General features: G+C 43.9%; 1 protein-coding gene across 1 annotated transcript; it reads left to right on the top strand.

The window, feature by feature from the left end:
* The first annotated feature begins 24,544 nt into the window (after positions 1-24,544).
* Positions 24,545-140,698, top strand: SFMBT2 (Scm like with four mbt domains 2). The gene is made up of 21 exons (XM_059473030.1): positions 24,545-24,673; positions 38,340-38,500; positions 44,573-44,667; positions 48,087-48,327; positions 74,030-74,118; positions 77,192-77,438; positions 80,815-80,912; positions 94,236-94,337; positions 95,036-95,183; positions 101,849-101,931; positions 104,986-105,112; positions 109,304-109,417; positions 110,719-110,761; positions 111,365-111,435; positions 113,113-113,252; positions 118,305-118,414; positions 125,245-125,420; positions 126,848-127,020; positions 130,334-130,582; positions 132,324-132,452; positions 134,482-140,698. The coding sequence occupies exons 2-21, from the start codon at positions 38,395-38,397 to the stop codon at positions 134,620-134,622; spliced, it is 2,682 nt and encodes an 893-aa protein (XP_059329013.1). The 5' UTR covers positions 24,545-24,673; positions 38,340-38,394; the 3' UTR covers positions 134,623-140,698.
* The last annotated feature ends 1,682 nt before the right edge of the window (positions 140,699-142,380 follow it).

The following is a 142,380-nucleotide window of genomic DNA, read 5'->3' as shown; positions in this document are numbered from 1 at the left end:
CTCAAATCTAATTTTTTTGTTCCTCTGTGTAACCCTGCTGCCACCCCCCTCTGCAGCCTCCTCCCCACAGGGCAGGTTTCGTTTTCTCTTTCATTTCAATACCCTCGAGGCCATCTGCAGGGAGCACTGGGGTCACATGGTGAAATTTCCCTCCCTGATTTTGCAGCTTCTGTTTAGTTACAAAACCAGAGAGGCTGGAAATCTTATCCTGTCATATGACTCTGAGGGATGGCCTTAAAACCAGCAGTAAATGTTATGAGAAAAGAAAATCATGGGAGCTGGCCTGCTTCCCAAACAGGTCCAGTTTACAACACAGGAGGGAATTGTGTTGTTCCTGGGCTTGGGAATCCCCTGTTCTGGGGAGGTCATTAGTGCCAGGCAGTTTAGGCTGGAGCCTTGTCCCTCCTCAACTCAGTCAGCACATCACTGAAATAACAAAAATAGTCCTTCCTCTTTTCTTTTTTAATTTTTTATTTTATTTTTTCCAAGGGTGAATTGAATCTTGGGTTGATTGCTGTTCACTTAGCTCACTGACTTCAATCATGGTTTAATCACAGCTTCAGCCACGAAGGTGGAAGTTTCATCTCACTAACTCATTTTCAGCTGATTTTGTATGTGCAATTGTTAGTTTCATAAAAAGGTTCATTCCCCTGAGCTGGTAAATCTGATTGTGTTTTGCAGTCAGTTGCCTTTATATGAAATTGTAAATCAAATATTAAAGTTGATGCTTTTATGTAAGCCAGTTGAACACATGGTATGGGGAAGCATCTATTAAGCAAGTACACACTTTAACAGAGATTTCTTCAGGCTCTTAACTTTTTTTTTGCATTTTCTCAGATTTCCTAGGTCGCTGCTATAAAGACATTTTCAAGAATTGCTGGATGGTAATTTCTCCCCTGGGAGGCGCCTTGGACTCTGCTTGCCCAGGTACAGCACAGCAATTGGAGAAAACAAAGGGGAAAAAAAAGACATTTAGCCAAGATGAGAATTTCTCAAACAAAATTTCAGTTTCTGTGAATAACCTGCAAATTATCTGTGATGTATCAGGGCTTTGCCCAAGGGGACAATTTCTCAAAAGCTCTCTCAGAGTCAGTTCTCTCTCCTCCCCTTTCCTCAAGCCTAATCAATGGTGATTCCTCCCAGCTGCTTTATCAGCAGGACAGAGTTATCCCAGGCCTTATTTCCAGGTGCTGATGGTTTTACAGGAGAGCAGGGTGCCTCCCATGTGTGAGAACACTGCGGCTCCAGGAGGGCAATAAACAGAGCCTTGATTCCCCCTCCTTGCAGGAGGGGCAGGAATCCTTCAGTGTCCCTTGGTGCTCCTCACTCCTCCGCGAAAACACAGCTCTGCTTTATCAAAGGCACCGTTTGCACTTCAAAATATTTGTGTTCTCTGAGCCCGTGCTAAAACTCTTGAAGTTTTGTCTGTATCCCAAGTGGAGTTCAGCTTTGGTTATTGAATGCTAACGCTAGAATTTTGGCAACTAAGATGCCTCACCAATGGCTCTTTTTTTGTTTGTTTGTTTGTTTGTTTGTTTGGGGGGGTTTTGTTGTTGTTGTTGTTGGTTTTTTGGGTTTTCTTTTTTCCCCTGAGGTTTTTCTCTCTCTCTCAGGAGACTTCAGAGCCTCTTTCAGTATGTAAAGGGGCTCCAAAGCAGCTGGAGAAGGACTTTGGACAAGGGCCTGGAGTGATAGGATAAGGGGGAATGGATCCACACTGCCAGAGGGCAGGGTTAGATCAGGTATTGGGAAGAAATCCTTCCCTGTTAAGTTGGTGAGGCCCTAGAAGAAGGTGCCCAGAGCAGCTGTGGCTGCCCCTGGATCCCTGGCAGTGCCCAAGGCCAGGCTGGACAGGGCTTGGAGCACCCTGGGACAGTGGAAGGTGTCCCTGCCCATGGCAGAGGGGTGGAACGAGATCATCTTCAAGGTCCCATCCAACCCAAACCATTCCGTGTCTCTAACATTTGAAAAACACCCAGCAAAAGAAAAAAGCAAGTCAAGTAAGCACTTATGCAAGAAGTAGAATTTAATGAAGGAATCATTAAAGAAGAAAAAAAAGAAAAACTAAGAAAAACGAATTAAAATGTTAGGCCACGTGCTTAAGCATAAAATCAGAAACACCAAAGTGATTTCAAGTGATAAGGAATGTAAAAACTAACCCAGGCTATTTATGAAAGTATAAGGAAAAAAAATGGAAGATGGAAGAAATCTGTGAATTCTCTATAAGAACAATAGTCTACTTTATGAGAGAATGGAAGACCAAATAATAGAAACCACAGAATATTTATAACAAATATAAAATTATATAAATGTAATCACAGAACCTTTATATTATATAAATATAAACGCAGAACCTTAATTTCCCCATTCTTCCAAAAAAAGGATTAGCAAGTAAAAATAACTTAAAAAAACATGAGCAGTGATAATCCAAGACAAAAACAGGTTAAAAGATGAGAGGAATCAAGACTGATGGATTCAAGGGCCTGAAGAAACAAAGCAAAAGTAGCTGAGAAGTGAGCAGGGTAAAGTTTGGCTCCTCAGGAATCTGAGACCCACCAGCTTTATTCCAGTAGCCAGGAGGACACTGGTAAAAATTACCAAATAATCAATTTATAAGCACCTAGCAGAAAAAAAAACAACCAATGTGGATTTGATTAGAATAAATCATGTCAAGGGAGTTTTATTTCTGCTCTGAGAGGATGACTGGGTGTATCTTGGCTTGGGGAAGGTTTGTGTTGCTGCCCCATAAAAACCCATCAGCTCTGCAGGAGCACCAGCTCTGGACAAACCCCCACCAGCTGCTCCCAAAATCTGTTTGCTGCTGCATCAGGAGCAGCGTGATGGCTCCAGGGGGACATTTAAAGCTGAATATCAAACTAGAAGAGTCTGCAACCCTTCATGGGGTTAGGGTGAAAATTAGGAATTATTTTGTTAAATTGAAGGGATGGTTCCAGAGCCAACAGAAGGAAATGCAGTGAGTGGTAGGGAAGGAAGGAGGCAGAAAGTGGCTGGAAAGAATCCCAGGAGATGTAAATGTCCTGCAGACAAAACGTGAGTGGAAAACAGAAAAGGTGTTGCAATGAGGAATGTTGCACCTCCCTGTTTGAGGAGGTGATCTGGAGCGTTTTATAGAAAAATTGGGCAATGCTGGGTTCAGCCCAGTTTTGCCATCACACAGAGATGTGCTGGAGTCTGGAGAAAGCAAGGAAGAATGGAAAGCATTTGAGAAAATAAGAAACAGAAAGGAAATGGGATATTTTCTCCTGCAGCAATAGTAGCTGTCGTTGGAGGAACAGGCTTTGTGACAAAACTGTTAAGGTACAGTTACAAAAAGTTAATAAAGTTATTGGAATTTTTCTGCTTCAAAAAAGACAAGTCAGGGTTTTTTTGTTTCAAAAAAATAAATTAAAAAAAATAAAAAGTGCTTTGCAGCGCTGGGAAAATTGTCCAGCCCATATCTCACACTGAGCACAGGTACCTGCTCACACTCAGCTGGGCCTGGGTTCAAAACAGACCTGAGAGGAGGGCCAAGGCTTTTCTTCAAGGCTTCCTCACTGCAAGGCCACTGAACTGTGAAAAACTGGCTTGGTTTCCAGTGGGATCCTCTTTTTTTAGACCTACTCCTTTTTGTAGCATTGTCTTGATGCCCTCAGCGCAGTCCTGGTACGGTCACAGGATGAAAAACCCAACCCCTGTTCTGCACAAGTTACCTTTGGGTGGGATCCACCTTCAGAGGTCCCTTTTTGAGACATCTCCTCTCAGCCGGTGGACAGGAATAACTTCTTTCAGGAATAACATCTTCCTTTGTCCATCCTGTCAGATGAGTTAAATCTGCTCTTGCTCCAGGCAGTTCAGTGATGGCCTCATGTCAGAAAAGAGCCACAAAAGCATCAATATCCATTTTTTTTTTTTTCTAGCAACACAGTATTGTTTTCTCCAATGTTTTTCTTCAAAAAGGAGGCACAGCTCCAAGAGAAACCAAATTTCCCCAGCACCAGCACCCAGAGAATGGCTGTGCCTGCTCCCAGGATGGAGCACAGCCCAAAGCCTGGATCCTGATACCCCCACCAAAGGCACAGCAGGATTTACACCCACAAAATATTCAAACTCTGGGGAGGTTGGAACAGAGGCAAACCTTTGAGGAACAGCTGGAAAGACCCAAGATCAGGAAAGGCCAGAGATGGGACAGCACAGAGCAGCCCTGGTGGGAACTCTCACCTTGTTAAAGGCTGAGTGAAGCAAAAACCAGGCACAGCTCCAAGAAAAAACAAATTTCCCCAGCACCAGCACCCAGGGAATGGCTGTGCCTGCTCCCAGGATGGATCCAGGGAGGGAGCCCAGCCCAAATCCTGCACCCTGATACTCCCACCAAAGGCAGAGCAGGATTTATGTTTTCTGCAACTCACTTGCCCCCAGAACACTCAGGTGTTTTGTACCCCCAGAGTCCCCAGCTTGATGGTGGGGCTGAGGAAAGGACAGTGGCAGGTCTGCAGAGGGTTATTGTGGTAAATTAGAGGGGGCCACACCAAGCTGCCCTTCCCAGGATGGTGCTCAGGGAAATTATTCATCTGCTTTTATTTATCACGTGGTGAAGAAATTACTTCTGAAAACAAGATCCCTTGGGAAAGCTTCCTTTAGCTGATATTGGAACAGACTTTATTCATGCTGCCAGCAGCAGTGATCCCTGCTGATTAAGCAGTAGCTGGACTTTATTCTTGCTGAATTACCCATTTGACAGGGCCTAACACATTGAACAATCAGTCCCAGGTTATATTCATAAGCAAGAGGCCAACACCAATTTCTGTATCAGCCAGGGCTTTGTATTGCAGGATACTCCAAGGAGTAATTGTCAAGGTAATTCTTTCCTATTTTCACTAAGTGATTTAGCTGTGTTATTATGAGATGTTCAATGTCTTGCTCGCAATGAATGGGAATAATTTCCCACTTTACAGGGCCTGTGGCTGGCTTGGAGCTGAGGTTCTCCAGTATTGCCAGCCTTGCTGACCCTGGCTGTGTGAGTGAGAGGGGCAGGGGACACCTGCAGGTCTGTGCCTGTTGGGACCCAGGACATCCCTCTGGCTGCCCTGGGTGATTCCAGACCCTGGCAGGGGCTCAGAGACCTTGGCACAGAGTGACAAACACCCGTGCCTTTGATTTTAGCCCATGGAAACAATTCCCAGCCTTGTGTGAGGAGTTACAAGCCACAAAAGTTTGAGTAGAATGATAGTGAATTTGTCACAGGGTGAAAAAGTAGAATTTTGGGGGTTCAGAATGGGGGTTTAAGAGGCAAAATGAAGGAATCTGGGCCTGTCCTGTCCTCCTTCTCCTTCTTCTTGTCCTCCATCTTCTGCTGGGATGGTGACACTTCTGGATTGGTTTAGAGTAGAGACAGACTGTCTAACACAGGTGATAGGAATTGGAAAATTATTGTAAATAAAGTACAGGTAGTTCTTAGTATAAAAAGCCAACACCACCCCAAGGGCAGGGACTGTGCCACAACCCAACCTGCTGGACAGATCTCAGCAGGTCAGAGAAAGAATGGAATAGACAGGAGAAAATAAACAACCCTGAAAAGCAGAACTGAGGAATCTCGACTTCTTCTGCCTTGGGGCTGGGAAAAAAGACTTTTAATGCCTTGGGAGCCGTTTCAACCACAGAAACCTGAGATGTGCCCAGCTGGGAAAGGCAGAAAGAAAGGTTTCAGCTTCCCTTTCTCCCTCGCCTTGTTCAGAACACCCCAGCTCTGCAATCCAGCCCCTGGGCACAGCCCCCTCCTCTGCATGGCCATCCCTCACCCAGGGCAGAGTGGGAGCTCCTACAACAGCACCAGGGAAACCCTCACAGCTCCCACCAACCCTTGGGTTGATGTCTGTGGCATTCAAATTCTATGAAAAATCCCCTCGCCCAGGATTTCTCACCTGGGAAGCTGCGAAGCCTCAGAGAAAAGGAAAACAATAATTATCTCATTTGCTTCTCCCGTGTTTTGATCATGTGGAATGTGTTTGGAGATTGTTTACCCACAGGTGATTGTTTCATTGGATTTCTGGTGTGAGTTGTTTTGACTCTTTGGCCAATCAGGGCCAAGCTGTGTCAGGACTCTTTTCAGAGTCAAAAGTTTTCATTATTATCTTTTTAGCCTTCTGTAAGTATCTTTTCCATATTCTTTAGTATAGTTTAGTATTCTTTAATATAATATAGTATCATAAAATAATAAATTAGCCTTCTGAGAGCATGGAGTCAGATTTATCATTCCTTCCTTTATTGGGGCACCCCACAAATACAATAGCTGTCGCTGCTTCAGGTTTGACTCTCTTGAGGCCATGTACCACCCACATTCCTGCAAGGTGAGCCCTTGGAGGGGATTGGACTGGATGACCTTTAAGGTCACTTCCAAACCAAACCATTCCATGGTTCTAAGATAATCCTTGGGTTTGTGACTGTTTGGACAAGGGTAGGACTGCTAGAATGGCTCAACATTTGCTTTTCCAATCAATTTCTTCCTTGAAAATTAAACTTGTTCTATTCTTATGTAAGAATGGCCAGATGCAGGTTCCTTCAAGCTTAAGATATATTTGAATTTATGGCTATTGAGACCTGGCCAAAATTTCCTGGGTCTGAACTGCAACAGAGTGGATTTAGGCTGGCATCAGGACACCTTTTCCAGGACTAAGGCTAGTTTAGAGCTGCAATAAGTTGTTGGGGGCAGACGCAGAAATTCTGCCATTGGAGAATTTTAAGAATATCTATCTTTCTAGAATCAGAGAATCATGTAGGTTGGAAAAGACCTCTAAAATCATCAAGTCCAACTATTAATTGGTCCAACCAATAGTCTTCTCCCTGGGACAGCTGGGTAATTGCTACTAGAGGTGGGAGAATTGATGAGCTGATCTAAATTCCCCATGAGCTGCATTTCCTTGGCTGCCCTGCTCCCTTTTGCCTGCCTGTATCTCCAGCCTGACCTTGTGTTGCTGTGGTTTATTGGACAAACAGAAATTGTCCCAGTCCTGTGCTTTTGGAGATCTTACTCCTCTCAACATCCTTCCACTTCAGAGGGATCAGATTCCTCCTCAGGATGAAAAAATAAAAAAAAGGTAAAGAGAGAAAAAATCCAATCAAATACAGATTTGTTCCTTACAGCTCTTGTGTCTCTGGCAGACCTGAGGTTGCCTCAGGAAAAAGAAGGATTTTTTTCTCTGCACAGTTGTGGGTCTGGATGTTGGCATCTGACAGCCTGGGTGACTATTTATGCAAAAAGATCAGTTACGAAATGAAGACCTACCCTACTAGAGAAATGTTAAATATTCACATTAATGTAGCATGTAGAGAGGACCTTGGTTATATTCCCCTGAGCTCTATTGCTCACTGGGAGCCTTGAAATAAAATGCTAATTTGCCAAGACCTGGTGAGTATTCCCTGCTCCCAAACCTTTCTCCATTAGCACTTGAAAACCACAGGTTCCTTCACAAGCCACCCTTGATGTTTTATAAATGTTATAGCTGAGACATCACTTCTTCTCCCTTTAATGCATTTTTTACAGCTGCAGCAGAGGTTTTATTTCCATTCAGGCTGCAAAGAGTCATCCTGGAAGGGACCTCAGTTACCTCTCCTGAGGTGCTCCCAAAACAGCTCATGCTGCCTGACCTGAAGCTAATAACCTGCTCAAGGACCCCATTTCACATTTTCTGTGCAATCTCAGCTGCAGAGCCACAGGTCAGGAGCCTGATGGATCCTTACAGGTACAAAAAAGCTTTCAAAAGAGAGCTCAACCTTGGCTGAATTTCACATGGATGAATTTCCGTGAGAAAAAAATACCTGGATGTGGAAGAAAAGGGGTGTTAATGGTGTTTGGATTAGAAATGGTGCAACAAATATCGCAACAAACAAACCTTCTCAAGGTTCAGGAAGAAGATTGTCTCCAGCCTAGAAACCTCAGCCAAATCTGCCCCTGTGATACTTGCAGTGTTTCTTCCCAGGGATTGCTAAATAAACCTCATGAACTGTCTTAAAATTTGATTTTTACTCACCTAGAGGGTCTCTGATGAGAAACATGCACACAAAAGCCCATAATGATCCTGTTGGGTATTAAATGGTACAGGCCTATTCCTCCCAGACAAGGAGAAAAGTCTCAGGATTGGGACCTCCACTTTGAGCTATGCCAAAAGCTAAGAACTCTGCAGAACTCATCTGAGTCATTAGGCACAAATATCCTTGAAAAAAATTAGCTTTCCAGCCTGTAGAGTTTCTATTCTGGTGTAATCAGTAAAATTTAGGCCAGTTAAAAGCCTTTTTTCAATTGCATGTACCAGAGGAAGGTGATTGTAAAACTCCACCCCTTCACTGGTACAATGAAGAGAAACAATGTCAGAAAAACTTTCAAAAAGCAGATCTGGTGTCAGCCACAGACACTAAATGAGAGGAAGAATTAAAGCAAGGAATTGTGTATTACTTCCCTTAGCATCCTCAGGATCCTGCCCAGGAAATCAATAATTTTGAGTCCCACCCCAGTTCATTATCCAACATGCAAACATTGGGCGTGCACTGCAGAAGGCACAGAGATCTGTTCAGCTAAACCAGTTCTTCCTGAAGACCTGCTGGAATCTTGATTTTAGGTTTAACTCCTCCTTAGTGACTTCATCTAGTTAAGCAAGGAACAAAAGTCACAAAGAAAACACCAAGGGGAGGATTGCTCATTTCTCCTGTAATGGGTAACCTCAGATCTGGTGGTGATTACTAAAACACTTGGCTATGAAATATGCATTTCATTTAAAATAATAACTTTCCTGTTGTTATTTTGTTTTACACTACAATATCCAGTGGTTTTCTAAAGCAGTAAGTGCTGAGGTTGCTTTGGTCATTCCTGTGTTTTATGAACTCAAGGGGAATCTTTTTTCCTGATTCCAGCTGGCCTTATGTGGCATTCACATTCTCTGAAAAATCCCTTTGCCCAGGATTCTTCTGCTGGGAAGCTGAGAAACCTCAGAGAAAAGGAAAACAAATCTTATCTCATTTGCTTCTCCTCTGTTTTGCTCATGTGGAATGTGTTTGGAGATTGTGTTGGAGATTGTGGGTACAGGTGATTGTTTCATTGGATTCTGCTGTGAGTTGTTTTGACTCTTTGGCCAATCAGTGCCAAACTGTGTTGAGACTTTATTTTCATTATTATCTTTTTAGCCTTCTGCAAATATCCTTTCTGTATTCTTTAGTATAGTTCAGTATTCTTTAACAAAATATAGTATCAGAAAATAATAAATTAGCCTTCTGAGAGCATGGAGTCAGATTCATCATTCCTCCCTGCCATGGGGATCCCTGCAAACACAATAGCCTTAGATCAAATGTGTAAATCTCACCCTTAGATGAGACCTGATACAAAACAATCTCCATTGAAAGAATCCATTTACCAGAGCTGTGTTTTCACATTTTAGCTCCCAAACACTGGGTATATGCCACAATGTACAACTCCTTTTCAGGCAGAATTATTGCAGCATGGATCTGCACACATTGTGAGCCCAGAGCCTCCTTCAGCACTGGAGGGGAGGCTGGAACTGCAGGGAGTTGGGTCTGCTGCTTTTGAGGTCTTTGAGATGGAGCCCTGCAGCCCAAACTGGCTTTCTAGGCTTCCTCAAATCGTGCCTCTTCACCCCGTGCCTGAATGAACTTCTGGAAGGATCCTTAAAGTTATTTACAGAGAAGTCCCAGTGCTCACATGAGCACAGCTCGCACACAAAGCTTTCTGTGGCTCTGTGTGGATGCAGAGCTGAACAAAATGCCTGCCAGCTTTATCCCAGAGAAGCTGAGCATCCCAGAGGAGCCATATTTTTACTGCATTTCCATCTTTAGCAGGAGAAGAGAAAAATATTTGAAGGAACAAGACTGCTGCTAGAGATGGTCCTACAAATGCATCCCACCCTGCAGCCCTGCTCTTGCTTTCTGTAACTGCATGGGCAAGACACACCTTTCCAATCTGAATGAGTCTATAACACAGCTACAAGTTCTTTGTAAAACAAAAAGGGTTAGAAAATTGCTTTACAGGGTGATGTGCAAACCCCCCGTCACTCTATGTGGCTGACACCAGATCTGCTCTTTGAAAGTTTTTCTGACAGTGAAGGGGTAGAGTTTTCCAATTACCTTCCTCTGGTACATGCAATTGAAAAAAGGCTTTTAACTGGCCTAAATTCTGATTGCACCAGAATAGTAACTGTACAGTCTGAAAAGCTAATTTTTTTTCAAGGAGATTTGTGCCTGGTGACTCAGATGAGTTCTGCAGAGTTCTTAGCTTTTGGCATAGCTCAAAGTGGGAGACTTTTCCTCCTTGCTTGGGAGGAATAGGCCTGTACCATTCAATAAAAAATTATTTTTATTTCAATACTTATTTCAAACTCAGCCTCAACAGTGTTTCTACTTTCTTCTACTGTATTTTTTCTATTTTCAGCCTCACCCTAATCAAGGGTTGCTGTTTTAGCAGGTGACCCGTTAGCCTGATGCTGATGTAGGCCATATGTTCTTTTCCTCCTCATCTCCTCACTTCTGGATGTTACAGCTGTAACACAAATCCCTGAATGCCCAGGGATTTCCAAAGGCCAGAAGACATCTGCTTGCCATCACAGATGTTTGCAAGTTAACACATGGATGGAATCATATTAGTCAGTGAGATTCAGAACTGATTCAGATTTCTACAATTAAGCATAAATGGTGCTTTGATGAAGAATTAAACAGGGATGAAAAAATTGAAACATAGGCATCAGTTGACAACAGTTGCCTAATAGATTTCCAGCCTTCAGACTGGAGTGAAGACACCCAAATCAGGGTGTTACAGGAATCAGTCTTGCTGTAGCAGGAAGAAATGCCTGTGTGCACTCATTTTGCCCTGTTTTCAACAGGGAAGGTACTACAGCAGCTTTGTGTTTTCTGGATAAGTGTGTCTGCAGCATGAGTCAAGGCCAGGCTGGAAAGGGCTCTGAGAAGCCTGGGGTGAGACACTGCAATGTTTAGGGTGGATGGTTCCAACATTTGTCCTTTTGTGCTTTGCTGGTGCCAGGTTTGCACCCCAGAGAGGGAGGCAGAGAGTTCCTGGGTGTGTGGTGTCATTTCACCCTAACCTGCCCCTAGTCCTCTTAACAAGAACCTGAGTTAGCCTCACCAACCTGCAGCAGGTTGTAACACCTGGGATAGTGGAAAACATCCCTGCCCATGGCAGGGAGCTGGAACCAAATGGTCTGGATGGTCTTTGGATGGTCTGGATGGTCTTTGGATGGTGTTTATGGTCCCTTCCAACCCAAACCCTTCTGTGAGTCCAGGGAGGCAAGCGTGAATTTGGAACCCACACCAAACCAAAGTGCTGGAGTGGAAAGTGGTGGCTTAGGCTTTATATAATGCATGAAAAAGAGAGATGTGCCAGCAGAGATGAGTCCTACAGGGAGATCTAGGAGATTCCCTTTTCCTGAGGGAGCCAACCATTCTGTGCCTCTGTAACTTTTATGTTCCTCTATTCCTACTCAATGATTTGTGCCCAGCCCAGTGGTGGGATGGGAGCAGTGAGAAATGTCCCTGGAGACTGATCCAGACCTGATCAATGTGACAGCACAGGGCACAGAATTCCTGTTCCTCCTCTGCTGAGAAACAACAGGTGGCCAGGTAGGAAAGGACTTTGATTTTCCTTTTGTGGTTTCCATTTGTCCTTTTGTGCTTTGCTGGTGCCAGGTTTGCACCCCAGAGTGGGAGGCAGAGAGTTCCTGGGTGTGTGGTGTCATTTCACTCTAACCTGCCCCTAGTCCTCTTAACAAGAACCTGAGTTAGCCTCACCAACCTGCAGCAGGTTGTAACACCTGGGATAGCGGAAAACATCCCTGCCCATGGCAGGGAGCTGGAACCAAATGGTCTGGATGGTCTTTGGATGGTGTTTATGGTCCCTTCCAACCCAAACCCTTCTGTGAGTCCAGGGAGGCAAGCGTGAATTTGGAACCCACACCAAACCAAAGAGCTAGAGTGGAAAGTGGTGGCTCAGGCTTTATATAATGCATAAAAAAGAGAGATGTGCCAGCAAAGTTGAGTCCCACAGGGAGATCTGGGTGGGTCCCTTTTCCTGGGGGAGCCAGCACAGCCACATTCAAGGAAAATGCAGAGTGAGTTTGTGTCTCCACTAAAGCTGGAATTTTCACTCTCCATAAATATCCTGCTGCTCAATTGCTGTGTCTATACTGATCTCCACAAGAAAACATCCCATTTTTTTTCAGTGGGATCCTATTGGCTGAGGCAAAAATAACTCCAGAAATCATTTATTTCTTCAGAAAGTGTGGGAGTACTTGTCCCTGCTGCTGTCAGCTCCCATCCATCCATTTTATCAGGCAGTATCAACACACTCTCTTCCAGCCAGGACTGCTCAACAGCACACAATAAAATTGATTCATTACTCATTTTCTCCTTATTATCTTTCAATTGCTCCAGCTCTTGATGCCACTTAAAGTGGACATTAGCTCTTTGTAACCAGTGTGCGAATGGTTTTTCTCCAAGCTTTCATTACATCTATTTTCATTTAGTGTCATTACACCATGTGTCTTTCTCATGAACTTCTTATAGTGCCTTTATGCACATTTGTGTGTGCCCTGTCATGGCGAGGAGTGAGAACCCAAATGGATTTCTTGGAAAAGCTGCCCCAGGTGCTCTGTGGGTGAAAATGAGAAGTATTTAGTGCTGGAAAGTGGTTTTATTTACAGGAGCTGGCTCTTGAGCTCTCCAGAATGAAAAAGCCCAGAATCACTAAGATTGAAACTCAACTTTTGTGCTTGTCTTTGGCATGAAAGCAAAACTGATTAAACTCCAGGAGGGGCAAGACTTTCTGTTTGTAATTAGCCTTGAAATTGAGATAGGAGCTGAGAGCTTTGTTTTGGGGTAGGGAGGAAGATGATTTAAACTTCTGTCTGCTTTGCAAAGGATTACAGTGAAATTGAATTTAATACAGTTTGCAGACTCTGATTCGTACTCTGGAAGGAAAAATCTTCCCAATTTCCACACTCTTGGAGGGTTTAATTCAAAGAAGTTCCAAACAGTGTAGCTCCAGTGGAGCAAACCTCACAAGTCCCAGCAAAAGTTTTTCATACAAGTAGTTATCCTGTGGGGAATCTCTGCTCCTTTCTGGAATCTCTGGGGCCAGGGCTCTTCTTGGCTTTGGGCTGGGTTTGGGATTCTTCTCACCCAAAGGTCCAGACCAAGGCGTCTCACAGGCTGCTCTGGGCCTGGAAACCAGTTTTGCCTTATTGAGACAGATTGTGGCTAATACTCAAACGTGGAAGTTTGAAAGTCTCAAGCACAGATAAAATATTTGCTATTTACCCTGGAGGGAGATGAATTTCTTTTCCAGCAGTGATTTCTCCCCCCAATTACAAAGGGGATTAATACTTCAGCTGCACTTATCTCAATATCTCCCAGCTCAGACAGATGAATACAACCTTCAACATTTCATGGGATCAGATTTCTTTTTAATTAAAGCAGCCCTTTGTCTCACTGTGCCTCTGAAAGTCTTATTTATCATTAAATCCTTTAGAAGTCTCTTAGGCAAATAATTTCCTGCTCCCATTTTTAACTGAGCCTTTGGATCTCCTATCTCTTGTCACCTGTAACAAAGTGCTGTAGGAAGGAGCAGTGCTGGATTGCTTTCATGTTCTCCATCAGCTCTGATATGGATGGTTGTTATAAGGCTTCATACATAATATATGCCATGTCTTAAAGCAGCCCTGTAAACTGTACAGCTGTAAAGGTTCCTTAACTCCACCAGCCTCCAGCTAGCAGCTATAAAAAGGCAGTTAAGCAGATTAGCATTAAAACTACCCGGTGAGATGAAAAATGGGGAGGCAGAACGGCCAATGATGGATCCTTGGAGTATGACCAGTGACTGGGGATGTCACCTTTCTGTGCCTCACACCTGCTGGCACTGGCACTAATCATTTTTGGGGATGTTTCTCTGTAATTGCCTGGTTTGCCCCCACAAGGGCCACCTCTCTCAGCACACACAGGCAGGATTTTCCAAGCAGTCCAAAGGAAATGTTGACCCTCTCCTGCTGGGCCTGAGTTTTCTTGGTCTGCTTTGAGAGTGCTGCCTTTGCTGTGTAAATGCCTTTGAATGACTTTGCATGCTGAGTTTTCTGCCTTTTTTCTAAAAAAGAAAATCCTTTGGAGCCTGTTCTGCCAGGAAGTGTGCTCCCATTTTCTCCTGGCCCCAGTTTTTGAAAAGCTGAGCTGAAAATCAAATGCATTTGAAAACTTGTCATGAGGAAAATCAAAGTCCTTTCCTACCTGGCCACCTGTTGTTACTCAGCAGAGGAGGAACAGGAATTCTGTGCCCTGTGCTGTCACATTGATCAGGTCTGGATCAGTCTCCAGGGATATTTCCCACTGCTCCCATCCAGGAGGAATGGGCACAAATAATTGCGTAGGAATAGAGGTAATAAATAAATAATAAAAGTTACAGAATCACAGAATGGTTTGGGTTGGAAGGAACCTCAAAGATCATCTCATTCCATCCCCCTGCCATGGACAGAGATGCTTTTCCCTTGACTGGGTTGGTTAGAGCCCTATCCAACCTGGCCTTGAGCACTTCCAGGGATAGAGCATGGAAATATCCCCAGAATACTGACATTTCCATGGGGAAAAACACCCAATTCTATCTTTCAGAATGCAGTCTTGGGCACATCCATTGAGGTATTCCAAATATGAGACAGGGACACTGCACTGGCCAGTTTTAGAAGGCATTTTCACACAAACCTTCATCCCTGACATTGCTTTTCAAACAGAAATCATTCTCCCTGTCTTGTTGGCTCCTCTTCCAAAGCCCCCTTTTGCCTTTGCCCCTACTTTTCACTCTCTGTTTATGCTAATAGCTAATGAGCTGCCTTTGTGGATCTTGGATAAATGGGATATTTCATAGACAGTAACATAATCAATTAATCGACTGCAATCATGATTTGTTTACCTAAACAGGACTTTAAATCCAGTGCTTGTCAGCAAGCATTTCCTCTTGACAGAGCTGTGCAACATCCTTTTGTTTGTAAAGAGGTAATTTAAAAGGACATTGAGATGAGAACTAAGAAGATTTGTCAGGGTAAAGCATTCTCTCATTTTGCATTATGAAATTGTAGGTGTGAGCAAGAAAGCAGCAGTTATAAAAAAGTGATTTTTCCTGTGTAGAGTTGTGTTCCTTTAGATAAAAACTTTTTTTTCAGAGCACTAAAACCTATTATTTTCCCAACACCATGCCAAGAAGCTTTTACATTCATATCTCACATTTATAATGAGAGATGATCAAAAAGCAAGGAAGGAGAATAATTTTTTCATGTTAAAATGTTTCAGCTGTTGGAAGCACACCTTCCCCAGTGATAGTGTTGGGGAGCCAGAAAGGCAAACTCATCCTCAGTCATATTATGGGCAAAGGGAAATTTTCCTTCAAGTGACCCCTGAATGCACCCTGGATCCATCAGGGAACAACCTGGTTCAATCCAAAAGAAAACCTGAAAGATGGTTAATATTTATAATGTGTGACAGGAACAAGCTGAGAATTTTCTTTTTCATGTTACATCTGAACACACAGGGCTGGCATAAATGTCAGAATTTAGGAGATGTTTGGAGATTCCCACTGGAAAAGACTCCTGTCCAGACTGTAAATCCTGACCTGAAGCAGTGCCAGTTTCTAAAATCAAAAGGGAATCAGCAATTAGGTTGAATTGCACAAAATCTCTGTCTCTCATTAAATGCCAGCACGCCCCATGCCATGTCTTAAGGTTTCAGATCAGTTCCACCACATAAATCAGAGGGGTTGACTCAGATGACACAGTTGATGCCTGAGGGCACATTCTTCTCCTGGCACTGTGACTGTGTGTGAGGGTGTATGCACACAGCCAAAATCCAGGTTCTTTATTCCTATGATCCTTCCTGTATGTGAATTATGAAAAAGTGCAGCCATTATTGTACAGCCAGATCCACCCAAACTTGGATTTTTTGTTGGATCCCACTGGGATCCAAATGATGGCTAAAATAATTTGATTTTAAACAAATGATTTTGAGCATTACCCAAATGATGGTTGAAATCTCATCATTTTAATGGATGGGATACTCAGGTAAGAGTCCTGGCTTTGGGGGCTGAAGTTGTCCCATCATCATCTCACCCCTTTAAGAGGAATTTCTGAGCAGCCAGGGTGGGTGCTGAGGATTTTCACCCTCTCTCTGTGTGGCAGCAGTTACAATTTTTTTTTCCAAGCCTGAATTTTTTGGGGGGTTTGGATGCAAGTTTGTGACAAATGCAGGAGCTGAGTCTCTGTGCAGGATTTCAGAGAGGGTGTGAATCTCAAACAGAGCAGATGCTGCTCCAGGACCAAATCTTCCTGAGGCTCCTGGGGGTGCCTGAAGGTAACCAGACATGTCCTGGGCAGGTTTATTGTCTGAAACAAGCAAGGCTAATGCCATTTATTCATGAACACAAATGTCATCTCAGCACCATGTACAGCTTGTGAGTCCTTCAGGCACCTGCTTAAATTTGGGCCAGAAATGGACAACCAAACACACAACCACCTACAAATCCCACAGTGTCCCTCTGAGCATTTCTCTTCCCAAGCCAAGGAGAAAAGAGAAAAATTAGGAGTGTTAATGCCATAACATCACTGCTTGTGTGTGTGCTTGTGCCTCCTTGTGTAGGGGACCTTTTTACATCTCCATCTGTCCTCCAAAAACATGAATGTGCTGAAGGCAGCAGCCTGGAAAATGGAAAAAAATTTGTGTCTTAGTAATCTTATCCTGCAGATCAGGAACTGCTAATATCTGATCTAAAGCAATGGGACTGTCTGGATTTCACTGGGTTGGAGAGTTTTTGTGTGTGCAGCTATGGAGAGTTTGGGATGTGAACAGTTCCATCCTTTGGGAGTGATCATCAGAGGCAACAGCAGGTGGATGTTCATTACAGCTTGGGTACTTGGTATTCAGGTAGATCTTTTTTACCAGTGCTACTTGAATAAAAATGCTTTAGTTAAAAAAGAGTCTAAAAGTGGAGAAAATGGTATCAATGTCATAGTAAAAGTGAGGACTTTGAGGAACTGACTTGATCCTGGAGTCACGTCCAAAGCTGCTTGCAGCTGTTTGACTTCCTTAAAAATCTCCCTCCATTCCTAAAACCTATTATTTGCAATAGGAAGTCCAAGAGGGATTTAAATGATTAAATATTTTTATGGACCTGGCTTTTAATTTGCCTAGATTTCAATCTCCCAGCTGTACAGTGCTTCCTTTCTAAAGACGAAGTAGAGGATGCTTATAAGGTACAGAATATGGGATTTTTCAGCAGTGAATTCTTCAAGCAGTTTATAAAACCAGGGCATTATTCTTTTCATTTTAGGGATGGGGAAACTGAGGCACAGAGGCTGTCCCTTGTCAGGGCTCAGCCAGCCTAGGGTAAAACCATGGGCACCTCACCTGCAGGCAGGACATGAACTACCAAGGGAGCATGGGTGAAATGAGATCAGAAAATTCACTTCATGAAAAAAAAACCCAGAGTTCCAGTAAGAAAAGTATTTAAACACCTCCCCTCCTGATCCCTGCACTGAGATACTCAGTCCTGAGCTCATTATAACCTTAAATATGTTACCTATTACCTTTAATGGCATCCTCTAGACTCCTCCAGTTGCTTATTAAATGTGCTTAGCAACCTGGCAATGAAGAACTAGAAGTGTCAGCCTCTTCAAATTAAAATAAAAAATCAATTATGCTCTTAGGGGCAGATGGAGATTAAGCTGAATACAATGTACAGTTACTCTGTTGTGGAAGCTGGGCCCTTTATGTGCAATTAGTGGCATTTTGTTCCTAATCTTCCTCCTTAATACAGAAGGAGCCATTAAAAGAGCACAAGCCCTTTTCATAGTCAGCTTCATAAAGACACTTCAAAATGCATCATTTTCGTCTTAGTACTGTCAAAAACATCCCTCAAAGTACTGATATGACTTTTCAATGCTGCTGTGAATTTGGGGGTGGTGCTGAGAGGGAGCTGGAAGGAGGGAGGACAAGGTCAAATGGATAATTGCAAAATTAGGTTTTTTCCATGGTGAGATGTTTGCCAGAGAAATTTTGGGCACAAATTGTGTTGTGGATGGGCTTTTGGGCTGTTGTGGGTATTTCTGCCCACAGCTGCCCAGCTCCCAAATCCTATTAGGTACCAAAACCATGGAAGTGCCTGAGCTGGGTTTTGAGCCCACCATGCAAGGAGGGCACTGAGAGAGCCAGACCAGCTCAATATTTTGCAGGCTATGATACAGAATTCACTCCATGTGCAGCATGATGAGAAATGCAAATGTGGTGCATAATTTGCACTTTAATGAAACATGAGCTCCTGGTCATCCTTGTCAGTCAGAGGTTTTGGTCTCGTTCTGCCATTGTGGGTATTCCTGTATGAAACAGGAGGGAAATGTCTGGTTTGACACCACAGAACTCAGCAGAAACACCTCTGTGAAGTGAAAGCTGTAACCACAGTGCTGCATCTGAGGTGTAAATCCATTTCCATTGTCACAGCCTTTCCCTGGAATTGCATATCTGTGTGTGAGCTCAGCTCCTCCTGCCTCAGTTTCCCCAGCCTCCCTTCCCAACACCAGCTAAAAGCCAGGAGGAGCTTTCCTGCCCAGGCAAAGCCTATAAATACTTGAAATAAATAAAGAAGCTGTTAGCAAATGGTAGAAATGAGCAAGTTTTTGGTATGAGAGTGGGTCTCACCTGTAGTGCTGGCACGATCAATAAGGCTCATAGCTGAGAGCCTCAGTATTGAACCTCAGCTCTGCGATTTATTGGCTATAGCATGTGCTTCCTTTTCATTTACTGCTAAGGTGGGAAAGGCATTGTTTAGCACAGAGACCACGCTTGCTGGACATTCCTGAGCTGCGGGCATGAGGTACTGGCTCAGACTTTCCCGTTAATATTAAAGCCACTTATTGCTCCTCTGCTGAACAGCCACAACCCCTATGCAGCGATTTCCAATCAACAAGCAATAAAAATAAATTAAAATTGGGTGAATAAAGTGCTTTGGGCCGTGGAGGTGGTGTGTGGGTCTGTGTTTGTGTCTGGGGCAGGGTGTGCAGGGCAGCTGGAGGCTCTGGGGGTGCCTGGCCCTGAGAGCTCCCATTTGAGAGGTGATGATCTGTCGCAGACATCTTTTTATGAGAAATCTTTCTTTAAGATTTTTTTTCTTCTTGAGAAGCTGAGAGGCTTCAAAGACAAAAAAAAAAAAAAGTAAACAATGGTTATCTGCTGCTGTGGAATGCAACAGGTGCATCTGGGATTGGTCTCATGTGGATGTTTGGAATTAATGGCCAATCACAGTCAGCTGGCTTGGACACCGTGTCCGAACCACAAATCTTTGTTATCATTCTTTCTTTTCTATTCTTAGCATAGCCAGCCTTCTGAGAACTTTTTCTTCTATTCTTTTAGTATAGTTTTAATGTAATATATATCATAAAATAATAAATCAGCCTTCTGAAATATAGAGTCAAATCCTCGTCTCCTCCCTCATCTAAAGACCCCTGTGAGCACGGTCACAATGATCCCTTTTCCCTGGTGTTCCTTGAGTTCCTGCAGGAGAAGGGCTGCACCAAGGCACCTTTCACCTCTCCAGGGGATGTTTTTTGCCTCTGCAATCACTGCACACAGGGCTGGTGCTGCCAAGAGGTGCAAAGCCTGTGGGACCACAACCCAATGAATATTTCATGAATCCCAAGCCAGCAATTCCTTTGCTGTTCACAGCATTCGAGAGGCAGGACTTTTACTGTGAAGCATAAAGAGGGCGTTTAAATTTTGGATTAACTTCATTTAGGCTAATCTCTCCTTTAGATCATGCCTTAAACACCTGCCTTCAAAGCTCAGATACGCTGAAAAGAAAAGGTATCAGAGAAATTCAGCCTAAATGGGATCTCCAGGAGATGGCACTGTGAAACAAGTCTTTCAGCATCCCAATGCCACCTCCCAGGGACCAACTTCTTTATGAACTAGGGCTGATAGACAAAAAGAAGACAAAGGTAGAAGTGAAAGCTCTGGCCCAGGGGCTGTCATGAAATAAGGGGCTGATGGTGTCTTTACCTCCTGTAAAGATTGTGATAAGGTGGGGTGAAAACTTGGGAGCTGAAGGCCACAGTTTGTTGAGAGGAGAGGGAAAATGCAGAGAGGCTTTGCTGTGAGCCCAGGAGCAGTGCCAGGAGATGAATATTGCAGAGGAGCTAACAGGAGCTGCACTCGAGTGTGGAGTGGCCCCAATGATGTCCTGTGTCCCCTCTGACACCAAACTCCTGTCAGACACTCTCCACCCTTCAGCTCACTCATGCTGGACACTGTTAGCCCCAAAGAATTCCCCAGTGCCAGCTGCACTGCCTTGCCCCTTTTCCAGTGCAGGAATCAGCACCCCAAAAGCAGGAAAACACCTCCCAAAGTGGAGATAACCCCATTCTTTGGGTTAGAAGGAAACCTGGCCGCCACCAAGGAACTTCTGCCCAGTCTCACTCACAGTGTTTATCACAGATGAAGCTCCAGAGTCTCAACTTTGCCATTTTATTTGCAGAAAAGTTGTCTCATTTCCCTTCAATTTCTCTGTCTGCAAGGCTAATGCCATTTATTCATGAACACAAATGTCATGTCAGCACCATGTTCAGCTTATGAGTCCTTCAGGCACCTGCTTAAATTTGGGCCAGAAATGGATAACCAAACACACAACCACCTACAAATCCCACAGTGTCCCTCTGAGCATTTCTCTTCCCAAGCCAAGGAGAAAAGAGAAAAATTAGGAGTGTTAATGCCATAACATCACTGCTTGTGTGTGTGCTTGTGCCTCCTTGTGTAGGGGACCTTTTTACATCTCCATCTGTCCTCCAAAAACATGAATGTGCTGAAGGCAGCAGCCTGGAAAATGGGAAAATTTTTGTGTCTTAGTAATCTTATCCTGTAGATCAGGAGCTGCTAATATCTGATCTAAAGCAATGGGACTGTCTGGATTTCACTGGGTTGGAGAGTTTTTGTGTGTGCAGCTATGGAGAGTTTGGGATGTGAACAGTTCCATCCTTTGGGAGTGATCATCAGAGGCAACAGCAGGTGGATGTTCATTACAGCTTGGGTACTTGGTACTCAGGTAGATATTTCTTTATATTTTTAAATCTTTTTTTATGCTACTTGCATAAAAGTGCTTTAGTTAAAAACAACAGCAAAATTCAGATGTGAAACTTCTGTTCCCAACTTAAAACACAAGATCATGGTTGCTAACAAAAGCAGCACTAAGGATCAGGGACAGCAGTGAAATTAATGGAGTTCCCTTAGATCAGTGGAAAATTCATCCCTGAGAGTCACTGAGTCTGAAACTGGAGCTGATCTCAGGGTGGGTTTCTGCAGGGCTTAAATCCATTTTACATCTTGGGATGCTACACTGGCACAATTCAGTATTTCTCAAAGCACTTTCTTTTTTCCCAGTGATGCTCTCAAAGGCAGTATTAGAGTGAAATCTCTCAGCAATTCCTGCAGCTCACGTCCACTAAACCAATTGGTATTCTCAGCAACGAGCAAGATGCAAAGTCTCTGCTGCCAACAGGAGCTGTTAGAGTCATCTCCAGCTCAGCCCTGATATAAATCTGCACCTTTTCATTCATTTCAGAGCTTTGTTGTAGCAGCCACTTAGAAAAGTTCCAAGGGAATTTTGTTCTCAGCTTTAATTACTATTATTATTTTTTTTTCAAACCACCTCTTTGGACACCATCCACAAACCTAATTTAGATCACAAACTTCGAAGGCTTTTTTCCACATCTCCCCATAGAGGGCCAATTGAACCATCAGTGCTTCAGAAATAGTCTCTGAATGAAACTAAAAGAGAAAATCAAGGTGAAGAGGGAAGAAGTTCCAGAGGAACCAAAACTTCTGGGAAAACCTCTTCGGCCTGATTGGATAATAAATATATAAATAAATAAAGCACAAAGGCATCTGGTGTTAAAGGAAAGGAGATGGAGAAACACCTAAAGTGCTGTGAGATCCACTGTGGCTGTGTCTGTCCTGAACTGGATGATGCCACCAGCTTTAGATCAGGAGGGGCTGCAGCCAGAGGAATCTCAGTGTACCCTAATTCAGAGCAGATTAAAAGGACAGAGAACACAGATATGGTGCTTGCAGAGCATCTTCCCTTCAAAACTATGTTGAAAATTTGAAATGTCACTACGCTGAAAATGTCACCCACTTCCACAATCATCTGGATAAACAGGACTTCAATGCTCTCCGGGCATCTAGCTGGGGTTCTGGTCTTGTTTTGAAGTTCTGAGAGTGTTTCCTTGCTGTTTTGAAATCCCATCCAGCCCAAAGTCTGTAAATAGGAGCTGCTTGATTTGTATTTGTATGTATATGTATATGTATATGTATATGTATATGTATATGTATATGTATATGTATATGTATATGTATATGTATATATGTATTTGTACTTGTTTTCCAGGAAATCTGCTGGAACAGGAGAGGCTGAGCCCATGCCCGTGGCCTCCTGGAGTGTGAATGGCAAGAACATGGATTGTCTTGAAGAAACACTGTCTGCAGTATTTGCTCTTCTTTCCAAGCGTTCACTATCTTCTCAAATGTATTCCAGAATCAAAATATTTCTTCGTCTTTATTCCACCCCTCACTTCTCTTCTTGCATAAAATCCATGAGAGGCTGGTGGAAGGGAAAGGGACTGGAGAGAGTGGAAGGGAAAGGGACTGGAGAGAGTGGAAGGGAAATGGATTGGAGAGAGTGGAAGGGAAAGGGGTTTGGGAGGTTCAGTGATGAATCCCCAGCAAGAACCAGTGGAAAGGTGCTTGCAACAGGGCAGAGAAGATCTGGGGTCACCTGTGGGAAACCAGCTCTTCCTTCCCTGCTCCTGCAAGGAGGGATGCTCACAAAATCAACATGCAAACTTCAAACCTTTGCTCAGAAATGTCCAGAGAAAGGCAAGTAGAGACGGCTCTGGACATTTCTGAGCCGAGGTTTGAAGTTTCCAGGTCGATTAAGCACAAGGGGTGACGTCAATTTGGCAGCCCTGGTGTGGGGATGGACATAGCAGCGTTTGGGGTTAATTCCAAAAGGAGTTTGTGGAAAAGACAAAGTCCAGGACTGGTTGCTGCCTCAAAACTGGGATGTTTTGAGGGATTTCCTTTCCCTGTGCTCTCCTCCAGACCTGTTGAATGTGTGTTCCTGCACCAACCCCCACCTCGGAGGATGCTCCAAAAGCATCCACTTGATTCCTCAGTCGTGCCTGCAGGAAAACGGGAGCTGGAGCTCCAAAAATCCCCATCAAAGATGATTTACACAGCCCCTGAACAGGGCTGTAAGGGGCGGGGAGGAGGCGAAAAGCCTGCAAAATTCACCCCCAGCCCCGCTGCTGAGCAGGGGTAGGGGAAGCTCCGGGATCTGCGGGCGCTCGGAGCATCCCGAGAAACCCCGGCTGCAGAAATGCGGATTTATCCCCATCCCTCCCACACCAGGGGATTTTTCTGACCCCCTCCCCGATAGCAGGGGGCACGGGCAGTGATGTCTGGAGTGATTTCCCAGTCCTGCAGCGGGGCTGATTTTCTCGGGAGGGAAGAACAGAATATCCGTGCAATCTGAAAAACCCCGCAGTGTGGCTGTACGTGCGAACACCCCCGCAGAAGCAGCGAACGCAGCGCGAATCCCCCGCACTCGCCAAAGAAAGGAAAAACCACCAAAAAACCCGAAAGGAAAAAATAAAAATCCCATCCGATAACCTGAGGAGCAAAGGAGGGAAAGTTGTGCGTGTCCCTGTGCACCGGAGGGTGCCCACCAGTTGATTTTACATTCCTTCGCCGGCTTTTCGTGATATATTTTATTTATTTTCCGCAACAGGGAATAAACAGGTAATGCCGGAGCCCGGCGGAGCGGAGGGAACGGGCTGGGCTGAGTGATGCGCCGTATTTTTTTTTGCTTTCCCTCTTTTCCCCGTCTTCTTCCCCCATCTCCCTCCCTTGGAAGTTTCTTGGCGACGCGAAACGAGGAGGAAAAGCGAAATAAAAGCTTGTGAGGAAGGCAAGCCGGGAGGCAGCGCTCCGGTGTTAAAGGCTTGGATTTGATGATGTTTTATGGTATTTGATGGTGTTTTATGGTATTTGATGGTATTTGATGGTGTTTTATGGCATTTGATGGTATTTTGTGGCATTTAGGGTGCGGGCGGCCAGCCCTGGATGCCGCTGCGTGCTGTCCCGGGTGGGGACAGGGATGGAATCCGCGTGTGGAAGTCGGGATTCCATCCCTGCCCAAATCCCCGGCAGAGGCGCGGCTCAAAGCGCGGAGGCACCGCGGGCGCGGAGCAGCGGGTTGGGATGCGCGCCTGATTATTTTATTATTATTAATTTTTTTTATCCCTTTTCTTGAAACTGCTGAAAAAGGTCAACGAAAGGAGTTGGCTGCTAAATATTAAAAGGGCAAAAAAAAAAAAAAAAAAAAAAAAAAAAGCGAGAAAGAAAGAAAGAAAAAAAAAAAAAGCGCCCTAAAAAGAGCGGCAGGCATGCGCACTGCGCGGATGCCATATTGGAAGGAGCCTGCCGCGGGCGCGGGTGCAGGCACGGCCGGGCTCCGCTCCGCGCAGCGCCGCGCACCGCTCCGCGGGGCGAAAACGGGAAAAACACCCCCAAATCACCCAAACTCGCACAGGTAAGGCACGGCTCCCAGCAGCCACCCCTCCCGAACCCTCCCGGCTGGCATTTCCTTTTATTTTATTTATCGCGTTTGGGTGGAGAGGGTCGCTTTCCCCTTTTTACGATGTATTAAAAATTCTTTCCAATTATTTTTTTTTTTTTTTTAAGCGTGAGAGGTGGGTGTGGGTATTTCATCTGTCCGTTTTGCAGAGGGCGAGCCCGCGGTGGAGTTGTGGAAGTGCCGGGGCTGAGCCCCCGGCCGGGACCGGCGCTCGGAGCGCGGCTGCCGCTGCCCGGCTGCGCCCCGGGAGCTCCGCGCTGCCCCTCGGCTGCATCGAGCTTTTTTACTCGGGAGATCGCGTTTTACATGCTCTCATCTCCTTTTTTCCCTTCCTTTCTTCCCCTCCCTTTCCCCCTTTTTTGCTTTCCCTCCCCTTTTTTGCCTTTCCCCCGCTTTTTTTGCCTTTTTCCCCTTTTTTGCTTTCCCCCCTTTTCTTGCTTTCCCCCACCTTTCTTTTGCTTCCCTCCCTTCTTTTTTTCCCCTTTCTTTTTTTTTTTTTTTCCATATGTTTCCCTTTCCCCATCTTTCTTTCCCTTATTTTTCAATATTTTTTAAAAAAATTTTTTAAAGTTACACCTATCTTTTTTCTGCTTCCCTGCCAAACGCTCGTGCGACCTCTTTTCAGATTTACGAGGCTGGTGATGCACACCTCTCGGAAAGAGTTATTTTGGGTGTGCGGGTGGGTTTCTTCTGAATCTGCGGGGGAAAGAACAAGCTGCTGCAGGAGGCGAAAGGGAAGGGGAAAAAAAATAAAAAGAAAAGAAAGGAGAAGAAAGCGATCAGCTGTGCCAAAATGTGCAGCCCTGATCTAGACACATTTTCCCGTAGCGCTCCCGAACTGCGGTAAATGAATATTTATAAAGCTTGTTCAACATGGCGGGTTAAGGTGTCTTCAAAAACTGCAAATAAACATTTTGAGAGGGGGAAAAAGAGGCAAAAGGCGTTTAGTTGAACTCTCTTTTGTTGCTCGGAGAGGTGCGCTGGTGAATTCCTTGCGGAGGGATGAGGATGGGATCCCCAATTCGGGATGCTCCCCCTGCAGGACCCGGCGCTGGGAAAAGCATTTCTGTGTGCTGGGAATGGATGCGTGGAGTTGGAACCGCGGCCGATTTGCCTTTGAATGCCAAAATCGCAGGCGTGCCGTGAGAGTGGAACAAAAAAAAAAAAAAAAAAAAAAAAAAAAAAAAAAAAATAATGCGCCGGGAGACGGAGCGCTGATTTATTTTGCATTAGCTGTAGACATGTCGTGGGATGAGATGTCCTGTTGGAGCTGTCAAACCTTCCTGGGTGCAGGCAGCTGGGGATGGCTGGGGTGGTTTTTTTTTTAATTATTTTCGCTTTTTGCATGTTTTTGTTTGGCAAAAAGCCGCTCTGGAATCGCTCCACGCGGAAATTCGGGCGGCAGAGAAGCGAGATGGGCAGTGCGAGCTGCATCTCTTACAGAGAGACCCTGAAAACCCCCGGGGATGGAATCGCAGCTTCTGCAAAGCCAGACAAGGAGTTTGCAGAGAGTTCTCCCGGAGTTGTTTGTGCCCTTCCCGGCTGCCTTTTCCAGATGTATTTTCCAGGGGAGCGGGGAGCGAGGTTGTTACAGAGGCAGGGAAAACTTCCCTGATCCTGTGCAGGGAGCATTTAGGTGCTGCTGCTGTTCCCCCGTGGATGTAAGGTGTTAATTTTGGAGCATCTTGTGTTCTGAAGTGTGGGAGGGGATGGGATGCTCCAGCACCGTGGACTGTCAGTGCCTGGTGTGGATGGAGGATCCAGGGATAATCCAGGAGTGGATGGAGGAGCCAGAGAGGATGGGGAATCCAGGGAGAATCCAGGAGTGGATGGAGGAGCCAGGGAGAATCCAGGAGTGGATGGAGGAGCCAGGGAGAATCCAGGAGTGGATGGAGGAGCCAGGGAGAACCAGGAGTGGATGGAGGAGCCAGGGAGAATCCAGGAGTGGATGGTTAATCCAGGAGTGAATGGAGGAGCCAGGGAGAATCCAGGAGTGGATGGTTAATCCAGGAGTGGATGGAGGAGCCAGGGAGAATCCAGGAGTGGCTGAGGAGCTGCTCTGCTGCTCATTTCCCGGTGCCTCTTGGAGATGCTGCCCAGAATCTCGCTGTGGTTTTATTTATTTTTGTTTTATTGGTTGGTGATGCTGTTTGCACACCTTGTATTGCAGAGTGAGGTTTCCCATTCCAAAAGGGTTCTGATCCATCAGACCACACATTTCCGCCTCCTTTCTCCAGCCCCTGCCAGGACCAAGCTGGTTCAGGGATCCCTCAAACTCACATTGCAGGGTGCAGTGTTGGGGAAGGGGGGCAGAGGAGAAGATGGGGGTGAAATTGTGATTTCTTGGCAAAAAAGCAGAAAATGGCATTAATTATAAGCAGAGAGGCTTGGAAGGCAGTTATCAAGCTGTGGTGGGATTTGGGTGGCAAAATCCAAGAGCTGCAGTGGGGTTTTCTTTGGGATGGGAAGAGACTGGAAGAACTTTAGAAAGGGAAGGTATCTTCCCTCTCTGCCCCCCATGGATCTCCCCATCCCCAGCTTTGCTGTCCCTTGGACAGAACAGCTTTTCTAAAATCAGTTTGTGCCCCTGGTGTTCTGGGGAAGAAGGTGTGGTAGCAGAGTGATGTGACCTTGTGTCTGAGCAGAGCAGCAGCTTCACCTGGTTGTGTGATGGGGACGTGGAGATGGAGGGGATTTGGAAAGCTCTGTGGAGATCCCACCTTCCCCAAGGAGTTTCTTCTTCTTCTTACACAGAGGAGGGTGCTGGCCAGGATTTAGTGCAATTTGTTTTCCCTCTCTAGAAGCCTTTAGGTGAAAACAAATTTGATTTCCTTTGCTGCTGGTAAAATAAGAACCTGCCTCACCTGCTCTTTCTCTGGGGTTGGAACTGTTGCCTGAGTGAGCAGGGATGCAAGAAGTGGCTTTTTCCCTCCTCTTCTTTTCTTATTTTTTTCCCCTCTCTCCAACAGATTATTTATGAAAGGGAAGAAAATATCCTCACAAGTCTAATAACTTCAGTGCTTATAAAGGATTAGGTCCTAATAACTCCTGTGATAAGATGGAGGCTCGGTGTAATCTGTTACTAAGCGAAAATCTAAAAGCCATTTAAATAAATGCAGCAAAGAGCTATGGAGAGATTGGTACCTTGTACACAGCAAGGAAATACCTTTTTAATGATTTTTAAGGGGTGCATAGGGTAGTGGGACAGTAAATACATTATGAGCAAGGCAGTATAATTTCAGTTCCGTATTGAGAAAACGTTTGCAAATATTCAACAGATGTTACATGTGACAGAGGTGGAGAGTGTGTTTTGCACAGATGTAGGAACATCTGCAGAAGACAGTATACAGTTATATAGCTGTGATTATGAGTGATAATTGCCTGGCTGGACAGGCAGTTGATGTTTTAATGAAGCATTTATTAAAACTTTATGGAAGTGTTTCTAGAAATAGGGTAAACACCACAACTGCTGACACTTTGGACTGGGGATGCTTTTCACTCACTCCTGGTTTGTTCTGTGCTGAGTTGGTGTATTTTGGGTCACTGCTTCTGGCCTTTCAGAGCCATGGGATGCTGCTCTCAGATGAGTGAGGGGATGTGATGTTGACTTTAGTGAAGAACAGGACATGGTAGAGAAGGTGCCACCTTATTTGTCCAGCAGATTTTGGGGAGAAATTCTTTATTGTGAGGGTGGTGAGGCCCTGGCACAGGTGTCCAGAGCAGCTGTGGCTGCCCCTGGATCCCTGAAAGTGTCCAAGGCTGTCCAGGTTGGACAGGGCTTGGAGCCACTTGGGATGGTGGAAGGTGTCCCTGCCCATGGCAGGCAGTGGAATGAGATGATCTTCAAGGTCCCTTCCAGCTCAAACCATTCTGTGTTTCTGTGAGTTTTCAGGGGCATTTCACTGCTTAAATTCATCTTGGTGTGGGGTAAGCAGAGGCATGGAGAGCATCTGAGGGGGTCTATAAGGAGTGAAGGAGGTGGCTTGTCCCTGACTGTGTCCAAGTGATCAAATAAAGGAGTTGTGAAAAACCCCAGAACTTGTGACAAACAGCCAAAACTTGAAGCAGAGGAGCCAGGGATGTGTTCATGAGGGTTCACAAAAAAAATTAATGCGGTGACCACAGGGTCCATGCTTTAGATGACCTGAAGGTGTCAGAAGTATTTTATTACTATAAATATTGATGCAGAGTCTATCAGCTGGTGCAGCAGGGCCCTCAATGCTGAAAATGAAATGCTCTTGGTAATAGTGATGCCACCTGTAAATACGAGTTCTGTTATTGTAACATCTGCCCCTAGGAGCAGTTTTTTTGGGATTAGGGTTGCTGATGGTACCTTGTCAATATTTAAAACTCATCATTTGAAACTGTTGATCATGACAGACCCTGTTGAAACCTGTCAAATCCATCCTACTTTTTTTTTTTTTGCCAAAAGATTTCTCTTTCCTTTATTTTCTGTGTCTTTTTAAGCCACTCCTACAGTGGTTAAAAAAGTTGGAGTTGCAAAATAAGGAAATACAGAAATAAGAGCGAAGATTTCTCCACTGACATTTAAAAAACTCCTGAAAAAGTTTATTTTGAGATTGGCCTTTTGTAAGACCTCAACAAAGCATTCTTGTGAAGGCTGATTTGGAAAATGTGTTCACAGTTACTCCCATTTCTATGAATCACAAGTGATGATCTAAAATAAAATAGTAATAAAAAGAAAGAAAAAAAAGCCTAAAACCAAGCAGCTCTTGACAGCTGACCCAGAGATCAGTTCTGAGTAGGTGTGAGGCTTAAAAAAAAGTATGTGCAGAATCCTGGCTATTTTTACTCCCAATTCCTGCTTTCATGACTAATACTCTAAGCATCACTGGGTGGCTTGTGCAAAAGAGCCTTATTTCCTTGGGTAAAGATCTGAGACCCAATTTGAATAAAAGTTAATTAGAAAGTCTTGCATTTATTTGCTTGGCAAGGAAGTGGAATTCCCTCCTAAAATCCAGGAGGTGACATTCTGCCTTCCCCTGATGTCTAGATCAGACAAGACAACCACAGGCTGAGGATCCTTAAAGTCTAAAGGGTTATAAGTGGTTTTTTGGGTAGAAAGCCATAAGTTCTCCTAGGTGCATCAAAAATACACCTTTAAAGAAAGTTCAGGAAAAAGCAAAAGTTAAGTGTTTCTTGGAAGGTGTTTTTGCCATGGGAGCTCAGTGCCAGTGTCAGATCAGGCTCCATGATGCTTTGTTGGGATGGTGCTGGGGCATTAAACCTGGGTGTTTTGCAGGAGTCCTCATGTTCACGTGAAAGGGAATCCAGTTTGTTTTACCTTGGAGAAATGGGGTGGAATTAGCTCTGTAAATGTGACTTGTAGGAGTCTATGAGTTAAAATTCCTTGTGCAGTGTGGTTCTGGTGGACCTTGGCAGGGCTGTGCTGGCTGCTCTCACATGTGCTTGGCAAAGGGAAGGGTTCTCCTATTCCTCTGAGATGGCTGGAGATGGTTGTGAGGGCTGCATCTTCTTTCAATTTTCCTTGTTTTGGCAGATCCTGCCAGTCAGTGAAGCTGCTTCTGGATGTGAAGCACCCACAGGGATGTGAGTGTGTGTAGGACTGAGCCCAAGTGCTGATCAGCTGTGCTGTTTAAATGAGCCAAACACTGCCAAGATGTAAAATGTCTTTTTTTTTTTTTTTTTTTTTCCTAAAAAGTGTTGGAATCAGGTGGCAGATGTTTCCTGGATTCTGCTTTGCATCTTTTATTTTTTTCTTCTTTTTTGAGAATGACTCTGACTGGTGCAATGACATAGAAGGCAGAACTGATTGCCCTGGACAATGGGAGTTTGGTTGATGAGGGACTTCTGAATTGGGCTCTAAATTAAGTCTGTGAAAACAGTGTTTTGTGTTTCCTGCTGGGTGACTTCTGTCTCTGGGCTGATTGGTGCCACTCAGGGGGTCTGACTGATTAATTTGGTCCATGTGGCTGCTGCTCTGACGTGATCAGCATCACTTGGTGGGGGCTGGAAATCCCTGATCTTTGAGGTCCTTCCCAGCCCACTCCACTGAGTTCTGTGATATTGCCTAACAAGATGAAGTGTCTCAGGATGCTCAAGCAGCTCTGTGTCTTCAAGTTATCCATCTCAAATTCTTCCTGGTTTCAGCTCAGTTTCAAACACAGAGGAGGGAGAGGACATGTTTGTTGCTGTGCTTCTTCCTTGCAGTTCCTTTTTCTTGTTATAAAGGGCATTTTCCTGTTATCAAGGACATTCTCCCAATCTTCTTCACAGCCCTGCTTCACCTGAGAGATTTAGAAGATGCCCAGATTTAAATATGCCACATTTCCAAGTAGTTGGTGTATGTTGGGTGCTTAGCATGGGTAGAAGTGCTCTACCAAAGTGGGGGGCAACATCATGGAAATTGCCTGTTGAGTCATGAAGGAGGTGCAGACACCTGTGAGGTGACAGAACAGCTGGAAACAGGAAGGATTAGTGTATGGTAACCTCCCTCTTGTTGGGAGACATGCTTTGTCTCAAAGGCTTCATGATTTCAAACACAGAGGTGGGAGAGGACAGAATGTTTTACATGGTTGTTGCTGTGCTTCTTCCTTGCAGTTCTTTTTCCTGTAATAAAGGGTATCAAGGACACTGTCCCAGTCTTCTTCACAGCCCTGCTTCAGCTGAGAGCTTTAGAAGATGCCCAGATTTAAATATGCCACATTTCCAAGTAGTTGGTGTATGTTGGGTGCTTAGCATGGGTAGAAATGCTTTACCAAAGTGGGGGGCAACATCATGGAAATTGCCTGTTGAGTCATGAAGGAGGTGCAGACACCTGTGAGGTGACAGAACAGCTGGAAACAGGAATGATTAGTGTGTGGTGGCCTCCCTGTCCTTGGGAGACATGCTTTGTGGGGTGCTGAAGGTGGGCATGTCCAGGGTAACCAGGGCTAGTGGCAGGAGTACAGGTGGGGCAGCAGTGCCCCCTTGCCCCTGCCTATAAAATGTCCAGCTCACTCAGGAGAAGGAAAATTGAATGAAAAAGTGCTTTAATTTTTGAGGTCTGATCTAATCCTCAGAGAAGTCTGTGGCAGGTTTTGGCTTGAAGTCCATCTCTAGGTCCTTAGGTTTTATTCACACACAGGACAGTTAAGAGGGTAATGTGTACCGGAGCCTCAGTGTCTGCCTGTCATCTCTCTCTCTTTCTTTTAATGCTGCAGGGCTTGTTGCTGTAAACAAGTTAACAGTCCCTAATTAGGTTCATTTTACTTTCTGTTATCTTATCTTACTACCATTTATCTCTGTGTGTATCCTGCACTCAGGAGTGTGCCAGGTAGAGAATATTGCTTTGTGGAACAGGTTTGTCTCTGTTGGCATCAGAAATGTGAAACTTTTGGCACCAGTGCAAGGAGAGAGGAGAGCAGGGACCAGCTGAGTTACAGAGGCTGCCACCTCTTTGCACAATCCCTTTTTCAGAGAAGTTTGGTTCCTTTTCTTCTCTGACTTTGAGATGGACAATCCAGACCATCCCTGCTCTGGTGGTTCCCTAATTTCCTGGTTTTACATGTTTTCCCTCCCATTTTTACATGTTTTCCCTGCTCATTTATTTTCTCTGCTGCACAAATGCTGACTTCAAGAGCAGAAGGATGCGTGAGTGGCTGGAGCAGGGGGACTGAGGGGACTTGGACTGATCATCCCTTAACCCAGGGCAGGATTAACTCTACTAAGAGTTAATTAACATCCTAACTCCTCCAAAAAGCAGAGCTCTGTGCCCTTCCCACAGTGTATCCCACTTCTTCACCAAATTCATAAGTGATTTCTTCTCTTGCCCAAATCTTGTCCCCTCCCTGCAGTTTCAACCAAGCTGCTTTCTTCAATCCAGGAAGAACATGGAGAACAGATTATGTTCTTTCCCCATTCAGATGTTTTTTATGTATTTGAATATTGTGAACATTCCTGGTTCTCCAGAGTACATGGGATTTGTTTCTTCCACCCCAGAGCGCAACACAGAGCTGTTCAAAGCAGTAAATTTCCCTTATTAAAATCCTGTGGGGTCTTCTATATGAAAGAGAAATTGTCAGTTGATATAAGTGAAAACATTTGGGGGAGGGGAGCTCTCAGATAAATAATAAAAAAACCCCTGGATCATGTCCCACAGGGATGAGATCTCCTTCATCCTGCTCCACAAACAGCACCAGGACCACCTGGAATCTAATGTGTCCCTCTGCCCATGGCACCAGGGCTGGAACCAGGTGATCTTTATGGCCTCTTCCTACCCAAACCATCCTGTGACTGATGCAGCTTGTCTGCTGGGAAATTTGGGTATTTAAAACATTAGCAGGTGCTGTGCAAGAGCAGGAACCCCCTGAGGGTTGTTCATCTCATCGGAATTGCAGGTGTCTGAAATTAAGGCAGTCATCCTTTGGATGTGATTTCTCTTGGCTTGGTTTAGGCTGGGTATTTGGAAAAGGTTCTTCCTCCAGAGGATGGTTTGTGGTGATGGTCCCAGGATGAGGGAAGAGATGAGAATCTTAAGTCTATGTTTCAGAAAGTTGATTTATTATTAATTATTAAAATTATATATTATATAATTATATATAATTATAATTGTATATAATAAAATATATAAAAATTATATATATTTATTATATATTTTATTAAAATAAAATTATATCTTTTATGATATATTAAAATTATATATATTTAGTATACTAAAACTATACTAAAAGAATAGAAGAAAAGGTTTCATCAGAAGGAAAAGAAAGGCATGGAAAAGAATGATAAAATCTTGTGACTGCTCAGTCCCAACACAGCTGGACCTGCAATTGGTCATCAAGTAGAAACAACTCACATGGACCAATCAAAGATGCACCTGTTGCATTCCACAGCAGCAGATAATCATTGTTTTTCTTTTCCTCTGAGGCTTCTCAGCTTCTCAGGAGAAAAAATCCTAGCAAAGGATGTTTCAGAAAATACGTCCATGACAGAGATTGAGCACTGGAACAGGCTCCCCAGGGAATTGGTCTGTCCTGGTTTAGGGCAAATTTGGGAGAAAACCTCCAAAGGGGAGCCCTCCAGAAAGCAAACCCACACAGCCCCTGCTCCCAACTGGGTCAGGAAGGATTCCTCAGAGAGAAGTGGAAAGGATCTGTTTATTTAACAGGCACAGCACCCCCCAGCACACAGAATGAACAATACCAGGTGACACCACTCTTTCACTGCTCCGAAAAGATGACAAATTCAGAAAGTGTCTCTGGGGGTGCTCGCTCTGTTCTCAGTCCCTCTGGCACTGGGGCAGCTGCTGCCCAGAGTAGGCCCCAGTAGGCCACAGTGTGCAAACTCTCGGTGTTTGCCAGGCCCCAGTCCAGAGCAGGTTTGAGAAGGTCCAAAAAAAGAAAAGGAGAAACACTCCAGGAAGAAATTTGGGCTGTTTAGCTAAACTAACTAATGAGCAGAAGCAAGAGCAAAGCAAAAAGCCCAGAAAAAAGCAGAAGCAGCACCATCTACTGCCCCATCTGTGTGTCCCTCCAGCCGTGGTGGAGCAGCTAATAACAAAACCAAAACAAAACATTCGCTGTTCAGAGCCAGTCTTGAAGGCACAGAACACAATATCCAGCATAAACAGAACACACAAATGGGGATACAAGCATCATAACGTCATCCTAGGACATGGTCACAGCACCAAGCCTGACAGAGACCGTAGAGTGTTCGGACAACACTCAGGCACGTGGTAGGATTGTTGGGGTTGTCTTCTGCAGGGCCAGGAGCTGGACTTTGATGGTTCTGGTAAGTCCTTTCCAACTCAGGACATTCTGTAATTCCCTGGCCCTGCTGCCACTCTCAGGTTTCGCCGTGCTGCGAGGTGGGACCATCTCCGGTCAGTGCCTCTTGCTGGGTTTTGGAGGGGCCAGAATCAGTCCCAGATCACTGGGAAAGCAATGAAATTTATTTCTCCATCATTCAGGACTCAGCATTGCATTGGCACACCTGGTTCACTCTTCAGGCTAGAGGTTTCAGGGATTCAGCATCTTTCCTTTCTTCTTGTGTCAATCCCGATTACCAAGCATGCATTGGAGGGAGAAAATGAGTTTTTCAGGAGTAGTTTTAAGGAGGAGCCCTAGGGGTGCTGGATTTGTGTGTGGGTAAGAAACCTCTCCCTACAGATGATCGCTCCAAAGGAAGAAAACCAGGATGGAGCTGACAGGAGATGAGAAGTGTAAAATGGTGTGAGGAAGCCAATGCTGTGCTTGTACAAAGAGCCAATATTGATACAGATGACAGGGCAGGGCTGAGACTGACAGCCGTGGGAAGGAGGAAATAAAAGAGATTCTTCATTATATTGCCTGCCTTTTTCTGCCTGTGAGTTAAGAGCCTGGATCTGAATTAAATACCAAGGGAATGGGAGCTGCGTGGGGGGAAGAATCGGCTCAGTCTGAGCCACCACTGTGCAGAAACAATGAGCAAGGGATCTGAAACCAGGGAATTTCCCCCTCCCTGCTCATTCAAATGCATTTCATAGGATTTTTCCTTTGTGCTCCTGCCTGGTGTAATGTCACCTTGAGCCTCTTTTGGTGCTGTTTCCCATCACCTTGTTCCCAGCAAACCTTGATTTGGTTTACAGTGGATTTCACTGGGAGTACAGTGGTGTGTGCTGCTGGTGTAATGTGTTGTGCTACTGTTAACAGGATGGCTGGGGACTCTGTTTGAAGTGTTAATTAGCAGCAATTAATAAGAAGTGAAAAATTAATACCCTGTGTCAGCTTTCTTTGCTAGTTAGTAATACCAACACTAAAGCTCAGTGCTGTTTTGAGGCTGGTGTTTGCATAAGAGTTTGGTCTTGTTGTCACATGCTGTTGGGAAAATACTGAAGTGCTCTCCTGCCATAACTGGTAAACTTGTTATTCCCAAAATAAACCAAGTAATGGCCTCTAATAGATCCAGTTTCCTTGGGACATGGATGCTCTCAACATGACATTTCAAAACCAGTAAATTGTCCATAGCTTAAGCAAAAAACACATAAAAATAGAGTTTAAAACCCCAAAAATGTTGATGATGTTGCTGAATGTGCCTCAGAGATTCTGTATTTCCCCCTTTTAATTCAAGTGGGCTCAAAGCCCAGTCCCACATGGGGCCACTGAAGATGGGTCCCAGTTGTGTTGCTGACACCTTGGGCAGGTTCCTGCTGATTTGCCCGTCCACTTTCCATTTCTGATGGCAAATTCCATGATCCAGGGGTTTGAGTCCCTCCCATGGCTCTGGTGGCAGATTTGGGCTGTGTAAAAAAAAAAAGAGGCAAATACTGTTGTTGTCTGATTGGGCACCTTCAGCTTTTTGTCAGCTCATAACTCTGTTTTATCAGCATCATAGAAGCATCACAAGATTTAACTACAATACTGAGAGGATTATGTTTCTTCTTGGTATTTATATTGTTAACCCTGAGCTCTCTTTAAGATGATGGATTTGTTGTGTTTAAATTGAAGCTTCTTTTTCTCTCCATTCTTTGAATTTTTTTTTTGTTAGACCCAGACTATCTTCAATCCTTGTCTGGTCCCTGGCAAAAATTAAAACAGCCACATCCCCCCAAGGTTTAGCTTCAGCTGGCATCTCCCCTCCTCTGGCATTTAACAAGCTTGATGTAAAGTCCTGATACTTAGCTAATTTATTATTAATGATATTTACGGAAGTGTCTCTATCAAAGGAGAAGTGGGTTTTTTTTTTTTTGACTTTCAGTAAACTGACTGCTTCTAGTTTCATGGTTAATTGAAACTTAATATACACTGGGGATGAGTGATGTGTATGTTCAGAGGTTAGCTGCACTCTAATATTGGAGTCTATAATACACTTAAGTCATTAGCAAGTCTCATGTCAACAAAGAATAAAGATGTAGTGCAGTGGCAGTGGGAAAAGGGTCATATTTGGGGAGTATTTCAGATTTGCTGAGCACTCTGTGAGGACACCAACAACCATATTGCTCTGAGCTGGGTTATGATCTTCATTTTTTAAAATACTCCTTTTTCTTTCATTAGCAGATTCCTTTGGGGTGGGGAATAAAAATTTCTAACTTTGCCTGAACAATCTTTGGTGGGGGTAGAATCACCTGCCTTGGTAATTTGCTTTCACCAGTGGTTTTTTTGTGAAACAGCCATGGTTTTTGCAGGTTTTAATTGCAGCTCCAGCAGACATTCCCACCATAGTCCAGCTGATGGATATGAGACACTTGACATGCTCCTCATCTTTTTCAGTTCTGATATAACTGCTCACACACATCCATTTCTTCTTTTAAATTGCCACAGGAGCTGCCTTAAAAACTGGGAGTGAGAAATCCACAGCAGAACACTCTCCTCCTTTCTATTTTACAACCATCATATCTAGTCTTCTAGAATATGCCTCCAGAGTAGTAAAAGTTGAAAAAATCCCATCTATTTTTACAATCTTATTACATCCTGCTTTGCCTGGCCTGTGGCTGTAAACTTCTTTCCTACTTTTAGTCACACATTTTGCAGAGCATTTGGCACAGTCCTCTCTTGTCATGCAGGGTTTGGAGGCTCCTCTAATAAAATAAGCAGGACCAGATCTCCCCATCAGATATTCTGGCCACACACCTTCCCTGCTGCCTGGCTTGGCTTTAGCATATCTTGTGTGAATAGCTGCTTCCCTCTGTGCCCATAACCCCAGCTCTGCTTTCTCTTTTTCAGTTCTCCTTTGACACCTCGTAATTCATCAGCATCTTGGAGTTTTACTGAAAAGCTCACTCTGGAGTTGTTTTTAATCTGCTCCTAAAGGTGTATCCTGGGGTGTTGCTTGTCTGGTGTGGCTGGAAATACAGTTCTCATTTAGTCTCATGCAAGATCTGAGCATTGTGCCCTTCCTCATACTGCTTTTCATTTCTGTGTGCTTTTACTCCACTTTGAGTTTACTGTGGTCACTCCTGCTAGAAGAAACTCTTCTGCTAACACAACCCAATTTAAAATAAGCTACTATTTCCTGCCCTGCATGTTAAAACTGGTACAGTTACCTTAGCTCAGTCCTCACTCAATAAATAGCCAGCACTATTACATGAAGGTGTCTGCACTTTGCATGCTCAGTTTTATTTTCTAGAGTTACTCCAGTCTCTCATGAGTATTTCACTTCAGTGTTTCCTCTGTTTCATTATCACAGATCTCCCTCTTTGGAAGTTTGAATATTTATGGAGTGAGATATAGTGTTAGTTATTAAAATGCTGGAAATCAAGGGCTGAAATGGCTGGAAGATGGTGGAGATGTTTTTTTAGCATGGGTTGTGCTGCCTTGTGGGTTCATCCTTCTCTCTCTGTTGGTGAGCTGGAGGGAACCTTGAGGTGTGAAGCCTCTGGATGCTGTTCATTACCTTATTATCTTCTCTCTTGTCATTAATTTTGCTGTTGCTCGTATGATATTATTGCCACTATGGTCCTTAGTTGTGGTTTTCATCCAACCCCAGCTTCAGGCTGGAAACAAGAGCAGGATGGAAGGGGCACCATCAGAGGGTCACAGAATTATTTAGGTTGTAAAAGACCTCTGAGATCTTTCATTCCAACTGTATCAAGATGGGGTGATGTGAAAAGAGTGGGGAAAGGCTGAGGGAATGGGTTGGTGTACCATAAATCACTCATTGCTTTTTTTCCAAATTTTCCTTCCAGCTTGTCCTCTGTGCTGCAGGATGAATTAGGAAGGCCAAGCCTGTTCCTCTGAGCCATGGAGACCAGGGCATCCTTCATTGCCAGCATGAGAGAGACCCAGCAGCTCTCCCCAGAGCAGGATCCCAGCCCAGCCAATGGTGATGGGGAGCACTTTGATTCAGGTGAGTGTGGGGTCCCAGTTGTGGGTGTCTCTGGGTCTGGATTGAAGGCACTTGAGATGGCAGTTCATGTTCAGACTCAGGTGTTTATTATTTCTTATCAGTAAAACAGTCTCACTACTGTGAGTTTTGCAGCTTTTCATTAGAAGGCACAAAATGGCAACAATCTCTTGTTACAAGGGCTTTTAAGACTGAACTGTCCAATTAAGAGCTGACACCTGGATTATTTTCCCTTTTAACCCAATAACTGATCCCACAGAGCTGCAATGGGGACTTTTCTGCCCAATTACAAAACACCACCCAAACCCATGGAGAAGGAGGAACAAGCAGCATGAAGGAGAAACCCAGGGTGACACCCTGTGCCCTCCATCTTGCTTCCATCCACAACACACTAAAAATCCCAAAACCTCAATTTCGCACCAAGTGATACACCTACACTGCTCTCTATAATCTATTGCACACTTTTGTGGATTCCAGTCTATCTTGAAGTCTGGGAAACTTTCTCCATGAATGGGGGTCAGAGTCAGTGCTGCCCTGGGGGTCAGGGCACCCCAGAGCAGACAGAGGAATATTCCCTGTGCCCTGGGTTTCCACAGCTGAGCTGCCACACTCCTCACTGCTGCAGCTCCTTGCAGGTAGATCTGGGAGCCAGGGAGGTATTGGGAATGGTTGTACAGCTCCAAGCCCTTTTTTGGGTCTTAAGATTGGACTGTGTCCTGTGATTGATGGGCAATAAAAGTTTTTCCTCTTCTGGACCTCATTTGCAGTATCAGCTATTCAAAATTTAAACAAACAGCCATGGAAAACCTTTCCCAAGGCAGCATATTGTGTTCTCCCAGCTTCCCCACCATTTTGTATCCTGTTGAAATTTTGTGGTAAAGAGAGACAGAACAAACATTCAGAAAATATCCTGTTTCCACTTCTATCCAACAACGTCAAGAACACCCCCAACTCAATTACAAACACAGTCCAAACCTCCTTCTTAATCAGCCTAATCCCAATAACAATCTACATCCACTCCAGAACAGTGGATGTAGATAAATTTACAGCATTTGTCCTTTGTTTTGAGCTTTCCCCTCATTTCCTTCACTATTTTTTGGAGTGCTTCAGGTGAGAAAGTTTCACAAACACTGAGGAGAGGAGAGCTGGTCCCATATTGTCCTTGTGCTCATGACTGGATGCTTTGTAATGCTCTGGGATGGGCTCCTGAAGGTGTCAGGATCTGCTGTGCTAAATTTGGGTGTTCTATGAAGCAGAAAAGTAAATGCTTCATTCTGGTGATTTTTGATGGAATCAGGTGCTTTAGCTTCCCACATCCAGCCAAAGCAGGAGGAGACTGTGTCATATGATGGAAAAGTACATTATGGCTAGACCTAACCTACTTTCTTTCTGAAGCCAAGCTTTTCCCTGCTTCTCCCTCAGCAGGTCAGAAATTTGGGCACTCAGCCTTCAGTTTCCTCACATCTTGTAGCAGCTCAGTGATTTTCCTATTTCCTTGGACACCAGATCCTTGGATTTCCAGAGTGGACACATCTGGGTTGGTCTGGTCCCCACTGGATCTATTTTTATCTATTTTTATCTATTTTTATCTATTTTTATCTATTTTTATCTATTTTTATCTATTTTTATCTATTTTGATAGATAGGAATCTCTAAGGCGAGATTCAGTTGGCCAACCATAGACTTTTTTTGGGAATGAGGAGAACTGGCCTGCAATGCCTAAATTTTGGTGGGGATAAGGATTTTGATGGCTTTCCCAAGGCTGTGCCAGAGGTTTGTGGTTGATCAGGTGTCTGTGTGTCTCCCCACACCTGTTGTGGGAGCATTTCAGTGCTCTGTTCACTCAAAAAGTCATGTATGTGTATCTAGGTGCTATAAATAAGATGTCTAAGCAATTTGCCTTAAATACTTTCTCCTACAGTGAAGCCTGAGGGGAAAAAAAATTAAAAAATCAGTGTTTCTGGTGCCAAAGGGTTTGGGTCTTTTATACCTTTTCTTTTCCATAGCTGAACGTTCCAGGGGGCTGTTAACAGCTGGAGCAGTTGCATTTTTATAATGTCAATGCATGAGCACTTTAAAGCCATTGAGAGGCTCTCAGATAATGACTTGTTGATTTTATTTGTCATCCTGGGCTTGTTTATACATCACCGTATTGTAAAGCAGCCAGCCTTGACTCTTTCATTAAGAAAAAGCTCTGGACCTAAGTGCCAATAATTGGAAAGGGAGCTGGTATGTAAAACGGGTTTAATGGCAGATTTATCACCTTTCAGGGTGTCCTGTGCTCCTCCGCAGTTGGGTTTTTTTTGTGATGGATGAGGAGATTGGTGTGCAGCCTGTGGGTGGTGTTGGGTCCTTTGGGCTGGTTCCATCCCTGTGTCTGCTCTGCCAGAATTCCAGCAGGGAACCAAGTCCATTGAAAAACCATTTTAGAAAACATACAGTCCCTTCAGAATCCCTTGTGGTGAAATGAAGCAAAATAAACCAGTGATGCTGTGATAAATGAGTAGTCTGACATTATTTTTACAGACCTTGTAAAAGTAATTTCCTGATAAAGTCTGCAGATAAAGCCTGGTGTAGGAGCCAGGCTGGTGATGTGTCAGAGAGGAATGAGTTGACAGCGAGGGAAGGCTGCAGCTCTCACTCTGCCTTGCCTCTGGGCCTTATAAAACCTCTTTATTTGGGTTTGGAAAGGAGAGATCTGGGTGGTATTTTGTTAAACAGGTGGTGGGGGGAGTTTTGCTGGGCAGGATGTGAAATAACCTTCCAGTGAGAGTCTCTGTGGCAGAGCAGGTCAGGTGTGATGGTGTTCACAGGGGTCTGAGGGTGAGGGAAGAGATGAGGATCTGACTCCATGTTTCAGGAGGCTGATTTATTATTTTATGTTATATACTACATTACAACTATACTAAAAGAACAGAAGAAAGGATTTCATCAGAAGACTAGCTAAGAATAGAAAAAGAAAGAATGAATAACAAAGGTTTGTGTCTCGGACTCTCTGTCCGAGCCAGCTGACTGTGATTGGCCATTAATTAGAAACAACATGGGCCAAAGATCCACTGTCGCAGACAACTTTTATAAAAAAACCCTTTCCTTAGGATTTTTCCTCCTGAGAATCTGAGAGGCCTCAGGAACAAAATGTAATCAATGATTATCTGCTGCTGTGGAATGCAACAGGTGGATGGATCTTTGATTGCCCCATCTTGGATGTTTCTAATTAATGGCCAATTACAGTCAGCTGGCTCAGCTCTCTGTCCGAGCCACAAACCTTTGTTATTCATTCTTTCCTATTCTTAGCTTAGCTACCCTTCTGAGATGAAACCTTTTCTTCTATTCTTTTAGTATAGTTTTAATGTAATATATATCATAAAATAATAAATCAGCCTTCTGAAACATGGAGTCAGATCCTCATCTCTTCCCTCAACATAAGACCCCTGTGAACATGGTCACAATCCTCCTGTTGCATTCCACAGCAGCAGATAACCATTGTTTACATTTTATTCCTGAGGCCTCTCAGCTTCTCAGGAGGAAAAATCCTAAGGAAAGGATTTTTCATATTAACCCTGTGACAGTCGGGGTTAATAAGGTTGTGAAGGACTTGATGCATCCATAACGAGCATCTATTTATATTTGTTAAAAGCCTTTTTCCAAATTCTGGAGAGGACTCTGACCTGCCTGGAGACTTTGCTCCTTGCAGGGTCTGGGGATGATGCACTGAACTGACTGAAAACCTCTGTGGAATGAATCTTTGCTGTAAGGCTGCTGAGGAGGGCTGGAGAAAAGGAGATATGTGCTAAAGGAGAGACTCACACAGGAATTTAGAGCAAAAACAGGAATAAAAACTGACAGTACACAGATCTGAGGGAAAGGGAAATGCTCTGACATGGAAGTGCCTGACCAGGAGAGCAGAGAGCTGACCTGGAGGTCACAGAATCACAGAATTATTTAGGTTGGAAGAAACCTCTGAGAACTTTGGGTCCAGCCATTCCCCCCGCACTGCCAAGAGCACACCCTGAGCCATGTCCCCAAGTGCCACATCCCTGTGAATTTTAAATCTGATGGTGACTCCACCACTGCCCTGGGCAGCCTGTTCCAGGTGTCCTGGCCATGTCCTGAGGTGGAGATGCCCTTGGGATTGTTGGAACAGCCCATCCCAACCCCACAGACACAGCTAGCAGGGAGAGATGAGGCACAGGGGATGATGCTCTTCAAGTTTCCATGTCAGGTGCTTCTGACCTTTGGTGGGTTGTGCTCAGGGTAAAAAGTTGTTTTAGCAATTTTAAGCCTGGAATGGATAATCATATTTGCCCATCTCCTGATGGACTTGGTTTTAGAGGCTCAGCCTTTGCAATCTCTGCACACAGCTCTTCTCAGTAACATTAACTCTGCAGGGTTGCAGGCATGAAGGCTGAAAAATATCCCTGTTCATCTAAATTGCCTGCCTGCATGATACAGAATTGTTCCACCGAGCTCCTACCTTGTGGTTAAGTTGTGGCTTATCATTCAGTCAAGGTTGAACAAACCCCTCATTCTGGGTCAGATATCTCAAGCAGAGGCAGCTTCTGAGCCTGGAGGTTTTTGCAGTGATTGCAAAAAAACAAAATAAAGCCCATTCTTTATTCTGCCATGAATTTGTCTATTTTTGGGTTGTAATCATGCAGTTGGTTTATTTCTTGTTGTGTTGGAGAGTCATCTGGTAGCCTCTTTATCACTGGAGTAAAAGGTGGTTTGCATCTCCATATTTAAGAAGATGATTTGAGTTTAGGGCAAGGAGTCAGACTTGATGCAGCAGTATGCAGATGTTTAATAGTGTTGACAGCTCAGCTTTGAACTCCCAGACAGATCTTTACCCTCTCAAAAACTCTCTTTTCCCCTTTTTTCTCCCTCACCTACATGGGTTTGGTGCCACAGGCAGCAAATAAAAACTGTGTCTTCCCCTTTTAATAATGAGAAATTTCCCCTTGCACAACATCATTTTCTCTGGTCGTGGAAACTGGAGACCTGTAGCAATAATTGCAATAAATTAACCTAGCCTTTTTCTTCATAAAACTGTCTGGGGAGGGTTCTTAATTCAGTTTGTCATGAGTCACTTTAATTACATCATGGCCACGCTGATGAATGCTGGGGCAGGTAAAGGGTCTTGCAGAGTTTGCCTGATAAATGCTTATTGCAAAGAGCTCATTGCCAGACTGTAAATATTTTTGCTCTGGGGATGAAACTGGGCTTGCAAGATTGCTTGGGAACAAAATGAAAACAATCAGATTTGGCTGATTTTCTGGAAGTGAAAGAAGATTTATTTTTAATTATTGCTGGGCGAGTTTCAGAGATGGTTTTGTGGCCTTGGCTGTGCCTCAGTGTGGTTATAAAGGAAGAAAATAAAAAGTGGTCGTGTCCAGCCCTTGCTGTGGGGTGTGGATGGGGGAGAGGGGACACAGAGCCCCAAATGTGAAGGGGAGCAGGGATAAGAAGGCAGCAGGGGTCTGGTGAGGTTTGGGGAAAGCAGCTGTAGCTTGTAAAAGGGGTTTATCTGAGATTTATGGGAGCAGTGATGCTGAGGAAAGAGAAGAAGGGGTGGCAGGAGTGAGAATGGGTCTCACTCACCCCAAGGGTTGGTGTTTGGTGTACACACAGCTCAGCCAACAGAAACATCCTGTAATTTATCCCTGGGGCACCACCAGGGCTGGGGAGCACTGTGAGGGCACAAGGACATTGCACCAGTGAGGGTGGGCAGGCAGCCACATCCCTCACAGCCTGGGAGTCACCAAATGCAAAATAAAAGAGCCCAAGTGCCTCTTGCAGTGTGTGACAGCTTTGTGCCCCCACTGCCATGGAAGCAGAGTCATTTCTGGTCTCAGTGTTGGCTGCTAAAAGCCCAGAGTCTGCTGAATTCATAGCAAGGGCTGGTCAAAACACAGATCCTTAAAGCAGGCTTTCTGTTTTCCCTTCTGTTGATGTTTATACTGGTTGCTATTCTCACCCTGAACTCTTTGACACAACTTTTGCCTTCTTTGGCTGTGTTTTAGGCTGCTTTTCTTTCTCTCATTTTTTTTAATTTATTTTTTTTTCTTCTCTTGAACAGATGAGGGCTCCAGCATTGAGGATGCAGACTTCAACTGGGACGAGTTCCTGGAGGAAACAGGAGCCAGTGCTGCTCCCCACACCTCTTTCAAACATGTATGTGCTCCCTCTGAGCCCTGGGGGTGTTGGACACGTTCCCTCTTTTGGTTTTCAGAGGCTCCCTGGAGAGCTGAAAGTAAAATCTTCCCATTTTGGGGAGAAATGTTGTGGTTGAGCAAGTAGAGCAATCCTCAGCTGAGCAAGACCATATTATATTTGTCTTTATAAATAAAAGAGCCATTTAAAACTGCCATTTCAATTGGAAATCTATCAGAGACAAGCTTACCTAGAGTTATAATCTCTCTGGATTCAGCAGCTGATAAGGTTCTAAGAATCCTGTGGTAGTGGCTGGTCTGTGCTCTGCTCTGTGTTAGCACCAGCAGCATTTGAGGGCACCTCTGGAGATCACCTGGTCCAACCACCTTTGTCTCCAGGTGATTTTGTGGCTTGTTTTGTAGGGCTGAAAGAGCTGCAGGGATGAAAAACCTCTCTTTTATCTAGTCTGAGAAACCAGTACAGTCCTCTAGTCCTTATTTTGCTCTTATTTTAACAACAGTTAACCCAGAGCATTGCAGGATGAAGGACCATAATTCTCTATACCCTCAAAATGCATTTGAGGGCACCTCTGGAGATCACCTGGTCCAACCACCTTTGTCTCCAGGTGATTTTGTGGCTTGTTTTGTAGGGCTGAAAGAGCTGCAGGGATGAAAAACCTCTCTTTTATCTAGTCTGGAAGACCAGTACACTCCTCTATTTCCTGTTTTGCTTTCATGTTAACAACAGTTAACCCAGAGCATTGCAGGATGAAGGACCATAATTCTCTATACTGGAGATCTGCAGGGCAGTGCTTATTGTGGAGTTTATTCTTGATCCAGCAGCTGCTTGGAGAGAGCATCTTGTCCCAGATTTCTGCTCCAGGCTCAAAGTAGAAAGTTTTGTGCTTCATGAAGCCCTTAAGGATGTCTTCAGTTGTGAGGAGATGTCCAGCTCATCCTGCTGATCCTGCTGACTGCAGTGTCTCACAGCACCTCAGTCCTGGGATTGTCATTGTGGGACAGATTGGTGCTGGAACAGCCCTTAGTGACTGCTTCACAATCTGAAACTCAAAAATCTGGCCAAAAGCTGTAGGAGGAGATTGTATTATCTGTCTGTCTGATTCTCCTCTGGATGTGATTTCTAGTCACAAGTCTCTTGGTTCCAGAGTACCTTGCTGGTGTTACAGTGAGCACAGGGCTCAGAAAACCCCAAAAACCAGTAAATGAATCACTCTCTGCAGGCATCTGTGACGGTGTTCACAGGGGTCTTAGGATGAGGGAAGAGATGAGGATCTGACTCCATGTTTCAGAAGGCTGATTTATTATTTTATTATTATATTATATTAAAACTATACTAAAAGAATAGAAGAAAGGATTTCATCAGAAGACTGGCTAAGAATAGAAAAAGAAAGAATGATGAAGGCTTGTGGCTTGGACAGAGTCTGAGCCAGCTGGCTGTGATTGGCCACTAATTAAAAACAACCAACATGGGCCAATCACAAATTTACCTGTTACATTCCACAGCAGCAGATAATCATTGTTTACATTTTGTTCCTGAGGCCTCTCATCTTCTCAGGAGGAAAAATCCTAAGGAAAGGATTTTTCATAAAAGATGTCTGTGACAGGCATCAGGCTGAGGTGCTTTGAGCTGCAGCTGCGATTCTGTACTGGGAGGAGGCCAGGAGATCCAGTTGGTACTGGGACATGGGCCAGTCTGTAGCCTGGATTATTTGTGAGGACTCTGAGCATCTCTGAGGTCCTGGTTTGGCACTGATTAAGCAGTGCATGTCACAGGTCACCCTCAGTGTCACACCATGTCCAAAGGTCCCTCTCAGTTGTTCTGTGCCTCTGGGCATTGGTTCTGCTGGAAGTGCCCGCACCAGGAAAGGCACAGGCAGTGCAGATGAGAAATGGGTTTGGCTGGGCAGCCCTGGGGTCAGAAGCTGGAGCTGGATGAGTGAGGGATTACTGCTGATGGACCAGAGGAGTGTTTTCTCAGCAGCTTGGCATCCCCACATCTGTGAAATCCTTGAGCAAGTAGACCATGTTATATTTGTCTTTATAAATAAAAGAGTAATTTAAAACTGCCATTTCAATTGGAAATCTATCAGAGGCAAGCTTACCTAGAGTTATAATCCCTCTGCATTCAGGAGCTGATAAGGTTCTAAGAAACCTGTGACAGCCTGTCCTTAAATAACTCCTGAGGAGTGGCAGGTTACATTTTGGATGGTTTTGTGAAGACAAGGCTGGCACCTGACCAGTGCACTGGCATCCACCTCCTCTTTATCAGCAACAGCTAGAGGCATCCCACTGGTGCTTGGGACACAGGTGGTGCTACAGCAGGCCCTGGTGTTCATCAGCAGTGTCCCAAAAGAGATGCACTGGCATCTGCAGTGTCCTAGGGCACATTACAGGTGCCCTGTCACTGCTGAGATGAGTGGAAGTGACATCTCCATCAGCGACCCAGACAATTTACTTCTGTCAGTGACAGGTCATACCTTGTTTTCCATGGGGGAATTGGTTGAGGCTTGAGCTGCTGAGGATAGGTGCAGAGGAAATTCTCTCCTTGGTCTGTCTGGTACAGCATTCAACCCTTGATGCTTATCAAGCCCCTAGAGGTGCTTCACTGTTGTGATGTGACTAAATAATGTAGTTGGGCTTAACTCCTCGAGGTGCTCCATGTGATGGTGTTCACAAGGGTCTTATGTTGAGGGAAGAGACGAGGATCTGACTCCATGTTTCAGAAGGCTGATTTATTATTTTATGATATATATTACATTAAAACTATACTAAAAGAATAGAAGAAAAGGTTTCATTAGAAGGCTAGCTAAGCTAAGAATAGAAAAAGAAAGAATGATAACAAAGGCAGCTGTCCTAGACTCTGTCCAAGCCAGCTGACTGTGATTGGCCATTAATTAGAAACATCCAACATGGGCCAATCACAGATGCACCTGTTGCATTCCACAGCAGCAGGTAATCATTGTTTACATTTTGTTCCTGAGGCCTCTCAGCTTCTCAGGAGGAAAAAATCCTAAGGAAAGGATTTTCATAAAAGATGTCTGTGACAGCTCCATACCTGCCTTTCTGTACCCTGTGATGTGCCTGGTGGAGCTGTATAGTGGGAAATGAAGCTTCATTTGAGTTATGCTGGCTGTATCCAAGGCACTGGGGACATTTGGGGGTTGGAGATGAGTGCCAGTCCTCTCTTGGATGTTGTACACCTGAAGGTACCACTTCAGAGGCTGCATGATGGGATCTGAGCCAGTGAAGTAGGACTGGAACTGCCCAGAGAGAAGGAGGAGGAGGTGGTTGGATTAAGAAGCACAACCAGCTCATGTCCTATCCCAGGGCTGCTCTTCAAGGGCAGCATTCCCAGGGGAGGTGAGGGGATCTCCCTGCCAAGCAGAAAGAGTTAACACCATTCCATTCTCCTTTTGCAAGGTTGAAATCAGCCTTCAGAGCAGCTTCCAGCCAGGGATGAAGCTGGAGGTGGCCAACAAGAGCAGCCCAGACACGTACTGGGTGGCGACCATCATCACCACGTGCGGGCAGCTGCTGCTGCTGCGCTACTGCGGCTACGGCGACGACCGCAGGGCTGACTTCTGGTGTGACGTGATGACAGCAGACCTGCACCCCGTGGGCTGGTGCACGCAGAACAACAAGGTCCTGATGCCCCCAGAGGGTGAGTTCTGCCTGCTCTGTTGGGGTCCTGCTCTGCTGTTGGGCTCCAGGTTTCTGGTTGGGCTGGGATTGCTGGATTTGTGGGGTGCGCTGATGAAGGGAGGAGTGATGAGTCTGACTCTGTGATGAATCTGAGAACTCCATGTGCTCAGAAGGCTAATTTGTTATTTTATGATATATGTTATATTAAAGAATACTAAACTATACTATACTAAAGAATGCAGAAAGGATACTTACACAATGCTAAAAAGATAATAATGAAAACTCCTGACTCTCTCCAGAGTCTCAACACAGCTTGGCACTGATTGGCCAAAGAGTGGAAACAATTAACATGAAACCAACAAAACAATCTCCAAACACATTCCACGTGAGCAAAACACAGGAGAAGCAAATTAGTTAATAATTGGTTTAGTTTTTCTCCTGGCACTGATTAGCCAAAGAGTCCAAACAACTCACACTGGAATCCAATGAAACAATCACCTGTGGGTAAACAATCTCCAAACACATTCCACTTGAGCACAACACAGGAGAAGCAAATGAGATAATTATTGTTTTCCTTTTTCTCTGAGGCTTCTGAGCTTCCCAGGAGAGAAATCCTGTGGGAAGGGATTGTTCAGAGATTGTGAATGCCACATGGGATGGGTACTGCAGGTCCTTGGCTGCTGTTGGGTGATGTGGGCAGGGTTGTATCCCCACAGGATTCAGTTTGCCACTCAGCTCCCAGCAAAGGAGTTTTTGCCTTAGTTGGTGACAACAGAAGGCACTTCCATAGGGAGATGTCTTTTTACTGCTGAACTGTAATGCTGTGATTTTCACTTCGCGGAGAAGTCCTGTTCTTGTGGAAAGGAGAGGTGAAATTCAAGAGTGAGAACAAACTAAAATAAGCAAGATCAGCTTGGGTGTAACCAAAATCAGAAGCTGACTTTGCACTCAAAACTGTTTTGCCCTGAAAATTTAAAACCTTCCATCGCCAGACTCTGTCAGCTTTTAATTCCAATGGTAGATCCATGTGATTAAAGATAGCAGAACTTGATTGTTATTGGTTAAGGCATGTCCTGATTGGCAGCTCTCAGATGCACAAAAGCTGAGTGGAAGTGTTGTGGATTTCTGAGTGGCCCATGTGGAGCAGTTTGTTAATAATGCAATTTGTTCCCCTGTGTATAAGAATATAAATATATATATATATTAATGTATATATAGGCTGTGTGCCTCAACAGAGCAGCTTTGGTCTATCCCTGCTATTACATTGCTCCAAGCAGAGGCATATTGTCAGTGTTGCTGCTAAGTATTCCTGCCATATATCCCATTTATTCTGCATCAGGGGAAGAAGAGATGAATATTCAGCCTCCAGCTTGTGCATACATTTAAGGAAAGTCTCATTTAAGGGCTCTGCTGCTGAAGTTATTCTTTCCCTTTTTGCTGTGTGGCCATTGCATGTGCCAGTTGTGTGCCACATGGGAATTCTCCTGGAGTGAGTGTTCCCTGCCTTCCTCCTGAAGTGAGCTGTACACACAGTCTTTGAATCAAAGCTGACATTCCTGCCTTGCATGTGCCGAACTGTGAGCTAAACTTGTCTTTTTTGTTCTGGTCTGTGTGTTTTGAATAAACACAAGATTGATTGCTTAAAAAAAAAAGAAAAAAAAAAAAAGAAGTCTTGAAGATAAATACGGCTGAGAAATCTCTTGGCTTAGTACCAGTAAATCAAGCTGATGTGAGGGGTGAGGTGTTTTATTTTATTGGCCTCTTAAACTGCATTTTATTATGTGGATTACAATCAGTGTTACCAGAAAGGTATACAGTGCTACAGACCAAATCTCAGAAGTGAGGGTCAGGGGGGTAAGAGAATTTACTGAATGTCATAATAGAAAATAGCAATTCCCTTATAACCTGCGGCAACTGCTTTTCATGGATCAGCTGGAATTTGCCCTTTGGGTCGTGGCCACTCTGTGTGAATTGCCTTGCTTGACTGACTGCCAGTGTTCAGTGTGCCCTGCATCCCTTTTTCTCTGGTGGGTGATGTAACTGGACACCAGGGTGCTGAATGTGGGCAGCTGCCCTGTTAGTTTGGGGCTTTTTTGGTTTATTTTTTCATTCCCGCTCCCATTTTCAGTGACTGAACTTTGTTGAATATGTCACAGTGTAATTTTCAAAAAGAAGAAATTAAATGCATGGGTTGTTATTCCAAAGGAGATTTAATCTTTTACAAGCTTGGCTCATTTTGGAATGAGGCATCTAAAATGTCCAGGAGGATCTCAGCCTTCAGGAACTTTAAGAATCATAGGACCTAAGCACTGATAAAAGAGAAACTGATGTTTTCTATGAAACTATGTTCTCTATGTAGAGATTTTTTTAAACATCTCTATTTTGTTGTCAGACTTTTGGGAGAAACAAAAACCAGCTTTAAATTGCACGGACCCAGTTGTGAAGGCATCAGTTCTGTATATCTTCATCGCAGTGGCTGTATCTGTTTGCTACAGCATGGCTGGGGCTGGTTGTGTGTCATTAGGCTGTGATTTTAATCAGGAGCTGAAGGCCTTGGTTAAAAAGCAGAGTTGCCAAAATAGACTTGTTTAACAGCCAGGATGGCAGCACTGGGACAATGCTTCGTTTCTGCTCATGAGTCAGGTTGGACTGATGGGTGCTCATCTCGTAAATGTGCTGCCAGACAAGAATGGTGGAGTGATGGGACAAAGAATTTCATTAGATGGGAGAGAGATGCAACAAAATGGGCTGGTTCAGTTCAGCAGATCAATAGAACTTGATTTAAAGTCCAGCACACACAGAGCTTTTAAGAGGCGGCTGCCAAATAATTGTAGTTTATGATCCAAATCGAAGGAAGTTGATTAATTTGCAGACTGCTGCTCTGTTATTTATGGGGTGACATTAGTTACATCATGGTGCCTGTGGCCTGTGAGTAAAATGTCAAGTCATGTTCTGTCCTCCTGTGACGTGATGGTGCAGTCACCAGACCAGGAATACCTGAGGTGACAATAAAATGTCTTGGTTTATGGCAGGATGATGTGAGTGCACGAGTGCCTGTGAGCTTCATGCTCCAACTCCCTCCTACACAGGAAATCAAAGGAGTAAAATTGTAGTTACTTCAAGCTCTGCCATTAATTATATTTTTCTCATTACAAATCGGTGTGTAATTTGAATTGCAAACTCAACTATCCTGGCAGAATAGATCTGTTTACCATTCAAAGCAAAATGAAAATTATTTAAATTAGTTAATATAGAACTCATTTGAATGAATTGGATGTTTATTCATGAACTAGCTGAGGCAAGTGTGAAGCTGTCCTTATGGTCTGTAGCTTTGGCACTGATCAGCTCTAATGTCACGTCCTGGGACAGAGATTTCTTCTTTATTGCATATTAACTGTGGTGTAAGCAATGGGTAACTACAGCCTGATGTAGCTGAGTGTGAAATTTTCATCCTTCCTGACAAGGCCCTTCAGCACTTGTAATTCATGTGAGGAAGGGCAGCATACTTCAGAGTTCCCTGGCAGTGGCAGGGCCCTGGTGGCGTGGGAGCCTTTGTTTCCTGCTCTATAAGGCTGGGATATAAGGTAGATTTTCCATCAATTAGTTAAAATTTCCCCATTTTATCAACCTGAATGGTAGCAGGGATAGAATTTATCCCCTCCTATGTCATACCCAAAACTCTTCCTCCTCTAAGTGCAGTTTGTTGCGTTCCTCATCCCTTGGACTGAGCATCCTTCATCCCTTTTACCCACTGGGCATTAAAAATTGAAGCCTAACTAAACTTTGTTGATTACTGAAAGGAAAAGAGGTGTCCTTTAGCCTGTTCATTTCCATGTGTGTCTTCCTCTGCTGGTGACAGTTGAGTTCATGGCCACATCCACCATCGGGTGTGGAGAACCTGACAAGTGTAGTAGCTAAATTATGCATTGTGAAAGAGCAGGGACGTCCTGTGATTGACACTCAGGGGGTTTTTGTGCAGCTTGCAGATTTCCAGCTGAGCTGACAGAGCCCAGGCTTCCCTGGCACTGTTGTAATGCATCCTGGAATGAGCTAAAGACGCCGGATGAGGGAATTGCTTTGTGCGCTTGGAATTGCAGCAGTGGCTCTGCTTTGATGCTATTGACAGATGGAAATTCAAACAGGGCATTTTTGGGGGCGGAGCTGTGAGCTGGGGTCTGTGGAGATGGGAAGCAACACAACAGGGGGAGAACCAGGTCTATATTTTGATTTTGTGGTGGGCTGGTGCAAAAATGGGGAAACCTCTGTACCTGGGCTTGGTTACCAAGAAGATCAATCCCACTGTGATTCTGTGTGGGAAAGCAGCTTTCACTTCCTTGTTGCATCAATACAAGGAGGATTAAAGTTCAGAAGTCTGATCCTGAGTTAAAATAACCTTCTCTTTCATGGTGCTGAGCTTGACAAAGTTTAATCATCGAACATACCATTAAGTTGGGGTAGAGTTAAAGCATTTTGCCTGCCCAGGCTTTCTGTGAAGGCAAACACCATCATTTGGTCAGTATTTGAGACAGGTTTTCATGTGGCTCTCAGGTGAGATTCACTCTTATCCCAGATGTAGGCCAAAGAAAGGAAATTTCACTGTGATTCGAAGTGCTGGGTCAGATTCTGGGCAGGATATGGTGGAAAAGGGAGATAAAATTTGTGCCAGGGCATATTGAGTTACCTTCAAATAACAACTTACTGCTTTTTTTTGTTTGTTTGGTTTTATATATTATCATGTGAATCTATCCCAGAGCAAAATCCTGCTCTTTGAGGTCAGCAGTGTAAAGGAGGGGAGAAATGGATCTGGTTGGACTTGGTGAAATTTACAGCAGGGTGATTCTGAATGGCCACAAGATGGTCTGCTGTGTTGCAGGTGTGGGTTTGATGGCACTCCAAGGCACACAGAAGGGTTTTTTTGGGGTCCATACCCTTGGCTTTCAGCATCATTTTTGGAGCTGCCTTGCTGAATGCAAAGCTTGTCCGCAGGTTCTCAAAAGAGGGACACAGACATCAGAGAAGAGGTTTCTGACATTGGATGAGGGTGTTCAGAGATTCCCTTTCAGAAAATACAATCATGGATCATGGATATAGTTTTTTTTTTTTTTGTTTTTGTTTTTTTTTTTAGATGAAGTTATCTTCCCCCTGTTTTTATCACAGAGGAAGTAAAAATTAAATTGTACTTGCAGGTAGAGAGATCACATGGGCAAGGTGGACTTCTCCTTTTGCTTTTTGACTGGTATGGAGAGCAGATCTGGCCCTGGTTTAGCTCTTTCACCTGAAGTATCACTTCCTAAGAGCTTGAGGCTGGAGAAAATAAGTAGGCATTCACTGAGCTTATGCTGTTTTACATCAGCTAAGAACTGGGCCCTCGAGCCAAGTAAAATGAAACTCGGAAATCTTCTTTGGCAGGTTGCACTCTCAAAGCCTGTGGATGTTTCTAAAGCAGTATACAGGGCTGGTTCTTAAAATCTCTGCCTGATCTTTATCCTATTATTCCATCAAAACTGAGTTTAGACTAGCCTAATGTAAATAGATGGCAGGATTTCTTTATTTTAAACGCTGCAAATGACTCTTAGTGCAGTGTTTTATGTGTGCTTTTCAAGTCGACTTTAGCAGACTATTAATTATGCAGGGATGACGTTAGCATAAATAACTAGTCAGCAAATAAATGTCAATTAAATATTCTATTAGCATAGTAGGCAGCTTTATGCATTGGCATAGAACATTTAGCAGATCATACTTAACGAGCACATAAAAAAACTGGATTTTTTTTTTCCTCCCTAAGCACTCCTGATGACGGCAAAGGGGAGGAGAGGAGGTAAAAATGCTGGGTTTGCCTGAAATATGCTGTAGTAGGAGTCAGGTCAGTTGGCTCTGGTGTATCTTGGGAGTTTCCAGGAGCTGGAATTCATTGGAGCATGTCATGGCTTGGCATTTCCACCTAGCCCCTCGTAGCCCCTTGCAGACTTGCTCCTGAGAAAAGCATATTTTCATCAGAGAGCCCTCAGTAGCTTTTCCTTCCCTTCCTTGGCATGAGTCAGATCCCTCAGCCTGGGATGTGAAAATTCAAGAGTCTCCTCGTGTCTTGAGTGGCATCAGGATAACGTTGTCTTGATGGGGAAAATGTTCTTTTCACTGTTGTGTGAAACTGTAAATCTTTTTCCTGTGCTGCTGGCTTTAGTTACTTTCAGAAGACTTAGTATTGCCAAGAGACGCCCTTTTGGGGTAAACTGGGCATAACAGCCCCCCATGTGTGTTTTGGGAATATAATTAATTGTTGAGCTACTGTGTAAATGTGGCACAACCTTGCTGCTTTGCAAGAAGTTTGAGTTGTAGACTTTATCAGAATGCAGAGGGTTTTGATCATCTCCAGCTCTGCTGGGCTTGAGGTCAACATTTTTTGTTTTGATTTTCCTTTTAATATAATTTTTCTGGTCCATAGCTGCAGAGAGCCTTGCAGGGATGAGATGCTGGCAGGTTTATTAGGAGGAGTGGGGAGTAAATGAATTATCCTGATATTTTAATTGTGAAACTCAGACAAAAAAACCACTTCCTGAGTGGGAAATGCAGGGTGTGCACTGCTGTGGCTCTGTGAGTGATGGAGAAAATTGAGGAGGAAAAACAGTGGTTCAACACGAGTCTTTTTGTTTAAAAGTGATTTGGGAGTGCAGTAGAAGTTTAGGTAGTGCAGTAGAAGTGTTCTTTAGCAATGTGGACAAGACTTCCAGCCTTGGCTCTGCAGGGCTGTGGCTCACGTAGTGAACTTGGGGCACTCTCAGCTCCCTGCTCAGGGGAAAGTTTTCTTCCCTGAGGCCGAGTCTCATCAGCTGGCGTCACTCTTCCTGCTTCTCTTCAGTATCTGGTGGAACTGGCTTAGAAAAGTTCCTTTTTCCCCTTCATGAAACCATAAACTCAAAACCTCTGCTTTGTACTTGCCCTTATTTTCCTTCGGGAAAAAGTTAGTGTTTTTCCACTCAAAAACATCAGGATGGCCGTCTTTGGGTTTAAACACCCAAAAACCTGTCTTTGAGTTGAGTTGCAGCACCCCAAGAGTGGGCGCTGGTCCCTCCTTGCCCTTTTGCCTGTGTCAGACTTTATCTTAGAGGGTGTTGGCTTCTCCTTGTGCATTCATTTTGAGGTTTTTCTCCTCCATCCCCCATGAGATTCTCTTGGGGAACCCAGCCCTTGCTGAGGATCAGGCATTTGATGAACTGAAACCATGCAAGATTGTTCAGTTTTCCAGTGGAAAAAAGAAAGCCTGGAGCTTGCACATGAAGCAGGCTCTGTTTATTAAAAGCAAGAAAAGAAACACACTTTTATCAAAACCTAATTTTCCACTAAGAAGCCGTTTCAGCAGAAACATGCCCAGAAAGCCGAGTTTCCAGGGACAACAACATCTGCTTATGCTGTATTTATATTTATTTATGCTCACAAGCAAATGGAGGGAGGGAAGAAGGAGCAGGCCTGAGCAGGCAGCCTGTGGTCCAGCGAGGCAGGGATGGGTGCAGTGTCTGTGGGCATCAGAACTGCTCAGGAACCCGCAGTGCGCCTCATTTTCCTGTTCAGCACCTGTATTTGGGTGCTTTTTTATCACAGAACCCAAAGATGGTTTGGGTTGGACGGGATCTTGCTGATCATCTCATTCTAACTCCTGCCATGGGCAGGGACACCTTCTACACAACAGAGTATTACTGAGGAGAATTTGGAAAAATCAAATTTGGCCTACACCTGGGTTAGATATCAGTGCAAGTCCCTAGAGGGTTGACAGTTTCACTGATGCAGTTTTCCCCTAATGCAAATCCTGGATTTTTGCAGATTTCTGGGTGGAAATACTTTTCATCTATAACTGTAGCTTGTCCTTGTTCCTGTACTGGGCCGAGCCGTGTAGTCAGCAAACCTTGTAAAAAACATGACTTAGTTTTGCAGCTAACACTGAGGATAATGCAGCACTGTTTACTCTAGTGGGTTATTAACCCAGCTCCAAGCAGGGGGTTAATCTGGAGGTTGGCTGGCAGCCAGGGAAGGGTTCCAGAAGTGGTTCTCCAGTGGATGAGGTTTGGAAGCCTCAGACATGGCCCTGCTGCAATGAATCCACTCCCTGCCTGCTTTTCCTGGCTTGGGTGGACTCTCTGTTGTAGCCACATTTCTCTTCACAGAGAAAAATCAAGGCACAACTTCCCAAGGATATTTCTGGGATTCACATTCTCTGAACCTCAGAGAAGCAAAAACCAATATCTCAATTGCTGCGCCTCTTGTTGCTCACAAGTGGAATGCATTGTGGAAGATTATTTACCTGAAGGAATTTGTTTAGATTATTTACCTGAAGGAATTTGCTTGATTGGATTCTGGTGTGTTTTGATTCATTGACCAGTTGAATCCATGTCTGTGTGTTGGGACTATCAGGTGACGGTCACAAGATTTTGTGCAGTTGGATGCTTGTGCAGATTCATTTTAGATGTAATGTAATAGAGAAAAATATAGCATAATGAAGTAATTAATTATACTATGTGCAGATGAGTGCTTGTGCAGATTCATTTTAGATGTAATGTAATAGAGAAAAATATAGCATAATAAAGTAATTAATTATACTACGTGCAGATGAGTGCTTGTGCAGATTCAGTTCAGATGCAATGTAATAACGAATAATATAGTATAATAAAATAATTAATTAGCTTTCTGATATCCATGGAGTCAGATGCATCATTCCTCCTGGACATCAGGTAAAAATATCACCAATACTCTGTTCTGACTTTTATCTCCACATTCTGCCTTCCCCCATAAAGAAGTGATGCTGCCATTCCCATAGCAGCTGGATGGTTTGGTGCATTATAAGGGTCCCTTTTGGGTGCTCTGGTGCCTTTGGGTGCTTTGGTGCCTTTGGTGTTGGGAAGGCTGAATGATGAATCCTGTTATGATTAAAGAAGCAGCACCTTGTGTACAAGCAAAAGCAGGGCTGAGGATCAGGGATATTGCAATGAAAACTGAAAGCCTAATCCTTTTATAAACAGTCTGGAGGGGGGAGAAAGAAAAGCAGTGATTTTTGGGGGCTTTGACAAGTTATAAATATATCCTGAGTGAAACCAATAGTGTGGAGCTTTATGAAAGATTTAATGAATGAATATTTCATGCCCACATGGTGCTTCTTCTGTAAAGTGTGCTGTTGGTAAAAAGCAATAAACAAAGAACCTCCTTCAGGGTTTGTTTGGGCTTTTAAATTAAACTAATTTAATCAACTTTTCCAGTCAAGCTTGATATTAGTTCCTTTCTGTACACAGCACTGTACTGGGTTCTGTTTGTTTTCTCCTGATACCTGTTCTGCTGTTTGGGAGATGCTCAAATATCAGAGAATGATTCATTTCATCCTGCCCTTATGGTGCATCTGGGTTTTCAAGGCAGACAACTCCTGACTTTCTCCTTTTCCCAAAACCTGAGGAGCCATCCATCCTCTACCATCACAGCTGGAGGTGTTTCAGGACTCCAGCTGAGGTCATTATCCAGCAGGAAAATCACTTGAGCTTGCTGGTCATTTCTGATTGTAAGCAAATAGGATTTTTATGGGTTTTGGAAGCCTTCAACACCCAGTTTGCTGCTTCTTGAAGGACCAGAACAAGCCCAAAGTGCTCTGGAGTCTGGCCCCCTATGGCCAGTGAGGCTTGGACACTTGTGCACTGGATATCACAGATTTATGCAGGGAGATGGAAATTCTCTTCAAGCTCAGGCTCTTGGCAGGGCTGGGGCTTGGGTGTGCTGGTGAAGTTTCTTTGTGGTTGGCAGTCATGACAAATGGCCAGGAGGACATCAGGGTATGTGTTAGCTCTGTGTTCCATGTCTTTTGCAATAATTTCTAAAAAAATCCTTGGGGATGTGATTTCTCCTTGGGAACAGCAGGACTGAAGCCAGTTGATGTTTTCACAGCTGGACCAGCAAGTAAAAAGCAAATGAGGCAAGTAGGGAGATAAAAGCAAGGGTGATTGGAGGGGTAGAGATAACTTTGGGAAGGCATCAGCATGGGCTGGGGATCCTCTCAATCCCACACCTTGCATGGAGTGCTGGGGTTGGTGTTGCATGGAATGAGACGTTTCTTAGCTGCTTTTGCCATCAAAGGAGTAAAAGTGCCTTTTTTTCTTTTTTTCTTCATTTTTTTTTTTCTTGTGCAACCAGTTGATTTTGTAGTGGGCAACTTTGGGAACTGAAATCTATCCCTCTTGGCTGGATGGAGTATGGCCCCATGAGGTTTCTGCTACAGATGAGCAGGGCTTTGTATTAGAAGAGAGGTTGTGTTAGAAACTGAGGGAGTTTTGCTTGTCCAAACCCCCACAGATCTGAATTCCATTATTTGGGTGGTGTTATTAGGCAACGTATGAGATTCTGTCTCTGTAGATCAAAGCTCAAGCCCAAAAGCATTAAACTTCAACAAATGCTGATGCAGCAAAACTCCTTGCAAGTGATGCTGAGCTGCAACAACTGATTTATCCAGCCCAAAATGTTGGCAGAACCCATTTCTGCTGCAGCTCCTGACCCCTTGCAAGGAAATCTCATTTCAGTGAGACTCAGGCTCTGTTCAGGATGCCTGAGGTGAGCAGGTGAGACCCCCTGGCTTTGCCTTGTGTTGCTCGTGATTCTGATCACAGCCTGCAGCCTCCACCGTGACCAAACCATTGGTTCTGAGCCTGGTGTTCAGTGCAGGTTGTGCTGGAGGAGCAGAGATGGGGCAGGAGGGGAGTAACTGCAGCTTGAGGCAGAGACTGTGAATGAGGAGCTGCATTTCCAAGGAAATACTGCAGGGAAAGGCTGTGAGCAGACACCAGGCTTTTCTGCAAGTAGATTTCCTGAGATTTCCTCCTTCTTTAGCAGCAGGGTTGGTTTTTGGGTGGTACCTTTGAGACCATTTCAGAAAACAATTCCCTTTGACAGTTCTTGCAAAAAGCTTCTTGCATCCACTGAGTGAAACAGCAAAATCCTCCCAATACATTTGAGTGCCAAGATGGAAATTATTTCATAATTAGCCTCTGCGAGGCTCCTTAAGAAAAAAAAAAAGTTTAAGAACTACAGGCCCTGTTGCTCTGAGTTTAACCAGTGCTTGACATTATCCAACTCCTTGGTTCAGACCATGTGAATATGAAAGAAAATGCAGAAAAGTTGAGAATCTGTTCAGTATCTAAGAGGAGAATTACAGCCCCATTTGTAGACTTGGTTTGTGGTCACAGAGGAGATTACAGTGTCATTATTCAAGCAAAGACCACTGACATATGCACCTTGCTCACCTTGAATATCCAGCAGTGAATATCCACAGTTGTTCTTCCACAGTGAATATCCACAGTTGTTCTTCCACACTCACACCATGTCCTGGGACATCTGCTCTCAAGCTGTGCAGCTAAAAAACCCAAAAACCTCAGAAAAATGGGATGATTGACCCTGAAAGCATAACAGTGGGTGCAGACCACTCATTTTGTAATTGTCAATTTAATTAATGTCTGGCTAAATGCATTTTTAATAAAATACTCTTAAAAAATTATTAGTTTGAGAGATTTTTAAATAGTCATTCTTGATAATTGAATTTAATTTCCCTTCCCCAGTCTCCTGTAATTTTCCCCAGAGGAGTTCTGGAATGGAAATGCCACTTCAACTGTAAGACTAGGCTTGGGTAGTTAATGATATAAAAGGTAAAGCATGGTCAAACTTAATTAATCTCTATTGGAGACATCTGTGGAGACTTAAAAAAAATCCCATGTCTTTGATATTCAAAGGTAGACTGTTTTGGGTGTTTATATCAGAGAAGGATATTTTTGGTGCATTGGGTAGGAACTGGGAAGGGTGAGTAGCACAAGGGATTTGCTCCAGAGCATGCCAAAATTGAAGTACACTTTTCTGCAGTGGACCTTTGTTTGATCAGCTTGAATATTAAATTATATCTTTTAGTGCTGAGTGAGGGAGGATTTTCTGAGCTCTTTTAGACCAAGGACAAACCACCATGTCCAGTGCCATGTCTTCAGCAGAGCTTTCCTTCAGGTGCGCCTGGGATTGGTGAGGAACAGGCACGGAGTGAATTTGGGAAGCTGCTCGTGGCAGATGCAAGCACCAGCATGATCCTGAGCCAGCTGTGACTTGCACTTGATTTTTCCTTCATTATGCATGATAATGTGGGCTCCCAGTCACCGTGGAAGGGGCTGGGTTCCTGAAGCAGGCCATATGCTCCTGCAGCCCGTGGAGGTGGCTGGTAACACAGAGCAGAGCTTTAAGGGATGCTCCTATGAAGCATTTTCCTGATGACAACTAAAAATCAGTTCTTCCAACCCAGACAGCAAATTCTGGCCCTTCTGGATTGGAGAACTTTTGCTCTGAATTCCCAGATAATCCGTTTCTGTGTCTCTGTGTGCGTGCTCTCGCTTCCATTTGATTTTGGTCACAGAAGGAATAAAACCCAGACCTACAAATGAGTTTAAGGACATGCTGAAACCCATCCTGATTGATGGTTTATTTTGTGTTGAGAGGCAGAGCATCCACCTCCTGTGTTTGTAGCTAAAAAAAGCTTCTTTCCCCATGCTGTCACTTGGGAATGAAGAAATGAGGGGAAAGTCAGTGTTTTTAGGTGTAAAAAATGTAGCTACTTCCTAAAGGGCTGGAGTTGATGTAGGAGATGAATTATATCCAGGGGAAACCTTTTCCAGATTCAGGAAATCATCCTGCTATGTGTTGTACCAGTTTTACTGAAGAGACTCTGCTGTGATGAGTACAGAACAGAGAGGGGGAAATCCTGCAATTCCCCTGTGCCAAACACCTCTGGGAAGGTCAGTGAGGAGTGGAACATCTACACCCTGAATGTTTGACTGCTGCGGGGGAAATCCTGCAATTCCCCTGTGCCAAAAAACTCTGGGAAGGTCAATGAGGAGTCCCCTGCCCTTGTGAAGCATCTACACCCTGAATGTTTTGACTCCTGAAATTACCTTTTCCATAGAATCCTTCTTTGCTTTGAGCAGTTCTGCTGTTGAATTTGACCTTCTCAGCAGATGGATCTGTTGGGAAGGCCTCTTTATGTAGAATATCTAAATTTATTTAGAAAGAAGGCAAAAAAGTTTAAGAGGAAGCATTGTATGATGAAGATGAGATTAAGGGCTCACAAACCAGTTGAATGAACCATGGCTCTGCAGTAATATTTGATTTAGCAGTGAAGGCATTTGGGTTCAATGGAGCATCATCATCTCCAGTCAGAATATCCCAGATTGATGGAGAAGCTAAAGTTTTGTAATTCAAAGGAAATTCAGAGAGCTGTGGAAAAGCTGCTCCCATTTCTTGTCCTGTAGCACATTGTTATTCTCAGTTCACAATAATGTTCCACGTTGATCTCCGATTCAGATTTAAACTCTTGAAAGTTTCAGGGGATGTTTTTGATCCTGGGATTTATAGTTCAAGCCCCTTCTCTGTTTCCAAGTGAAGAAAACACATGTCTAGCGAGCACAAAATGAGCCTTGATGGAGTATTTCTTTGATGGTGTTGTGATGATGGTTATGAATTTACATTTTGTGCATAGGATGTTGAGCACCTCATGGGGCCTGGCTGTGCTTTGACTGTTCCATTAATTTGGGGAAGGATGCATGATGAATGTTCATCAGGCCCTGCAGGTTCTGATTTGTGGTGCTCACATCACACAGCTGAAAGGCTCCAGAGTGATTAAACGGGATTCAGTCATTAGGAGCTGGCAATACAAATGTGATTAATTACAGAACGCACTGTAAATTGTGAAATGAGTTTGATGGGATTTTTTGGAAAACATATGTTTCTGCTTCATGGGGTGTCAGAAGTTGGAGTCGTGGTGAATGAGGCTTGTTTGCTATTTCCATGATAATTTGGGAGGGTGCTGGGCCATGGGAGTGGTTGGATTTTCATTGTTGTCCCAAGCTCTGGTGGTGAGCAGTGACATTTGGGGAGAGGCACAGGCAAACCCTTAAATCCGACCTTACAAGTGCACCTTGGAGCCTACAGCCAGGCTCTTGTACTGGCCAAGGTGTATCCTTTGAAGGCCTTACAATAAATACCTACTTTATTCCTTCAGCTCTGTCTAGTCTCTGTTTCAGGTCAGCCTCTTTAAACATAAATTCCTCACTAACCCAAGCACAGTGGCACCAGCCTCCCCCTGAGTCCTGACAGAATTTTCCAGCCAAGAATCCCTTTGCCTCTTGCCTCTGAGATGCATCTTTGTGTTGGAGGTGTCAGGCTGAAACTAGTAATAGATTGCTTTTCACTTTGAAATCTCTGAAAAAAAATGTTGGAAAAAATTTAGGATACACTGCCCAGAGAAGTTGTGGTTGCTCCATCCCTGGAAGTGTTCAGGACCAGGCTGGATGGGGCTTTGAGCCACCTTGTCTAGTGTAAAGCATCCCTTCCCACTGTAGGGGCTTGGAACAAGAGGATCTTTAAGGTCCCTTCCAATCCAAACCATTCTGTGATTCTAAAAAAACTCCCCCAGTTTTAAGCATGAACCAAAATTTCAGTCCTTTTTTTTATTGATGTTTCTTCCATTGTATATTAAACAATGTAATGCATACAATAAACTGCAAGCATCATCCCCACACGTTCTCCTCTTTCTGTAGAATACAGAAAATAAGATAAAAAAAAGAAAAACCCAAAATCCCAACCCCAAATCAGAATGGATTTCTTGGACATCACATCCCTCTATTTGTCTTCTATGTTTTGATGCTTTTATTTGTAGTGGATATTTGCTGTAGACTGTTGGCACTACCAGGGAGAAACAACATAATTGTGCAGTGAACTGGTTTATGCTTTATGTAAGAACATTGTGCTGCTGTAAATCTGCTGGGTTTTGCAGAGCTGTCTCCAAAGAATATCCTTCAAAAACTGACCGTGGGGTTTGGGAGTGAGAAGAGGCCCTTAGTGTGGGGGATAATTGGATGGAGCTTGGAGGTGTGAGGTCAGAGCCCTGGGCAGGATATTTATGCTGCAGTGACATCCCAGCATGGAATGGCCCATAAATTTTAGGTGTTGTTGTGCCACAAAATCTATTTGGGGCTGGTCTGAGATCCCAAAGGCACGGGGCATGGAGCTGCCTCTCGTGTCCATTGCCTAGGCATGGCAGACACTCATTTTCACCAGTGTTTGGTGTTCAGGAAACCTCCAGGTTGTCTTTCTTTCACTGTGAGGCATCAGTGACACCTGGGACGATGTCATTTTATGGGAAAGACCCCAATTCACACCCACTGTTGGCAAGGGCCAGTGTGTGCCCGTGCTGCCCAGAAATACTGATTCAGCTCTCAACCAAGCTGGTGGCTGGCTTGCAGTAGTTCTGGCTGTGGTTAGGAATTCTGACTTGGATGGGGATTTATCTAAAATTCAGTGTTTTGCTTTGCAGACACACTTTTTTTCCTCTTTCTGTGTTTCTGATGTGGAGCAAGTGCACAAGGAGCTGTGGAATGCTACAGGAACACCTTACCAGGATTGATGGCTGGGCAAGCAGCACAAACATCCTCCCCCATGGCTTTCAAAACTTTTAAATTATACTTTAAAAAAAAAAAACTTTTCCTTCTGAAACTTTTAAACTTTCTGGGATTTTACAATTTCTGTTACATTTATCTGTGCATTTCTGTCTACCTGCCACAGTAAATCTCTTTGCCTGCAAAGATGACTAAATAGTTTTTTGGTTTGCAAAGATGACTAAATAATTTTTTGGTTTGCAAAGATGACTAAATAGATTTTGGTTTTCACCCAGAGGGGCTACAATTTGGAAGGAAATAACCATGCAAAGCCTGCTGAGTGCAGGGAATCTGGTGTGTGTACTTGTTTCTCACACAGGTGAATTCATAACCTTCTCATGCAGTCACTGTGAGCTCTGTGATCTGGTTTTGCTTCTGAGCATGTTGCTTAAGATGCTGATTTTCCCTGGATAACAGCACTCTCACAATGTTATTGCTATTATTCTTTTATCTCTGTGGGCTAAAAACTGATGTAGAAATTGCAGTCACAATATCAGCTTCCCCCCTCTTTTCCCTGAAAGCTCCCAAACTGCTGATTTCACAGGGCCTTCATTAAAGACTCCTGGGTCTGGAGATTGGGAGCTGGAGCTCTCCATCCATCTCTTGTGAGCCCTGGGCACGGTGCTTAATGCACAAGGAAGGAAAAAAATAATCAGGGAATGTGTGTGGAGGCTTGGGGTTAAGTGCCAGGAGCTGCAGGGTTTGGATGCTCATTTTCACAGTGAGCCATCACCCTAATGGTCATTGATACTAATGATGGGAGAGCCCCCATGGTGATGTGGTGTGTGCAGAGCTTTCACAATCCAGGCACTGCCTGCCTCTCAGAAATGCCTTTCAGGAGCTCTGTGTGCACATCCAAGATCATTTCAGTCAGCCAGCCCTGATTTGTTGGATTTGTTTCTAAGGCTGTTGTTGGCAGCAGTGAAATTCAGGTACCTTGTTCCTAGAATTGAATGGTGCAGAGAGCAGTTTAATGCTGTTGTTTTAAAGAGTGTGCAGTTTATGTTTAGGTAAGAAATTTTGGAGGAGCACAAATGACTAACTCTGGGTGAAACACTCAGACTCTGTAGTTACACCTCAGGATTTTTCCTAATTTATCACACAGGTAACTGTGACTAAAATCAGCCCATTTTTGCCACGTTGGATTCTGTAACAAAATGAGAATAATCAGCCTTCATTCATGGATAACTGCCCCACTGTCTTAGGGTGACTTTATGCTGCTTGTATCCCCAGTTGTCTGCTCTGCTTATGCTGGATATTGAATTCTGTGCTTTTAAAACCACATCTGGGAGCCAAGGGGGGAGAAGGAGAAGCTGTGGAATATCTGAGGTGGCTGTATGCAAAAACATAAAAGAGCTTCAGCTTTCCTTCTCACAGACTGTGTTGTCTGCAGCATGGGCAGCAGGAGAGAGCTCTCCTTTGCTTTTAGTTGGTTTTTTAGCTAGGTGAGGCAGAGAAGTTCCCCACACTGTGGCTTTTCTTCTTCTTGGAACTGATCTGCCCTGGACTGAAAATTCAGAAAAGCATCAGGAGCTCACAGCTGTGACCCACTGGAGCCTGGGATGTGGCATTTTCCAGCACAGGAAAGACTGATAAGAGCCTGAGTGAGCTGAGCTACACCCCACAACACGGACTCTCTGAATTTGCCATCTCTTCAGAACAATGAGAGGGTTCATTGTTTAATATTATTCAATTTTATGCTTGTGAATACTTTGCCTGTTACATAAACAGGTTTTTTTCCACTTTTTTTGAAGGAGGTTTACCTCCCAAACTGGTTGGGGGTGGGAGGCTGCTTGAATTTGCTTTCTAGAAAAGACCTCCCAGCTTCCTCCCAAAGAAAATACCTTCAGAAGCTTCCTCCCAAAATTTGCCCTAAAGCTGGACACCCACTTAAAAATGGTTGTGTCCAGAAGATATTTTTGCATTCCCTTCCCAAGTTTTGATGGTATTAATGAGGGTGGGTTTTGGTACCTAGTCTAGGTGACAGCATGGCAGAATTGTGTTCCAGGTGAAATCAGTGTAAAACCACCTTTAAAATAAATAAATGATCATAGACTTGTTTGGGTTGGAAAACATCACTGAGCCCAACCATTAACCTGGCTATAAATATGTGGTAAATGCTTTAAACAATTGAATACTTCATCATTAAATTCCAACCTGTTGAGGCTGGATGACTTTTTGTTATGCTGAAGGACCAGGTGAAGGAATTGGCTGCATCCCTGCAAGGTGAAGGGTGGGAAGAGATTAATTCCCCTCTCCTCTTTCTGTGTCCCACCTGCATCTCTCTCCCCTCATTCCCAGATCCTGAGGGAGAGCAGGGCTGTGTCTGGGTCATTCCAGGCTGGCTGGTGCTGATCACAGCTGGGTGAAACCTTGAAACAAGTGCAAATGGGAGCTGATGGATTTGCTGCTGCTTCTTATCTGCATAATCTGATTGCAATTGATAAGTGACACCACCAAGATAGAGCTGAGTCCCTTCCCACTATCAACACCCCTCTCTTTTTTACCCCTTTGCTAAAAAGTTATTTTAAATAGTTCAGTGCTGATCACACCTGGATGAAGCCTTGAAACAAGTGCAGGTGGAGCTGATGGGTTTGCTGCTGCTCCTTATCTACATAATCTGATTGCAATTGATAAGTAACACCATCAAGACAGAGCTGAGTCCCTTCCCATTATCAGCACCCTTCTCTTGTTTAGCTTTTTTCTAAAAAAATATTTTAAGTACTTCAGTGCAAACCAGGTATTGACTTTGACTGAAGGAAGGTAATTAATCACAGTTATTATGATTAAATAATTTACTGCTGGATGGGTACCTGAGGTTTTTCTGCTCAGGGAGTCAGGGCAGGGTTTGTGGCACTGTTGGGATCTTTGAGGAAAATTTCTCCTCTGATCTTGGGCAGTTTGACTTGGAAGCAGACAGCCACAGCAGTGGGATGTCAGAAAAGTGTGTCTGTATCCATAATGTTGTGTTTGGGGTGAGCACAGCTGATCCTGCTGTTGGGAGTGCCTCAGTAGTTGGTGGTGGTGACCAAAGTGTCTTGTTCAGCTTCCTGAGCTTCAGTGAGTTGATGGAGGGGATTTTTACAAGATTTTGCATAATAATAAAAATAAAATCGGTATAATAGCATCCCTCATTCTGTCTGCACACACTGATGATGTTTTCCCACAGAATCCCACATTCACCTCTTCCACCCAGAGTCCCTGCAGCTTGGTTGGAGTTTGTAGCCAGTGCATTTTTCATTTCAAGAAATAGAAAAGCAACTCCCAAACCACCCACTGCTTTTTTATTGTTAAAAGATAGCAGTTAATTAAAGACTAGGGAAACACAAGGGGAATGGTGTGCACGTCTGTGAAGGACTCAAAGGATGTTGGGAAGCAAAGTGTCCTGTGGACACTGAGGCAGCTTTTTGCTCATCAGCTTGATTGTTTTGACCCAGAGGATATGAGCAGATAATTTCTGGAAATTCTGAATGGCAGCAGGAAGGATAAAAGTTGAATTTTACTGAAATTCAGTGTAGTTGAATAGAAAAAAACTGTAGGGAGTTGTTCAGGTGAGAACCTAAAGCATGTGTTCATGCTTTTATCTGTTTTTTAATTTTCTTCTCCTTTGTTCTAATCAAGGGCTGCTTTTTCATGCAGAGTTGGGTGTGCAAGGATTAAAGTCTGTGTGCTGGCCCTTTCTTGGGTCAGGACCACAAAAACTACGGTGTAATCTTATCTTAGAAATGAGATCAAGGTGGTTTGGATAGAAAAAACAGAGGACACCAAATATCTTGAAGAAAATTTTAAAAACATTTAAAAACATTAAAACATTAACATTAAAAAAAAATATGCCGAATATTGTTATTAAATTAAGTAGCTCACATGGGCTAAACATTAATTTGAAGTTTGCACTTAACTCAGTTTTATTTTTTAAAAAGTGAGATAATTAGGAGCGAGCAGATTAATCAACAGCTTTAAGGATCAAATACTGAGAGAATGCAAGAGTGACACATTCTCCTACAGACATCACACTTCCTTCCAGCATCTGCTCATTAGCCTGCTGTAAATTCCCATGAATGGGAGCACAGAGTGCTGCTGGTCCAGAGGTGTCATTTGAGCACCTGCATTTTTTGGTGGACAGTTGTTTATGACTTCTGGCTCCCATGAAAATCCTCTCTATTTTATTTTCCTTGAACACTTCATTTAAGACAGGTGTGTAGAAGGCAGTGCCTGAGCTCTGAAGTTGGGGTCTCATGATATTTGTGGCTGCACCACAAGGAAATCAGATCAACAGCTTTTGATGCACTTCCTTTTCTTTTCTGGACTGAATTTGCATTATTTTGTGATCCAGTCCAAACCACAGAACTCTGCTGCTGTGAGAACAGAAGACTGTTTGAAGTTTTAAGTAAGAAATTGTTTAAAGATGTCTTTAGCCCCATTTGGCTTTTTTTCAGGGAGCCCACAAAAGAATTCAAAGCAAACAGTCATTTTTTATAAAAAAAAAAAAATCATTAAAGCACTAAGTAAATTTTTTTTAAATGTAGGTTTTACTTGATTTATTTTGGAAATTCTTAGTAGGGGATCTGGCTTTGTGTTCCCAGCCCTGAAGGTCTTGGGGAGGGTTCAGAAACAGGCTGAGCCTTTACTTGGGGACAGCACTCAGCCCCCATCCTGTTTTCACATCCAGTCTGGTTCCCAGGGATGTAAATAGTTCAGCAAGAGGAATGGAAATGTGGGGATTCAACCGTTTCCTGTCAAAATGCTGTTTTATCAAAATGGAAATATTTTGTGAGAACATGTCAGTTTTGACAAATTGTTTTGATGGGTGAAGTCTAAACAAATTGTTTTAGCAATCTATGTTATTTTGATATAAAGACATCTCATTTCAACTCCATCATTTAGACCTTTATAACATAGCTACAACATTTATGTGTTAATATTTTTGTAACTTATAAATATTGCATCAGATTTGTGACAACTTTAAAATTAAAAGAAAATGTCAATATTGTAAGCTTTCTATATGGTTTTGCAATATGCTGTTTAGCTTTTAAAAAACTGCATATCTTGTCACAGAGTCACAGAGTGGTTTGGGTTGGAAGGGACCTTAAAAAACATCTTTTTCCACCTCCCTGCCATGGACAGGGACATTTTCCACTGGATTTTGGATGCTCCAAGCCCTGTCCAGCCTTGGTTTGCTGGGTGGGTGACCTGTAGCAGATCTCCACTATAATGTCACCTATCCCTGCTGGATGGAGTGGCTGGAATTCCCTTGAGTTGCCCTTCAGATGTTCTCCTGCTGATCTGTGATCCTTCTCTCCAGGCTCTGGGCATTTCTTTCTGGCACCAGCAGCTTTATTTTAATGTATCTTAAGTGTATATCTGATTCTTGTATCTCATATATATAAACATAATATATATAACATATATATAATATATATACATAATATATAATAAATATATACATAAAATATATAACATATATACATAATATATAAAATATATGTAATATATGTATTATATATTTCTAATTTTTATATCTGTATTAAATTTTGAACATCCTGAAAATTAATCTTTTAATGAGATCCTGGTATTTTAGTTCATTTCACAATGGAGGCAAAAGAATTGCCTGAGTCCTGCCCAGCTATAATTCCCCTTGTTAATTATTTTTGTTCGTTGCAGTCCTAGGAAAGAGTTAAATTTTTTAATGATAAAAATAGTTCCCACACTGAGAGTGTTGTCACTTAGCAGATTAATCTGAAAGATCTTAAACCATTTTATAAAGCTGTTTAAGATGCTGTTCTTCACGTATGAGAAAATTAAAACTCTGCTGTTTAGAGGTTGATGGGTTCCAGTGGGGATTTTCCAGCAGAGGTGTCGACAGGTTGCTGGTGATCCTGGGTTATTAAAAAAAAAAAGGAAATCCAAATGTGAAGAGTGTTTTGTTGTTTTTTGGTTGTTGGGTTTTTTTAGGTATGGACAAAAATGAGCATAATTTGATATTACTGCTTGTTGGGCACATGTATCCATGGGGCATGCTGAGGTGTTTCCAGGGAGTAGCTTATTTTTAAGTGCTGTATGCCTGTAAGTTATTTATGCAACCATTCCTTTATTTTACCAAATGCAGCAGTTCAGATCCCTGAATCTTGTTCTTGCCAATCAAGTGGGTGCCTTGGGGGGAAAAAAACAGTCCTGAAAAGTAAAAAACCAACCACGTTCTCCCCATTGTCTTGTCGAGTTTTCAGATTTCAGGGTTTTTCCTGCACTTTGCAGTGTCCTGTTCTTGGGGGGGAAAAAAAAAAAAGGAAAATGAGGATTTCCATGTAAACCTGAGAGAAGTGACTCTCAGCAAAACAGCAACTACTAGAAAACGAGATAAAATCCCAAGAGCTGCTAATGTGATAATAGTATCTCATATTCATTGAATGGAGTGCCTGTGCCTCAGTGCTGCCATGGGACTGTGAATGTGCTTTTAATCTCTTATTTCTCTAGAGAGGCAGATAAATCTGAACCCATTATGTGCTGAGGCTGAGGCAGGGCACAGAGATTTACAGGATTGCAGGGAATGAAGCTGCTGTCCTGGCTCTGGGGCACGTGTTCAGAGGGTTTGGATGGGATGGGATGGGATGGGATGTGCATTTCCAGCTTCTCTTGGAATGGTTTTCATGGTCAGCACACACAGAGCAAGGGGAAAAGGCTGGGCTTGATGGGGAAAACCTGATAAATACTAAATACATCAGCCAGTGAGCAGCTGGCAGCAGCCCCTGCTCCTCAGGTCCAAATGCAGCCTGGAGTGTCAGGACACAGCTTGGGAAAATGAGGAAAATGAGTAAAAGTGAGGAAATGGCAGTGGGTAAGAAGGGGAGAGAGGAATGGGAGTCAGAGATGTTGTGGGCAAGGTGAATTGAGTAGGGAAAAGTGGGAAGAATTTGAGGGATATTGGATATGATCCAATTCTTGGTGGAAGGGGCACTCAATTTTATAGCCTGAGTCTTAATGTCAGAAAAGTCTTTTTTCTTATTGAAGAATTTGCTGTAATATTTGCCACACTAGAAGGTGATCTCTGAAATAATAATTTTTTTTCATGGAAGGAGGCAGTGAGCTGCAAGGTTTTTACTGATTTTTACTTTTGCAGGTGTGGATAATTTCACTGAGGTCTGTTGGGAGTGGTTCACCCTTCACCAGCCCATCACTGAGTCTGGGACTGGTTCATCCCTACAGCTGCTCCTCAGGGATTGGGGAGGGAAATTTTGGGTCTTTTTTCAGGTGTTTGAAGCCCATGGACCACTCCTGACTCACTGAATTAATTTAAGGCAGGGGAAAATGTTTTGAAAACAGGAATTCTAGTGGAGTTTAGGTCACTATGGAGCAGGATTCTTTGTCCTGGCCACCTTCCTACCCATCCAGGCAAGTTCAAACACTATTTTTATGTAAAGCAAAAAAAAAGCAGAATTCTCCCAGCCTGTCCAGCAGTAGGAGAGGTTCTGTAGAGCCTTTTCCTGTAGCTGATGATGAGGGAAAATGGGAAATAGTGATGGGAAGTTCACTGCTTCGCTCCCCAGTGCTGAAGGAGTCTGATATTCCAGAGGAGCAGCATTTCTGGAGAGGGATGCTCAGGCTGGGCACCCATGCATGGCACTGACAGCTATTCTCATTTATCCAGCAGATTTTCCTTGTTTGAATATATTTGTTTAACATTTTGCTTGGTCCTCAAAGGCTTTTGCAGCTATCGTGATCATTCAGATTCACTTCATTACTACTAAAAATTAATATTTGCACTGTGGTGACTTGAACTGTAAAGCTGAGCAGGCTGATTGTGCTCTGTAGGCACAGAGGAAGGTACAAATCCCTGTTTCTACAACTTCCAGTGCAATTTCCTGTCTCTCAGAGGTTTTCAGAGCCGTTTTATCTATGCCACAAAAGCATAATAAAGGAAAACCCTAGAAATTAGATTTGTATGAGAAGGATGGTTCTGAAACCACCTAGAAACTGAGAACAGCTCAGGTTTTTTTTTTCAGCTGAGCCTGTTTAGTCTGAAAACAGAGGTCACCTTGTGACTTTTGGACTTTGGAAGTCTCTAATCCAGATCTGAATGTGGAGAGGAGCTTATTTAGATGTCAAACTGTGAGGTGCAAGTCTTTTAAAAAAGGACAGGGATTTTTTTCCTCTCTCTCTGAAAGGCACTGGGAGACTGACAGACAGGCAGATCTGTGAATCAGGCATCGTTATGACATCTCCAGTTGGGCATCTGGAAGTGGAAGCCCCTGAAATCTGTTAATCTGTTGTCAACTTTGAAAAATCCTATTCTCCCCCCATCTCCCTCCCCCCCAGTCCTGCCAGCTTTCAAAGTTCAAAGTGTGTGCTTTTTATCACATTTGTCATTCCTCGGTAGCGAAGCTCTGGCATTCAGAGATTTGGCTGACAACTTGGTGGGAACGAGCCAGAATCGAGTTCAACTTGCACCTTTCTGTGCTGCACCCAGTGCTGTGCTCAGGGGGAGGCAGAATCTGAGCTAGAGGGACCCCAGCCTCATTCATTGCCACAATCCCCATCCTCTCCCTGGTGCCAAAATTCAGCTTGGTTTCTTTATCATAAGGTAGGTGGACAGGAACTGATGAGTTCAACACAGCAGGAGTGTTGAGAGAGGAAGTGTCATATCCAAACTATTTCTTCTCAGGCTGTTCTTTCATCTTAAATAATGCAAAGGTTATAAATCTTCTGGAAATCATGCAAAACTGGTGCTGCAAAACAGTTAGAATGGTTCCAGGCAAGTTCAAACACTATTTTATGGAGGCTCGAGTCCAGCAGTGCAAGGTTTGATAATTTTAAGTACATTTAAGGTTTGATAATTTTAAGTACATTTAAATGCACATTTAAAGGAATTTAGATAGCTAAATGGGATGTATAGCTCAAGCTGGGAGAACTGGCTTTTGGGGAAGGAGCAGAGCTCAGAAATGAGGTTGAGGCAAGGTGCCCTGGGCATGGCTTGTGTCTTTATCCATGCTCAGTCCTGTGGATTACCATGGGGTAATGGTTTTTAAATAACATATCTGGTTGTTTATTCAGAGGAAATGTTTACATTTTCAAATGTTTGTGATTTTTCCCTTCTGTAGGTGTTTCTGAGTTAGCAGCATAACTGCATTCCTGATGATTCTCTCACACATAAGTAAGATTAGTTTGGAGAGAAAACAAAGTTTCAGATGTAATTTAATTCTCTTCTACAGGCAGGTAGAATTAAAGTAGAATTTCTGGATTTTTGATAGCAACTGCACAGTACATTTGAAGAAGCATTTCTGTCTGTCAAGCTGAGATTTGCTGAATTATTGCCTTCATGTGTCCACTGATTTAAACCAGAACTGACCTGGAATGTGAATCGTAGAGGCAAAATTTATATATTTCAGTTCAAACCTTATAAAACTGCATACACGTCCTAAATTGATGCTGGTTCACAGTGTTTACCTCAGAAATTATTCTTTTTTTTTTTCCTGATAAGGGAAAGACTTTAAGTCTTTCTTCTTGCTGGTGTATTGACTCAGCAGCTGATATATGATGTTCTCAGGGTTGATTTTTCTACTCTGTTGGAAAAGCACCTGCAGTTTCTGGTCTCCTGTCAAGGAATTGAAAGTTTGCACAGCTTCTTTTTTTCCCAGAGGTCATTAGTGAACATACAGAGAGACTTTATAAATCACATCTGAGCCCAGGTGATAAGCAGGAAACGAGTGGTTGCACAAGCAGTGGCCAATTCTGAACGGGAGAGATGGGGATGATAAACCATGATGTTATAAATCATTGTCAGTGGCTACAGTGGAGCAACACCTTCCCTTTTTTCGGGATTTAACTGTGTGAACAGGTTGCCCAAAGAACTGGACAACAAACCAGCTTTTCTGCTTTGTCTGAACTGCAGCTGCATCCAAAACTTTAGAGCTGGTAAATCTTGAGGTGATGTTTCTGATGGAATCACAGGATGGTTTGGGTTGGAAGGAACATGAAAGATCATCTCATTCCATGCCCTGTCATGAGCAGGGACACCTTCCACTATCCCAGGTTGCTCCAAGCCCTGTCCAACCTGGCCTGGGACACTTCCAGGGATGGGGCAGCCACAGCTTCTCTGGGCACCCTGTGCCAGGGCCTCATCCCTCTAATAATGAATAATTTCTTAATAAATACACCAGGTCCACTGTGTGACACACACATGGCAAGTCACTGCAGTCTACTGTGCTAAGCATTTCTTTTCTTCCCTTCCCTTCTCTTCCCCAGCAATCAAGGAGAAATACATGGACTGGACAGAGTTCCTCATCCAGGATCTGACCGGCGCCAGGACGGCCCCTGCCAATTTGCTGGAAGGTGTATGTATTAGATTGCATTCCTCCTCCTCCTCCTCCTCACTGTGTGCTTGCAGTGTCTGTGTCTGCCAGCCCTGGGACCTGACCATGCCCCAAAATCCATGGCAGCAGTGCCTGGACTCTGCTGGCCCCAGTCATGGGGAGTTTTGCCTTTTCAATCTTTACAAAGTTGGTGCTCAGAAAAGGCATAGAGTGTGGAGGGGATCCACAACAGGGGGAGCTCAGCCCTTCAGTGCCCCAGTAGATCCATCAAACTGGTGACCTGAGCTGCCAATCCATCCCTGCCCCATCCCTGGAAGTGTTCAGACCAGATTGGATGGGGCTGGGAGCAATCTGGTTAGTGGAAGGTGTCCCTGCCCCATGGCATGGGGTTGGAACTGGGTGATCTTTAGGTCCCTTCCAACCCAGACCATTCTGTGACTCTGTGGCACAGCTTGGAGAGGGGGTTTGCTAGGTTGATGGGGAGCATTGTCAGGTTTATCTTTATATGGGAAGTGCTCCCTCAAGGACATTCCCTCCACCTAAATCCAGCAGTCACATTTAGCGGGGAAGTTGTTAGGTGAGGTGGCCTCAGAAGAGCAGAAGGGTTCATTTTTTAGATGCTCCCAGAGCCCAGTCTGCAGCAAATCCAAGGGGTGGCTTGCACTTGGGACAGCCTCAGATCCTGGACAAAAATCCCACAGCTTCACCTTGAAACCAGGAGCAGCTTTTGCATCAGGGCCTGCCCTGCTCTGCTGTGGGTGCTTTGGAGAGGAGACAGATGCTCCTGCAGGAGCCCCTCATTCTTTGTCCCTCTGTTTAGGCTGAAAGCAAGGCCACACAGGAATTTGTGAAAGTGCCCATTTGGCTTGTGGGAAGCCAGTGTCCATCCAGGCACCATTTCTGGTCATTTTGTCCCTGCTCACTTCCACCATCCACAGCTGCATCCTTTTTCCACGTGCCCAAGCAGTATGGATGGACCTGGCAGGGATAATTAATATTGTACCATTAGGGTCTTCCCCCCCCAGTCTGAGTGAAGAACAGCCTTGCAGACCCCAGACAATCCACATCCTGCTGCATCCCCATTCCTCGACTACCACATGCAGAAATCTGGTGGTGCCCAGCCCCCCATCTCTGGTGTGTGCCAAACCTCCCCTTTCTGCAGGCAGAAAAGCAGAGAGAGAAAACACTGAGTTGGCTTGAAGCAGTTTCTGACCCTTTCCTGGTGTTTTATGTGCTCAGTGCTGTGTCCTGCAATGTATGTTGGCCCCTGTTGACAGGTTTGCTGTTCATGAGTGCTGCAGATTGTTGTTAGGCTGTTAAATCACTATGTAGTGCTACTTTTTAAATCCTTTTTTTTTAATTTTTACGTGCCAGCTATGCATGTGAAGGGTTCTTGCATGATGGTAAATGTTAATATTTCATGCAAGCTGATTATTAATCCTAGCCATTCAGTTCTCATGGGCTAAGTGACAGCCCATTGGCTTAAAATTTAGCACACAAATCAGGGAAGCAATATTCACTTTGATACAGCCAGGGATTTATTATAATAAGTTAAATCATTACACCATCCTTTCATATTAAAGAATATTTGGTTGCAAGCAGTTGTATGAGAGGGGAAAAAAATCCACATTAAAGTGGATTTCTGTTGTATTATTAAATTCTGACACTGCATTTTGCCATGAAATAATATTTGAAGAGATTATACAGATGCTTGCAGCTTGCACTGTAGAAAAGTAGCTTATTATGGCAAATATATTGTTCTGAGAAATATCTGTTAATCATAAATTTATTTAAAGTTGTACATGTGATAAGCTTTTGTTAATTTTAATTGCATTTTTTAACATATTCTCATGCTCTTGCCTGCTTCTTTGTATTAAGAGAGACATACAAAAATCGATTGCATCTTAAAATTTCAATATTTTCAATATTCAGAAGGAAAAATAACTTTTTGAAAAATAAGGCATTCTCCTTGTTCTGTTTTGTAGCCACTATTAGAAAGAACCATCCTGGACTGACTCTTGATTTACAGAGTTAATATTTTAAAAAGTAATGTGAGATGTTTATATGGTTTAATTAAGTAAAAGTGAGACAAACACACAGGAAAAAAAAAAGTCTTTGTTTTTAATGTATTTTGCCTTTGCTGAGCATCTCCTTTGGGGACCAATGCTTCCAAGTCTTGGGGTCATTTTAATGCTGCTCTTAAAACCCCGGAACTGAGACATTGCATAAGAATTCAAACTTGTATTTAATAAAAGAATAAGAAATCTTAACCACTATGTTAAAGCTTGAGAACACAGAGATGCTCACAGTCACAAAATAAAACCACTGAGCCCCAAAGGGGTTGTTCTGCAGAGCATCTCATGGTTTTTTAATGCCTGTGCTTGCAGGTGGAAGGTTACACACATGTGTAAAATGCTGCAAAACTGGGATCCCAGAAAATAAAATAACCATGTGGAAGCAAATAACCTCAGTCACTGGGATTTCTTGGGCATGGTGGCTTGACCCAACAAATCCTGTGTGCCTTGGGCTTGGCTCCAAACCTGCTGTGGGCTTTGAGCTTTGGAATAACCCCCACAGCCTCCTGCATCTGTGGCTGGGGGGGATAATTTGCTCTTCTTGCTAGTAGGAATAAGATAAAGCTGATCTTTGGTGAAAGAGATCAGTACACAGAGTGAAATTTCTGGGTCATGCACAAAGTAGTCACCTTCTAGGTAAATATTAGGGTCCAGTCCTGTGGTTGGTTCTTATCAGCTGCAATCAATGATAATTTGTTTTAAATCCTTCAATACAACTGGGCTTTGAGTAGTACAGGAGCCTCCTAAATGGATAGGCCTTACAAGCTGTTCCACCTTTATTATTCTTTTTTTTGTTGTTGTCGATGATGTCGCTTGAGAAATTAGCACAACTGTTGTTTTCTGTTTTACTTCTGAATTTGCACTTGGAAGACATTGGGTAAAATAGAAGAAGAACAGACTGTTTGCTGATCGCTTGGATGATGGTGTGAAAAACAAAAATAATCTTCTGCTGTCATCTGTTTCCTTGAGAAGTCTTCAAATAAAGTTTAAAATAAGGAGTTTTGCTTCTATTCAAACAGCCTCTGCGAGGAAAAAACCCTGTAGACCTCATTACAGTTGATTCCTTAATAGAGCTGCAGGATTCCCAGAATCCCTTTCAGTACTGGATAGTTAGTGTGGTTGAAAATGTTGGAGGAAGATTACGCCTTCGCTATGTGGGATTGGAGGAGACTGAATCCTATGACCAGTGGTTGTTTTACTTGGATTGCAGACTTCGACCAGTCGGTTGGTGTCAAGAGAATAAATACAGAATGGACCCACCTGCAGGTAAGGAACCTCCTAGAAATATTGTCTCCCTTTGTGGTGTTCACTGATGTTTTGAGATGCTTTGTCCTTTTCCAGCATTCACATTGCTTTGTCAGTAGTTTCTGGTTGTGGCACAAATGGGAGGTGAGATCCATCTAATTTGGGTTCAGCTTGGAGTGTATTGCTTATTAAATAAATTCATTTGAAATCTTTGCAAGTCTGTCAGACTGTATGACATCAGGAGATTACAGCTTGGAGATGAAGTGTCTCTAGGGTTTGGAAGTCTTTAGGGTTGAGTTTAGTGTTCAAACCAGCTGGAATGGAAAGGGATTGGGGCTGCAGTTAAGCCAGTCTGGGATCACAGATTGATCCACATTCTCCTGTGTAGGTTAAGTGCATCCAGGTCTGTGCCTCCTTTTCTTTGTGCTCTGGGTGTAAGTTTTTCCATGAAAGTTCCCCTCCTCTGGGAAGGTGTTTCTGCTGTGGCTTCTGTCCCTCACACTTAATGAGGAGAGTTGACCCTGACATGTTCAATTCTTGTGTTCACAAGTTTGTCTGGGACTTGGGTCCTCAGTGCTTTTTGCAAGTGTGCGTTTTTCTTCTCTGGTAGGTAGGAATCAGTGTTACCCATCACTTCTAAATTAGATGTGAGTGCTGGAGAGCATGAATATCACCCACTGTTATTTTACAGAGTCTTTGTGTTACAGAGAAACAATTTTTTCATTGACCATCTCTGAACCCTCTTGGCCTGTATAGGTTTGGGGAATATAGAAATGGCCCAGAGGAGATTTGTGCTTCCTCTTTGTTCATTCCATTTGCTTTCTGCCCTTCCTTTTATCCAGTTTGTGCATCCTTCTCTATAGATTCCCCACCCCAGGTTTCCAGGTCAGTCTTTCAGGATGCAGAGCATCTCAGATAAGGGAGATCCTATGGACCCAAACAATATTTTGGATGGAGGGGTCTCTTTCCTGAAGCCACCCACATCCTAACACCACTTAATGTGAAAGAGGGTCCTCTGGGGATTGGAACTAGATGATGTTTAAGGTCCCTTCCACCCCAAACCATTCCGTGAGTCTATGAAACAGCATCTCAGCTGTCTCCTTCAAACAACTCTGTATATCTCACAAGCCCATTTAACTGAAGCAAAGGGGTTATAGCTTATTTTTCCCTTCAGATGTATATCTGAGTCTGGAATAAGCCTCCTTGCTAGTGCAAATTGGCACAGGCTGCTTGACACAGAGCCACTGATGGCCTGAGCTCAGCTGTTTATGCAGGACAAGATCATCCTGGTTTATGCCACTTTCTATTTAAAGACAAATTGCCAGTCATTTTAATTGCTCACTGCTTGTGAACCCTAATACAAATTGACACAGTACACTTTGTTCAATTACCTGGAGCCCTGACACTTAAATAAAATGCTTTATGCTCTTTTAACCATGCAATTTAGTGTCCATACACTTGCCCAGCATAAGTGAGATGCCACTAATTAAATGTACACCTGATATTCCTTGCTGGCCCTTGAAACCACTGGAGGTGCCTCTGTATCTTGAATTTTGTTGATACTGCCCAGAGAAGTTGCTGCTTGTTTTCACTGATTTTGGCCAAAGTTGCCCAAAACTTTGGCCAAATGGCAGAGTTGCCCAAAATGGCAATTTCCACTTTCCTGTGTTTCACTAGCATCACAATAGAAAATGAGTGTCTGTTTCCAGCAGGGAAGCATCAGGCAGAGTTTTTCTGAACTCAGACCTGAAACAACAGGCTGGTTGCAGCATGGGGCAAAATCATGTTGTGTTAAGTATTTCCCTGTAAATTAAACCAAAAAAGAAAGAAACAAGGTGAGTCATCCCCCTCCCCTGCACTTGATGCTGATCAAAATTCCTGCAGGCAAGGGAGAAGTGGGGCAACAAAACTATAAAATAATGAACAATTAGATAAAGAGTGCACTTCTTAACACTTGTGCCCGCTGCACACATTGTAAACAAAGACTTGAAATCTATGTTCCCATTAATAACCAGACAGCTGAGGAATTAAAAATGCTGCCCTGAAAGGTTAACAGTCCCCTTCAAGCGTGTTTAAATTCATATGCATATCCTTGATGTCTGTTCTGAAGTAGTGAGATTTGATATAGTGGAAGTATAAATACATCCACTTCAGTGAGTGATTCTGCAAATCCTGCTTTGATAAGGTCTTAAATCTGTTGAGTTCAGAGCATAAAATTCTCTTGTAGCATCAGTGCTAGGTGGAAACAGTGCTTGCCAATTCCTTTTTTTTTTTTTTACACGTATTTTTTATTCCCTCTTTCAGAACTGTAAGATACAGCGGTAAATCTTCTGCTAGCTAGTAAATAAATGTGGTTATTAGATGTACAGGATTTAAATGCAAATTGGGCCAAATTGAACCTTGATGTGAATGAGGGGAGCCAGACTGGCCAAAGAAAAGCTCCACACTCCTCACTCTGTATCAAGGCTCGAGTTTATTACTGAGCATGTGTTCATTTTCATTTTAATAATTGTTGCAATCTATCTACCTATCTTCTCTCTTTGAGGCCTTGATATGAATGTTCTGCAATAACTTGTTACGTGCAAGATAACAATGTGTTTTCTAGGGCAGGAGTAAATCCAATATAATGTTCCCCATCACAGCATTGTTCCTGCATTGTTCCCTTTGATGATTCATAGGCATTTCACTGCACTGAACCATAAAGGGCTTGTTAATATCATGATTTAATAATATTAAACCTGTGTAAAGAAACTCACTGCAAGCAATGTGAAGCTGCACAAAGATGTTCCCTAAAAGTATAATGATGAAAATTCATAAGTGTAAGTGTTTGCTCTGCTGTGATGCTCTGGTTTGAGTGTGATACCAAAAAATGTGTCTGGGTAGGGATTTACCTGAAATGTTTCTTCCCACACCCACCCAACCTTGCAATTAAAAAAAAAAACCCAAACCCTAAACACTTTCTGATGAACAGGTGTCTTAATAATGATAATATTTGTTTTGTTCAAATATGACTAATATTGCTTGAAGACCTGAGGCTCTTCAAACTAGGAAACATCAGGTATTTTGAGAAATGAAAATTAGTTTTTTCACTATTTTCAAGTAATGAGATAATATGATTCTCGTTCCTTCAGCAGAATAATTTGAAGGATGTGAATTTTTCTGGATTTTACTCCAGGTTATAAAACACAGTCTTTATCCAGTGTGCCCCTGCTAGCTGCTTTTGTGTTGAATTTATCCATGTTGCACAGCTTGGAATGTAGACACTGTTCATTTCACTTGCTCTGTCCATTCATATGACTTAAGAACTTTAGTCTTCCAAAAATGTTTGATCTCCAAACAGTCACCTCTTGGTTTTGTTGTTCTTTTTTTTTTCTTTTTGTTATTGTCATCCCTTTAGATATCTATTCTCTGAAGACTATAACTGAGTGGAAATGCGCTCTGGAAAAATCCCTTAATGATGCAGCAAATTTTCCTCTTCCAATGGAAGTGTTCAAGGTAAAAGATATTTTTCCTTTGCTTGTGGAACCTGTGATGAATAAATATCATGCCATGTTTAGTAGCTAATGTTAAACTTTCTCTGGAAAGGCATTTGCTATAATACATAACCGTGGAAGGTCACAAGTTGGATGTTTGTATAAAACACTTTTTATGTGTGGACTTATTTCTTAGTTGGTGTTTTCTGGGGGCTGGGGGTGACCAGCAGGGATTCCTCCAGTTATTTTTCCTGTGTCTTACTATGTTAAATCTCTGCAAAGACATCATACATAACTGTGAAATAGTAAGGCTGTGACTATAGAAGTTGACACAAACTGGACAGATTTCTGTGAGCCTTACACCAAAGTTTTCACCTGATCACAAGCCACAAGGTAGAGAAACCTCCTTCAGAGACCTGTAGTAGAAGTGAGAGATTATTTTGTTCCTACATCTTGTTTTTTATAATTTTTTTTAATTCTCACTCTGGTGCTTCAGCCCCAAGGCACTGCCTTTAATTTCCCATGTAAATCTGCACTGCTGAGAACCATGGTGGCTCCAGCTAATCCTGATTTACAGCTGTGCCTGCCTGGCTCCAGCAGTTCCATCCTGGCTGGGGTGGGATGGACAGTGAGGGGATGCTCAGGGAGGGGTGTGGGAGCACAGCAGTGCCCCATGGCTCTGCTGTCACCTCCTGCTCGGGGACACCACCAGCCTGGGGACCCTCTGGTCCTTCAGCAGCACTGCACTGGGATGCTCAAAAACATCCCTGGAATTGGTGCAGTTCATGTGTGGATGTGGCACTTGGTGGTGCCCTTGGCAGTGCTGGATTTGGATCTTGGAGGGCTTTTCTAACTGAAACAATTTGATGGTTCTGTTACTGGAATAAATCTCTTACCACGTCCCATTCTGGCTGCCACAAAACCCCAGTGCCACCTTCACCCTCCCTGGATTCCATGAGGAATCTAGGCTCCTCACCCAGCTGGGATGCACTCAAATTAGCCACATTAATTAGGGGACACTTTGCTAATAGCCCAGGCTCATTGGCTGGGAGAAGAGGGAAGATTGGAGTTGGCCTTGGGCACAGATGTGGGTTTGAGGAGCCCTGTGCTGGGTTGGAAGTGAAGTGCACGGAGTTCTGGGTCTCTGCCATTCATCTCATCCAAGGCTTCCATCTGCCAACTCTATTAAAAGTTTGCATTGGCAGCTTCAAGATCAAAAATGCTTTGTGTGGGGCAGGGATTATATCACAGAAGGGAATTTCTAATGTGTAAATTTTATTCCTGTCTGTGTGAAAGAGTGAAGAATGTTTCTGATGAGGCTCATGAAACATCCTTTTTAAAAAAAAAGTTTATGACTAACAGCTGTGTTGCTGCCTCTTCCCAGTGTGCCAGACTTATACCACTTATTTTAATTATTGCATGCAGGTCATAAATTTGAATTCATAAAATCCCAGTTGCTGTGCTGTGTGCTTGGAGCTTTGGAACTTGCAAAGATGTTCACCTTAGAAGACAGTGCAAAACCTTGGAATGCTTGAATGGCCCAAGAGTAGAGTTACTCTGGGGCCAAATGTGGCCAAAATCTTTGGGTCCATGATTAGGTCAGTAGGATTTCTCTGTTTATCATAATGTGGAAGGTGAGCACAAGATGAACAGAATTCAGATTTTATTGCTGGGCAGGCAAGAGACTGAATAGATTTTCTGTGTGTGGGCATCACTTTATTCTGCCCGTTTGGGGTGAATCAACCCCATTTTGTACATCTTTATTAAGGAGAAAAAGACAAGATGTCATCTGTGCCTGTGAGCAAGTCTTCCTCTGGTAATGACTTAAACGTGAGTTAAGGGTTGAGGAGACTTGGGAGTAAACGCAACTGATCTTGCAAAGAAAGCCAAGGATTATCTGTGGGACCTTCAAGTAGAATCCCAGATGCCAGCAAACAGTGTTGTATCCAAAGGTGTCTTTTATAACTTCCTTCTAATTTTAGTTTTTTTAAGTTTTATTTACAAACCCAGCACAGAAGTAGTGTCACTACACCGTGCCTGGGGCTCCTTGATATTGTAGCGGTTTGTTAGATGAGATAAAAAACACAAGGTTTGACAGCTGGCAACTCTTAGAGATCTTCTGGAAAGCTGAAAGTGTCTACTTTGGCAGACAGACATGGTGACTGCACACTGAGGAGTTACATTCTGTTTTTTCCACATTTCCCTGCAGAATTCCCTGGCTGAGCAGGGTGGAGGTGTGTGCTTGCTCTCCATGAGCACGTCCCCTGGGCTGGATTGTGAGTTAAATCCATGTTGTCCTTAAAGCTCTGCCTGACTGAGGGAAATGTCACCGTGGTGCCATCCAGCTGTCCCCAGGAGGTGGCACTGGCAGAGCAGGGCCACGTTTGCAGGGTGAGGAGCAGCAGCTCTCAGGGGTCTGTCAGCCTGTTGCTGCTGTGACACTCCTCAGTTTCGGTGTCACAGCATTGGGTTCTGCCTGAGAGCTCAAAAACCATGGGTTTGAGCCTGAATTATCAATGCTCACAAGTGTGGCAGAGCTGAGCTTGGCACATGGTGGTCTTCAGCAGCAGCTTGAAAAACCCCTTGCAGAAGCACAGCCCTGATCCCCTCCTGGCATCCAGGGAGAAGACACCAGACCCCATGAGCTGGTTGCAAAAATCAGGAGAGAAAGCTGCAAACAGGATTTTCTTCTCTATTTTTTTTTTCCTGGTGCTGTTTTACACTTGGCCATATGTTGGAAGTGTTTGTAAAATGCTTTAGGATCCTTTGAGAAAGGAACATGATGTTTAACTGTCACAAAATGCTGCTATTATGCAGCTACTAAACATAGTGTTTTGCAAACTGCACATCCTGGAATAAATTTTCCTCCTCACGAAAGCTTTTTGCAATGCACCTGCTATTTTGTTGTTCCCTGCCTTTCAGAAAACATGTTGATCCTTGAAGGAAAATAAATACAGACAGGGTTTTCAAGGATGTTTGAATGGCTTAGGAGCACAAATCCTTCCAAAAGGCCACAGCCCAAGGACATGTGTCCTTTGCTGTGTCTGCTCTGATTTCAGAGTGCTGTTGAGATGCTCCCGCCCTTGGTTTGGTACAGGTCATAAATGATGGCTTGGGCTTCAGGTGACATCTGATAAAATGGTCAGGGCTTGCTGTGAATAAAAATGGTCAAAATGTTGCTGGGGCCTGATTGCAAGTTAAGTGGAACAATTTCAGTGTTTTGCTTCAGTGCTGGCATTGCTGGTGCTCTCTAAGAGGGAGCCATGCTCCAAACACAGCCCTAATACTACAAACCAGTGCATATTGCAGAGTTACAGCCCAGCAGCTTATGTAAGGTGAATGGATTTCATTTCCTGGACAGAGGCAGACAGGAGATCCTGGATCCTCTCTGACTCCCATTCTGCTTTCTCCAGTCTCCTGTGCCCGATCTTTGGGTGCCATGCAGATCTCATGGATCCTCACCTCACCTGTTTGGGCAGCTGAATCCTACCCAGGATTTGGGGTGCTCGTCGTCTTTCCATGGATTTTGCACATTGGCATCCTGTTCTAAATTCCTGTGAAGTGAATCCTGATGCCTGGCTTGGATGGAGCTGTTAGCAGCCACCTCCCTAAACCACATCCTGATAAACTGCTTGGAGAGCACCTAGGAGAGAGAGGTGTTAGATATCTAATAGAGGTGGAAGTTCCTGCTTTATAGCCTTTGGTCCCATTCCTCCTTTCCTGAACTTGTTTGTTCTTTCCAGCTCTAAATCTCTCTAGCAAAAACCCTTCTTTATTATACCCAGCCCAGTGTTCTCCTGTTTCTGACTGGAGCTTCTGGATGTCTCCTGTTACCAGTTAAAAGTATTAATTAATACTAAAACTAGTGACATGGAAGGAATCAGTTGGGACAGATCTCTCTTAAAGAGACAGATGGAGGGACCATCCACCACCCAGGCAAGAGCTGCCCCTGAAATTCAGGACAGAGTGATGCTTCTAGCTCTACACTCACAAGCCTGTCAACAAATATTGAACAGGACTCCTTCCAACAAAAAAAATAAATAGTTTTTTCCAGTGGATGAACAATGCATTTTAGTAGTGAGAGTAAGAGGAACATTTTCTCCAAGACATTGATTTTTTTTTTTAAAGAAAACTGTCACATCATATATTCTGAAAAATCCTCTGTGCCCAGGATTCTTCTCCTGGGAAGCTGAGAAGCCTCAGAGAAAAAGGAAAACAATATTATCTCATTTGCTTCTCCTGTGTTTTGCTGCTTTGGAATGTGGTTTGGAGATTGTTTATCCAACAGGTGGTTGTTTGATTGGTTTCATGTGAATTATTTTAACTTAATGACCAATCAGGGTCAGGCTGTGTCAGACTCTGGAGAGAGAATCATGAGATTCATTATCATTCTTTGTAGCCTTCTGTAAGTATTCTTTCTCTATTCTTTAGTACAGTTTTAGTATAGTATTCTTTAATATAATACCATAAAATAATAAGTTAGCCTTCTGAGAACATGGAGTCAGATTCACTCCTTCCTGCCATGGAGGACTGCAGCAGAAAATACCACAGAAAACAACATCTCTCAGAATTTAGTAAACATTGTGGGTGCTTCAGAGTGTTTTCTGTACTGGAAGAGTTGAAATTAGAGAAACTCATAGGATTTTCACTCATGGACAATCCTGACCTGGCTGCATGAGTAGCCTTGAAGCCCAACAGGGTTTTTGTGTCTTCATTCCCCTCAGTGGATGGGCACGTGCTGCTGCAGCAGTTTGAAAGGATTATGCCTTTGGTCTCCCTTGGAAGCCAAGCCCCAATCTCGAGCTCCTTCATGCCCTGCTGGCCTGGCTGGCCCTGGCTCAGCACGCCGTGCTTTAATAACCCACGAGTTGTCTGCAGGCTGCCAGATTATTTATACTCCATCTGTTCTGCCTCATCTGTGGGCTCTCCAGCCCTTTTCCATGGCTGCTGCTTGCCTGGCTGGGACACGTCCATGGGGTCTTGGTTTGGAAATCCAGGTGTCTGCTGAGGAAGGCAGGAGCCTCCCCTGAAATGGAAACTGTAAACCCCCTCCCTCTGAATTGTTATAAATTTGAAATTAAGGGGCTCTCAGGCAAAAATATGGGAGCAGTAATACCAGGTTTTTATTAGGGAAGAAAATAAAAAGATAAAATAAACAATGCAGTAAACCAAAACAACACTGACAGAGTCAGAACCCAACCTGACACCCTGTGGGTCAGGGTCAGTCCCATTGGAATTGTGGCTCTGCCCTCCTGCAGTGTCAGGGGTGGTTCTGCTGGAGCAGGGATCCTGTAGAAAGGTGCAGTCTCTTCCTCTGAAGATCCAGTGGAAGAGGCAGCTGCTGTTCCTCTGGGAAATCCAGTGGAGAAGCTGTGCTGGTGTTCCAGAATCTCCAGATTATATCCAGGTAGGAATGCTTGGCTCCTCCCTCTGGTCACATCTCCCAATGGGATGCTGTAGTTCTTATCAGTCATGCAGTGGGGAGGTGTGGTTGTGGAAGAGATAAGGAAAACTGCCCACTGAACAGAAGACAACTTGCATCCAGATGGCAGATAGAAGACAATTTGCTTGGCAATCCAGGACACGTGACTTCCCAATCCCTCTGTTGTTCTGCTGTGTTTTTATCCACTCCTGCCTCAGCACTTATCTCTGTAAGAACCATGGGACACCACAGAGGGAGTCAAGAGGGTGAGATGCAGCCTGGTGCTACCTCTGTGAGCAGTGAACAGCTCTAACCCTCTCCAGCTCCCTCCTGACTGTCCAAGGCTGAGCAGGGATTTGGGTTGGGAGAGCAGTCCGGGGAGGTGGGAGAAGCCAAGCCCTGTCTGAGATGCCCCCAGGGTCTGTTTGGCAGTGCCATATGAAAGTCAGGGTTGGGAGGGAAATGCTAGAGGCAGTTCAAGCCAAGCAGATGGGATGAGTGAGAAGCAGGTCCCTCAACCTTCCTCATCCTCTGGCATGTGTAGTTTTCTTCATTGGGGATCTCTCAGGATGGGGAGAGGTCAGCAAAAGAGCCTGGTTTAGTTCAATCACTGCATCTAGCCTTGGTGTGAGGGAGTTTGTGACATCCTTAGCTCCTACCTTCCATATCCCTGGGCAGTGTTTTCCACTGAGAGGGGCTGATGTGCACCTGCAGCAGCATCTGCTGCCATGTATAGGGTGGTGATACCTAGAAGTCACCCATTTTAGGGCATTTTGCGAGGGCATGTAGTGATAGGGCTTAAAACTGAAAAAAAGGGAAGGTTTAGGTTAGATATTAGCAAGAAATTAATTCTTCATAATAGAGAGCTGGTGAGATCCTGGCACGGGTTGCCCAGAAGTTATAGCTGCCCCATCCATGGAAGTGTCCAAGGCCAGGTGTGATGGGGCTTGGAACAACTTGGGACAGTGGAAGATGTCCCTGTTCATGGCAGAGGCTTTGGAATAAGGTGACCATTACTGTTTCTTCCAACCCAAACCATTCCATGGGTCTACAATTGTATGATCTAAAGGTGCATTAATGTCCTCCAAGAAAGCAAAAGCAGCTGTGGTCCGTAGCTGTTTTCCAAGGTGGTTGCAGCTCACAGAGTGCATTGAATGGACTCCTGATCCCTTCTGCTCTCACAAATTCCTGTTGATTTCTCAGTAATGATTCCTGCCATGATGTTACTGCAGGCAGCCTGAGTCTGCTCACAGTTGAGGGGCTGTGTGTTGAGGGGGTGTGAGCAGAGACACTGCAGGTTTCACTCTGAGCACTCAAGGAGCTGTTCCCACCTGTGCCACCCTTTCTGTGTGACTTTACCCTCCATGAAAGGGGACCTGGGTGTGTAGCACAACTGGATGTCACCAACGCTTGTGAAGCACTGTGGCTCTGAGATGCTAAAAAACCCAAACCAAACTGTTCCTGGTTTTGGAAAAATTTGGGCAAAAACCTCCAAAGGGGGCCCCTCCAGAAATCAAACCCACAGGGCTCCTGCCCTCAACTGGTTTGGGAAGGATTCTCAGAGAGAAGTGCGAAGAACCTGTTTATTTAACAGGCACAGCACCCCCCAGCACACAAAATGAACAATATTGGGTGACAGCACTCTGAAAAAGATGACAAAATCAGAAAGTCGCTTTCCTGGGGGTGGTCGCTCTGTTATCAGTCCCTCTGGCACTGGGGCAGCTGCTGCCCAGAGTAGGCCCCAGTAGGCCGCAGGGTGCAAACTCTCGGGGTTTGCCAGGTCCCAGTCTGGAGCAGGTTTGAGTAGATCCAAAAAAAGGGAAAGAAGAAACAGCCCAGGCAAAAATTTGGACTGCTTAGCTAAACTAGCTAATGAGCAGAAACAAAAAGCAGAAGCAGCACTATGTACTGCCCCATCTCTGTGTCCCACCAGCCATGGGGGAGCAGCTGATAGCAAAACCAAAACAAAACTCTCATTCTTCAGAGCCAGTCTTGAAGGCACAGAACATGATATCCAGCATAAACAGAACACACAAATGGGGATGCAAGCATCATAACATCACCCTAGGACACAAACACACCAAAAAAACCCCAAGTGGATGAATATGCATCTCGTTTACCTCTGCCCATGCTTCCAGTGGCCAGGCAGAGCCAAGCAGGCGCTGTGTGGGAGGGGATCTTTGCCCTAATGCCATCTGCCTTGGCCCGAGCCATACGGAGAAGGTGTGCTTGGATTTCGACCGGCTACTCTGCAATGTTGCTGTTTCTATGGTAACTATTTTTTATTCAACAAGAGGAGCTTAAAATCCATAGGGCTAAATGCAGTCCTCGGCAGAAGCATCTGCAGATTTTCAAGGGGCTCTTCAGTAGGTGCAGTTTGTAGCTGGCTCTCGTTGCTTCAGGGTTGTGGTGTCTCTAAAATGTCCCTCCCAGCGCCCTTTCCTCATCATCCCACCCCACATCTCTACATTTTGGTCTTCCTCTGATGGCTCTTGTCAGAGCAAGGGGACAGTTTGTACATGTTGTGTCTTACAGGGATTTCTGTCTCCCTGCAGAGAGTGCACCTTCAGGGAAAATTGCTCTGTGTTTAGCAGAGTAAGTTGGTGAATCACAAACAAGACTGATTCATCTGCAAATAACACAGAGGGTGCATTGGGTAGCGTGTCTTTCTTTATTTTCTCTTTTTTTTTTTCTCAATTAAAAAAACAAATGCCAGATTCCTGTGGAGGCAGTTTAAGCACTGCTATTACTGTGTTTGTGACTAGTTCCCACACGTGAGCTTTGTGATTAAAATTAGGCTATTAGGAACAGCCAGTTTCTTGGAGAAATTAGAGAGAAAAGATGGAGGGGAAGTGATTTCTTCAAAAATAAAAACCAAATCAACTAATATGTTCCCAGTTATACCAGATGGGGCCTGCTCCTCTGTGTCCTTTATTGGGGTAAACCAGGAGAGATGGGACTGAAGGCAAGAGTAGTTCACACTGTTAAAGGAGGCTCAGGTCAGTAATTTATTAAGTGGTCAGTGTTTCTAATTAGCCTCTCAACCTTGCAGCTTTTCAGCATTCAGACTTAGTTCTGAATTTTACATGGAGTTGCAGTTTTGTAAATTGTGTGCATCTGACTGTCCTGGACCAAAAGAGCCCTGACTTCCAAAAATATTTGAAAATAAGCCTGAAATTTGAAAATTAGATGCAAATGCAAATTAGATGCCTTTTGCTCTTTTCATACACTGTGTAAGCTGCTGTGTTTAAAATTATATTACTCCAGTGGTCTTGAGCAGAAGGGGCTAAAAATGGACATGTCACAGTCTGAAAGTGATGCCCTTCCTTGGTTTTGGGGACACAGATAAAGCAGCCAGCTCTATCAGAGTGCAGCTTCCCTGAGTGTCACAGACCAAAGCAGCTTAGCCAGGTCCCCCTGCTCTATCAGCTTTACCCAGTGCACTGTAAAATTACCTGAGCTCCACTCTTGTGACATGGACAGAATTGAGTTTATTTACAGCCAAATGGCATTTTTTTAGCAGAAATTACATTTGTAGGCCTGGTATTTAGCTACCAGGTTGGGCAAGTGGCAGTGATGATGATTTTGAAATTTCTGAGTTAATCACCTAAAACTAAAACTTCCTGACGTAATTATCAGGACTTAAGCATGTCACCCACACAGGTACTTCCCTATGGCTTACTCAGATCCTGAAGAGTTGCAATGCTTTTCTAAATCTGTTTGTGGATCTCTTTTGGAGTGACATTTAGGCTTCCATGTCACCTGGTATTTCTGAAATCCACACTGCTGGTGGCTTGTTAGCTGTGAGGGAGAAAATTATGTGGCTATCTCAGACTCTAAAGAAAGAAGGGAATTTGGGAAGGGAATAAACTCCCTAACCTGGGAATTTGGAGCCTGTTTCTGCTCCCAGTACTGTGGCTAACTTGTTAGTTGACCTCCAGATGTGCAGTTCCCAGTTCTGTGTGTGATGCTGGATGCAGTGAGCTGTTGCAAAGCCCATCAGTAATTTTTGCAGGATAATTACAGAAACACAAGCCACGTAAAGATGGAAATCAGGGTGCAGATGTGTATCAAAGCAGGGCTGTCTTTCAGGTGGCCCAGAGGGTCACAGCCTGTGCATTTGCAAATGCACCCCCTGCTCTAAGGCTGTGAGCATGGGGCTGAGTTTAATTGCTTTTTTTGGGATTATAGTGAGAGCTGTGACAGCTCTGGCTGTTGCCAGTGTGTTTGGACTGTGAGTGACAGACGTTCATTGAGGGCTTTTGCAGTGCTCCACTCATTACCCCTGAGCTGTAATCCATCATGTTGGAGACTGTGACCCTTGGAGTGAGCAGCTGTGCTGCCCGTGCCACGTTAATTTGTTGAATGTTTTGTGGCATGGTTTTTCACTTTGCTCTGAGTTCTGAACCCTTGTTGACTGTCAGTCCAGGTCACTTGGCTGCTCCTCAGCAGCCAGAGGGTCTTTGCATTGCCCTCTCAGGGCTTGTGAACCCCAGGACAGGCATTCTGGTGTAAATTATAGAATCACAGAATCACTGTCTCATTTTGTTTGGAAAACACCTCCAAGATCGAGTCCAACCATTAACCCAGGACTGCCAAGGCCACCACTAAACCATGTCCCCAAATGCCACATCTGCACAACTTTTAAATCCCTCCACAATTCTTAAATCCCTCCAGGGATGGTGACTCCAGCACTTCCCTGGGCAGCCTGTGCCAGTGCTTGGCAGCCCATTCAATGTAGAAATTTTTCCTAATATCCAGAGCAAACTTCTGTGTGGTCAGCCAGGCTGCTCCTGGGAAGCACTGACAGCCAGCAGGAGTAAAAGCCCACCATGCACGAGGCTTTAAAATGCTCCAGCTGGTCAAAACTATTCTGCCTGTTGATCTCCATTTCAAAGGAAATTGAGTCACTGGGAGAAGTTGCTAGAAAATAATGGCTGGTGACATCCTCGCTGGTGGCATTGAATGCTGTGAAATAGCAGCGAAGGGTCGAATTCTGCCACCCATTATCATGTCAGGCATTTCTTTTGTTCGGCTGCAGAGCCTGGCGGGGACCAGGAGAAAGTCTCACCCCTCCAGTCCTTTCCTTGTAGCTGCTTTTATTAAACAGGCGTCGTTCCTGTCAACGTGAATAAAGGGAAGAGAGAGCAGTTCATTATCCAGTGTATCACTTTGAGTCTAATACTAATTAAAAGCTTTGCCATCACTTCTCTGGAACCTATTCTTAGAAATTATGTAAATTAATTGGAGTTTTGAAGAGGAGCATATGCCAAATCCTAAGTAATTCCCTGCTGGCTGAGGCAGCTCCAGCACTGGAACTGGAGAATGGCATCAGGAATCTTTTTTCTTTCCTTTTGTGGCTGCAAAAATATAAGGCTGCTTTGGTAAATTCTAATGATTCTCTTTAGCCAGTATATGAGACAGATCAAATATCCAGACCCTGACCATTTTCCAGAGAGGTGCAGTACAAAGGCTTTTTCTCCATGAAAGCTTTTCCATTTCAAAAATGACATTTAACACAGAAAGGGTTTTACATCCTCAGCATTTCTCCAAAGAAATGCATGTTTCTGCTTCAAAGAGGATTTTGACCCTCAAAAGGGAGACATACTTGAGATCCTGTGAACTCCCCTTGTGAGTTCACTCTTGCTACTAATTTAATGGGGAAAAATATTTACTTGCTGTGCTGAAAGACAAGGGAGATTAGATCCCAAGGTACACAGTGCTTTTGAAGTAAAATACTTTTAAATATTATTAGTGGGGGTTTTTTTCCCCATCTGATTATTTTTCCCCTTTGAAAAAAAAAAAGCCAAAACAAATAGAAGGATAAACACCAAAGAAAATGGTTCAGATAAAAAGGAGAAGCAGTGTGGTTTGGTGTCAGTATATTTTGGTCTCAATCAACAAATCACTTTAAAAGTTGATTAAACTACTTGTGTGTTTAAAGATAAACATGATTAAGTACTTTGGTGGATCTTGGCTTATTACACATTGAGGCTGGATCTGAGCGTGAGTTGAATCATGGAACATTTGTGGGGAGATGCTGATTCCAGGAGCACATTTTGCAAAGTTGCCTTTTCTTTACAGCCCCACCCCAAGGATTAAGAGAATCAGAGTGTGGATCCTCATGCAGGAGGAGGCAGCCCTCCAGTCCAAATGCTGTTTTTCCTTTAGGGGTTTAAAGTTCAGTGCTGATGATACTGGAGTTTTGCAGGCATCATCTTTTCCCTCTGAAGCCTTTTCAGTATTAAAGGTGGCAGTTTTTGATAGTACCTTAAAGCTCATCTCCTTCCACTCCCCTGCCACAGGCAGGGACACCTTCCACTATCCCAGGTTGTTGGCCATGAACATTTCCAGGGATGAACATCCACAACTTCTCAGGGAAACCTGTCCCAGTGACTCAGTTCCCTCACAGTAAAGAATTTGTTCCTAATATCTGATTTAAATCTGCCTTTTTTCAGCTTAAAACCACTCTGTCTCATCCTGTCATTGCATGCCCTTATGAAAAGGATGCTCAAACTCCTGGATGTCTGCTCCATCCTCAACCATTAGTCCCTTGGGCTCTGGGCCATTATTCTTAAATATTCCTCATCAGTATTTTCTTCTCCTTTGAGACAAAATTCATTATTGTTCTGTTGGTTTTTCTGCTTTTTGTTTCTCACCAAAAAGGGCTCAGTCACCCTGCAGGTTGGTAGGATGAAAACAACCATTCATTTAGCTGTGGTTGGAGCTTGTAAAAATTCTTATCTCTAGCAGCAGTTGGAATGTAAGATCCCAAAATAGAAGTTGTTAAGCCCTTACAAGTGCAGACAGTTCTTGGGAAAAGAAAGCACAATGAAACACAACTTTGGATCAATAGAAAATCATTTTAGAGCAAGAATACCACGTGTAGCAATGAATGTAGATGGGATTGTTGTTGCTAACCACTTATTAGATAGCAAGCTTTCTGCATGTATTTTGGAGTAGGCTGTGAGTGTGTGCTAAATACAGCATCATCTCTCTTCATGCTTGTATTGGCTAATGCACCAGTGGTTTAGAAATACTGTGGGACATTTTTATTGAATGAACACAAAATGCAGTCATTACCCTGGAATTAGGGTGGCAGCTTGTGTGGCTGTTAGATAGGGATCACAAGGGATGGAGTAATTAGGTGTTAAACTAAACTGGTGGCAAACCAGGGAGTTGAATCTGGGTTGCTTCTGAATTTCAGGACTGCATTCTGCATCCCCAGAGCTGCTGTGGGGAGCCCTCTGTGTGTAGCCTGTGGTGCAGCCAGGTTTTATCCCAGGTGGAAGTGTTGTGTTGGGGATGTGCTTGAACACAGCTGCCTGTTTTCCTACCATCATCTTCTCTGGTTGCCCACATTTTGGGTCTGATTTCACTGTCCAGGCTCTAATCCATTTCCAATCTCCTCGCTGGAAAAAAATACCTTTCCATATTTCCAGCCCAGTTTTGGTGCCCTGCAGGTGCTGGACATCCATCAGGGTAAATCAGGACCATGCTGTGCTGTTTGCATCCATCTTGTGCATTACCCTGGGGGGCTTCAGTTTGAGTCTTGGCACCTCTGGACTCTCAGTTGCTCCCAGAGGGTGATGTTGGTGACAGAGGTGGAGAGGCTCTGCCCACAGGAGATTTTCAAGCAGCAGTTTCTCAGCCAGGTCCTCACTTTGGTGTGCACATTCTTGTGGACCAAATTCTGGTGGGATGCCTGAGATGGGCATAAACTCTGTGCTTTAGGTATGATGGGCATGGTGCTGTAGATGTGTCCTCTAGGACTGAGGTTGTCCCCTCTCTTTCTGTGGCTGGGTTGGCATGGAAAGAACACAGGACCAGCTGAGTTGACAAAACCCACATGGATGTCTTTCAAACAGATTTTCAGATGTATTGGCTGCTTCTTGGTGTCACCACGTGTTCCTCTTCCCACAGGACCATGCTGATTTGAGAAACCACTTCTTCACTGTGGGGATGAAGCTGGAGGCAGTGAATATGAGGGAGCCATTTCATATCTGTCCTGCATCAGTGACCAAGGTGAGTGCTCAGAAAGGAGGGATGGAAAGAACCTGTCTGGGAAACCCTTCCTGATTTCTACTGCATTTAGGAAAATGTAGTGGAAATCAGGAAGGTACTTAAAAAAAAAAAAAAAAAAAAAAGAGTGGTACTTAAGTGGCTGGAGAACACATTAAGGAATAGGTTTAAAATCCATGGATGTTCCTAATTAATTCTTTCTTTCCCACAAGCATTACCATCTGATTCCATGAACTTAAAACCAATGGAGATGAGCATGTTCATCTACCACTTGCATGCAAAAAAAAAAAACTAAAAAAAGGATCCCTCTTTTGTCTTTATCTCCCCTCCATCCAATGTGTATTTTCCCTGCCCATCTGAGAAACCTTTGGAAATAAAACAGCTGCACCAGGTGGTGGCTGGATATTTAATCCACACACTCAAATACAAGAGAGAGGAAAGCTCTGGGGTCTTCAGGATCATCTCCAGTGTCTGCTCAGCTGTGGGACCCTGAACCTCAGCACTTTCCATTGCTTCATTTCTCCCATCTCTAAAACTCAGGCTTTGGTCTCTTGGGTAGAAACACTGATGAAAAGGTTTAGGTGAAAGCAAATTATTTTCAGTAGTTTGATCCCCAGGTTTTGGCTGTTTCAGCTTTCCATGTTACTTAATGTTGCAGCAAATCTAACCCCTGATTTTGGTCTCTTCTTTTCACCCCTTAGGTTTTTAACAATCATTATTTACAAGTGACCATTGATGATTTGAGACCTGAACCCAGCAAAATCTCAATGCTTTGCCATGCAGATTCCTTGGGGATCTTGCCAATACAGTGGTGCCTTAAAAATGGAGTCAATCTCACACCTCCCAAGGGTTTGTATTCCTTCTCAGTGATTTTTTGGGTTTACTCTGAAGCACGTTTGCTTGTTATTATTGCCTTTAAAATTGTGCTGGTGGTTGCTGTAGAGCATCAGCTGAAGTATCTCAAGCCACAGTAGTTCTCTGGAGTGATTGGGGCTGTTCTGAACATGAACATCTCAGCAAATGTTTCTTGCTGGTGGATTGATGTCCCTGTGCTTTGAAGTCTGATTAAGGCTTGTGAAATCCTCATGAATTCCTGTGGGATGAATCCTAGAGTTCTTTGTGTGTGTAGAGAGCAAAAGCAGCATTAAAACTCCAATCACTGCAGAGGCAAACCCTCTTTCATCCATGTCAGTACAACACTGAGGCCAAGCAGAGCTCCTAAATCTGAATGTCTGAGCTAAAAACAGCTGCCTGCCCGGCAGTGTGGAGGGATTTCCTTGGCTGTCTCAGCAAATCCCAGGGCACACTGCAAGCAGTGTTCAGGTCAGAGCCTGGAGAAACAGCCTCCAGCCCTGCTGTTCCTCAACTTTGTAGCACTGCAGTTAATTACTCTCAACTTCAGACAACCACCTGTGGTGCCCTAGCAATATTTCTTTGCTTGCAAAATGTGTTGGTTCGCTGGAATTTCAGGTTTTTGAAGCTGGTTGGGTTGTTGGTCTGTTGCCAGAAATCAATGTTGCTTGGGAGTAAGAAATGCCTCAAAAAAAAAAAAATCAAGCTAAGTTTTGTGTATGAACTTTTGCCTTCATTTTGGAAAAAGCATGATGCTGCCAAAGCCAGGGAAGGGAAGGGTTATTCCCTACCAGATTCAGAATCCTCTTATGTATATCCAGAGTGTAATTTGAAATTCCCACCAAAGTCCTGGAGCCCTGTGCCTGCAGCTGCATGTGGTACATCCATGATTGCTCTGCTGCTTCTGCTGAAATAAATCTGCTGTCTGGGGCTTCAGCTCTGTCCTGTGTAAGCACTCACTGATACTGGCCAGAAAAGTTGCTAGAAGTCAAAGTAAATGGAATATTTTGGGGATTTTCCACCCAAATTTACATGCAGCTTGCCCAGGCTGGATAATTAACTGAAGGAGACCATAAGGCTTAAAAATTTCCAATCCACGCTGACACAAAGCCTGTCTGAGATGCTGGTTTATGGGTCAAGTGTGTGTGAAGTCTATTTTAGATGCCAGCATTTGAAGGCATATCTGAAGCATCTGTCATGTGAATATTTTTCAGCTTGGTGAGCTCTGGTGGGAGGTGTCCCTGCCCATGGCAGAGGGGTGGAACTGGGTCACCCTCCAGGCCCCTTCCAGCCCAAACCATTCTGTGATTCTGTGGTTCTGTGATCTTGTGTGGTTCCTAGTTATTGGGATCCACCTGGGCACCTGAGGAGGTGCAGAAAGTCTCTCCTTATTCCCCTGGTGAAAATCAAATTGGCTTTCTGCTCTGAGATCAGAAATCCTGGGGGGAAGCTATTAAAAAGGCAAAAAAGCCAGTGGCAAAAAGATGCATTCTATGTGTTGCTGTATTTTTATACTGTGTATAAGGGCTGCATGTCCAAACTGAATTTTAGCACCTTAAAACCTTTTCTATAGGGAGAGACTTTCTTTGAGTTACTAAAATGTAATCAGATATTAGAATGAGTCATTTGAAAATAAGCACAAACTAAACAGAACAAAAACCCAAAAACCATAAAAAAAGAAAGCAGATGGAAAGTGAAAAGCATCCAAACCCCTGGTTAATATAGTCTTGACAAGGAGGTTTTCTGATCTCAAAATCAACTGATTTTTTTTGGTCAGAACAATATGCCAGGTTGGGATATTGGAGTTTGGAGTCCTTTATTTGTCTGATATCCATTCTCTTTCCTTTTTGCTTATCTGGCTTTATTGAAGACAAACAAAGAGTAAATGGGTCATGAACAGGAGGTGCAAATATTTGCTACTCGAAATAGAGAGCAGTATTTTCCTGTACAGTGCCAAAAATGAATACCCATTAACTGCTGCTGTATAAACATTGAACAAGCTCTGTTTGTATTTATTAGAGCAGGATTTATAGACCACTTCCCTTCAGAGTAACAATCATTGTTTTATGAGCTATTATTAAGTGGGGAAAAAAAAAACAACATTTGATAATGTTCCTTGTTGTAAAGCTTACTAAGGAAAAGCCACTTCCAAATCCTCCAGTACATTTGTGTTGTTATATTTGCTCTGAATTAGCTTCTGATGCTGGGCTCTTCCATGCCCAGAGCTGAGGTGGCAAACATGGTGAAGGTGTTGCATGTTTGAGGAGTTGTGCAAACACAGCTCTCAGTGCTGTCCCTTGGGCTGAGCCTTGCAGGGTGTGAGTGCCATGTGCTGATGGAGGCACTGGGTACCTGGCACCTCTCTGTGTGCTGAGGGAGGCAGGACCACAGAATCAGGGATCAGTGAGGTTGGAAAAGACCTCCAGGCAAGCTGGGTCATTGAATCCAAGTTTTGATGGCCACCTTGTCATCCACACCACAGCACTGAGTGTCCAGTTGTTTCTTATCACTTCCAGGGGTGGGCACTCCACCCCTTCCCTGGGCACCCCATTCCAATGCCTGACAACCCTTTTAGTCAAAGAAATTCTTCCTAATATCCACCCTGACCCTTCCCTAGTGCAGCTTACTGTCGTTCCCTCTCCTCCTGTCCCTGTTCCCTGGGAGCAGAGCCCAGTCCCCTGGCTGTCCCCTGTGGCATTCACATTCTCTGAAAAATCCCTTCACCCAGGATTTTCTCCTGGGAAGTTGAGAAGCTTCAGAGAAAAAGGAAAACAAGTTTTTATCTCATTTATCTTATTTGCTTCTCCTGTGTTGTGCTCACATGTGGAATGTGTTTGGAGATTATTTATCCACGGTGATTGTTTCATTAGATTCTGCTGTGAGTTGTTTGATTCTTTGGCTAATCAGGGCCAAGCTGTGTCAGGACTCTGGAGAGAGTCACGAGTTTTCATTATTACCTTTTTAGCCTTGTGTAAGTATCCTTTCTGTATTCTTTAGTATAATATGATATAATATAATATAATATAATATAATATAATATAATATAATATAATATAATATAATATAATATAATATAATATAATATAATATAATATAATATAATATAATATAATATAATATAATATAATATGCCTTCTGAAAACATGGAGTCAGATTCATTGTTCCTTCTTTCATTGGGGCAAATCCTGCAATACAATAGTCCCCTCCTGTCAGGGACTTGTGCAGAGCACCAGGTCTGCATCCCTGAGTCTCCTTTTCCCCAGGCTGAGCCCCTTCCCAGCTCCCTCAGGTTCTCCAGACCCTTCCCAGCTCCATCCCTTCCCTGGACAGCTCCAGCCCCTCCAGGGCTCTGTGGCCATGAAGGCCCAGAACCGGCCACAGCCCTGGAGGTGCAGCCTCGCCATGCAAAGGCCACAGACAAATCAGGGCTCATTTGAAATTAATTTCTGGGTGTTCCCCTCTTGGAATCTTTCCTGTAGTGCTGCAGTAAAGTTATTGTTACCTCCCCAGCTGCCCTCCCAGGTTCCATTCCTGCTCTGTGGCCATGAAGGCCCAGAACTGGCGACAGCCATCAAGGTGCGGCCTCACCATGCAAAGGCCACAGACAAGTCAGGGCTCATTTGAAGTCCAAATGAAATGCAAATGAAAAAAACCCAAAAAACCCCCCAAAAATTGGGAGATTAGTGTCTTCAAAAAATGGTCTGTGAGGAAATGAGCTGCAGTGCAAAGGACCAAAACATGCCAAAACTAAGCTCACAGATGTTGCAAAAGCAGGGGAAAAAGTCAAGGAGGAAGGCACAACTTGGAGGGGAAGATATGAGGGACATAGCATGGATACTTAAAAAAAAAGAAAAAAGAAAAAAGAAAAAAATCTTCCCCAAAGTCAAAGCTATCAAAAGGCAGGCCATATGCCATCAAGTGCAGGTACATGCAGCAAAGCTTGCCAAAATTGATCCCCACTGAAGTCCAAAACAGAAAAGATGGACTTAGAAACACACTGGAATGGAGATACCATCAAAGGAAATTGCAATTGGAGGAGGAAAAAAAAGAAATTTGGGAAAATTAGTGACTACAAGAAAATGGACTGGGATTATATCAGGTGCAGTGCAAAGGACCAAACCAGGCCAAAACAAAGCTCACAGATGTTGCAAAAGCAGGGGAAAAAATCAGAGGAAGACACAACATGAAGGGGAAGATATGAGGGACATGGCATGGATAATTAAAAAAAAAAAAAAAAGAAAAAAATCTTTCCCGAAGTCAAAGCCATCAAAAGGCATGGCATGCCATCAAGGGCAGGGACATGCACCAAAGATTCCTCTATTGGTCCCCATTGAAATTGCAAGATTCTGTTTCCCTTCCCAAAAGGAAATTTCCTTTCGGGAAGGGAAACGGAACCTTGTAAACCCGAAAAGAAAGGCTTACAAACACTCTGGAATGGAGATGGCTCATGTGAAATCAATTCCTGGGTGTTTCCCCCCTTGGAACCCTCCCTGTGCTGCTTTGGGGAGTTATTTTTACCTCCCCAGCTGCCCTCCTAGGTTCCATTCCTGCTGAAGCCTGAAGGAAAAGGCTTCCAGTGGTTCCAGTGGTGCAGGGCACAGCGGGGCAGTTGTGTGGTGACAGCACAGTCTGGTTTTTGTACCTCACCAAAACACCTCTAGTGGGCCTTTTCAATCCACTCTGTTAACATCTGCGTAGCTTAAAATCAGGATTCAAACCCCAACCTTGAGGGGTTTAAATTGGAGATAAAAAAAAGAGATTAAGTGTTGTTACTATGATATTTTTTGAAAATTTTTTGTTGCCCAGGATTTTTTCCTGGGAAGCTGAGAAGCCTCAGAGGGGAATACAACCAATAATTATCTGATTGTTGCTTTTGTATTTGTTACTTTGGAATGTGGCTTGGACATTGTTTACCAGCAGGTGAATGTTTGATTGGTTCTGTGTGAATTGTTTTAATTTAATGACCAATCATGGTCTAGCTGTGTCAAGGTTTTGAGGAATTACAGGGTTTTATTATTTATTCTTGTTAAACCTTCTGTTTTATCTTTTTTCTTTCTTTAGTGTAGTTTTAGTATAGCATTTTTTAATATAATATAATAATAAATCAGCTTTCTGGAAACAAGAAACCAGATTCTCATCTCTCACCTCGTCCTAGAAACCCTCACAAACACCACAAAGTGTGAAGAAAATACTGTTGCAGAAATTGTTGAAAAACAGTGCAAGGATATTTTTTGTATGAAAAAAGGAACATTTTTTATAAGTAACTACCCTTTTTTCCTTCCCTGTGCATGTTTAGTTTTTTAATTATTATGCACTTTAATGCCCCACAGAGACAGGCATCATAGCTCAAGGCTTTATCTCAGCAATTTGCTTATCATGAATGCAATTACTAGGAATAGAAATCATCTTATCCAAGATACTTGGATCTTAGCAGGATGCTTGGCATGTTGTTTGCAAAAATTTTGTCTCCTTTTTTGGGATCTGGCAGACTGGTAGGGGATTATACTCAGTATTCCAGTTCTTGCCTATAAAAAAAAAAGCCACAATTTTCATTGTCATAAAAGACTCATTCACATTTGATCTTGAGTGTCCCTTTTTGACTATCAATGCAAAAGGCATTTAGGGATGTTCTGTGAAATGAGGCCAAGCTGAGATTTCTAGGGAGATTGAGGGGAGAATTTGGCCTTTGGGTGACTCCTGAAACTTTCCAGTAGGAGTAGTTCTGCAGTAATGTCATTAGAGTATCCTCAAGCCCCTGGACAGGATTAGCACTCACTGGTTTCAAGCACTGCAAAAATAGAAATTTAAGTGGAAGGCCAAAAAAAAAAGCTCCCAAAAGCAAATGAAAAATCCCCCAAAAGGTTCTTGCCCAAGAATTTATTGCTAAATTGCCAAGTAGGAATAGTGGATGAGCAAGAGATCTGATTTGTCTTTGTATGATGGGACTCCTTGAGAGATGTTCATATAAAGAAATCTCTTAACTTTACCTGGAAGCAGAGGCTGAAGGGATGATCTGCTTGCTGAGGCTGTTTGAGGCAGATCTGCATTCATTTTCCGGCTCTGCTCCAGATTTCTGTACCATTTTTACTGTGATGGGATTCAGCTCACACACCCTGAGCTGCTGGGGAGCCAGTCAGAAAGGGTGCATGAATGAAGAGAGGGGAATTTATCTCCTGCTTTGAAAGGGAGGATGGATCAGCTCCTGATTGTGCTGATCCCCTCCCTGTCCACTCCTGAGGGAGCAGCAAATATCCCATGTCCAGCTCCATAACCCCATCCACCTTTTAGACAGCTAAAAGCAAGAGAAAGAAGTCCATAACTAGCCCCATGTGGAAATTTGGCCCTTGTGAAAGTGGCACTTGTCATTAGTTACGGGTTTGTTAAAAGTTGGGAGATGCTCACAGAAAAGGGAAGATAAGGGAAATGATTGTCTTAGTACTTTTTGGTGGAGAGTTGGCAGTGAAATGCAGATGTGTGAGTGGAGGCTGGAGGAGCCATTGGCTCTCATGGTGTGTGACCAGGGGCCCTGCTGACACTGCACGGGTCACTGAGGCAGGATGAGATACTGAAACACAAATATTCATCTGCTTGTGGTCTGTTTTGTCCTCTCTCTGTGGTGTGGAGTGGTGGCTGATGGCTCTTTTTGTTTTGTCCTCCTGCAGGTTACTCTGGCCAGGACTTTGACTGGGCAGACTACCAGAAGCAGTGTGGAGCTGAGGCAGCACCTCACCTGTGCTTTAGAAATGTAAGTTCTTCCTTTTGCTCCTGTCCAGCCATGTGAAACAAAACAGCTTGCACAGAAGAAATGCTGCAAGGCTTTGAGAGGTTCTTCCAGAGCACCATGAGGATGCCTTAGGAAGGAAGCTGGGGAAATCTTCAAGGTCTTCAACCCTAAAGAGAACAAACTTATTTTAGTCTTGTCTTTATCTGTAATTATCCTGCTCTTCATCCCCTCTCTGGTTTTGTGCAGCACTATAAGGATCTCATCTGGTTATTGCTATTAATTCAAGTGCTACTAAAAATAATTCAGGTAAAGAAATTGCAGAGTATCATTTGTCCCTTTTTACATTTTAGGTGTTCTCTCTGTATCCCAGGGATACAGAGAAACCGAACCACATGTATTAAAATGCTAAATGTTGAAAATGTCGGAGAAGATGATTAACCCTCATGAATGCTCTGGTCATTGGGACAGTTCATGTCCTTCCTTGATGTAGCAACAGTGATGTTAGAGTGATAGATGCCATTGAGATTCACAGCTTTTGAAATAATCTTTTGCAGGCTGTTTTATGGCAATGACAGTCCTGTGTGGCTTGATCTGACATCAGTCTGATTCATTGCTTGGGGAAAGGCAGATGCAGCCTCTGCCTTTCCCAGCAACCTGGTGCTCTCCTTCAGTGCCCATCAGCTGATGGAGGTTGAGATCCCATCAATAACTGAAAATACTCCTGATGGTGGTACCTAAATGTTAGTGGTGCACCTAAAATGAGCACAGAAAGCTTTGCAAAATGAAGTGATGTGGTGAATGATGGACAGACAGGTTTCTGTAGGATTGTTACAGCTTTTCACTGATCTCAGAAGTCACAGGACTGAGGGATGTGGTGTTTATGGATAGCAGAATGGAGACAGGCAGCAGCTCTGGTTTTCCATGCCTTCCTCATCTGTGGTGGCCTAGGGGGAGCCTGGCTTGGAAGCTTTGAGGGTGAGTTAGTCAATTTTTTATTGATGAACTCACAGTACCATGAACAGAGTCTGACTTGGGAGTCAAACCAGGGTAAGGATTTCTTACCCCCATAAAGGCCCTTTTCCTGAAGGGACTTAAAGCAAAGATTTCCAGCAGTCCTGAGGGAAGCTGCATCACACAAATACAGTGGGGCTGTTTTTGCATTTCTCTTCTGCAAGCATCCCTACCTTTTCTTTATATCTCTTTTAATTTTGCCAAGTAGTGAATCTCTTCTCTCAGCAGAGAAAAGTCTCTGCATAATATCCTCTAAGATTAAGTAAGGTCTGGGCACTTTTTGGTCCTTTTTTTTTTTTTTTTTTTTTTAAGGAAACATTCACCAGATGAACATGTGTCTCTTATTCTTCCACTCTCAATAACACAATTCTTTTTAGAGGGAACTGCTCTGCTGTCACTTCTGCAGCCTCCTGGCTGGCTGATCCCCTTGAATTGTGGCTGTGAGGGGCTCTTTGATGGAAGCTTTTTTTGCATCTCCCACCTCGTGCAGCCAGACGTGGTGCTGGCAGTGGAGGTGCTGAAGCTGTTTCCCCAGGAGGGATTTTTAACAAGGAGAGGCAGTTATGGAATGGATTGACGTGCCCAAATGCTTAGTAAAATAAACTCCACCTAACTGTTTTGCCGTTGATTTTGTATAAATGAGCCTCCAGCACTGAACTGCAATGAAAGGAGCCAGGGTGATGATAAATGGCATTTCCTTGTTAGGCAACATAAAAGGCATTTAAACAAACTCAGCCTGCATTCCTGCAGCCCTGGCCATTAGCAGCTTTTGCAGGGTGAAGCTGATCTGTGTGCTGAGCAAGGCTTGAGGCAGTCCAAGGTGTGCTTGAGAGTAGCAGCCTGTTCTAGGATGGAAAAGAGACCAAAGCCATGAGTTTTTAATCTCTCAGAGAGCTCTCAGTGGTTGTTCAAGGTGAAGTGCCCATGGTCCTTGGTGTTGCATCAATAGGAGAAGGGTTGAATTTGAGCCTGGCTTCCAGGATGAGGGTGTCATTTTGAGTTAGTGGCAATTATTACCCATCCCAATTATTATTAGTAAAAACTCTTATCTCAGAGAGGGAACCCTTTCTGTGCTACTGTGTGCAGAGAGATGCAGAGCAGGTGGAACAGAGGGGAGGGAAATCCAAGGAGAGGAAGCCCTGGTATGGACACACGTGTTGCATAAATGTGTTTGCAGGGACAGTGGTGGGGAGATACTGGGAAGGGACTGAGAATTAAGTGACAGGAGGGGACACTGGAAGGAACAGTGGTAATGAGCACAGCTGGATCCATCTTCACTCCAGCCAATGTACCTGAAAGCTTTGTTCATTGAGCTTAAAATAGAATAATAGGATGGTTTGGGTTGGAAGGGTCATTAAAGACTGTCTAGTTCCAGTCCTCCCATCCCATGGGCACTGCTGCCACCCACTAGATTGGTTGCTCAGAGGTCCATCCTGAAAAATTCATGAAGTAAAGCATTCTTGAATAGGTTACTCAGATATCTTCAGCTTCAGTTAGCTTGGGTGACTGCATGCTTGAAGAGGTTTCTCTGGTCTCAAGCAAGATGGTTTTTTGCTTTATAAAGTTTCTCCTAGCAAGGTGAGAGATGCTTAAGCACAAGAGTTCTGGGAACCCTCTGTGTAGTATCACATTAACAGAAAATGCATAATTGGCAAACATTCAGGCATCCTTGGAGCTGATGTGGAGCAACCTCCTCCCAGTCCCCTAGGAGTCAGGAATAGAACATGACATGCATTTCATCACTGAGTTTTCCAGTTGGTGCAAACCTGCTCCTGCACGGGCTCCTCTCTCCAGGGTCCCAGCCTCTTCTGGGTATCCATCTCCTGTGACAGGGATACTCAGGGGCAGCAATCTCCACCCCCATGTGCTGCAGGGGCACAGCTGCCTCACCCTGGGCTGCACCAGCACAGCTCTCATTTGGCTCTGGATGCCTTTGCATTCTGCAGGGTATCCTGCCCTTCCAGCAGAAAGCAAACCATGCTAAATCTATGCTTCCCAGCAGTCTGGGTGAAGTTGTGCAGTGCTGCAGTGCCATGTTTCAGCATTGTCTCTTGCCTCTTTCAGACATCCTTCAGCCGTGGCTTCACCAAGAACATGAAGCTGGAGGCAGTGAACCCCAGGAACCCTGCAGAGATTTGTGTGGCTTCCATCACCTCAGTGAAAGGACGGCTGATGTGGCTGCACCTGGAAGGTACATGCCCTAAAGGCTGCTGGTGTTTGTCTGCCTCACTCACTCACTCACTCACTCACTCACTCACTCACTCACTCACTCACTCAATTTTGTCCTTCATTCTCTGCACAAAATTGCTCTCTCCAACTTTTCAATTTTGTACACATTGACCACTTATGTTTTATGAGGAATTACATTTACCTGCTCTTTCTCTGGGGGAGCTGCAAGTTCCTCCACCCTTCCATCCACATGGTCTTTATCACCATGATAACACCCTCCTCCCTGCCATCATCATACACCTTCATCCTAGGAATAGTTTTCCTCACTTGTGCAGCAGAGACTTCTATAGCAGTTCCCAACCTGACAGTTTGTACAGGAGGAGAGGTCTCTAATCAAAGCCCTTAAAGTTGGTAAAAACATTGCCAGGTAACCCAAAGGATTATAGTTCCTCCCAAGTGTTTGCCTTTGGTAGAGCTGTGTGCAATGGCAGGTTTTGGTTTTTAACTCAGAGGTGATTGTTTGCCTTCTAGCTCAAGGTAGCAAAAGCTTATCTGGAGCCTGGTCTGGACACAGGGCAAATATTATTTTTTAATTGTTATAAATTTCATTCCTACTAAGGCTGCTGTTGAATTTACACCTATCTGATGAAGGACTTTGTCCCATTTTGGCAGCTTCTTTTCTTAAATGACCAGGTGTCTTCACTTGTATGTGCCAAAGATGTAGATAGATGCAGGAAGAGGGCAACACACTCCCACGTTGCTTCCTTCCCTCATCTCTTTCTTCCTGCCTTTTACTATTTTAATTTCTTAAAGGATGTTTTTTTACAACTTACCATAAAAAAGCCCTGTGTACATCTACTTTCTTTTGAGTTCTGATATATAGATGCTTTAAGCTTGGTTTATATCTCAGTACCAGGAATTGAATGATCTGTTGTAAACAGAAAAGATGCATAAGACTGCAGAAAACAAAAAGAAATCTTTGCTGCTCTAGGAATACATCACTACAGTATGCACAGTGTTATGCAAAAAGCAGGCATTAAAAAAAACCCACAGCCAACTGCTTGCAGAGTTGAAAAATAAATGTGGCTTGAAGTGAGGCATGGGTTTTTTTGACTCCATTAATATAGTGTTGTTTCTGACTGATTCTTTATATTCTGGAAGCAGCAAGGCTGCCCAGCTTCCACAGGATCCCATCACTGAAGACCTCAGGTCTCACCATTTATCACAGGCACCTCTGCAGCTTTCATTGTTGCCCTCCCCATTTCCCAGTTGGACAGCCCAGGCTGCAGCCATAAACCAGGAGCACAGGAGTTAAGCAGGGCTGAGTTAGACATGGGGGAGGGCTGTGTGATAAATCACACTTTGTACAGTAGCAAAACCCTAAACTCGAAGGCGAGCGTTTAATGAGCAGCAGTGTGGTTCCCCCGTGGTGGAGGAGCAGCTCAGGACTGATGGGATGCTCTGTGCTCTCTGCTACTTTATTACTCATCATCTGCATTGTTAATTTTTACTGGTTCATTTTAGATTTTAGAGCTTGAAGCTTTCTGCTGTGAATTTATACAAGTAATAATGCACGCTCCCTGCACAGCCCAGGAATTTGAGGAAAACCCTTTTGGTTAATCACTTCTCCAGGGAGGTTTCCTGTAATTTCCTCTTTTACAGTTTTCTGGAGTTGCTGCTCTGTTCTACCCATCCTGTAAAATTCATGGTAGACATTTTCCTCACCCTGTTTCCAGTTTCCTTGTTTTCCCTTTAACCTCTCAATTCCCATGGACATTTCTTGCTCTGAGAAGAGAGCGGCATAAAACGCAACAGATGAAACTAATGAGTCTCAGAAAAGCTGTTTTCCACTCCTGTGAGTGAGGCCAGAGGAAGCAGTGAGATGTTGGAAGTGGAAAGCAGGGTTATCAATTGCCAGAGGGCAGAAGCAGTGCCAAGGAGGACAGAGGAGCTGTGAATATGTCTTGCAAGAGGAACAAAAGTGTTGCTGGAGAACAGGCATTGTGCTGCTTTCTTGCTCCTCAGGGTGGCTGCAGCTGTAAACTTCAGAAGCAGAATGTTCATAGAACCATTTTGGTTGGAAAAGACCCTTCACGTCTCATTTGTTGTTTCTTGTAAGCAGGAAAGTACATTTCATCTGGTTACTTTATAATAATTTTGAATTGTAGAATAATTAGGTTGGAAAGGACCTCTAAAATAATTGAGTCTGTTTTGTCAGAAGAACACCATTACAATAATGAAGTAATTGGTTTTCTCAGACCACTGGTGACATTTCAGTGGGGGCTGTGTTGATTTCTTGCTGTGTTTAGGGCTTGATCCATGGCTTGCTCACTGTCTGCATGTCTTGCCATTGATCCATGACTTGCTCACTGTGTGCATGCCTTACCACTGACTCACTGTTGTCACATGGGCTCCTTGCCTGGATTTGTGTCAGGTGGAAGTGGAGCTCCCCACTGGAGCTTTCATCAGGTTCAAACTGAGCAGTGACCACTGGTATTATCTCGTGGAGGGAAATGGTTTTTCAGGGAACTTTAGCTGCTGAAATCTTGTGTTCAGCAAGTTGTGTCCTTCCCCTATACCTTCATCCCATTCTCTTCCTCACATACCAGTATGTATTTTCAGTGGATAGTGCATGAACATGATGATGCAGGGCTCAGGAAACACCATGAGGACATCCTTGGATCTACACAGACATCATAATTGCATTTTTTTTCATTATTTCCTCCAGCAGTGTGCACCTATTTCCCTGCCTCCTTTGAGGAGGAGGCTTTTTTCTGCAGCCACAGTCTCAGAGCAGCAGGTTCATTACTGATCCAAATGTTGCACCTCAGCCTCAGTGCTGTTCCCATCTCAAAGTTCAATTACTGTTTCAATTACACCACAAGCCCTTGATGAACACACGTTAGTGAGAAGCTCCCTGTAGTCCTCTGGCTGTGCACAGTCAAACACTTGCTGCCTTTAGCAGGAAGCAAAGATGTTTTAACAGATGCCAAGGCAAGGGTGATGCAGGGGGAACTGCTGATCCTTTGGTCCCTTTTATTAGGAGATCACCCCATGCTGGTGCTGGAGCTGTCTGTCCTGGGGTGGAATTGGCAGAGGGAGGAGGTGAAGTTGCTGGCCCAGCTGTACCAGCAGCTTGAATTGGAGTAGTTAAATGTGCCTTGACTCAGGACACAAGAGTTGTTTTAGAAGGAACTCAAAGCCAGCATGAATATCTTAATTGGACTTTGAGTGGAAATAAGGTTAATTAGGAAAAAAAGTAGGAAGATTTTCCTTCACTGAAGGGGTGGTGAGGCATTGAAACAGGTTTCCCAGGGTAGTGGAGGAATAACTGTCTCTGGAAGTGTTCAAAAGTCATGTAGATGTGGTGCTGAGAGACATCATGGGTTAGTGATGGGTTAGTGGTTGGGCTTGATGATCTTGGAGGTCTTTTCCAACCTAAATAATTAATTTGTTCTGTGAATGGGACCCACATCAATGAAGAAAGGAGGTTGTCTTCTAAAACAGCTGTGATAACCAAATTGGAAGATAATTGCTTTAACTAGAGACTTCAGGTGAAGTTTTGGAGTCAGCATTGTGCCGTAGACCTTGGTGCATGTGCCCCACTTGGGATTTTCATACTGCTTCTGTCCTGTTGGGTGACCAGCTCTTGCTTCCTGTGATGAACCCTAGGAGAATTCAGGGCACTTCTGGACAGAGGAGTGGCCACCTCTCACCCTTAAAAAATGGGACTCAAGGGCAGAGCTGCACAAAAAAGCTTCAGGGAAGCACTGGAACATCAAAGCCTCTCTCTCACATTAGCTGCCAACCTGGGAAAGCCTGGATGCACTCTCCTGACATTAAGAGCAAGCATTCAACACATCCTTCTAACTCAGATGTGCAACATCACAAAATATCCAGGGGTCAGCCAGGCTGTCTGGTTGAGGGAAGTTACGTATGTTTAACCTCCCTGGCTTTTGGCTGCTTCACTGCACACCCTCAAAGTGCTCTTAATGGGGTTTTCCTCTGAACCACATTGCACTGTAAATGCAGCAGCCCCATCCTTGCTGTCTGTGCAGAGCTGAAGATGAAATGGTGCCTGATTTGGGTGCAGGGAAGCAGATTTATTTTTACATGTTCCATCATTTGCTTCCCCAGGCTTGTGATGGGTGCTTGGATGGCTCTGAGCTTGGTGTTCCCATGCCTAAATCCCATTGTAAATTTGTGTTTGTAGGTTCACAGATGCCCTCTCCAGAGTACATTGTTGATGTGGAGTCCATGGACATTTTCCCTGTTGGCTGGTGTGAAGCAAATGCTTATAACCTCACCCCACCACACAAAGCTGTTTGTAAGTACATGGAGACCTGAGAAGTGCAGATGATATCAGGGATTTTTCCTAAGGTCTCTAATCCCATTTTTGACACTATCAACCTACCCAGCAGACCAATAACCAGGCTATTTACAGTACACAATCACGTGTACTGCAATAAATCATAATAAATCTAATTAGTGACCAGACTGGAATGATACAGTTTGTGTTTTTCTCTGTGATCAGCCCCTTCAAAAATGGGAGTTGTCTGTGGTGGAGAAGGCTGTTCCATGGTTTGAGATTGCAGAGGGGGTTGTGGGTTTGCAGAGGGGTTGTTGGTCAGTGGGGTTGTCAGAGGGAAGCCAGGTTTTGTTGTGCTGAGCCAGGTTCACTCAGGCAACTGAGTGGATTGGGGACAAAGACCTCAAATTGAAAAAAAAACAAAACCATAAAATGTCAGGTGCAGTGGACAGACAGAGGCCATCCAGGTGCCCCTTTCCAAAGCAGGATCTGCTTCATTTAAATAGAGAAATAATTGCTGCCATTCTGTGATGGAATTTCTGCCTTTTCCCAGGGTATGTGTCCCTTATTTCACTGCCCTTGCCAACTCAGAGATTTTCCTTGTGTTCAGTTTAAATCCCCCCACAGCACAATTAAGCCCACAGTGTTTTGTCCTGCCTCCAGTGCACATTAAGACAAATTTCTTTCCTTTCTATTTGCATTTGAGGGCATTTCATGAGAACTCAGTGGCTTGGTGCTGCTCTCCTGTTCCAACATATCCAATCTCAAGCCACCAGGTGAAAAATTGGCCTCATTGTTTATATTAATTAACATCTGAAAGGCAAATTTTAAAATGTATCATCCCTTTCAAAGAGTTAAATATGCTTAAGTTAAAAATCAGGCAGCCAGAGCCTAATTTAGGAGAATACTGCTATGGCAACATTATGCAGCCTTATCACAAGTTATTGCTGGGGATAAATTATGCTGGAGGTAATCATGCTTGTAAAATGTAATCTTATCCATATGTGTTTCTGTATGGAAAAATATTTGTGTTTTTATTTTAATTTTTTTTCTTTTATGCTGATCCCATAAAACACAATATTAGCATTCCAGAGGAAAGATTAAATGTATTATTACATCCTTAAAGTAGGTTTTAATGATGTAGTGACTTACTTAAAAAATACCAAGAAAAGATGGTGATAGTAATTAAGTACCATTTCATTGTGTTCAAAGTCATTTTATAGTCAGTGCATTTACACAGCTTTTTATGCATTCTGGGTGTACTTAACAGGACAGAAGGGGACAAAATTCTTTTTTTCTTTCTTGCTTCATTTTTGCAGTGCGAAGGAAGAGGAGAATTGCAGTTGTGCAGCCAGAAAAACAGTAAGTTGGTTTGGGGGTTTTTTGTTATTTAAGGTGGTGTTTTCACAGGAATGCATCAGGTCTTCCAGGGGGGATAATACACAGCAGCTGTGTGGCTCAGTAACTACTGCTCAGATACTGCAGCACAGCCAGCAAGAGGATTCTTTTAAGGCTGAAATATTTGTTAGCATATTAGAAAGTCTCTGTAACAGCCTTTTTTTGTTGGCTGGGGCTGTACAGCCCCTGTCTGATGGCCAGCAAGGGATGCTTAGGGAAGATGGACATATACCAAGAGGGCATTTCCCTGTCTAGCTCTTGCAGTTTGTAGAAACTTGAATTTAAGGGATTTAAGGGAGATATTTGGAGCCTGGGTGTCTAAAGCTGACACATCAGAGTATATTTTCCAAGAAGGGGTGGATCTGGCTCCTTCATCTGCAATACCCTGGTCTGTGATCAGCCATGGGGAAGTGGAATTGTGTTGGAGATATCTCTGTTCCCCATCCCAGGCTGCTGCTGGTGTAGCTTTTGGTCCAGCCTGGGGACTGGTTCTGGCCCTTTGTCCTGTCTGATGCTATTAAATACACCAAATACTCTATTAAATACACCCCATTCCTCTTTTAACAGGTTACCATCCACAGTGCCTGTTGAGAAAATACCTCATGACCTCTGCCCAGTTCCTCAGCTAGACACAACAGGTAAGGATCCTTATTTCAAAGACCCATGTCCTGTGTGGAAGGGGAGGACCCCAAAAGGCAGTGAGTTCCAGTAGGGGTGGGGAGATGGAACCACATCCTCAGGGGGTGTAAGGTGGAGTGAACCCACCTGATGTACAGCAGGTGAGGGTCTGGTTCTCCACATGTCCTGCTGGGGCTATCACAGTTCCCCTGGAGCTTGCCCAGCTGATATGATGATATTAAGACAAGGCTAATGAATCTCTCTGGTGGAGATGGGTGCAGGTTGTTAATTGACACTGATGAAATTGGGTACAGCAGGACCTGATGGGTCCCCTCTGTTATGTCAGGACTGTGTGGTGTGGCTGCTGCTTCTGCCAGAGGCAAATTCCTCTCCCCTTTAGCAGAGGCAAGAGGCTCTGAGTGCAATATTCATCCAATTAATGGTGTAAACCTAGCAGCAGGGACAGGATTTAACTCACTTGATTTCAGCAGGCTGTGGGACACATGTTGGCATTGCAGCCAACACCCCATTACAATCAAATGGGGAGAATCAGGGTCCTTTTGGGTATGATAACCAAAAAAAGTGGATGACCACTTGGAAGGCATGTGAACCACATCTAGAAGTTCACATTTCTCTCCATGGTCTATAGAGGAGCCCAGAGTAATTGGCCCAGACAAGGAAAACTGCTCTGTAGACCCATGTTGGGTCAGGGAATGGCACTGCAGGACTTGTGGGGGTGGACAGGAGCTGAAGAGGAGTTTCTAAAGCTCTTTCACTGAGAGAATGTTCTCCCTGAGCTGCCCCCCTGTCTGTGAGGCTCAGCTCATGCATCCCCTCCTGGCAGGTTGCAGTGAGGTGCTTGTGTCCCCCTGCAGTGTGAGTTCTGGGAGAGCCCTGGCTCATGTCATGGATTAACTCCTTTCCCAGTCCTCCTTTCAGCAGACAAATCAGTCACTATCAAAACCACTTCATTTTCCCATGCTGGATGGATTTGAATAGCAGAGACTTCCCTACCCTCTATCCCAGGGCAGAATTTTGTTCCTCCTTTTTACTCCTCCCCTTCTTCCCACATCCAGGAGGAAGAAGTGTGGAAAATAGAAAAATACAAACTTCCACAGGCACACGATGGTTTAATTTGCAGCCTTGGAAGAAGCTTGAATTGATGTAAAAATAAAGTATACAGACATTAAACAGAAAAATTATAAACTTATATTTCTATAGTTATAAGTAAGAATATGCCTTAAGTAAGTGAGAAACTGTATTGATAAGATAGTGAAGGGTTTATAATGTAAGGGTGTAATTGTATACAATAAGCTAAGAGTTTAGAAGTTATAATAGAAGTATGTGTGTGTACTGTGTGATTGTAACCCATTAGATGAAAGTGTATACACATTACAGTAGAAGTAAAGGTGATAAGTTAGAAAAACCAAATAAACTTTGTGGCAGCTATCCATTAGATTAGAAAGTCATATATTATCTTGTAATGAAAAACTTGAGACCATTTTGAGCTACAGCTGACTACTTACTCTCTTAAATCTCACACACTCTAAGACTAATGTTTATTTAAATAATAGATAATTTTTAAACCAACTGTAGTCCCATCTCTTCAATTAAAACAATGATAATAATATAGACATGCCCTTGATTTTTTGGTATAAGAGTGCTGCAGGCACCTCACTGCTGCTTTCTCCTTGCAGGCACCATCAATGGGAGGTACTGCTGCCCCCAGCTCTACATCAACCACCGCTGCTTCTCAGGTCCTTATTTAAACAAAGGCAGGATTGCAGAGCTACCTCAGTCTGTGGGGCCTGGCAAGTGTGTGCTGGTCCTCAAGGAGGTATGGCCCAGCTCTCTTTTGGGGGGGTTTCAGAGGAAAGTCTGGGTCATGGCTTGCCAGACCCAGAATTAGCAAACAGTGCACCTAAAATTGTCCTGGGGTGGTTTCCATGAGGCAAACTGCAAGCCAGGAAGAAGGGGCAGGTTTTGCATTGTGGGTTTTGATGGGAGAGCTGATATTTTTCAAGCATGGGGAGTTCTTTTGGTTGGAAGCAAATTCACTGTGGGTTGCCATCAACACAGGAGCAAACAGCAGTGTCATGGAGATGTGGGCATCTTGTTTTGGAGACATAAACAATCTCCCAAGGAGCAGGACAATGGCAGTGGCCCAGCATTGGTTACTTTGCAGAAAATATTCAAGAAAAACTCAAGCTCATTCTGGCCATGGGAACCAGTTCCAAATTCTGGGAAGGGTGACAAGAAAACATTCAGGGTGTTGCTGTACCTGATTCCTGCTAGCTGTTGCTGAGATGAGGGAGGTGCCAGCAGCACAGAGAGCCCTGGGCAGGATGGAGGTGAAAAATTGCAGCACAATTAAAGTTCCTGATGCTTCTCAGCCATTTCCACCTAAGGCTTGTTGTTACCTCCATTGATGCAATGAAGCATCATCCTATTTGTGTACCCTTGAATCCCAAAGTTTTAGGTGAGTAGCAAGTAACTCTTATGCAGTTTATTATTACCAAACTTATTTTTACAGCCTTGCTGTTCATTATTCCCAGTGCCAACACAGGTTTTCTGCTGGGACCACTGGTTTATTGTGGTTTCTTTCACTGGAAGAGGCAAGTGAGGTGGCAGTGCCTGTTGTTTGACATCAGCTGCAAAGTTTGTCTCATTTCTGAAGTATTTTCTTGGAAAACAAGTTGAAACCTGGAGCCAAATACAATGGGGACATCAGCTACTGCCATGCAGCCATTGCACCTGGGCTAAAAAGTGGTGACTGTAAGGTAGCTCCATTTAATAAAGGCTGACTTGAAGTTAAATTAAAATAAATACATTGTCAGCTTTAGTTTTGGTACTGGGGTCAGAATATCTGAGAAGCCCAAACAGTTCTTCATATGTGCCAAGAACTCTTCAGCAACGTTGTAAAATAAAACAAGGTGTCTTCTTAAGACTCCAGATGATCTATAAGCCCCCCATGTTTTAGAGAAATATGCTGTAAAGATTAATTGGCTTCATTGCTTACTGCTCTTACTATTTTTAAGACACTTTGCTCTTTCTCTATTTAAAAAGAAAATGGACCATGACAAAAGATGCCCTTTAGATCCTTGATCATCTAATGAAAGAATCCCAGATAACTCTTCTGCTCTCCTCTCTCTGTCCCACAGATATATCAGTATTCCAAGTTAAAAAAAATAAGTTTACTGCCCTGCTTTGAGGCCACCCTAGGATTTAGCATCTCTTGTTAGGAGTATGGGATTATATCTCAGATAGAGGAGGGAAATGGAGTTTTTCCTCATAAGAATGCTGATCATTGAGGTCTTGAATAAGAGAAAAGAGTTGTGATCATATTTTAGCTGTACCTTGACAGTGAAAGTTAGGAAGGAAGTTAGGAGTTCTCCTAAGAAAACTTCATCCATCTCAAAACTTGAGACTGTTTCAAGGGGGATGGAAATGGGAAATGTGTGAACACCAGAGAGCTGTGATGGTAACAAAAGTGCTGAACTGCCCAGTGGCATCAGGCACACCAGATATACTCAAAAAGAGCCCCTGTGCACATGAAAATACATTGGAGAACTTTATGAACATCATCAGGTGCTTGTGAGGTGGGGCAGAGGCTTGTGATGGTGCTGCCTGATCGTGTTCACTGGTGTGACTCCAGCTCCCTCAGCTCTGGAAATCTGAAGGCCAGCAGCATCAAAATAAAACCTCACTGATGCATAACAGCAGAGGCTGAGCTTGCCTAATCTCCCCTGTGCTCCAAGGCACCCAAACCAATCCTGATGCAGAGGGCTGAAATGAAACCACCAAAATCTCTGACTGGTCACGCTCCAGCCAAAGGAAATTTGACCTGAGATGGTTGATGTAATTTTCCATCTCCAGAGAAAGTTGGAAACTGGTCTAGGTTTCTTCACTGGTTTTGTTTAAATCACAGTTAATTTCTTTTTCCAAAATTCTGTTTGTTTGCATTTAATAGAGTGCAATATGAAGTGATGCTGTTGCTAGAAGGTACCACTGTTACTGTGATGATGGACCTTTTCTGTAGGGTAAATTGCCAAACCTAGTGACTCACTTGAGGTACAAGATGAGTAAAAGCCAGAGGTTTTAAATTTTAAGACCAGAGGTTTTAATTCCTTTTTTTTTTTTTTTTTTGCCTTCCTTGAAAAGGAAATAATTGTTCTTACAAAACACTCATTTTTTTGAACTGAGTGTAGAAGTTCACAGAGTCCTGCTGGTGACAAGCCAGCTTTGAGAAAAGTCCTGGCACTGTGGGTGCCTGTGCAGGGCTGGAGTTGATTAGGTGTCTGGGAGAACGCCCAGACAGGGCCACACTGGTATTGCAGGCTTGGGTTTTCTTTTCTTTTCTTGCTCATTTCCCAGCTATTCTGACAACTCATACAAGCACCATTTCACTGGTGGAAATTGGTCAGCAAGATGCTTTCTGCCCCATATATCTACACCAGCCAGGGTGAGTGTAGAGGTGTGCTCAAGGAGAGCCTTCCAAACAAACACCTGCATGTAGATTTCATGTTTCTCTTTTTGCTGATTTATGTCCGGAGATAGCTCAGGGATGCCACTTGCTCAGTTTCTCGGCTGTTTAGGCTTGTAAGTTTTCTGTGCTGTCTAGGTGGCCTGGACAGGCCCAGGGATGGCCTTGAAGAGCCGACGCTTCAAAGGACGAGGAGAGACTTCTGATCTTGTCTCGGTCTCGGTGTTTATTAATTGTTTATCTAAAAGATTTTCTTTCAGCCCAACAGAGGTCTGCACAGCAAGTCAGCCATGGGCACACTGCGAGCCCCCGGGGCGGTCACTTATCTTTATACCCGAAGTTACGTGTACAATATTTATCATTTTTCCCCAATACCTTCTACCCTTATTAACCGGTGCACTTCTAGTAATAACCAATCCCAAAGTGCCAACATCACCACAGAAGATGGAGGCCAAGAAGAAGAAGAAGAAGAACAGGACACGCCCCAATTCCTCCATCTTACTTCTTTAGACCCCCCTGTACCAAAATCCTAAACCCTGTGTTTCACACTCTAATTAACTTATCCCTTCACCATACACCCAGTGAAACCTTCCCAGTCCTCATACAGGTGTCGTCTCCTGTGTAGGATCAAAGCCCTGCCACCAGATACTTCTGGCAACATTCCAGGACTCCCGAGCCCCCCCAAGGGTGGTCTCGGCCACTCTGCACCTCCATCCTGAGGTGCTGAGATCCCACACCTGCACAGGGGTTAAAACTCCCTGGATTTGCTGATCAAGGCATCTGATGAGCTGTGAAGGAGTGTGGCAGCTCCCCAGACACTTGATGTTTTGAAAACCCACTTCTGTCTGGCTTCCTGACACCAGGTGTCACAGGCTAGTGCTCCTCAGTTTGTGTGGGGAGAGACCAGCAAGAAAGATGTGGGTGAGCAGCTGGAAGGGCTCACTCAGAAACTGTAATTTCATAGCATTTTAAAATGGTTTGGGTTGTATGGGACCATAAAATCATCCAGTGCCTCCCCCTGCCATGGGCAGGGACACCTTCCACTATCCCAGGTTGCTCCAAGCCCTGTCCAACCTGGCCTTGGACACTGCCAGGGATCCAGGGGCAGCCACAGCTGCTCTGGGCACCCTGTGCCAGGGCCTGCCACCCTCAGGAAAGAGCTTCTTCCTCATTTCCAGTCTAAATCTACTTTCTGTCAGTGTTTGGTGTCTCTAATTGGACTTTTTTGAAGAGTGGTTTGAGTTATGTTTCCAAGGGCCCGATGATAAATTAAATTTTGCTTCTAGTAAATAACCTATCCAAGCAAACTCTAGCCAGTGCCATTTTACAGAGTGCTCTGCAGCATTAAGTGAAGCCCTTGCCTGAAAATGATTAATCCTGTAGGGCTTTCAAAATGCTAGCAAATCCTCAGGTTGCTGGATTTAGAGGGGGGAAAAAACCAACCCGGAAAAAACCAACCAAACAAACATAAAACACATTGGTCACTGCAGTGTGACCTAGTTATTTTTTTCATTTCTGGTGAACTCTGTTCATGGTTGTTGGATAAACTTCATGTTCATCATACTGAAATCATTTGCAGGCCCCCAAGGAATTAAGAACAGGCGTTAGGTAACGAGCTAAATTAGATGAAAACCAATCCAGATTCACTGTGGGATCACTCGTGTGCATACAATGCAGAGTGTTCAAACACACAGTCTGGTGCTGTTAAGAGATTTGTTTTCCTTGTGTTTATCTCCCTATGCCAAGTGTAGGCTATTAAAGCTTGCATTTCCTGAGCCAATAGCAAGAATCATTTTTATTCTCAGTGACTTTGGATTAAAAGGATTGGCACATGTGCTCTCTTGTACAGAGTGGACACACACTGGGCTCCAGGCACACCTCCTGCAAACTCTTTTTGAGGAGACTTCATTGCTATTCTGTTAATACAGTCAAGGCACACAACTCTCAGGCTCATAAGCACATTGCTGACTTCAAATGTGTGAATTTCCCCTTCAGTGTTCACTGTGTGGTGGTGCACATGACCTGTACCTGGTTGTGCCTTCAGAACTATTTCTGCTTTCATTTTTTTATTAAACTGGTCCATGATGGGTGCAGTCTGTGCAATCTGCTTTGGGTGAGAGGGTTTTTCACAAAGACAGAATCACTGCTTAGCAGATTTTTGGGGTTAAACAGCAGCATTTAATGCAGTTATCTTTTTAGACTCAGGTGTTATCTATAGTATGGCAACAATGATGGCAAAATATGTATATATATATATAATGATCCATTCTGAGATCTCTCCTCCTTGTATCCAGCACTTAACCTGTGCAACCAGGACAGAAACAAGCTGCTCCTGCCTGTGCAGCACCTGTGTGGTCAAGGACTGCTTTTAAAGGCATCATTGTTGTTGCTTTTATCTCCCCATAGGTTCTCAGCATGGTGATCAATGCAGCTTACAAGCCAGGGAGTGTTTTACGAGAACTGCAGCTTGTGGAAGACCCTCAGTGGAATTTTCAGGAGGAAACACTCAAAGCAAAGTAAGTCTTCAGTGTGTGTTCTTTTATTTGGGAGGTTTCAGAAAAGAAACTGACTTGGGGAAAAAATATAAGAAAAGGGGTTTTTTCTATTGTGAGAGTTTTACTTTTCTAATTATCGTTTTGCTTCATTGAATTATTTGACTCATTCGTAGCAACTTCAGAAATGTTCTCCTGAACAGTTCATTTCTTTTGTGTTTCTCCAAGCAGCCATCCAGTTTTTGATGAAGTCAAGTCCTGAGTTTTATGATAAGCTGTTCTTATAAGCTTGGCTATTAGTGAATGAACTAAATTCCTGGCTTTCTAGATGGAGGAGTATGGCTGCTTTTAAATTAGAGCCTGTCAGAGTAATGCAGAAAAAACTGGTGAGAGTGAATGGCACCAAAAAAAGTTCAAACAGATTAGCAGGGACACATTTTTTAACAGGAGTGTGATTAGGGCAAAGTAGTAACAGATCAGAGATTCAGATCAAGATTTCTAGAATATATTCTTCAATTCTCTTCTAAACAGCACAAAAGAATACTGAATTCCTCCTTCCAGCATTAAACTCTACCTGTTTATGTCTTCTTTATGTAATGGGCACTATACTTTGGATGTATTTCAACAATTGTTGTCTCTCTGAAAGAAGGGAGTCTTACCTAAGCTCTCTCCAGAGTCCTGAAGAATAATTCTTCCCACTTGAAGATGGATCTCAATAAATATTTCTTTGAAGAAAGCTTTCTTTGTTGACTAATGGTCACCTTGACTTTTTAAGTACTGTAGTTAAATGCAGTGAATCTCACACTTTGTACTGAACTCTGTGACTCCTTTTCAAAGAAAAGCAATTTTCTCTTGGTTATTTGATATGAATAGCTACCAAACACAGCACTATTGATGGCTACTGCATTTGCTCTTTGCCCATGCAGATATTACAGAGAGTTCATGTGTTCTCTGATTGAGGGAGGGAGTTGAGAAACTTTTACTCTGTGTACACTTAAACTGCTTTCCTGTAAGGAGGATTGCAAACTGAAATGAAAATCTACTAAAAACATCCTATTTTTAATTTTCTGCTTTCACCCATGTGGAGTATCAGGCTTTTGTGTTTGTTGTGGATGGAAGTCTAAAAGTCAACTTTGTGCATGCAGATTTTCGTTTAAAACGGGTCTTTGTCCATGACCTGGTTTTCATTGATTCCAGGATCCCACATCTTGTGCTACAAATATCAGATAATTCACTCCTGCAGGTACTTAGCAGTTGTGAAATCAAGTTGTGATGCCCTTTATTACTTAACACCCTCTTCTGCAAGGAACTGAGCTTACAGGCACTTTTCCTATTAGCAGTATCCTGAGTAGGATTTTGTTGGAGTTTCCCATTTGAGTGTGGGGATCTGCCTGGTGCAAAAGCAGAAACACCTATTTCTTAAAGCTGCAATCCATATTTCTAATGGGAGACAGCCTGGGAGATGTTTAACTGACCATCCATGGTAGTATTTTAGTCACAGTCCATGTTTGTGTTCCTGTGTGCTGGCTGCCCCAGCAGGCATCCACCTCACTCTGCAGGGAGTCAGGCAGCATCTTTCACCTTTATTAAGCCACAGAGTGGATCATCACAGGCTCAGAGCCAGGACAGCAAGTTTTGAAGGGATTTCTGAGGATTCTCCTCCAGTGTGGCATTGCCCTCTGGCTCCTGAGGAGACAAAGCTCATGGGGCTGGACAGTGCCTGGTTCTTAAAGCTCTCTGGCTTCTGTGGCTGATCTTCTCACAGAGCAGTGCTTGGTGCTGGTGCCAGCTTGCCTGTGGGTAGTTTGAGTACTTCTAAGAGTGGATGGCAGAGGGTTGACATGCCCCAAGACTGTCTAGCTACCCTAGGACTTCCTTCTTTTTTCCTTTTTAGTTTGCTTGAGTTGCTCCATTCTGAAGTTTTAATTGCATTTGGTTCTTCAGGAGCAAGAAAGAAAACACAGTCATGAAACCAGATACTGTGGAACATTCAAATAGCACATGACATCTTCCACCAGGTGTGACAGTGCTCCAGAATCTTAAACACAGACCTCTAATGAGCAACACAGGCCTACAATGAGCAACTTCCAATCCATGGGCTCTGGATGGTGCCTGTTGCTAAGGGTGACAGCTCCAGAGCCAGCTGTGATGGGACACATCGTGTCACCTTCTTTCTGACGTGGGCTGGCACCTCCTTGGATATTGGCAGTGCTGTTTGTCTGCAGTGCCTGCAGCAGGGTACAGCAAAGGGATTGGTGAGGAGAAAGCTGCTTTTCCCACTGTTCCAAAAGCCAGGTTTTGCACTGCCAGGAATGCATTATCTCAGTCCTGGGGCAGCCTGTGTTTAGTTCACTCTGCTGCCATGAGTGACCACTGTGGAATCAATTACACTCACCTTGCAAAGAAGATAAAACAATTTAGATTGTCCAGAGAGATGTGTTTGCAGGGTGTGATGGCAGCTGCTTCCCATCAGCACTGCTGGCTCTATGTGAGAAGAGTCAAACCTGATTTATTGGTGATGATGAGTTAGAAATGTCAGCCTTGATCCACCTGGGCTCCCATGAGGGCTGGTTGAAGCTGTTGGCATTCAACCCTTATAGTTTTGATGCTCTTAAGTGCAGTGCCTACATCTTGATTTGCCTTCCCAATTTTACATAAAATGCTTAAGGGACTTCATGCTTTTCAAGGGGTTTCATTTCTAAGGGCTGATAAAGGGGCTGTTTGGATTTACCCATTTTTGCAGGGCTTTGGACACAAAAGCAGTGTGTGCACAGAGTTGTCTCCTGGGTCTTGTATGAAGCCCAGTTGATCAAAATAATAAAGATGAGTATTCCTTGACTCCTTCATTAAATGAAATCCTGAGAGGTGCTCAAATCTAGTAGCTGAACTCCAGGAATATTTACCCCTATGCCAGACATCATTGCTTATTTATGAGGCAGCATTTCAAAGAAATTCTTTTCACTGCAGCTGCTTTAGAAGACTGCCTTCAACTTGTGATAGGTGAGGTGTTTGAAATCTTCTTTGCCTCAGCCTTTGCTGGTGAGGGTTTGCTCTCAGGCTTCCCAGAGCCCTGATCCTGTTTGAGGGAGTGAGGTGTTACCCACAGTAGGTGGAAAAGAATCTAAAAACCCTGGGAGCAAAGTGGATGTGCACAAGTGCATGGAAGCAGTTGGGATGCAGCCAGCTCTGCCTGGGAGAAGTGGCCAATGTCATTGCAAGGCCGCTCGCTGGCGTGTTTGGAAGCTGATGAGGATGAGGGAAGAATCCTAATTTTTGGAAAAGACAATTATCACACTGCTCCTTAGGAAGGGCAAGAAGGAGGATCCAAGTAACAAGGCTCTCAGATTAATTTTCCTGGAAAGGTTATTAGCCAGATCCTCTTGGAAGCCATTTCTGAGAACATGCAGGACCAGTAGGGGATTGGCAAGAAGCAAAGGGCGAGTTGTGCCTGATGTGATGAGATAACTGGTTTGGGGTTGAGGAAGAAACAGTGGAAATTAATTTGTGTTCATTTTGAGCAAGGCTTTACAAGCCAGGATCAGTGGAATTATTCAAACCTTTTATTTCTCTAATTAGGAGACTTAATGAGACAAGGCCTTACAACCAGAGCATTCCAGTGCCCTTTCTGAATCCAGTGTTCAAGAGTACAAAATGCCACTGGATGATTAAATAGCTTTGAAGGAAGTTAACTACTTATGTTTGGCAGACTTCAAGGTAGACAGACAAAATAGAAATTTCTTGCAAAGAATAGAAAGGAGTTTTAAGTCCTCCAAAAGGAAATTGAGACTTTTTAGTTGCTCAAATTAGTCACAAGAATTGTCAGAACTCCTTAGAATGGGACTTTTGAAAATGAGGTTCTCAATGTTCTTGCTTTTTGAAGTTTTTCAGCAAAATACTTTCTGTGTCATCACACAGCAGTCCATAACTGGGGCTTCTGGAAGGCACTATGTTCTCATGACCCTCTAATCTATTTTAGGGAGCTTCAACAGAAGAATTCTATTGCAAAGTGATGTTCATTTAATATTTTTGCTCGTGGATCAGCAAGTGTATTTTTCATGGAAATAGTTCCAGCCTTAAGGTTTTCTCTGAGTTTGGCAGCTGAGGGCAGAGAAGGGGGAAGAGGAAAGAAAGATTCCTTTGGTTTTAGCTGGAAAATAATTTTTTTTAAAAAGAACAGTGATTTCTAAGAAAACCAAAAATACTATCCTTGACATAGCAATTTTCCGAGTCTCCAGTACTGCCATGCTGTGCATGTAGATACTTGCTGCTTGCAAGTGATTGAGAAGATAGGAGCCCTGGTGTAAAAACATAAATAGGAGCATCAGTAGTTGGTAACTTTTTGAGAGACGCTAATGGAAAATGTTTTCTGACAAAGGAGCTCCTACATGGCTGTCCTAGAAGCAGCTCAGATTACATTTGGTGGTGCCTGTGTTAAAAATCTTTAGTGTGTGAGGAATATGGAAAATATTAGGAGAACCTGGTTTATAGTTGAATGAGGTGCTGCCAAGACCAAAATGATGTAAAAAATATTGCTGTGGCCAGTGCTAGCACCTTGGGTTATTGAGACTGATTGCTGCAGTCATGGAGATCTCCATTTTGCCATCCTCTCTGTTAATTAAAATGTGTGTTGCATTCAAAGCAGACGATGAAATCAGTCAGTTGTTCATTTTCCTAGTTTCATCTTTTCCTTTCAGCAGTCACTGCAGTACAATGGGTCCTTCCTGGGCAGCCAAACACAATAGGAAGCACACAGTTAGAAAAAGTCAGCCATCCTTGAATAATACCCATCAGGCAGCTTTCTTAGCTTATAAGAAAGAAGATCAAGAAGCAATTTGATTAGAGTGCTTTTGCAGGGAAACAAAACCAGATGCAGTCTTTTCATCCTAGTGCTGAAAGTCAGAACAAGGACAAATAAATGTGAGTTAAATTCAGATGCGTCCAGACATAAAATGAGGTGTAGGTACAGGTGCTCCCTGTGCCATGATTCTTCCAGTGGGGAGACCCTTGAGGCTGGTGCTTGTCTGGAAGTGCTGGTTTAGTCCAAGCAGAGTTATTTGGGTCCAGGTGAAAGCCGCACAGTGAAATCTCAGAGAGCAGACTCACTGACCAAACAATCCAGGCTGTCATTAAACGTCATGGCTCCTGGAGAAGTAATAAGTGCAGGAGTCTTTTCAAACACATTGAAAAGAAATATAAAACTTTTGTAAGTAGGTGCATTTAAATGCCTGTGGCATTTAGTGGTTTTGGTATATCAGGTATTGCCAAACCTGCTCAGCCAGCCTGCCTCTGCAGCTGTTTCATGGGGAAGCTGGGATCATAACAGTGCTCTGTACCTGAAGGGAGCATTTTCCCTTTTACATCATCTGGCCAGGTCTTTAAGGGTGTGTGAAAAGGTGGCTCATGAAGTCATTAATGCATTCAGGTGAATGAATCCAGGACTGTCCTGGCACCAAAAGGGGTATCAGAGCCTGGCACCTTGCAGGAGTGCTCATTCAGGTTTTATGCTGAGGTGATAATTTGGATTGCGACCTGAGCATGGTTGGACTGGGCTGTTCTCAGACCCAAGTTTCATTTGGGTTTCCCCTTTATAACACTTAATGTGCCAGTTTCAAACCCTTTTCTCACACCTTTTTGTTTCAGAAAGAGCTGTCTGAATGTTTTAACTCTCTGGTCACATCTTTATTTCACCACCTCCTTCTCTTCCTCTCCCATATCTATCAGCAGCTGCTAGGAAACTGCAGATCTTAATACACTGACAAATGCTTTGTTTCATTTTTCCTGGTGACTGTATCTTTCTCTTTCCTTGCCTCCCATCCAGTAATCTTTCTTCCACTGTTGTTCCCTCTTTTTCTTGGTTATGTGTTGCTTTTCCCTCCTGTGAGCACATTTGTAATGCCAGCACCGGCCTCTGGCATGGTTGTTTCTCGTGTTGCATTCCTCAGGATACGTAAGAGATGTTTTAAAAACCTTATCTCACTGTTTACAACAGCTTGCTGCTGCTGTTTAATAAATTACAGGGATAATTGGTTTTCCAGGGTTCACATCTACAATGTAGTATAGCAGGGATGTAACTGTATCTTTCTCAGCCATTTATCACTCAGAAACACTTCATATGAAACACTGAAATAAATGTTTTAGTGGCATAGCAAATTTAAGACAAACCTTTCATTGCAGGTTTCTGCTCCAAGCATTCCCTGCAGGAATCAGTTTTTAGGACCTTTGCTGCAGCCCTGTTAAATAACTCCAGAGACTCCTGATGAGTTCCTCGGGTTTTGTAGTGCTCACATCTCAGAGTGGCGAAGTCATCTGGTCCTGGGGTGGCAGAGATTGTTGTTTCACACAGATATTTCTTCACAACGAGTGTGTCCTGATAGCCACAGCTGGCACCATGAGTCTTGGGGATTGCTGGGAGCTGGAACATGATATGGGAGCAGGAAAGATGGCAGTGGAGAAAACCAAAGTGCACTGAGGGCTTAGAGAGTTCAGTCCAAACACAGGGTGGTCACCAGGTGTATAAGCATCTGACCATGAGTCAATATATGAAGAGACACTGCATCCCTCTCCCAAAACCTTTGCATCAGTTCACAATAAGGGCTTGCTGTCCTGTGCAGTATCCTCACCAAGCCTACTGAGATTCATGTCCACACCTTCAATTTATTCCACCCTTTCCTTCCTCCAGTCCATCTGAAATGGAGCCACTAAAAAAAGCAGACACCTGTTCTGCCTGCATTACCAAGAGAGACACTCTCCCAGAAGTCCCTGGGGAGGATCTCTCCCTGGCAGAGGAGGGTCTGGTCTGCAGCACCACAGGATTTTGCTGGATGGGTGACGTGGGGTCCTGTGCTCCTCCCTAGGTACAGGGGGAAGACGTACAGGGCGACGGTGAAGATCGTGCGCACGTCGGACCAGGTGGCAGATTTCTGCAGGAGGGTCTGTGCCAAGCTCGAGTGCTGCCCCAACCTCTTCAGCCCGGTGCTGGTGGCTGAAGTCTGCCCTGAGAACTGCTCCATCCACACCAAAACCAAGTACAGTGAGTACTGGGAGAATGCCTCTTGGTGCTAGCTGGGAACCAGAGAAGTGGGAGGTGGTGTGTGGTGAAGAACAGGAGTTGTGTGATTTGATGTCAATACTGATGAGGATTCATCTCATCTAAGGGCAGTTATTTAATCCTGAGGCCACTACAGGTTCCCTTAGAATCATCTACTAGAAAACTGTCCCTCTCACTCCATCTAATGCATCTGTTTGAACATCATCACTTTTTGGAAGTCTTGAATTTTCTTCATATCTAAAGTTCACACACGGAGCACGTAAAAGGAACCTGCTGTGGGAAGCTGAGATTTTAACTTGCCACATCTGAGACAGCTTTGTTAGGTGAGATGAATCCTCCTGGTAATGAGTTTCTGGCATACACACCAGCACAGGACAGAACCACAGTGCTGAGGTGCTGGAAGGTTTGAACACTGACTCTCTACTCAGAGTGTTTGATATTTAAACATGATCCTGCCTCTTCAGGAAGGTTGTTGTTAGTGTTCAATCCTTTTTGCTGTCAATATTATTGGTATTATTGGCTCTCAAACAGGTCAGGAAAGTGGAAGTGAGTGTTGTCCTTCTTCCACAAAGGTTGCAAAAAGCAGTGTAATTGATCTAAAGCAATTCTCTTGAGTTTGGTGCCAGTAGAAGGAGGAACACACTCAGGGGGATACTGAGATCCCTGGGGATGGGTTTCTGTAGAAATCTACACCTGAGCTGGAGTCTTGGCTCCCCTGGTAGCAAATGGAGAGCTGGAGGAGCTCCAGCTGAGGTTGTCCCATCTCAGAGTTGGTGGTTTATGTGACTGGATGAATTTTTCCTCAGAAATCCATTGATTAGCTGAAAGGCTCAGTTCAGTTATGAACTTTGCCATGGGTGCCAAGGGCCATTTTAGTTGTCCTGAGATACCCTTGCTGGTCAAGGACAGTGTCTTTCATCCCCACAGTGTGTCTTAAGGCATTTAATACAAACATTTAATGTAAGGTCAGAGGACTTCATTTCAACCTGGACCACAAAATAGTTAAATTAATAAAAACCCATTCCTTTGTACATGACTGAGGCTAGCTGGCCCTCTCCCCTCTGTGCTGAAAACTTCAGCAATTTTACCTCACACAGAACTGCATTGGATCAAATCTGGAACTTGTTGGCCTCTTTCCCTCCAAATCACTGCTCAGCTCTGCCTGAACACATTGTTAAATTCTCAAGTCTTCATTCATCATCAATAAATCTGGATACATAAGAGCTGTAACACTCTGTGCTAGTCCAACATGACCTATTTATGCTGTACTTTTTTTTTTCCAAATCAGTGTATTTTAAAGTTTAAATTGCACTTAGAGTACATTCCTGAAACTGTAGCAAGGAGCGAGCCAAGGTTCCCTTCTTTGGGTGGTTAAAGCTTTTAATGGGCATTGTGCTTCTTTTCTCCAGCTTATTATTATGGGAAGAGGAAAAAAATCATTAAGCCACCAATTGGGGAAAATAACAACATGAAAGGTGGCCATGTCAAGCCAGCCAGACGCAGAAAGAGGCGGAAATCCATCTTTGTGCAGAAGAAAAGGAGATCATCAGCTGTGGATTCCAATGCTGCAGGCTCTGCAGAGGTTTGTGTCACTCTGGATAAATCAGCAAAAACCCCTTGGTGCCTTCTGCATTTTCCTTTTGTGGGGCTTCTCAGCACACCTGAATGCTTCCAGTTTCTATTTTGGATCCTTCCTTGCTGCTCTGTTATTCTAAGATCAGTCTGGTTTCTTGGGGCACTTTGGGGATTTTTACCTTGGCCATTTCAGAAGTAGCAAGCAGATTTTTTGCTCCCACCTTTCCAATGCTCACTCATCTCTTTATTTTATTTCCTTCCTTAAAAGCAGGCAGATGAACCTGTTGGATACTTTGCACAGCATTTAGCAGAGTGAAGGAGCTCTCTGATCCATGTCTAAGATCTCCAAATATTGTAATCAGTAATAATAGCTCATAGCCATTGTGGTTTCAAGGAATTTTATATATATTTTTTAACTATTCCTAATATTTTTTGGCTCACAACATCAAGGCTTAACATACAAGCAAATGGTTTGTGTCCCAAATACATGGAATTTGAGGGCTCAGTCTTTCCAGTCTGCTGTGTGATACAACAGGTTCTGAGCCTCAGCAAAGATTCATGTCCAAATTAAACCTGGAATAGACTTAGCTCTGTGTGGGTTGTTTTCTGGGGGCTTTTCCCATGGTGACAATAACAGAGCTCATGTGTGGTTTCACTTCCTCAGCTGAGTGCCAGTGATTGCTGCTTTGTGCAATGTGAAATAAAATTGGTTTACTTAAATTCCCTGCACTTCAGCTGGAGTAGGTTATTTTATTCAGCTTTCAGTTGATTGCCTGCATCTTCATGGCTTGGTCCTCATTTAGGTGTAGTTCTGCTTCATTTCCTTAGATTATACCTGCTTCAAAGGAACTTAAACTTATGTTGAGCCTAAATCAACCATTAGCCAAGTTTTTCAACCTTTCAGCCAATACAGCTATCTTTGTCTAAATTGCTCTTTCACTCAAGACCTGAGCACATGGCTTTGGGTGCCTGCTCACACTTGGATCACAGATAAGCTGTCAAAGCCATTTGGGCAAGTTATGTATATATAAAGTTCAAAATGCACAGTTTCCATCAGTTGGTGAATGTTTGTAAAGCCCTGTGTGACAGAAATAACAAGAATCTGATATAATACTTCAAATGGAACTTAGGGCTTCACCTCCAGCAGTTCAGTGTTGGGCTGAAAGCAGGGAAATCTGGGTGAAATCTTCTGTCCCGAGTTTTGTAGGAATGTCACTAAAAAAGTGCTATCTTGAACATCTAGACGTCTTCAAAAGACACCAAAATTTCCCTTTTTTCAGGAGCAATAACATCCAAACCGATTTGAATCAATGTGAAAGTCTAAAGTCAAGTTTCTGATTTTATTTCATCTCAGACAACCCGGATTTCATTTTATCCTCTTAGTATTTTCCATTTCTCCTCCTGCACGTCAACAGTGCTACAAGTTTTGAGATACCAGCCCAGGATAGGAACATTTCATGCCAGATGAGTCATTGCTGTTGACCTTTAGTAATGCACCTTTGCTGGGTTTCAGGATGTCCCCAGCAGGCTGCAGGGTCCAGATAGCTCAGTCCTGTTTGGGACAGACTGTCCAAGTTCCCAAGCAGTTCTCGGCCACGGGCAACCTTAGCAAGCTTAAGTGAGATCAGCTCTTTTAGTGATTTAGTGATTTTTAGCTCCCTGTGATTTTAGCTCTTAGCTTGCTAGGTGCTGCAGGCAGGCAGATGTAGGGAGAGAGAGGAGAAGGCCATGTGGGGCTCCACACTGCTGTCTTTGTTGATTCTTCTGTGAAGGGTTCCACTGACAGATCTTCTACCAGAACCAGGCAAAAACAGCCCTTTATATAGGGTACAGGGGGATCAGAAATGGTCCAATGGTAAGGGTTAAAGGAAAGTGACCTATAGGGTTACAGAGGGGTTCCAAAAGGCAGAAGAAGGGCTTCTAGCCTGTTCACCATGACTTGGCATTTCCTATCTTTAGGCTTCTGCTCACCATGGTGCCCTTGCAGACCCATGGCCTGCTGCGCTTTAGTTGGGAGGACAAAAAGAATTTCCTGCCATACACTTTTTCTTCTTCTGCATTTTGTAACAAACCTAAATGGAGGGCTAATTCACTTAGCACTGTAACAAAAACTAGATAATTCAGTTAAAACAAATGTTACCCCAGACCAGCACAGCCATGGGCGTGCAGTCTGGCCCCATCCATGCCTTTGGATTTGCTGCTGTGTCCATCTCCCAGGTGCTGTTTGAAATAAACACGGGCAGGAGAATTTTCTCCTTTTTAATGCCTTTATTAAAAGTGATCAGCTCGGTTGGGGAGAACCAACAGGTCTGCACTCACACTGCTGCTGCCTCCCAGGAGTGACTCAGAGGAGGAGGAAGAGTGCAGCTGTGTCCATTGGTCTGTGGGCAGAGCTGGGGGTTCCATCCACATGAGAGCATCGGGAAATCCCTTGTTCACTTTTTTGGATTGACCTTCAGGGTCCCGCCACTAGCTGAAGTCCTCCTTGGCTAGGACAAGGGGCAAAAAAGGGTCTCAGTGTCTCTGCAGGCTCTGGACTTTGTTCCTCACGTCCAGACATCACTTTGATCTCTTAATTCTGTGTTGGCTCGTTGTTTTTGGGGTCTTTTTGGTAAGTTTGGTGGGATGGCTTTCCCGTGGCATGCTGGCTCCGAGGTCATTTGTATGCCCTCCGATGTCCCCTCCTTTCACTGTCCGAGAAGGGTCATCCACCTGGCAGCAGGCAGGGTGGTACTGACAAAAAGGGGAATTCTCAACAATAGGGAGTTTGTGACGGTGTTCACAGGGGTCTTATGTTGAGGGAAGAGACAAGGATCTGACTCCATATTTCAGAAGGCTTGATTTATTGTTTTATGATATATATTACATTAAAACTATACTGAAAGAATAGAAGAAAAGGTTTCATCTCAGAAGGGTAGCTAAGCTAAGAATAGAAAAGAAAGAATAACAAAGGTTTGCTGCTCGGACAGAGAGCCGAGCCAGCTGGGCTGTGATTGGCCATTAATTATAAACATCAAAGATGGGGCAATCAAAGATCCATCCACCTGTTGCATTCCACAGCAGCAGATAATCATTGTTTACATTTTGTTCCTGAGGCCTCTCAGCTTCTCAGGAGGAAAAATCCTAAAGAAAGGATTTTTTATAAAAGTTGTCTGAGACAGGAGTTAATGACCAACTCTTAACAGGTGATTACAACCTAAAGTTAACATAAAGTTAACAAAGAACTCTCCTCTGCCAGCAGCCAGCTCAACTTGTAACTCCACAACCTTTTAAAAAAATGGGCAACCTTTTTTTTACTGGTAACACTGTTTGTGGTGCAGGAGAGCGAGGAGGACGAGGCGGACGCGATGGAGGACGAGACGGGCAGCGAGGAGACGAGCTCGGAGCTGCGCGATGACCAGACGGACACGTCCTCGGCCGAGGTGCCCTCTGCCCGGCCCCGCAGAGCCGTCACCCTGCGCGCCAGCGCCGAGCTGGACAGGCCCCCTGCCCCCGAGAGAGCCCGCCGCAGCCGCAGGGCCCAGCCCCACTCCGGCAGCGAGGCCGACAAGGGCACGCCAGCCAAGGAGGTGAGCGTGTGTTTTGTAGCACAGTTCATCCTAAATTGACCTTCAGTGCTGAAATAAACACGGGTAGGAGACCTTTCTCCTTTTTAATACCTTTATTAAAAGTGATCAGCTCGGCTGGGGACAACCGACGGCTCCACGCTCACGCCGCCGCTGCTCCCAGGAGTGACTGGAGGAGGAAGAAGAGTGCAGCTGTGCCCACTGGTCTGTGGGCAGAGCTGGGGGTTCCATCCTCATGAGACCATTGGGAAGTTCCCTTGTTTTTCAGTTCAACATTCAAGGTCCTCTGTCTAGCTCTGTCTAGCCGACATCTTTTTAGGTTAGGGTGAGGGGTAAAAATGCTGGATTCTGCTCTTCACGTCTGGTCATCGCTTTGATTTGTCAATTTTGTGTTGTCTCGTTGTTTCAGGGGTTTTTGGCTAGGTTTGGTGAGGGGTCCCTCCTGTTGCATGCTGGATCCAATGTCATTTGCATGTTGACTCCATGTCCCTCACCATCTGGGTACCATCCTCCAGGAAGCAGCAGGGTGTCACTCGACAAAAGGGGGAATTCTTAACCATCAACAACAGGTAGTTAAGGAAAACGGCAGGTGATTACAGCAACAAACGGTTAGAACTCCACCCTGGCAGCAACTGGCCCAACCTGTGAACTCTGCAACATTTTTAAAAAATGGCCAGCTTTTTCTACTCATAACAAGTGCCAAACTTTGCTGCTCTGAGGAGGGCAGCCCTGCCCTGGTTCTCCACTGTTGGACATCCCTCTGGCTGTCCTGGATGGCTCAAGCCCCTGCCAGGGGGCTCAGAGACCTTGGCACAGAGCCCAAGACCCCCCCTGTGACTTTGATTTTGACTCATGGAAAAAATTACCAACCTTATATGAGGATCTGCAAGCCACAAGAGTTTAAGTAGAATGATAGTTAATTTGTCACAGGGTGAAAAATAGATTTTTGGGGTTTTTAGAATGGGGGCTCGGGGTCCCAAGATGGAGGAATCTGGGCGTGCCTTGTCCTTCTTTCTCCTTCTTCCTAGCCTCCAGCCTCCATCTTCTGGTTGATGCTGGCACTTATGGATTGGTTTAGGGTAGAGACGGACAGTCTAACATAGGTGATAGGTATTGGAAAATTATTGTAAATAAAGTACACATAGTTTTTAGTATAAAAAGATAACACCACCCCAGGCGGTCAGTGTGCCTCTGTCTGACCTGCTGAATGGACTTCAGCAGGTCAGGAAAAGAATGTTATAGATAACAGAGAATAAACAACCTTGAACACCAGAACAGAAGAATCCTGACTCTTTCTTCATCTGCTGGGCTGGGAAAAGAGACTCTCAGACACATCTCGGGATCATCCTGACCACAGAGACCTCAAGACTCCACAGGAGATAGTTTGTTTTATGATGTCACCCTTGAGCCAAGAATGACACAAGAACAGGTGAGACACCCAATTGCAAGAGGAGAAAAGGAGGCCTTATTACAAAGGATTCTTCAGGTTTTATAGATGAATAGGATACATTCCACTTGATCGGCTAGTTAATAAAAAACACTTTTCTCACACGCCGTCCTGGAGAAGAACAGGAAAACAAAATGAAAAAACACTACCTGCAGATTGTACTAACAGGTTATTACATTCTTACAACTCCCTAAAAATTCTCACAAGCCACTGGGATAAACAATTGCTGTTTCTCTCTCCCTGACTGGCTGGCATCCACATGATGAAAACCTTTCTTTGTTATTTTTGTCCTCACAGGAAATTAAGCCAGAAGAGGAAGAGAAGCTCGTCCTGGACAGTAACCCACTGGAGTGGACTGTGACTGATGTTGTGAGGTTTATTAAACTCACTGACTGTGCACCCCTTGCCAAAATATTTCAGGAGCAGGTAGAAGTCCTTTTGTCACTTGTCCCTTTGTGTCTGTGGTGCCTGTTTGTGTTACAGGACATCCCACCTTGCTGGCTGGGCTTGGGGCTTTGGTACAGAGACTGTGACCAGACTTCAGATCCATCAGGCCAAGTTATAACACCACTTTTGGCAAGGCATGAAAACCCTTAGAAACTTGAGTCAGAACCAGATTCTCAGAGAGTCCAGAAACTCAACAGCCTTGTGAAAGACCCTTGTGGAAAGCAGGAGGTTCAGTCCTTTCATGCCAAGGTCCACAGTGCCATACTGGTGTCCCATAGGTAGGAACCTCAATGTAAAAGAGGTCATGGTTGCCTGGTGCATACCAGGCTTTCTCCAGCCAGATGGGTTCCATCCTGTTCTAAAATACTAGCCTGGGAAGCAGAAAAGTGCTGCTTGAAGCCCAAACTGGCTGTGTAAATATTTCTGTTAGCAGAAATGTTAGATGTCCCATGTGTGTAGACACCTAATTCCTAACTATGTTCCTCTGAAGATCTGCCAGTCAGGCATTGGATGACCCAAATTTAGGAGATGCCAGTCTTCTCCCCATTAAGCAGATAGGTTTGCAGGAGCAAAGCCAGTGCTCTTCTCATCTCAAGCCAGTGTGAGTGTGTACAGTTTATGTGGAAAAAGCCATTCCTTGGCAAATGAGTCGCAGCTACTGCTGAGGGTAAAGGGCAGCACTAACGAGCCGTAGTTAGGGAAAAACAAGTGTAGTTAATTAGTCAGTGGTGTGGCCAGCTGCTCATTGAGCTGTCTCTGATTCTTCACCATGGATGACTCCAGCTGCTGTGGCTGGGAGAAGGTGGAGGGTGAGTCTGGAGCGAGTGAAGCTCCCCAGAGCAGGATGCTGCAGTTGCTGTGTCACAGCGAGCTCCAGCCATTTGTTAACCAGCCTGGAGCAACGCCAGGGCTTGGAAGCCAACCCTGTCTCTGCTTTGCCAGAGGGTTTTACAGTGGCTTGAATCAAACACAGATGACTGGAGCTTTTCCTTGTGAAGCCCTGGTGCAATGGTCTGTGCCATGAACCTTCAGTGGGGGATGGACCTGAGCTATGGACAGTCTGATCAAAGCAGCCCTTCAGGTGTCTAAATCCTCCTTGTCTAAATCCTAAGCAAAATCTTAACTCCAAGTCAATTTAAAGTGCTGCCTAATCACGGCTGTCCTGGGGAGTTATTGTTGGCTGTGAGTTGCTGTGCATAGACTCTGATGCTCCCTAAAGGGTTAAAAGCAGTTTTGTGGCCTGATATCTCAGTCTATTAAAGAATAAAGAGAGCTTGAGCTCTTTATTAAGAAGAGGATCATAAAGCCAGCAGAGGTTCCCAATAAAAGTCCTCATCTGGGGTACTGGTTCTACTCCAGTTTGGTGCATAGTTATGCTTGAGGGGAAGTCATGACCTGCAGAGGTCCTTTGCAGCCTACACCATTCTGGGATTGTGGGACATTAGAGATTGCAAGGGCTTTGGGTGGTCCAGGCCCCTCTCTTGGTCGTGCAGCAGTGGAACAAGGCAGGTCCTGGGTGTACCTGGGTACAGGGCATGGAGCAAGGCAGACATAAACCTGTGCTGAGCAAATCCTGGCCAGAGGAGGTGGGGGAAAGGGTCAGACTTGGCAGTGGGACAGCATCAGTTTCTCCATTCAGCTCCCTCCTGGTGTCTCCTGGTGTCTGTCTGTAGCCTGCCCCTTGTTTCACCTCCTCAGGCATAAAATGAGCTGATCAGATCTTTGTTGGCTCTGCAGAAGTTCTGCAGGTGATCCCTCATTTCAGCAGCTGGGAGGCTTTTCCCAAGCTGGGGGTTAAACCTGTGAAGAGACACTGGACAACTTCTGAAAAATCATGTTGTGTCTCGGGGAAAGGAGATAGGCTGTGTCAAAGTGGGAGAAAAAAGCAGAGGATAAAAGAACTTAGTTTTTAGGGCAAACTGTTCTTCTTATTCCTCCAAACTTGCTTATGCATTCTGCCCTCCAGAGTCCTCAAACAAACCCATTTTCCCTGTGTTTCTCTCCCCAGGACATCGATGGCCAGGCCCTCCTGTTGCTGACACTGCCCACAGTGCAGGAGTGCATGGAGCTGAAGCTGGGCCCAGCCATCAAACTGTGCCACCAGATCGAGAGAGTGAAAGTTGCTTTCTATGCACAGTATGCCAACTGACTGCACTTCTGCATTCCTTCCTCTCCTCCTCCTTGTTCCCTGTCTTTTTGACCACTTCAGCTTGTTCAAGGGGTTTTCTTCCCCCATATCCTTTTTCTTTTCTGGGAACAAGTGGAATTGGAAGCACTGGGAGCAATCCATAGGGGGAAGAAAAACAAACACAAGAAGAAACGAGCTACAAATGGAACTAACTTTTCTGTACTTGTAAAGCACATGGAAAGACTGCTGGCATCTCTCCTCATGAGCCTGTCCAACCCATTGCCCAGTGATGCAAGGCCAGCATGGATCAGGTGATTTGTCACCAAACCAAACCTACCAGTGGCAGACACATTCCCAAGGAGAAGGGTCAGACGTTTCCAGGTGGTCATGGTTTGTCTAGGACAATTTCTGGACATAAACATTTCTTTCTGACAGCTCTGACACTCTTCTTTCATATTGAAATGTAAGTCATCATTTGTAGCATTACCTGGGGTTTAACTGCAAGTTTGATCTTGGTGATCTTGCGGTGATCTTTTTTTTTTCTTCCTTCCACCTCTCTGGTTTTACAAAAGGAAAATTGTTACACCAGGCATATAATGGTTATTCCTGACTTAATTTTGAAAGGGGACTCAACCCATGGTCTCTGTGATACCAGACAAAATTGCAGTGGATTGACAGAGGTGACACAAGACCTGGTGGGGCAGCAGCACACCCTGAGCCACGCTGGCTCTGCACAACCAGCTGAATATCTCTGTGGTGGGATCTGTACAGTGCTCCATTCTTTACAGGAACATGAAGGCTTTCATAGTCAAAATCTTAACTCCAAGTCAATTTAAAGACCTGTCTTGGAGCCATAAGGTGACAGCAGACTGGGATCAGGGACTCTGCTGACCCCTGTGCTCAGAAGATCCTACTGACCAACACCAGGCTGCAGCTGCTGCATTCCCCTTCACTGCTTTCCTTCTTAAATTCTTTGGAGAAGAGGGAGGACCTTCAGATAGAAGTACTCTGGAATAGATCCAGATCTTGCCCAGAGGGTGTTTTAGTCAAGAAAGCATTGCCTCTGCCCTGCATCACTTGGGAATTCCTGCTTCCCTTTCAGCAGGTTTCATGATTTGTCACTGAGGAATGGGATTGGTGCAACTGCTGCAGGCTGGACCAGATGCTGAGACTTCATCAGAAATGTTCTTACATGGGAGATGAGCAGGACTGGGTCTGTTCTTCACTGTTGCTTTGTTCTGAATATCTTCTTCAAGTTTTAATTGGCTCAAGGCAGTATTGGTTGCCTCTGCATCAAATACTGGGGTTTTGTTCTTCAGAAATCCAGAAACAGGGTTCTGTAGTGGGGCAGATGTTAAAAAAATGGAGGTTTTGACTGGATTTCCTGCTGATAGTGAAATCAGTGCGACTGATTTGATAACTACTTTGGATCCCTCTCAGGGTCCCCTGAAAGTGTTGCTCAGTGCTTCACCTGTGAAGACTGAAGTATTGCACCCAGCAAAGTGAGAGAACAGCTGAGAAAATCAGGGAGGCTGCTTCTCCCAGCTCCTCCTCACTTCAGCCCAGTCCTGGTGTTTCATCTGTCAGCAGGAGACAGCTCCTGGGAGGATTCTGTCAGGAGAACTGGAGCATGAGGACGTTCCAAGGAAGAGAAGCAGAAGGGCTGTGTGCAAACAGCATCCCAGCCCTGATCCTTTACTCATCAAACCCAGTTTCTTCTGCTGCTCTATGTTCTTGGAGTTTCTGGCCTCTGGGATTTGTCAGAGACAATTCATGCCTTCTGGGACACACTGCAAAAATGTCATTTTTTGTCTTCATCAGCCTTGTGACTGTAGATGTTCCTATGGCAGCTAATTCCTCGTGGAGGCATGAGTGGGGAGCAGACACACGCAGACTCTGAGAGCAAGCAGCTCTAGGGCTGGCCAGCCAAGGAATGGGTGAAGCATTGAGCCAAGAACATGGGAATCTTTACTGGCTGTTCAGGGAAGTTAAATCATATTCAAAACTCGAACTATTAAACAACAACAAAAACATTTTAATTTTATCTCGCGCCGGCTCTTTTATTTCTGCAGATTTCTCTCTCACTATTTGTCTTTCACTTTATTGTTCTTCAGTGTTGCCTCATTTATCACTTTCTGTCCTCTCAGAGAAGTTGATAACCTGAAATCTTTATGCTAAAATTACCTTGGGTGGTAAATGCTTTACAATTTCTTTTTAGTCTGCAGGTTGGGAAGAATACAGGGTTGGGGTACTGTTGTCTGTTGCAATGGTTGCTTTCCAGAAAAGCTGGAGCTGAACTTCTTAGGCCATTTCTTACACAAGTGGACAATGAGTGGTGTGGAGTTCAACTGGACAATATGCTCAGATTGAACAGAGATCAGAAGGAACTAATTGCCTTTGCCTGGACTTCATTTCAATTCTGGAACATCTGTAAAGCGTTGGAGTAATGTACTTCAAAGGAGATGATGGGAATCCAACCTTGCTGGAGTAAAATGCCACTTTACTTTGCAGTGTACAAGTGCAAGCCACTGTAAGTTTGTGGGATTTTTTTGTTCCAGACCTGATTGATTCCAAGTTAAATTCAGAGCTGCTGCAGTTCCACAGATGGACTAATGACAGTGGTGAAGCCACATCTCCCCTCCCTGTTGTGAATTTGGCATCCAGGCCTGAAGTTTGTTGTGTTACCAGCTGCAAAATGCCACTGCTGAGAAGTGCTGAACTCATGGTTATCCCAGGCCACCACCAAGGGCTGGGGAGCAGCCCTGCTGTTATTTCTGGGCTGTTGCATGCTGACCTTCAGCACACTGGCACTTTGCTCCCACAGGGAGGCTGTGCAGGTGTTCCTGGAATCTCTTCAGGCACAGGACCAAAGATGAGAATTTTTGGAACAAAAATAGGGGACTGAAGGGTGTATGGTGCCTGCTCATCTTGATCTGCACTGGCTTCTTTGGAGCTTGCACTCAGGCTGAACAGATCCAAGGCAGGTCCTGCTCCCTCCACAGCCCTTCTTTGGCAGAATCAGCCAATTCCCACTTTTCAGACCCATCAATCTCTGAAATTGGATTAAGTCATTAACTTAAGGATTTCCTGCTTGGTTGTCCTGCCTTCCTCCTGCTGTCATGGAAGCTCTTCAAGAAAAATGCTATTTGATTTCTGGGCTTTTCTTCCTTTTTCAGCTCACAAACCCTGGCTTTCCTACCTCTCAGAAGCACAAAGGCTTCTCAGCTCTAGGAGGATTTCAGGGTTTCCAGCTCTTTTGTGTTATCCATATTCCATAACCCTTGATAGTTTGGTCCTGCAGGGTGCAGAAACCTCCTAAAAATGCTGTGTGCCCTCAGAAAACCAAAATCCAGGCACTGGATTGAAACCCTGTCCTTACTGAAGTTCTCAGTAGATGCATGTCCATGCTGAGATGGCCTGACCCACCCTAACAGATGTATTTGGATGCCTGGTGGGATTTAAAAAGTTTCTCAGTGGGACACCTAAACTCCTTTATTTTACTCTGGGCAAACAGCTGATTTGCCTTAAACTGGAAAGTCACCATTCCTTGGCTTTAACCTTCAGCCTGTTGCAGTCCCAGTTGTGTGGTGTCCCCATCTCAGCCTTTTGAAGGCAAACCAGGCAATTCTGGGCTGCCATCATCAGCATTTAGTCACCTTAAAGCCTGCCTTGGTCTTTTCAGGGCACAAAATGGAATTTGGCAGAGCTGCTGTGCCACCTCAGTGTTTCAGAAGCTCTGTGCAATCAGGGCACTTCAAGTACTTTGTGCTTTTCTGGTGCAGTGCACGTGGAAACTCTGAACTCAGTGTGTTCCTCTGATTTCCAAGTTCAAGTGCCAAAAAAGAACAACATGCTGCAACTGAACACCATTGAAACCAGCTTTATTATGCATGGATAAATACAGTCCCAAGGGCTCCATTTTGGTGCTAAGATCTGTCACGCTGTATTTTCCATTGCTTGGGATTGCAAAGCTCAATCCTTACTCCAGGAAATATTTTCTGTAATCTGCAACATCTTGAACATTAGATTTATTTTTTCTTTTCCTTGTGACTGTACACTTTTTAACTTGGATACATTCAACAAATACTCCTTCACCCACAATACTGGGTGTTTAGGAGATGTTTTATACAGTATGTTTATGTAAAAATTCTCTCAAAATGTGGATGCATGTATATTTTCCCCCTCAATAATATTCTTTATCACATCACCTGACCCAGAACTAAAGGAATCTGTTACTCAGGATTTGATCCAGAAATAACTGAGGTTAGTGTTAGGGCCCTCAAGACGTGTGGGTTGTGGGACGAGTTTTGCTCACATAGAAGTCAAAAAGTCTGCACTTAATTAAGAGAAAATTTAAATGCCTCCTTCTGCTAGTAGGCAGAAATGCAGCTGCAGTCTGTCAGACTTCACAAGAGAGGCCTTGTGTCCTTAGGTGCTCATGAACTCCCTGTAAAGGAGCAGAAGCCTTTAATGGTCTCATTTATTCTTTGGTACAATACTCCAGCAAGAAGTGTAAATGGTGTTAATGGCTGCATATAGAATATGAGCCAGTCATCAAAGATGAGAATTTTATAGCTCAGCAAGGCTTTAAAAATGTCAGCTGTCCTGCAGAATAAGAGTGGTTTTGCAGTGATTTGGTGCCATGCATGGGAATTCTCTTGCAGAAGACACATGAGCTGCACGAACCTGGGTCATAGTTACAAATACTCGTGGCCTTTCTCTTTTTTTTAGTCTATGGTGTTAATTTTTGCAGTGAAAAAGGTAAGTCTTGATCACTGCCAAGGATGTGGGAGAGGAGGGAGAGGGCTTCAAGAGGAGGGAGCCTGGAGTTCTGGACTTGAGTTGTCTTTGTGGAGAGAGAGCTTTCAGAACAGCAGCACAGCTGGGCTCTGTGAGCATCATCCCTGAAAGCTTTTCTTTTTCACAGCAAAAATGGTGTTTGAGTCCCAGCAGGGGCCAGGTGAGAGGAGGGAAGGAAGCTGGCAATAGACTCAGAGCTACAATACTGAAAAGTTCTATTTTTTATTTCCCAGTGGAGACAGAGAAATCTGACTCAGATATCTCTAGGCTCATTGGCTGGATAGGAGGGAAAATCAGTCTTTTTTCATTGTACCCAACTCTGGTGTGTCTTCTGGAGTTTGGGAGCTGAAGACTCTCCTCTTGCACCTTCCAGGCCTCCATAGGAAATACCAGGCTAAAACTTGAGCTGTCTCCCGCAGGAGAAGGTGACACTGCCCTGAGTTCAGGTTGTGGATGTGCAGAACCCTCTGCTCTGTGTTGTGATGTGACAGGATGAAAATGCTCATTCCCAGGGCACCCCACCTGCTTCTTGTTGCTCCAGCCTCACTGGAGATTATGGACATGTAAATGTCTGTAATTTATACATTGTAAATGTGTGCATTCCATTTCCCCATCCCTGTTCTGCCTGAACTGGTCAGGATGTGCCAAGTTGTTCCAGCAGCTTCACCTTCAGGGACCTACCTGCTTTCTGGAAAACACCTGGGGAATGGTGTGGGAATGGTACCATGGCACTTTGACATGCTCAGGCAGGGGTGCCCTGTGTGTTCCAAGGGAGGTGACAGTCTCAAATGCAGCTTTGGAGGGGAGTTGAGTCTTTTCATGTACCTTGTGTAGGACAAGGCAAGCACTTAAACCCTCCTGTCTCTCACGGAGCAGCAGGAATCGGCTCCACAGCCAGCAGTTACCCTCCATTCGTGGTGGTGCATGTTGGAAAACTTTGAATTGTTCTGCATTCCATTTTGTACTGAAGGTTTTTGACCCCAAGTTTGTGTACATAATCCCTTTGGTGTGTTGATAAATATGTGTGTATATATATATGTATATATATGTGCGTGTATATGTATGTGTATATATATATACATATCAATCAATCAATGCTGGTGTTTTTACTTTTTCAAGTTCCCAGGGCGAAGGGCATGTTGTCAGTTTGCTGTAAGATTCTATTCTGTATATATGTTTCCATGTAAATAAGTGAAAATCTATATTCAGAGTTATATTTTAATTTTTATTCAGAATGAAATCCCTTTTTACTTGAAACAGTTGTAAGCCACGTTGTTAATAAAGTAACAATAAGTCATATATCTCTCCAGGCTATTTTTTTTTTTTGTTTGTTTGTTTGACAGAGATGTGGTTTGATGTATCAAGCTGCCTCATCAGTTTTGCCTTCACTGATCCCCCAAACTTCCAGAGGTACATCACAGCCTGCCTGGCTCAGCCTCCATAGGCACCAAGCTGAATAGTTTGGGTTTATGCATCTTGAAGTTCTTCCCAGCATCAGGACATGAAACAAGAAAGGTGGTGGGGTGGTGAGGAGACACAGCAGCATCCAGGGATGTTTTAAGGAAGTGATGGGAGCAGAGTGACAGGAATGGAAATAACTCAGTGAGCAACAGGCAAAGGAGGGTGTAGCGACAGAGGAGCTGATGGTGGCATCACGAGAGTTACAGCAGCACGTGGAAGAGGGAGACAGAAAATAAAGCTTACCCAGGTGCACAGCAGCCATTGAAGATGGGGGAAGCCATTCTGCAGTGGGGAAAAAATAGCTGTGAATTGCAAAGGGTGGGCTTCAGGCATAGCTGCTCTGCCAGACAGAACCTGGTGTGCTTTACGTGCCTCGTGTGACGTTTTCCCTGCGCTTACAGGCTGGGCTGAGCTTAAATTCCAGCTGTGCAAGTCCTGTCACCTTTCAGACGTCTCAGTGGCATTCTGAATCCTGCTCTAAAAGTCTCTGTTTGTTGGACAGGCTTGGCTACCAAGCATTTGCCACTGGTGTCCTCCCCTGTCCCATCTGCCTCAGTGAAAGCAGGGTGGTTGATTGATGTGTGCATGGGAGAAAGTGAGCACAGAGTCCACAGAATTGGCTAACAAGAGTTTGGATGACGTTGGTTTGTCTCCATTTTTGAGTTTGTGAGGTCCCCAGGACAAAGAAGTAATTGAGAATCTGACTCCATGTTCTCAGAATGCTAATTTATTAGTTTATAATATATTATATTAAAGAATGCTACAGTAAAACTATACTAAAGAATAGAGAAAGGATACAGACAGAAACCTTAACAAGAAGAAGAATAAAAACTCATGACTGACTCCTCAGAGTCTGACACAGCTGATGGTGATTGATCATTAAGTAAAAACAATTCACATGAAACGAATCAAATATGCACCTGTTGGATAAACAATCTCCAGACCACATTCCAAAGCAGCAAACACAGGAGCAGCAATTAGATAATCATTGTTTTCATTTTTCTCTGAGGCTTCTCAGCTTCCCAGGAGGAGAAATCCTGGTGAAGGGATTTTTCCAGAAAATATGACAGTGACACTCCATCCGTCATATTTAAATGCCTCTTGTGGACACAGCAAAACCAAAATTTCTCCCTTCGTGTTCCATTGTTTCTCCATTTTCTTCAAGACTGGCTATTGTCTATCAGGCAAAAACACAACCATGGGCAAGCAGATGGGGGAAGAGTGACTTTAAAAAGAATGAAGCCGTTGAAAAATTGTTATTTTACAATGCCAACAAGTCTTGGGATGATAATCCTGTTGTCTGACTCCTTATGACACTTGGGAATAAAGCATCAGAGCAGTGGGCACTGCTGGCTGCTGACCAAGGGCCTGCTGGACCACAGAAGATCTCACTGAAAGGTAAAACAGAGAATGGGAAGGATTTATCAAAGGGAATAATTCTGAGGTGAATCTGATGATGGCAAAACCAAAAGAGCAAAAACTTGAATGGTTTGTGATATTCATCAGGATCCAGAGGTG

Source organism: Ammospiza nelsoni, chromosome 5 (assembly GCF_027579445.1).
Source record: "Ammospiza nelsoni isolate bAmmNel1 chromosome 5, bAmmNel1.pri, whole genome shotgun sequence".
Lineage (NCBI taxonomy): Eukaryota > Metazoa > Chordata > Aves > Passeriformes > Passerellidae > Ammospiza > Ammospiza nelsoni.
This window is presented reverse-complemented; position numbering and strand designations above follow the sequence as displayed.

Excerpts from the sequence above, each read along its gene's own strand:
- SFMBT2 (XM_059473030.1), top strand. The coding sequence starts at position 38,395 with ATGGAGACCAGGGCATCCTTCATTGCCAGCATGAGAGAGACCCAGCAG. Across the intron at positions 77,439-80,814 it reads CAGAATGGACCCACCTGCAG|ATATCTATTCTCTGAAGACT; the intron begins GTAAGGAACCTC and ends TCATCCCTTTAG. Across the intron at positions 95,184-101,848 it reads CAATCTCACACCTCCCAAGG|GTTACTCTGGCCAGGACTTT; the intron begins GTTTGTATTCCT and ends GTCCTCCTGCAG.